Consider the following 101,027-nt stretch of genomic DNA (forward strand, 5'->3'; position numbering starts at 1 on the left):
CTGCCTGGCAGAGCGGGAACTATAAGTTTACAGAGCCGGTACCTTCCTTCAGTCCTTTCCCCCAGTCCTCCCCTCCCCCTCAGTATAGCGGGAGAGGGGGAAGAGCGCCAACCCTAGCCTACGCTTCTTAAGTCCTCGGGAGTTCAGAGGCAGGCCTTCACCCTTCTAGGATGTTTCCTCATCTATAAAACGGGCTCACAACTACCCGCCGCTGGACTGTTGCGTAACTCAAATGAATTTACAGAAAGCGCCTCGAAAAATGAAAAGGTGCATCTCGTGGCCATGAGGGCATAGAGTGACACGACCTGTGGAGGTCGAGGCCAGGTTTCCACCCTCCCTGGCCGGTACGGGCATTCTCGGCCAAGCTGCAGGGTGACGGACCCAAGGCGTGGGGCGCCCCGACCCGACCCCCCGGGAGGTAACCGAACGCATGACCGCTTAACGCGCCTCACAAGAAGGCGCCACCTAAGGAGAAGGGGAGGAGGTTGCAGCCGCGCCCCTCAGCGGCGGGGCGACTCGTCAGTCCCCAGGGCCGGGAAACCTGAATCCCGGAGCCGCAGAGCGCCGTGGACCCCACCAGCGCCAGGGTCCCCGGCCACCCCCTCCCAGCGTGTCTGAGAGGAGAAGAGGGTGGAGCGGCCTGACTCCCGCAGCCAATAAAAGCAGCAGGTTCCTGGTCCGATCCCCGGCGCGGCTCGCCATTGGTCACCACCCGGGTCTCGGCCCACCGAACCTTTGCGACCCGAGCCAATCGCGAGGCGGCGAGGTGTCCTGGGGCTCGCGGGGAGCGGGCCGCGGGCAGCAGCGAGCGCAGGCCGGCGAAGAGCGGGTGGCGGTGACCAGCGGCGCGAGCCGGCATCCCCTCCCCCGCGCGGTGAGCCGCCGGCTCCACCATGGAGCCCGCCGTGTCGCTGGCAGTGTGCGCTCTGCTCTTCCTGCTCTGGGTCCGCGTGAAGGGGCTGGAGTTCGTGCTCATCCACCAGCGCTGGGTGTTCGTGTGCCTCTTCCTCCTGCCGCTCTCGCTCATCTTCGACATCTACTACTATGTGCGCGCCTGGGTGGTGTTCAAGCTCAGCAGCGCGCCGCGGCTGCACGAGCAGCGCGTGCGGGACATCCAGAAGCAGGTGAGCGGAGCCGGGTGGGGCGGGAGCCAGGCGCGAAGTGGTGCGCGGCGCAGGGGAGCCAGGGCTTCACGGAGGAGGTGGCGTCTGAGCGGGATTTGAACTAAACAAAAATGTAACTGGGGGGAGGGGTGCTTCCGGAGAGGGAACGGAGTAAGCAAAAGAGTAGAACAGAGCATTGCTCCGACATTTATGGAGTGCCTACTATGTGCAGAGTACGTACGGGGATCTGCAGGGATGTAAAGAATCATAAGAGAGGGTAGGAGAGCCATGCTCAAGTAGCTCTCACCCGGCCCAATCGATTTCAGAGGAGAAGGGGGTCTTCAGGAAGGTTCACCTGGCGCTGGAGACTGGGAAGCAGGGGGAGTGATTGGGGGAAAGTGTGAGCATAGGAGAAGAGAGGCAGAAGGTTGGAAAGTCAGTTTGGAACTAGGTTGGGGAGGGCCCTTCAGTTTGGAGTTTACTCCTTAGCAAGAAGGAGCTTTCCGCCTTCTTGTAATAGAGGACTAAAGTGAGAAGGTAGCCCCACACCAGGGTGGGGAGCCTCACAGACCCTGCGCCAGGCGCTCACTCTTGACAAGGCAGTGCCCACCTCCCAGTAACTCTATACGTCCTCCCCTGTGTCAGCACCCACAGAACCCCTGCCCCTGCTGCCGCTCACAGCCGCGCCTCCTCCCTCATGGCCACAGCTGGCATGGGCATCAGGCCTGGGCATCAGGCCTGGGCAGTTTCTTGGCTCCCTCTGCCCCTCCTTATGTTCCTCTCTTACTGGCGTCAGGTTGCAAAGAGCTTCTGTTTCCTGCTGCCACCCTCGCCACAGGTGTAGCAGCCTCCATGTTCTGTTTGCTGCTGGCTGGGTTCTGCCTCCAACAGCATGAAGATGGATGCGGAGAGCCATCCCTGTGAGGGATAGACCTTGGGCCAGGTGGGAGCAGGCAACATCTGGAAGCGCTTTACTCAGGCTGCCATGGGTTGCGCTGGTCACAGTCACAGCTCCAGAGCCCAGCCTACCCTCTGTCCCAAATGCACCCTGTTGCCTAGTTCTTTCTATGTGTTCAGATTTTTGATTTACCTGCTTGTCTGCCCCATCAGAGTGTGAGCTCCTTGAAGGCAGAGACTGCTATCTGACTCCCCTCTATCCGATGGGCCCTGGCCCAAAGCAGCACAGTGAGTGCTTAGGAACCTAAGCTAAACCAAAGGGCTCACTAGGGACAGGAAGATGAGGGGCCTTGCCAGACTGGCCCGCTGCTGAGGACCTGCCCTGTGCCACACTCCATGCCATTGATGACCATTATTTCTCATCCTCACAGCAACACTTTTTTTTTTTTAACTTAGGTCTTTTTTTTTTTTTAACTTTTGTTTGCTTTTTTTTTTTTTTGCGGTACGCAGGCCTCTCACTGTTGTGGCCTCTCCCGTTGCGGAGCACAGGCTCCAGACGCGCAGGCTCAGCGGCCATGGCTCACGGGCCCAGTCACTCCGCGGCATGTGGGATCTTCCCGAATCGGGGCACGAACCCGCGTCCCCTGCATCGGCAGGCGGACTCTCAACCACTGCGCCACCAGGGAAGCCCTGCATTTTTTTGTGTGTGGCATTTATTCCCAAGCCATAAGTTTTTTTGTTGTTGTTTTGTTTTGTTTAATTAATTAATGAATTTTTGGCTGCATTGGGTCTCCGTTGCCGCACGCAGGCTTTTCTCTAGTTGCGGTGTGCGGGGGCTCTCATTGTGGTGGCTTCTCTTGTTGTGGAGCACGGGCTCTAGGTGCGCGGGCTTCAGTTGTTGTGGCACATGGGCTCAGTAGTTGTGGTGTGTGGGCTCAGTAGTTGTGGCTCATGGGCTCTAAAGCGCAGGCTCAGTAGTTGTGGTGCATGGGCTTAGTTGCTCCGCAGCATGTGGGATCTTCCCGGACCAGGGCTCGAACCCATGTATCCTGCATTGGCAGGTGGATTCTTAACCACTGTGCCACCAGGGAAGTTCCGTAGGCCATAAGTTTTTATTTCTTCAGTTTCTTCTGGAATATATTTTTCTTCCGTGCAACCTCCTCTTCTGGTTTAGTAACAATCTGCTCTTTTTCGGTAAAGATCATCTCAGTGTGGCAGGGAGAGCTCATGTATGGGTTGATCTGACCATGAGCTCTGTTAAGTCCTGTGCCGCATCTTGGGGGCTTTATTCACTTGGATGTGCTCAATGACCAGAGAATCTGCGTTTAAGCCCTTAAGTTCAGCATGACTGTCTGCATTTTTGAGCATGTGCTGTCAAAATTCAGCACTCCTTTTGGGCCACTGACCCCGCGTCCAGCCCCACTGTTCGGCCTGGGCACACCTACTAACTCCACCGTTGTAACAACGGAATGGCACACGTTGCTTCTGTAAAGTGGTATCCGTCAGATACTTGGTGGCTTTTCGGTTATGCATACCCTTAACGGCCTGGACAGTTTCACCAGTGTTCTTAAAGTGAACACGAAGATTCGAACCTCTTGATTTGCATGATTTTGTGGGGTTTTCTGGGTCAAGTGAATAAATACCAAATCATTTTTAGAGGTCACCTCAGGCAGCTTACCAGAAAACGACCACCCTGGTAGGTCTTGTACCTGTTCTACAGGTGGGAGATATTGAGGTTCAAACTGTCAGTCATGTTCCCAAGATGATATAGCTAGTAAATGGGTCTGGAACTCAGGTCAGCTTGATTTCAGAGCCTGAACTGTGACATTTCTTCTCTCCCAGCCCATTTCATTCCACCCTGGAGGTCTGGTTCCGTTGACTCACACCTGGAATGTGATAATAGCTACCTGACCAGTTGCCTGTTCCCTGGGCCCTCCCCACCTCTCCTTGGCCTGCCCTTAGTCATAAGGGCAACACTCCACAGGATTGCCTCCCTGCCCGAAATCTTGGTTGGCTCGGGTCAGGATCCAACCCAACCAATGTTTCAGGCTTGATGGTCTCCACATTCACTTCATGCCCCACTGCCCCCCTTCCCATTCCAGGCTGCATGCAGCTCTCCCAATCCATCCTCCACACCTCTGATCTTGTATTAAGTCCTGGGACTGCAGAGTCAGGCAGGGGCAAGGTCTGCCTGGTCATCCCTTTACCCCCTGCTCACAGGAATCCCTTCCTCAGTAACACCCCTCTGCGCGAACACCTCTGCTTCACGTGGCACCCTGGCCTCTCCAGTCACAGAACAGTTCTTCCCCACGTTGAACTGTTTGCCTGACCAGCTTCAATCCAGCTTCTTCCAAGGACTCTTGGTTGCAAGTGATAGAAAACTAACTCCAACTGCCTTGAGCAAAAAGGGACTTCGTTGACCCAGGTCTTGAAAAGTCCAGGAGTAAAAGTGGCTCAGACATCACCGGATCCAGGATTCCTCTCCAGCTGCCATCCCTTGTCTCTGCTTTCCTCTGAGTTGACTTTACTCTCAGGGAGGCCGTCTCCCTGCGGAGGCCCCCTCCCTGCAGAGGCCCCAGCAGTTTCTGGCTTACATCCAACCAGCCTAGCAAACCCAAGTGAAGTGAGAGGGCCTCTCCCAGCGTCGGTCTTAACTGGCTTCACTTGGATCACAGACCCATCCCTGAACCAGTCACTGTGGCCAGGGGGATAGAATCAGACCTCAGTCATGTGCCCACCTCCTGGGGCAGGAGGGGAATCAGCTTCACCTGGACCAAAGGAAGATGGGAGTGTTACAAGCAGATGAAGAGGACATGGGTGGTCGCAGGTCACAGCAACAGATATCCACCTCCCTGCCCTTGTCCATCAGCAGGAAGGGCATGCTTCCTCCCATGTTCCTGATGGGCTTGTCATTTCCTGGGCCATTTCTTCTCTGTACTTTGTGCTCTGGTCAGTTACAGAAGGGTTTTGCAAAAGTTCTTCCTTCCATTGGCTTGGTGGGCCTCCCCTGCCTGTCCTCTCCCCCTGCTAGTGATGCATGAGTTAACATGCGCAAATGCTTGGAACAGGGCTTGGCACCTAATAAGCCTCAGTAAATGTTAGCTGTTACTCTGTTGACTATTAATTTAAGCCCATTTATCCTTCCAGGCCTAACGTTAGTTAGTTCTGATGGTGAATCTGGGCTCTGCCCTTCAGTGGTTGTGTGACCTTGGACAAGTTATTTTGCCTCTCATTTTCTTCGTCTGCAAAAGGAGGCAGGTCATCCCAACCACCTGGGGTTGTTGTGAGAATTAAGTGAGACAAGATACAGCAGTGCTTGGTACAATGATGGCAGCTAGTAAATAGTTATCATTTGTGCGGTTGTTATTACTACCATTACGAAACCTGTCCTGAACTTTGCAGTGAGAATAAATGTTTTCAAAGTGCTCTGATCCTGTTCTCTTGCTCTTTTTTCATTCTGCTTTGTGATGTGGCAGCACTTTGGCTTTTCTGTCGGCCTCACTAGCCGGGGAGAGTCCAGAGGATAGGGCCAGTGGGTGTTTCATCATTCCGCTCCTCCTGGTACCTGGAAGGATTCAGGGCCTCGGTAAATTCCCAGCTCCCTCTCCTGAAAGCAAGGCTGTGAGCTGCCCAGGGGATCTCTGGCAGGCCCAGCTCAGCCTCTTCTCATGTCTGCAGGTGCGGGAATGGAAGGAGCAGGGCAGCAAGACCTTCATGTGTACAGGGCGCCCTGGCTGGCTCACCGTCTCACTGCGGGTTGGGAAGTACAAGAAGACACACAAAAACATCATGATCAACCTGATGGACATTCTGGAGGTGGACACCAAGAAACAGGTGAGAGTGGCATGGTTCCCTGGCTCTGGGAGTGGGTGGGGCACTGCCCCTGGTGCAGATGACTCACGGGGAGATGATTTTAGCCAAAGGCGTCTCAGAGTGGACGGGACCAAGGCCCTTGGTCATCACAGAAGGCTCTGGCCACCATTGCCATCCTCTAGAGCCTCACAGCTTTGGAAGAGAATGGTCATAGCCCCATCTCACAGGTGGGCAAAGTGAGAGCTCAGGGGGATTCTTTGATTATCTGCAGTTCTACAGGAAGACAGGGATGGGGAAATCATGGGCAAAAATGAGAGACAAAAATGAACCTATTTACCTCTTCCCAGTAAGGAAGCATGCTGGCAAAAATTGGGCTGTGGAGGTGGCTCAGAGGGTGGGCCTCATTCCAAGCTTTCTGGGGACCCACTTGTTAATAGCCTGAGATGTGTGCATACTCTTTGGCCTATCTCGTATTTCTACTTCTTGAAACCGGGCTCAAGGAAAAGGGAAATAAACTTAAATCAAAAACAACTCAGAGAGAGAGATTGTATCACGGCTTTGTTTTTAATCAAAGACAACACAATATCGAATAGTAGTGAGTTGTTAAATATGGTATATCCATGTCATGGCATTTTGTTGTGACACCTTGGCCAAGTTGCTTAATTTCCCTGTGCCTTTTTTCCCTTAACAGCTTTCTTGACATATACTTGACGTACAATAAACTGCACGTAAAATGTACAATTGGTAATAAATTTTGACATGTGTATGCACCTGTGAAACCATTACCACAATCAAGACAATGAACCATCACCCCAAAAGTTTCTTCATGCCACTTCGTAATCCCTCCCTCAGGCTCCTCCCTGCCTCTTTTCCCCACATCCCTAAGCAGATAATGACCTGCTTTTCATCACTATAGATGGGTTTGTATTTAGAGTTTTATATAAATAGAATCATGCATTATGTACTCTCTTTCATTTTGTCTGGCTTCTTTCACTCAGCGTAATTATTCTGAGATTCATCCATGTTGAAGCATGTATCAGAAGTACATTCTGTTTTTATATATATTATGTATATATATTATATATATCAATCACAGTTTGTTTATTCTTTCACTTATTGATGGATGTTTGGGTTGTTTCCAGTTTGGGGCTGTTACAAGTAAAGTGGCAAGGAGCATTTGTACATAGTCATTGGGTGGACATATGCTCTTGTTTCTTTTGGGTAAATGCTCAACGGTGGAATAGCTGGGTCATATGGTAGGTGTATGGTTAACTTTTTAAAAACTGCCAAAGTATTTTCCGAGTAGCATTTACATTCCCGCAGGTATTCCAGTTGTTCCACGTCATCGTAAACTTTGTATGGTTAGTCTTAATTTTAGCCATTCAGTTGGTGTATAGTAGGTATCTCAGTGTGGTTTTAACTTGCATTTTCCTAATGACTAATGAATGATATTGGGCATCTTTTCATGTGCGTATTTGCCCTTTGTATATCTTTGGTGAAGTGCTTGTTCCAGTCTTTTGCTAAAAGTTTTTAATTGGGTTGTTTGTTTTCTTACTAGAAACAAGACCTTCATCATATATACAATTTGTAAATATTTTCTCCCAGGCTTTGGCTTGTCTTTTGAAAACCAGAAAATTTTAATTTTGATGAAGTCGGATTTAATAATTTCTTTTATAGCTTGTGCTTTTGACATTTTATTTAAGAAATCTTGCCCTACTCCATGTCACAAAGGTTTTCTCTTCTGTTTTCTTCCAGCAGTATTATATTTTTCAGGGTTTACATTTAGAACTATGATCCATTTTGAGTTAATTTTTGCATATGATGTGAGATATGGGTCCCCCCAAATTTTTTTTCCACGTGGATTTCCAATTGTCCCAGCCTGTTTTGTTGAAAACACAATCCTTTCTCCACTGAATTGCCTTTGCACCTTTGTTGAAATCAGTTGTCCATATACACAGGTCTGTTTCTGGACTCTGCTGTTCTATTGATCTGTTCGCCCATCTGTATGCCAAGAACACACTGTCTTGATTACTGTAGCTTTATAATAATAAGTCCAAAAGAATGAGTTGGGAAGTATTCCTTCCTTTTCACTTTTCTGAAGGAGTTTGTATAGAATTTGTATTATTTCTGTAATAATTAGTGGAATTAACCAGTGAAGCCATCTGGGCCTGGAGTTCTGTTTGTGAGCAAGTTTTTAACTGCAAGTTAATTTTTTTTAATAGATACAGGGCTCCTCAATTTATTTGTTTCTCCTCAGTGAACTTTGGCAGTTTGTGTTTCTAAAGGTATTTGTCCATTTCACTAAGTTGTATAATTGATTGACATAAAGTTATTCATAATATTCCCTTACTGTCCTGTGAACATTTGTAGAATCTGTAGTGATGTCATATCTTTCATTCCTGATTCTGGTCATTTTGTGTCTGCTTTCTTTTCTTCCTGAGCAGTCTGGCTAGAGGTTAATCAGTTTTACTGATCTCAGAGAACTAGCTTTTGGTTTCATTGATTGTTCTCTCTTTTTGTTTGTTTGTTTTCTATTTCATTGACTTCTGTTTGATTTTTGTTAATTTCTTTCTTTTGCGGACTTTGGGTTTAATTTTACTCTTCTTTGTCTAGTTTTTTAAGGTGACAACAGAGGCCATTGACTTAGACCTTTCTTTTTTTTTTTAATATAGATGTTTAGTGCTATAAATTTCCACCTAAGCACGGTTTTAGAGCCATCCTCAAATCTGATATCTTACCTTTTCATTTTCATTCAGTTCAGACTACTTTCTGGTTTCCTTTTTGATACCTGCTTTGACCCAGAGGTCTTTTAGAAGTATGTTATTTAGTTTCCAAATATTTGGGATTTTCCAGAGATCTTTCTGTTACTGATTTCTAATTTAATTTAGTTGTTGTCAGAAAACATACTTTATATGATTAGAATGCTTTTCAACTTATTGAGACATACCTTATGGCCCAGAATATGGTCTACTTCGTAAGTGTTCCTTGTGCCTTTTTAAAAAAAAATGTGTATTCTGCTGTTTTGGGGTGATGTGTACTGTAAGTGTCAATTAGGTCAAATTGGTTGATAGTGTTGTTCAAGTCTTCTATATTCTTATGAATTTTCTCTTTACTTATTCCATCAATTCTTGAAAGGGGGATATTGAAATCTGCCTGTGATTGTAGATTTGTTTATATCTCTTGCACATCTTTCAGTTTTTGCTTCATGTAATTTGAAGCTCTGTTATTAGGTATATAAATGTTTGGGATTTTTATGTCCTGTTGATTAATTGATCTCTTTTTTTTAAAAATAAATTTATTTATTTTTGGCTGCATTGGGTCTTCATTGCTGCGCGTGGGTTTTCTCTAGTTGCGGTGAGCAGGGGCTACTCTGTTGCGGTGCGTGGGCTTCTCATTGTGGTGGCTTCTCTTGTTGCGGAGCACAGGCTCTAGGCTTGCGGGCTTCAGTAGTTGCGGCGTGCAAGCTCTAGAGCGCATGCTCAGTAGTTGTGGCACACAGGCTTAGTTGCTCCGCAGCATGTGGGATCTTCCTGGACCAGGGCTCGAACCCATGTCCCCTGCATTGGCAGGTGGATTCTTAACCACTGTGCCACCAGGGACGCCCAATTGATCTCTTTATCATTGTGAAATGACCTTTTTAAAAAATTTTTTTTATTGAAGTATAGTTGATTTACAATGTTGTGTTAATTTCTGCTGTACAGCAAAGTGATTCAGTTATACATATATATATTCTTTTTCATATTCTTTTCCATTATGGTTTATCACAGGATATTGACTATAGTTCCCTGTGCTATACAGTAGGACTTGTTGTTTATCCATCCTATGTATAATAGTTTGCATCTGCTAATCCCAAACTCCCAATCTTTCCCTCCCCCACCCCACCTCCCCCTTGGCAACCACAAGTCTGTTCTTTATGTTTGTGAATCTGTTTGTTTCGTAGACATGTTCATTTGTGTCGTAGTTTAGATTCCACATATAAGTGATATCATATGGTATTTGTCTTTCTCTCTCTGACTTACTTCACTTAGTATGATAATCTCTAGGTCCATCCATGTTGCTGCAAATGGCATTATTTCATTCTTTTTTATGGCTGAGTAATATTCCAATGTATATATATACCACATCTTCTTTATCCATTCATCGTCAGTGGACATTTAGGTTGTTTCTATGTCTTGACTATTGTAAATAGTGCTGCTATGAACATAGGGGTGCGTGTATCTGTGAAATGACCTTTTCTATTACTAGTTATATTCTTTGCCCAGAAATCTACTTTGTCTGATATTAATGAAGCCACTCCAGCATTTTTTGACTAAGTGGTGACATGGTGTATCTTTTTCCATCATTTTCCTTTTTTTTTGCGGTACGTGGGCCTCTCACTGTTGTGGCCTCTCCCGTTGCGGAGCACAGGCTCCGGACACGCAGGCTCAGAGGCCATGGCTCACGGGCCCAGCTGCTCCACGGCATGTGGGATCTTCCCGGACCGGGGCACAAACCCGTATCCCCTGCATTGGCAGGCAGACTCTCAACCACTGTGCCACCAGGGAAGCCCCATCATTTTCCTTTTAATCTATTTGTATCTTTATAGTTAAAGTGTTTCTTGTAGGCAGCATATAATTAGGTCTTGCTTTTTTATCCAATCTGACAATTTCTGCCTTTTAATTCAGATTTAAGACCGTTTACATTTAATGTTATTATTGACACGGTTTGGTTTAAATTTGTTGCCTTGCTCTTTGTTTTCTATTTGTCTCATTTGTTCTTTGTTCCTTTTTTCTTTTTTTCTGTCTGCTTTTGGATTACTGAATAATTTTTATGATTCTGTCTTAGCTCTTTTGTTGACTTACTAGCTATAAGCCTTTGTTTTGTTATTTTAGCAGTTGTTTTAGGATTTATGGTATACACTTTCCTTGTCACACTCTACCTTCAAGTGATGGTATCCCATTTCATGTACAGTATAAGAATCTTAGAATAATATGCTTCCATTTCTCTTCTTTCCACCTTTGTGCTGTTGCTATCCTCCTTTTACTTTTATATATGTTATAAACCCCACACTACTAGTTATCTTTTAAAGAAATTTAAATAATAAGAAAAATCTTATATACTTACCCATATAGTTACCATTTCTTCATTCCATTTTGTAAATTTGTATTTCCGTCTGTTTCATTTTCCTTCTACCTGAAGAACCTCCTTTGACATTTCTTATATGGTGATTTTGCTGGTGATGAATCTTTCAGCTGTTGTATGTCTGAAATAATTTATTTGTCTTCATTTCTTTTCCAACTTGTGTTGTGGTAAGATACACATAACAATTACCATCTTAACCACTTTTAAGTGTGCAGTTCAGTGGTATTAAATATATTCACCTTGTCATTCAGCCATCACCACCACCCATCCCCATGACTCTTTTCTTCTTGTAAAACTGAAACTCTATATCCATTAAACAATAACTCCCCATTCTCCCCTCCCCCCAGACCCTGGCAACCATATTCTACTATCTGTTTCTATGATGTTAACCACTCTAAGTAACTCATGTAAATGGAATCATACAGTATTTGTCTTTTTGTGACTGGCTTATTTGACTTAGCATAATGTCTTCAAGGTTCATCCATGTTGTAGCATATTGCAGAATTTTCTTCCTATTTAAGGCTGAATAAGATTCCATTGTATGTACATACCACATTTTGCTTATCCACTCATTCATCCATGGACACTTGGGCTGCTTCTATGTTTTAGCCATTGTGAATAATGCTGCTATGAACATGGGTGTACACATAGCATTTCAAGACGCTGCTTTCAATTATTTTGGGTATATACCCAGAAGTGGAATTGCTGGATCACATGGTAGTTTTAATTTTTTGAGGAACAGCCATACTGTTTTGCATAGTGGCTGCACCATTTTAACATCCCCACCAACAGTGCACAAGGGTTTTAATTTTTCCAAATCCTCACCAACACTTGTTATTTTCTGGTTTTGTTTTGTTTTTAATAATAGCCATCCTAATGGGTATGAGGTTGCCTTCATTTTTTTTTTTAATTTTTTGTATTTTAATCATATAGAGATTTTACAACATCTTTTATTCTTTTATTATTATTATAATTTTTTATTTATTATTATTTTCTTTTGCGGTCCACGGACCTCTCACTGTTGTGGCCTCTCCCGTTGCAGAGCACAGGCTCCGGACGTGCAGGCTCAGCGGCCATGGCTCACGGGCCCAGCCGCTCTGTGGCATGTGGGATCTTCCCGGACCGGGGCACGAACCCGTGTCCCCTGCATCGGCAGGCGGACTCTCAACCTCTGTGCCACCAGGGAAGCCCTGCCTTCATTTTTGAAAGATATTTTCAGTGGTCATGGAACTCCAGGTTGACAGTTTTTTTCCTTCAGTACTTTAAAGATGCTCCAGTGTCTTTTTTTTTTTTAATAAATTTATTTATTTATTTTATTTTTGGCTGTGTCGAGTCTTTGTTGCTGCGTGCGGGCTTTCTCTAGTTGCGAGCAGGGGCTACTCTTCGTTGCAGTACGAGGGCTTCTCATTGTGGTGGCTTCTCTTGTTGCGGAGCACGGGCTCTAGGTGCGTGGGCTTCAGTAGTTGTGGTACACAGGCTCAGTAGTTGTGGCTCCTGGGCTCTAGAGCGCAGGCTCAGTAGTTGTGGTGCACGGGCTTAGTTGCTCTGTGGCATGTGGGATCTTCCCGGACCAGGGCGTGAACCTGTGTCCCTTGTGTTGCCAGGCAGATTCTCAACCACTGCACCACCAGGGAAGCCCTCCAGTGTCTTCTTGCTTGCGTTATTTCTAACAAGAAATCTCTCATCCTTATCTTTATTCCTCTGTATGTAACTTATCTTTTTCCTCTGGCTGCTTTTAAGATTTTATCTTTATAACTAGTTTTGAGCAATTATTACAATGTTATGTGGTATAGTTTTCTTCATAATTCTTGTGCTCGGGAGTCATATAATTTTTCATCAGATTTGAAATTTTGGGGGTCATTATTTCTTCAAATATTTTTCTTTCCCTTCCTCTCTCTCCTTTGAGGACTGCTGTTACACATATGTTGGGCCACTTGAGGTAGTTCCACAGCTCAGCTCACTGATATGCTGTTCATTAAAGGTTTTTTCCTCTGTGTGTTTCATCTTGGATAGTTTCTATTGCTGTGTATTTAAATTCATCACTCTTCTTCTGCAGTGTCTAATTTGCTGTCGGTTCCAACCAGTGTATTTTTCATCTCTAACATTGTGGTTTTCATTTCTAGAAGTTTGCTTTGGATCCTTTTACTGCCTTTTAAATGTCTGTACTTAACGTTCTGAACATAGGGAATACAGTATCAATAATTATTTTAATATCCTTGTTTGCTGATTTTAATATCTGTGTCAATTCTGGGTCTGTTTTATCAAAACACATTGATTGATTATTCTCCTCATTATGGGTTGAATCTTCCCGCCTCTTTACATGCCTGGTGAACTTTGATTGGATCCCAGGCATCATGAAGTTTACCTTGTGTGGGGCGCTGGATATTTTTGTACCCCTGTAGACCTTAGTAGACCTGTAAGACTTTCGTTCTAAGATAGAGCCGAGTTAGTGAGAAACAGTTTGATCCTGTTTGGTGTTGATTTTTCAGGTGGGGCTGGAGCAGCATGTAATCTAGGGGCAATCATTCCCCGCTGCTCAGGCAAGAATATTCTGAGTACTCTACCCAGTGCCCTGGGAGTCATGAAGTTTTCCAGTCTGGCTTGTGGGAACAGATACTATTTCCTGCCCTGTGTGAGCCCCTGGCACTGTTACCTGCCAGGCTCTTCCCCTGGCGTCAGCCTCTGGTAATTTCGTCCTGTGTACGTACCAATCAGTCCTCAGTTGAATACTCAACGGGCACTCTTCGCAGTACTTCAGAGTTTTCTCTCTGCAGTTCTCTCCTCTCCAGTACTCTGTCCTGCAGACTCTGTTCACCTTGGTCTTCTAGGGCTCTCGACTCAGAGTGCACTGGGCTCTCCCTTCCTGCACCGCCTAACTCCAGGCAGTTAGCTGGGGCATTCATAGAGCTCACCCTGTTTGTTTCCTGTCAGCAATCATTAACTTCCCTGCCTGATGTTTACTGTGTTGAAAACTCCTGTTTCATATATTTTGTCCTTTTTTTCTCCAGGCAGCAGGTTAAACTGGTTCTTTTCGCTCCATCTTGACTGAAAGCAGAAGTCCTCCTGATGGCATATTCGTGTGTCCATTAAAAATCATGTTTTTTTTTTAAGCGCAAACGTTTTTTGTTTATTTTTTTATTATGTGTAACATAGGCAAAATTATTTAAGTCAATAAATTTTTAAGGATTTCCTTCTACTGCCGGTCACCTCAGTTCCTCCAATATTTGGGTCATAATCTTCAAGATAGCCCTTTCAAAAAGAATTTTTGCTCAATACACAGTTGTCTTGTCAGTCAGTCCGCAATTCTTTTAGTTGGGCTTCTTTGATCTACAGTGGAATATGGACACACTACAAAATTCCCCACCTGTAATCTTCGGGATCCAATTTCCCCAAGCAGTTTACTTTAGGACCGTGTTTAGGGTCAGAGGGGATGAATCTTCGTGGTTCTGGATTTTACACACCCTAGAAAAAGAGAAGCATTAGTTCCTGTTGAAGATTATGTCAAATTGAACAGTTTGAGAAACTATAGGAATACTGTATCGGTAGAAATACCAGGTCTAACATGCACAAAGCCAAGAAAACCAATGATGTCAGATACTGAATTAATATTGCCCTGTCCTTTGAACAAAAATCATGTTTTCCAGGAGCATTTAATGACAAGGGATCATGTCACAGTATAGCATTAAATTTTTTTTAAAAAGTCTGTGTTATGTGTGTTTGCATTGGTGTGTGTGTGTGTGTGTGTGTGTGTGTGTTGTATTAAAACATAAAAATAGTAATATAGATATGCATGGGAAAAGACAAAAAGGAGATATACTCCAGTATTAACATTGATAACTTCGAAGAACTAGGATTAATGATTTTTGTCTTCTTCGTATATGCTGTTTCTTCCAAATAAATGAGTATTTCTTCTTCTAGAAGAAAAATAAACTAAGTATTAAATATAAAGGTATTTGAAAGAACAAGATTAAACACTATCTAACCCAGCACCAGAAACCCCATTCACTGTAACTAAAGGTGGTGGAATGCTCTGGAAAGAGGCTCTAAAGCCCATATAGGAATCCCCATGTTGATTGTTTGGGAAGGTCTGGGATAACACCTTCTGCAGACAGAAGCCCCCATTAGGCCTGGCAGCCTCCTTGTGACCCAGGGTCTCTCTTCTGTGTCAGCAGATTGTCCGCGTGGAGCCCTTGGTGACCATGGGTCAGGTGACTGCCCTGCTGACCTCCATTGGCTGGACTCTGCCTGTGCTGCCCGAGTTGGATGACCTCACAGTGGGTGAGAACTCAGACAGTCCTAGCGTCAGAGCTGAGGAACCTCGGCCCACCTTCCATCAGGTCCAGGAGTCACCACTGTCCCATCTGTGACAGATGTCACCCTGTCTGCTCGTCCAGCACCAAAGACAGGGCACTCACTGCCTGTCAGTCCATGTCTGAACAGCTTATGTTATCAGAATGCACTTTTCAATCGCTGTTTGGAACCTGCTTCCCTGTGACTTGCATCCATTGCTCCCTTTCTGCCCCATGGAACACACAGAATAAGTCGTCTCTCCTTCTATAGGATTCAAGGTCCCAGAGCCTTTCTTCTCCAGGGGAAACGCCTTCAGGTCCTTTAACTGTTCCCAAGGGACACGGCTTCCCCCACCCAACCAACCCTCCTTTCATCAGTGTCCCTGTTGAAATGAATGCACAGGTTTCTAGGTTGTGTCTGGCCAGAGGTGATGGCGTGAGCGCCCTTGACGGGGTCTCCCACCCATCTTCCACCTCTAAGCAAGCCCTCATGCCCACATCTTAGGCCCTCCTTCTCTCTCCTGCCCTCTACATCCATAGAGATGGGAAATCTCCCCTAAGATCTGCCAGCCCTGTCATGCCTCCTTCATGCTCTGAGTTTCCCCAGCTCCAGCAAGGTGTCCTTTTCCCAGCTCTCCCCGACCCCCTTCCAGCTCTGCCTGGCTAATGCACATGTCTCTGCAGGGGGATTGATCATGGGCACAGGCATCGAGTCTTCATCCCACAAGTATGGCCTGTTCCAGCACATCTGCACTGCCTATGAGCTGGTCCTGGCCGATGGCAGCTTTGTGCGATGCACACCGGTGAGTTCAGAGGTAGGGGATGCCCCCACCAGCCTGCTCTGGGCATTAAGGACCCCTGGGAGGTGGCTCCCCTGGGGGTGCTTCGTTTCAAATACACCTGTCCAGTCTGGGTCTGTATCCATAATAATAACAGAGATTTATGTAGCCCCTGATATGTGTTCAGATACTGTTGTAAATGCCTCATGTATATTAAGGCATTTAATTGTTAAACAACTTTATGAGGTGGGTACTATTATTAGACACATTTTACAGATAGTAAACTAAAGCACAGAGAGGTGAATAAACTTGCCCAAGATCACACAGCTAGTAAATCCCACACGGCTGGGATTCAAACCCAGCTTATCAGGCTCCCAAGTCAATGCCCTTAGCAATTCATGTCACCATACTGTCTTGAAGTCAGGCCCAAGCATCAACATTCTATGCCAGTGGTGAGGTGTAACCAACAGTAATAAGAGGGGCTGTTTTGGAGAAATAAAAGGCAATTCCACGGCCCAAAGTAGGATGCAAACAGTTACGGAGCAGGACAGATTGAAACTTTAAATAAACTCGGATCTCACTGAGCATATCTAAGGAGCCCCTGGGAGGGGAGGAACAGAGTGATCCTTTAGAAGTGAATGTTTCTGAGAGCCACCAGAGTTGTTGGCCTCACAGAGTCCAGGGCAGGACTCCAGGCTTGAGAGCTCTGGTCTGGACGAGATAGACCTCTTTCAGGATTCACACCAGTTCAGCTCGTTTCCCGAAACGCTCGCTGGGCCCTGCCTTCTAACCTGTTTATTATGAGCAGAGAAAGGAGACAGGCATTCATGAATTACTTCCCTTCTCTGAGGTCCCGTTTCCTAATCTGGCAAATGCGTTGTCAGGAGGAGAACGTAGATGCCGTATGTTAAGCTCCTAGCACAGAGCCGGGTGTGCGGCAGACACCTGCTTATTACTGCTATGAGCTGACAGTGTGATCAGGCGGTGGCCCAGATGGGCATCGGGTGGCCCATGTCTGCTGTTGCAGAGACTTCTGCCAGCCTGCTGCAGAGCTCCCCTGCTCCAGCATGGCCCTCACCCCACCACCTCGCTGCACCCACCACACCAGCGCCAAGGGCGTTCAGCGTGAGCAGAGACCACACAGGACTGTCCTCTCCATAAAGCCTGGACAAGGCTAGACTTCTTCACAAGGAGCTTTATTAGAATCAAAGAAGCTGCCTTAGAACAGCCAGATGAAAAGTTGTTTGTCTCCAAGACAAATACCAAAACAAGAAAATCATGAGGTTAGAAGGAGGATCGCTGGATCAGGTGTCAGGCGGCCTTGCCTGAGCCCGACATTGCTGCACTGAATTGGGGGGAAGCCTTGGGTGAGCCATTGTCACCTCTTGGAGCCTCCCTCTCCTTACCCATTCAAGCAGGAACGTTAATGCTCTCCCTGGACTGTGGTTGGGGAGGGGCGGATTCACAGCTAATGGAATGGAAAAGGCTTTGTAAGTTTCAGTAATGGCCCATTTTAATGCCCCCTGGCTACCTTGACCCTCATTAAGGGTTCATCTCTCTCTAGCCTGGCCTGGGACCCCTGGCCCTTGGTCCCTCATTTTAGGACTCTGGGCAGAGCTGGTCCTGGCCTCTTCCTGGGTAGCCTGTGGTCCAGGGGCTGTGCCCAGGTGGACGAGAGAGGAGGCACTCTCCCTGAGCATCCCTGATACAGAGGACAGTGTAAGGTCAAATGTCATGCTGAAGCTGCAGGGGGAGGACTGAGGCCCAGAAAGTGCAGTTGCGAGGTCCTTGTTCAGGTTGACACAGATAGTGCCAGGACAGGGATTTAGCGCAGGCCCCGGGTCCTCTGCGCCCCGCTGATGACTCGCTGCAGCGCGGGGTTTGGGGGTCAAACATTCAGCATGTGTCCACTCCGCCTCACAGTCGGAAAACTCGGACCTGTTCTACGCTGTGCCCTGGTCCTGCGGGACCCTGGGCTTCCTGGTGGCCGCCGAAATCCGCATCATCCCCGCCAAGAAGTACGTCAAGCTGCGGTTTGAGCCGGTGTGCGGCCTGGAGGCCATCTGTGACAGGTTCACCCGTGAGTCCCAGCGGCAGGAGAACCACTTCGTGGAAGGGCTGCTCTACTCCCTGGAGGAAGCTGTAATCATGACGGGTGTCATGACGGATGAGGCCGAGCCTGGCAAGGTAGGCCCGGAGGAGGAGGGCCTGGATGGGCTGGGATAGAGCCTGATTCCCCACCCTAACCCTGGCAGCCACGCTCTTTGAGGCTGCGACCTGGGTCAGCCCACCTGGGCTGGATCTGTAGTCCGCCATCTTAGGCTGTGACCAAAGTATCCATTTACTCTGCCCCTACCATCTGCCAGGTAACGTGTGTGTCTCTTGATAGGCGTAATCTTTGATCCTCACAGTAACCCCATTTTATAGATGAAGAAACCAAGGCTCCAAGAGGCCATGTAAACTTCCACAAGACGACAAAGCCAAGATTTGAGTGATTGATTTGATGCCTCAGGTTCACACCCCTTCAGCGTACACTGTGTAATGTTTAATAGCCGTTCTTTCTCCATTGAGAAAGGATTTGTGCTTATTATGAGAGGCTGGGAAAGTGTACCAAAGTAAAAGGAAAGAAGAGACTCCACCTATAAATATGACCCAATCCGGCTCTTGCTAATGTGTTTGATAGATTTATTTCCTCTCCTTTCGATGCACAGATGTTTTTAAAGCTTTTACAAAAGTAGTACAACAATGTTGAAATATATAAAGAAAAAGTTAAAGTGCATCTCTTCACCCAAGCATGCTCCCAGGGTAACCACTTGTAACACTGCACTCTTCAAGGCCTGTGCGTGTGCATGCGCGTGTACGCGTGTGTACATGCCCGTGCCCTCGTTTTATCCCGTGCTTTCTGTTGTTGCCTGTAATTAGCCTAACTCATTGCTTCTCGATGAGCATTTATTTTGCTTAAAATGTTTTGCTCTTACAAATAATATTGCATTGAAGAGTCTCTCGCATCTATCCTTGGCCTCTTGTACATGCATTTCTGTAGGATTGAGTCCAAAAAAAGGAATGCCTGACCCAGGGGTTTGAATATATTAAATATTGATAGACATGACCAGTGACCCGCCAGAAATGTGTGCTTCTGTCCACTTCCAGCGACGCAGTGGTGTGTGAGAATACCTTTCCCCCACGTTCTTGCCAGTGCTGGATAGCATCACTCTTTCATTTTTGCCAATCTGATAGGGTTAAAAATAGTAGCTCGTCTTATTTTGCAGTTCTCAGGTACTTTCAAGGTTACCATCTCTTTGCACAGTGTTTCGGTTTGTTTGTCTTCAGCTGTGATCACCAGTTCAAATTTGTAGTTTCTGGTTTAGTGCGATAAGCATTTCTACATATCGTTACATTACCTTCATGTTTAATGACTGCAGAAACATTGCAGTGAGCAAATGCCCTATCCTCTACTAAACCACTGCCCCATAGTTGGAAATTAAAGTGGTACCCTGGTTTTCATTATTTTAATTAATGTAGCAGTGGACATCTTTTGTCTATAATTTGAATAATACCTTCAAGTAGAATTAGTACAACAAAGGATAGGCACTTTTAAGGCTCTTGATCTATCCCTATATACTTAAAGCATTTTAAAATCCAAAAGGACTCAAAAATCATCTGATACAATTCCCTCTCCAAATAAGGAACGGAGGCCCAGAAGGGGAAAGAGGCTCCTCTGAAGACCCACGGCAAGCATGGGGCAGATTGAAGTTCGGGTCTCTGACTCCTGGTTGGGTGTTTATTTCCCGCCATACCAGCTTCTAGAATTTGTCATCATCTGCAGACTTTGATCGAGCACCATTCTTTATGGGACACTAGTGAGCACTGGAGGATGGAGATCCTGGAGAAGGAGTGGGGCTTCAGACACTGAGCCCAAATGTTCTGGTGTCCCCGGGCCCTGGCTCTGCCTGAGCTCAGGTCGGGCCAAAGGCCAGGCAGTGTGTCACTCTGAACCTAGTCACCCGGCAAGGAGGCCTCGTCCAGAGGTTTTCCACCTCGTCTGAGATGTTCCTCTGGAGGCTGCCAGTGGTGATAAGCTAAGGGCCGGGACCAAGGGGTATCACCACCCGCTTTGTACTGAAAGTCATCTCTTTGATGTATTAGGTATCACCTAAGGTTGCAGTTGGGCAAAAGGGATTGTACAGCTTTTAAATCGTTTGAACACTCTGACCAGTTCCCTTATTTCCCAGGAAGACCAAGGTTTTCCCCAGAGGCTTGCCTGGTATCGGTGGCAGAGGGGCCGGGCCTCGGGCCATAGACTTTTGCAAAGTGTTCCCACGATGCCGGATGAGAACGGGGCCTGGGGCCGGGGGAGAGTGATGGGTGCCAGAGGCATGTGCGTGTTTCATCTGAAGAGCATTTCTCCCAAACATGCCTGTTCGGCAGGCTGCTCGGGCGTTTGTCCCTGCGTGCCCAGGCACTGTCCGCCCTGGGGGAAGGGAGCCACCCCCGTTTTACAGGGGAGCCCAGAGATAGGAAGTGGCTTGTTATCTAAGTGCCTGGGCTGGAACTGGAACTCCTGCCGCCTCTTGGCTGCCACGGCCGCCGTGTGCCCCAGGAGAGACGTACCATCCAGGTTCTTTATCATGTCCCGGGCTTCTCTGGCACAAAGAGTTACCGATGAGTCCATGAACACCAGGAGTGCAGGTACCCCCGAGTCTCGGGTTCATCACGCAGCTGGTGCCTCTGCCGGTGTGTGACCAGGTCCACCTGGGGTTAGATCAAGCTGCTCTGTTCCTGTTGGATCTGACTCCCCTTTGCATTCGCAGGTGGAGGCCAGCCTGTGGTGACTTCTGCCCTGCCCCGCACTTTCCACGCTCTAACTGACTTGGACAGGCAGGCTCTTTAGCCCGGTTCCTGGTACTTTGTGGCCTGGTTTCCCCACTGCAGAGTGGCCTAGCAGCAGAGTGGCCTGCACACAGCAGTGACCCCCCGATGGGCTGCAAGTGTTGGCTGCCAGAGGTGGAGGGCAGAGGTTGCCTGGCTCCAGGGTGGAGGGAGCTGCTGAGGGGCTGGGTGCAGTGAGAGGGCCGGGAACTGAATACTGTGCCCCTGCTGTGGGCAGGCCCTGTGCTCGGCTCTTCCTGCCTTATCTCTTGTAGTCTCTCTAACCATTTTGCCTGTACTGAAAATGAGGCTCAGAGAGGCTAAATAACCTGCCAGGGTCAGCCTAGTGCATTATAAGTGGAGACAGCAGATCAGTAAACAGTAGGCACACGGCAGTCCCATTTATATAAATCTGTGTGTGTGTGAAAATAAAACCTAATGAATACACATCGGTTTTTAGTAGTTCCCTCTGGAGGGTGAGGCTGCAGGGGCATCTCTCAGGTTACACATTACTGCAGTGTCTGAAGTTTTCACAAGGAGCGTACGTTGCTTTTAGAATCAGGAAAAAAATTAATAGTTTTTTTTTTTTTTTTTTTATAATGCCCACCATTCAAGGTTCTCTGCCGTCCGCCTTGGCCTTCTTTTGCAACATGGAATGTGCTTGAGTCCTTGCCCCTTGCCAGCCTTGTGACCTCGGGTAGTCCCTTCAACCTTGATGATTCTTTCTCCTGGTTAGTGAAGCAGGGACAGCCCTGCTGTGCAAGGTCGTGGAGGAGATAAAGAAGGAATGTATGCAAAGTCATGGAGGGGACAAAGAGTGGATACTCGGGTGCTGGTCCTGCCTCCCTGGAGTGTGGGCGCTTAGCCCGTGCTGCGATTATTCTCCAGCCACCCTGGGCTTGCTTACTTCTTGCCTCTGCTCCTGTCTTTCCCTCCCTGATGGTCCCCTGGCAACATTCTACCTCTCCTACGCGGCCTCCACTCTCTGCTTCCTCCTGTCCCTTTGCTGGGTGTGATCTCACCTGCCCCATAAAACTCGGGTGCCTCTCCCACCCTAAGAGAAGCTGGTATGACATGGGCCCGAGCGTCTGCAGTGTGTGTGTATGTAATTTCTAATAGTCACAGAGATCTCCCACAAAGTATTTATTTTTATTGCCATTTTACACATGAAGAAACGAGCTCAGAGTGTCCTGCGCCAGGTCACACAGCTAGTGGGTGACAGCCAGGGTCTGGCCTCAGCCGCCCAACCTGAAGCCCATGACCCTTCCGGGTTGCTGCCCTGCCTGTCTCAAAAGCATCGGCCCACAGTTCCTTTCATGGGTGAGGAAGCTGAGGCTCAGAGAAGCTAAGTCATCCCAGGGCACACAGTAGATAGAGTCCTGAACCATTTAGGGCTGAAGAAAACACCAGCTAAATATATGATTTAGGCTTGGAGACCACGGGGCCCAGTGCCAGGGAAGACGGTAGCTTTACTGTGAGCTTCCTCCGTTGATGGTGGCTGCGTGGGGGGGAGCGCTGTGGCCAGAGGATGTGGAGCTTGGTCCAGGGCAGCAGGGAGAGCAATGTGGTCAGTTAGTGCTGTCGGCTGTGGGACCCAGTGGGGAGGATGACCCACGCGCCGTGTTCGTGCCGACGCTGGCCTCGTGGGAGGGAGGTGGGGAGGAACACGCCTGTATGGAGCGCTGCACTGTGGCCGACGGCGAGAGACGTCGGCACTTCAGTTCTCTCACCGAGGAGGAGTAGCAGGCTGAGCTCTCGAGCCTGTCAGGAGTTCGCTGTTGGGCCCAGGGCTCACCACTTAACCTCTGTGAGCTTCTGCTCTCTCTGCTAGAGAATGCCGGCTCTGCTTAGTAACCTCGCCTGGCTTTCAAGAGCCTCCAAGGCAATACTAGACATGAAAGAGCTCTGGAGAGGCCAGGAGTGCTGAACAGAAGCCTGGTATCACTGTTACGCCCCGATGGCTTTGGGGCTTGCCTGTGGCCTGACACAGTGCCCTCTGTCATTGCAGCTGAATAGCATTGGCAACTACTACAAGCCCTGGTTCTTCAAGCACGTGGAGAACTACCTGAAGACAAAGCGCGAGGGCCTGGAGTACATCCCCTTGAGACACTACTACCACCGCCACACGCGCAGCATCTTCTGGGAGCTCCAGGTGAGGCTAGGATTTCCTGGTAGTCCTGGCTCCTGGCCAGGCTGGCAACCAGGATGGTTTCCCCTCCCTTGGGGGAAAAGAGTGGCTTTGTCCTAGGGACCAGAACAGCCTCTTACCCAGCAGCACAGTGCTTCCTTCTTCAGGAGCGGCCCCCTTGCCTTAAAGCAGCGGGCTCTCCCCACACACCTGCCTGTGCCAGAAGGTGGGGCGCGGGGCCCCGTGCTTTGGGGAGCACAGACCTGTTCTGTCCTTGAGGAGCTGTAGCCCAGCCGAGCAGACAGACTGCGGCCTGAGAAGAGGAAGTGGCTGGTCCTGCCCAGGGCTGGAGGTAGCTGTCAAGCGTGGCCTTGACGTGTGAGCAGGAATTTGCTGTTGTGTGATGAGCGATGGGGAACAGTGACATTTTAAATAAGTGGCCAGGGAAGGCCTCTCAGGAGATGCCTTGTGAGCGGGACCTGAACATAGGGAGGACACGCCAGGCAGAGGAGGAGCCAGAGCACAGGTCCTCAGATGGGCTGAGTGGGTAGCTTTTTATTTCTTTTTTTTAATTGAAGTGAAAACATAAAATCAAACATTTTAACGCGTACAGTTCAGTGGTATTTTGGTACATTCATGATGTTGTGTGTCCACTATATCTAGTTTCAAAATATTTTCATCGCCCTAAGAGGAAATCCTGCACCCGTTAAGCAGTTACTCCCCATTCCCTTTCCCCAGACTCTGGCAACCATCAGTCTTGCATTCTGTCTCTGTGGATTTACCTATTCTAGACATTTTATTTAAATGGAATCATACACCATGTGGCCTTTTGTGCCCGGCTTCTTTCACTAAGCCTGTTTTCAAGGTTCATCCACGCTGGAGCATGTATCAGCACATCATTCCTTTTCGTGGCTGAATAATTCTCCATCGTGTGGCTGGACCACAGTTTGTTTTTCCACTCACCTGCTGGTGGACGTTTGAGTTGTTTCCACCTGTCGGCATTGTGAACGGTGCTGCTGCAAACATTCACGTACAAGAATTTGTTTGGGTACTAGTTTTCAGTTTTGGAGGATACACGCCTAGGAGTGGAACTGCTGGGTCGTGTGATGATTCCGTGTGTAACCTATTGAGGAACCGCCAGACGTTTTCCATGGTGGCTGAGCCATTTTATATTCTCAACAGCAGCATGTGTAGGTTCCAGTTTCTCTACATTCTCGCCAGCACTTGTTGTTTTCTGGTTTTTTGCGATAGCTATCCTAGTGGGTAAGAAGTGGAATCGCACTGTGATTTTGATTTGCATTTTCCTAATGACTAGCGATGTTCAGTATCCTTCCATGTGCCTGTTGGCCATTTGGATAGTTCTTGGAGAAGTGTCTGTTCAGATCCTTTGCCCAATTTTAATTGAGTTATTGATCTTTGTTGTTGAGTTGTAAGAGTTCTATATATATTCTAGATATAGACCCTTATCAAATACATGATTTGCAAATATTTCCTCTCAATCTGTAGGTTGTCTTTCACTTCCTTGATAGTGTCTTTTTTTTTTTTTTAGATTTTTTTTGATGTGGACCATTCTTAAAGTCTTTATTGAATTTGTTACAGTATTGCTTCTGTTTCGGTTGTTTGGCCGTGAGGCATGTGGGATCTTACTCCCCGACCAGGGATGGAACCCGCACCCCCTGTATTGGAAGGCGAAGTCTTAACCATTGGACCGCCAGAGAGGTCCCGATAATGTCTTTTGATTCACAAAAGTTTTTGGTTTTGTTGAAGTCCAGCTGACCTATTTTTTCTTTAGTTACTCGTGCTTTTAGTGTCGTATCTAAGAATCCATTGCTAAATCCCAAAGTCACGAAGATTTCTTCCTGCCTTATCTTCTAAAAGCTTTATGGTTTTAGCTCTTATATGTAGGTTCTTGATCCATTAAAGTTAAGTTTTGTATATGGTGTGAGGTGGGGGTCCAGCTCCATTCTTTTGCATCACAGCAAGGTGCAGGTTGTCACAGCAAGGCTGCGTGTTTCTGAAGACAGCAAGAAGGCCCTTGAGCTAGACCTATGGTGGAGAATGCTGTCAGAGAGCAGCCATGGCCTAGATCATGTGGGTCCTTGTAGGTCGGGGAGGACTTTATGTTTTACCTTGTGTGGTAAGGAAGCCAGTGGAGGACTTGGTGCAGAAAAGTGACGTGACCTGATGTTTGTTTTAAAAGGATAATTTTGACAGCTAGGTGGAGAGTGGATGGGGTGGAGGTGGCAGGAGTGGGAGAGCGGAAGAAAGAAGATTGTGTCGTCCGGGGTGGTAGCGGTGGAGGAGGAAAGGGGTCTCAGATCTGGGAGGTGCTGTGAAGGTTGAACCAACCAACGGGATTTCCCACAGATTGCCCTTGGGTGTGATTCCAAGGTTAGGGACCCAAGCAACTGGGTGACCCCAGGTGCCATTGACTGCTATGGACAACATGGGGGAGGGGTCTGGGAAGGAAAATCAGAAGTTTGGCTTGGGACATGTCAGCGTGAGATGCTTTTCAGACATCCAGGTGGGACGTTGAGTGGGCAGCTGGCACATATGTCAGATCTTCAGGGCAGAGGTCGAAGAAATCCATATCACTGTGGGTATCATCAGCAGAGAAATGTTAATTAACACCGTGAGACTAGATGAGTGAGGGAGGTTAGAGAAGAGAAGTCCCAGAGCCAAGCCCTGCAAGTTGAGGGAGGAGGAAGCAGCCAGGAGAGGAGAAGACGCCGTCAGCCCGAGGGGAGGAGAAACCCAGGAGGACTGGCATCCCGGAAGCTACCTGAGGACAGCGTGTCAAGAAGGAAGATGAACAGCTGTGTCAAATGCCCCTGCGTGAGATGACGACAAAGCATCGACCCCTGGTCTTAGTCGTGAGAAGATCACTCATGACCTTGAGCCATGGGGCTGAAAGCCTGACGTGGGTTCGAGAGAAAACAGAGACAGGGAAGTGGAGACAGTGAAAATGGAAATCTGAGAAGGCTCAGTATAAGGGAAAGCAGCAAAGTAGGGTGGGAGCCAGAGGGGGATGCAGGATCGAGAGGAAATATTTTGTGTGACTGTTTTATTTTTGATTTTGATTTTTTTTTTTGGCTGCGCCGCACGGCACATGGGATCTTGGTTCCCCAACCAGGGATCAAACCCGTGCCCCCTGCAGTGGAAGTGCAGAGTGTTAACCACTGGACCGCCAGGGAAGTCCATGTGTGACTTTCAAGAAGGGAGAGGTTACTGCATGTTGACGTGCTGGCAGTGCAGGGGAGAGGGTGTGCTCACAGGGTGAACCTTGAGGATGGATGGATCCTGTGCTCAGGTGGAGAGGTTGCCTTTAGGTGAGAGCACGGAGATTCACCCACTGGACAGGAGGGAGGAAGTGTTAATGGAACAGTTGATACAAACAGGAGGACCATTTGGTGGTGGGAGGGTGTGGGAGTTCTTCTGTTTTCTCAGTGAGATAGGAAGCAAGGATTTTAGCTGAGATGAGGGGTGAGGGGTTGTTGAAGGACTGAGGAGAGAGGAGATGGGAAATTTGTCCCTTGGAGAGTGGGAATGAATTAACTGGGGAAATGTCATAGGATTGCTGGGCAGCACTGGGCCTGCCAAAGATTCATGACGAGTTTACAGTGAGACCAGCCCTGGTGGTTGTGGATTTTCACACGTTCAGCTCTGTGGACGGGGTACAGCATAGGGAGAAAGTTAGATTTAACCACGGTTGAGGTTTTGCAAATGAGTATGACAAGTGGGGCAGGGTTGGAAAAGCCAGGACATGATCGGGATGAAATCCGAGCCAGCTGAGGCAGGGCAGTGAGGATGTGCGGGGCTGAAGGGACTGATACGGTGGCCTGGGTGCCCCTTGGGGTGAAGAATTGACGTCAGAGCACTGGAGGGCATGGGCGGCAGGAAGGAGAGTTAGTGGTGGCCAGAGGGCGAACGCTTGGAGTTGAAACTATGGAGATGCCAAATGAAGAATGTTGCCTACCATCCAGTTCTGCAGGAATGAAGTCATTAGGCCTTGCCGCCAACACCCCCTGAAAGGAATTCAGGGCAAAGGTCAGTAATGAGGCACTCTGTGCTATGGGAAAACTGGCAGATAAAGACAGCCTTCAGATAGGTAGATATTTTGAGGAGAAAATTTTATGAACCCAAATTCTTGGATCTTCCCATACTTAGAAAAGTACCAAAACCATTAAGAAGACGGCTGTTCCTCATAACTAGCAACAACCTTCGACCGAGACCAGTGCCTGATTACATGTACGCTTCCCCCAAATCACATACATACTGCTCTGGCCTTTACCTCTTCGGAACGGTTTCTCAGAGCTGTTGGAGAGCGGGTCTCCCAGGCTATAGTCGGTGAGACACTGAATAAACTCAGCTCACAGCTCTGACGTGCTTTTTCTTTTTCCAAGTCAGCAGAGGCAATGAATATAGACAATAGGACAACATCGAGAGGTCAGCAAACTTTCTTAAAGGGCCAAACAGCAAAAGCTTTAGGTTCTGCGAGTCATACGTCCTGTCACAGCTGCTCAGCGCTGCCCTTGTAGCGCAGAAGCAGCCACAGGCAGTGCACAAACAAACGTGCATGGCTGTGCTCCAGTGATACTATGTATAAACACAGGCAGGGGCCAGATTTGGCCAGCAGGCTGGATCCGCTTGCAGACCGACTCCCACGGGCTGTAGTTCGTCATCCCCTGCTCTGGAGTGTGACATGAGAGTCAGGGCAGAGGCCAGGTGGAAGGTAAGATCGCTGGAGGACAGAGAGGAGGCTGGGGCGTGGGAAAGATCATAGAGGTGGATATTAAATCACATCAGTGATAAGATGAGTGTTGAAGAAGGTGGTAGTGATCTGGGAACGAGGGAGATGATGGGGGTGGAGATGATGGGCAGGTGGCTGCAAAGCTGCTGAGGGTTTTCAGGGAATGGGAGGGGCAGAGACCTAGAAGCAGTAATGAGGAGCCAACCTCCCCTCCGTCTACCCCAGATGGTCATGGAGAGAAAATGATACCGCCTCGGAGGGCTGCAGGGGCCAGCCAGGTTCCAGCTAAGAGCAAGGAGAGGACACGACACGGTCGAGAGAAGAGCTTGAGGATGGAGGGGAGTTGCTGCTGTTTAGACCATGAGAGAGCACAGGGGAGGGGTTTGGAAGATGGGGGGACAGCGGCCAGTAGGGTCAGGTTAAAAGACATTGCATCGCTGTAGCACATCAAGGGTGCTAGTGGGAGGCACCCAAAAGTCCACCGTGACTGAGATAAATAGGGATGTCAGACATGAAGGAATTACACCTGGTGGTCTCCTAGGAGGAGGTGTCAGGTCACTTCTAATCGTGGGCTAGGTCTCTCAGGCAGGATGTGACGGGGCAGTGGTAAGGGATGGAGGAGTGGGCAGCAGAGGCTTCATCAAGGCCTGGGGAGCCCTGGGCTTCCCCCATCCCTGTTAGTCCTCCTTTGAGCAGTGTCCAGGCCCAGAACGTTTGGTGGAAAGTTTTGCCAAAGGCAGAAGACCCCCGAGTCCCTCTTTATCCCTGCCAGGAGCAGTGTTAAGGATGTGGGAGGTGTGGTTTTGTCAAGAGCAGGGATATTTAAGACAGGAAAGGAAAGAGGAGCCAGCAATTAACATGAATCACTCCTTACATGTTAGTTCTTAGGCCAGACACTTTACATGCATTCTCTCCGTCTTCCTAACAGCCCTGTGAGGGTAGGTCCTAGTGCTGTTTCCACTTAACAGATGAAGAAACTGGTTTCGGTTATCCAGAGTAACACAACTCAGTAAGAGATAAGAGTGTATTGGTTATCTATTGCTGCATAATGAATTAACCCCAAATTGTGAGGATTAAAACAACTGCCCAGTTTCGAGGCTCAGGGATTGGAGAGCGACGATGTGGGTGTTTCTGGCTCAGGGCTGCAGTCAAGGTGTCGGCAGGGCTGGTGTGCTGGAGGCTCTAGTGGGGCTGGAGAATCTGCTTCCTGGAAGGGTCCCTCACGTGGCTGTTGACAAGAGGCCTCCGTTCCTTGCCACCTGGGCTGCTCAAGTGTCCTCACAGCAGGGCAGCTGGCTTCCCCCAGAGCAGGTGATCCAAGAGGGAGACCAAGGAGGGGTCCTCAGTGCTTTCCATGATGCAGTCTTGTCACCTCACCACTCCCACCATACTCTCTTATTAGAGCGAGTCACCAAGTCTGGCCCACACCCAAGGAGGGGGGAATTAAGCTCCACCTCTTGAAGAAAGGAGTAGCAGAGAACTCCTGGATGGGTTTTAAAACCACAGAGCTAGGTTTCAAAATGAGGTCTGTCTTCTATTTCTGTGCTGTTAAACTCTAGCCTGTACTGCCTGAAGTTAAAGGAAGAATCTGGAAGGATGGGTGTTTTACTACCAAGATGTGCGCACAGGAAGTTTGTTCAGGAGAACTCTGGCGATCCTCAACTGCGAGAGGAAAGGGAAGCAGGGCCGGGCAGAGGGAAAAGCGGAGGTGTCAGGCAGCCACAACAAAGACCTCAGCCAACCCACAGGGAGCTCTGGGGCTGGATGGCCCTCCAGGGCTGTCCCACCTTGAGGCCAGGGGGCTAGGACTTTGCAGCCCCACCCCGTGAAGGGTGACCTTGGAGATATTGCATGTTGGGTTCCAGACCACTGCAGTAAAGCAAATATCACAATAAAGTGAGTTACACGAATTTTTTGGTTTCCCAGTGCATATATATATATATATTTTTTTTAATTTAATATCTTTATTAGACTATAATTGCTTTACAGTGTTGTCCCACCGCATATAAATGTTATGTTTACACTATAGTGTGGTCTATTAAGTGGGTACTAGCATTATGTCTAAAAAAAAAAGGGCATACCTTAATTTAAAAATACTTTATTGCTAAAAAATGCTAACCATTATCTGAGCCGTCAGCAAGTCAGAGTAGTGACATCAAAGATCACTGATCACAGATCAGAAGTGCAATAAAACGAGGTCTGTCTGTACAGTGTCAGGCATCCAGGACAAAGAATGCAGTAGCGCTCTGTGTGCTGACACCCAGGATACAGTGATACGCAGGAGGCTAGTAGACGCTGCCATTTGCGACTTGTGTTTTTCTTAAGCCCACGGACTTGTCTGTGCATCGAATGTCTCTAGAAGGGTACACAAATAATTCCTAAGAATGGTTGCCTTTGTGGAGGGGAAAGAGATTGGGATGGAGGAGGAATGATGAGTGGTCAGGGCTGTGAGGGAAATGGGATCAGGGCTTAGCCTTTGAGGGGGGATTTCTGCTATGGGCCTGTGTGGCTTTTCCAAGGACAACCAAGGGAACAATAAAAGCCACGCTATTTCCTGAGCTCCTGTTGTGAGCCAGGAACTGGTGTAGGAGCCGGAATCTAACAGAGAAGAGAGCAGACAGGCCCCTCCCTCCCTCATGGGAGTGGGCTGGTGATCAGAGGAGATGATTCCAGGGGAGGGGAGGGGAGAGGAAGAGTCATGCAGCCTCTGAAGCTTAGCATGGGGGCTTCTTTGGGCAGCCCCCACTGACCCTAGTCTGACGTGGACCCTTTTATGAGCTGCCTCTGCATCTCTCTGTTGCAGCTCTTCACACCTGAGGTCAGGGACCACGTCTCAGTGATCTGGGTATCCCCAGCACCCAGCACAGAACCTGGCACCTGAGCACACAGGCACCTCGTCATTGTCTAACGAATGAAGGAATGTCCTTGGCTTCGAGGGCCCAGGAGCTATGAGGATGGGGTGTCAGGTGCACGCTGGCAGCCCTCGGGAAGACGGCAGACTGGGGGCAGGGAGGACGATCGTGAATGGGGGGCTCCTCCCTTGTGGAGGTTTGAGGAGTGGAAGAGTAAGGACAGCCCTGCTCAGGGGGGTTTCCCAAGAGGCCAGCTTGGGGGAGGCAGGCGGGGTCGCACTGTGCAGGGCCACAGGAACAAGAGAAAGTGGCTAGCTCTGCCTAGGATTGAAGGTAGCTTGGCCTTGACAGGTGAGCAAGAATTTGCTGTTTGTGTGTGTGGAGGGGTGGGAAGCAGTGACATTTTAATAGGGGCGTCAGAGAAGGCCTCTCAGGATATGCTGTAAAGCGAAGGGCTCATCGTTGAACCTGAGCGAGACCTTCCCCACCTCGGTGGGAGCCGTCTCTGGCGGTGTGACCTTAGGGAAATTGCTTAAGCTCTCTGAGTATCCATCCCTCTTGCCATTCAACGGCATTCTCAAACATTTATGGAGTGCCTGCACTGTGCCGGCCACACTGACCTCAGCAACTAGAACAGCAACGATAGCTTCGTTGTCATTTTGCTTCAGGCAATGGGCTGAGTGCCTTCCATTTGGTATCTTACCATTCATTCTCACAAGCCCCATTTTGCAGATCAGGAAACTGAGCTCAGGGAGGTTAAGTCCCCAGCCCAAGATCAACATCATAGCTGATAAATGCCGGAGCTGGGAATCAAACCCAGATCCGGCTGGGTACCACCACGCCCCCCCAGATAGGAGTGGACCCGTCACATTTCTGTCCAGTACCAGAGGAGGACCCAGCCCCTGGCACGTGGGGACACTGGGCCCTGCTGAGTTCCTTCTCTCCATCCCCAACCCTTGTCTTTTAGGACATCATCCCCTTTGGCAACAACCCCGTCTTCCGCTACCTCTTTGGTTGGATGGTGCCTCCCAAGATCTCCCTCCTGAAGCTGACCCAGGGCGAGACGCTGCGCAAGCTGTACGAGCAGCACCACGTGGTGCAGGACATGCTGGTGCCCATGAAATGCCTGCCGCAGGCCCTGCACACCTTCCACAGCGACATCCACGTGAGCCGGGCCGGGAGCTCAGCGGGGACGCGGGGTGAGGGTGGCGTGTGAGCAGCAGAGAGAGGGGAGTGCTGCAGAGCCTGCCTCCTGGGGGAGGAAAAGCACCAACACGCCCTCCCTGGCCCCCCAGGTCTACCCCATCTGGCTGTGCCCATTCATCCTGCCCAGCCAGCCGGGCCTGGTGCACCCCAAGGGAAACGAGGCCGAGCTCTACGTCGACATTGGTGCCTACGGGGAGCCGCGCGTGAAGCACTTTGAAGCCCGGTCCTGCATGAGGCAGTTGGAGAAGTTCGTCCGAAGTGTGCACGGGTGAGCGAGTGCCCAGAGTGTGGCCGTCAGCCACAGAGCACTGATGGGGGTGCTTTAGACGTGTCCAGGGGCTCCCACTCCAGGTTGGAGGCCAAAGCTGAGGAGCGGGGGGGACTCAGGACCACGAAAGCCACACAGAGGCCTGGACAGAGCATTGCTCAGAAACGTCCTGGAACAAACTGTGGACGTGCAAAATCCATGTGGACGAATCTCAAAATAATTATGCTGACGGAAAGAAGCCAGGAAAAAAGAGTACTGTATGATTCTATTTAGATATATATTTTTTATTTGTATAAAATTCTGGGAAATGCAGATGAACCCATGGTGACAGAAGGCAGTTCTGCCTGGCATTGTGGAGGGTGACGGACAGACAACACAGGGGAATTCGGGGCATGAAGAAAGTTTGGGGGTGATGGATATGGCCGTTACCTGGACTGAGGTGACAGTTTCAAGGTTACAGACAGACGTCAAACTTATCAAGCAGTACATTTCTTGTTTTTTAATTTATTAAAAAAATTTTTTTGCTTATTTTATTTATTTATGTTATTGAAGCATAGTTGCTATACAATATTATGTTACAGGTGTACAATTTAGTGATTCACAATTTTTAAAGGTCATACTCTATTTATAGTTATGATAAAATATTGGCTATATTCCCTGTGTTGTGCCATATATCCTTGTAGCTTCAAGTTGTACACTTTCCTTATGTGCAGTTTACTGACCGTCAAAAAAGAGAGAGAAAGCAGCCTGGTGAGCATATCGGGGAGACGGGCATGCAGTGCCCTGCATTCTTCTCCTGACTCTGCCTCCACTGCCACTTAAAGCCCTGAGCCCAGACTCCCCGTCTGTAAAATGGGGATAAGAATTCCTGCACCAGCCCCAACCACTAGCTCATTAGGGGGATTAAACAAGAGAAATCCTCCAAAAGCGCGTCCTGCCCTGCAGAGCAGGCGGTGCGTGAGGGGCGCATTAGGGATGGCTGGGGTTCTTTGCTCCCCTTTCCCCTCCCTACCCCTCTGACCCCCGTCCCCGAGTCCTCACCCTTGTGTCTGCGCTGCAGGTTCCAGATGCTGTATGCCGACTGCTACATGGACCGGGAGGAGTTCTGGGAGATGTTTGACGGCTCCCTGTACCATAGGCTGCGGAAACAGCTCGGCTGCCAGGACGCCTTCCCGGAGGTCTATGACAAGATCTGCAAGGCTGCCAGGCACTGAGCCGGAGCCCACCCGGAAGGAGGCGGACGCGAGGGCGGACCCTGTCCCCAGGGCCAGAAGGCATCTATCTTCCCTCCACTCAAGCTTGGCTGCTCTGCCAGATCCACACTTTCAGAAAGAAACCCCCCCAGAAACCCCACCCAGGCAGCCCCGACACTTGCTCCCAGCCTCCAGGGGCAGCCAAGCAGAGTGGCCAGGACGTGAGATTTGGAGTCAGACAGACCCGAGTCTAGTTCCCAGTTCTGCCACTCATGAGCTGTGTGACTCTGAGTGAGTCACTCAGCCACTCTGAGCCCTGTTCCTCACCTGTTGAAAGGGGGTAATGCCGTCTTCCTGCTACTGTCATCTAAGTCAAGCGCCTGTCGCAGCAGAGGTGCCGGAGAAGCGGCAGCTGCTGTTAGCACGGCTTCCCACTCAGCGTCACGTCGGACTAAGTGCTTTGGATTCAGTGGTTGAGTCCGGGAAGGCTCCATGTTAGGTCACCTGGGCTCGGGTTTGGCTGAAGGGGGTGCCCTCGAGTTGCGCTGCCATCACTTGTCAGCTGCAAGACCTCCTCGCGGAGGGAAGGAAGGAAGGTTCCTCTCCATCCCTGGGGTCTTGGGAGGGCAACAGATGGGGCGGGCGGGCCCAAGATGTGCTGTGCCAAAGCCAGGTCTGATTCCAAAGTTCTCCCTGCCGTGCTCGGTGGCGCCTTGCCCCTTCCTCCTTCACGCTCAGGCTTGCAGGCCCACTGCAGCCGTTGCCCAAGTCCACTCAGAGGGGACTGTGTCCTTGGAGAAGACACTTCAGGGTTGAATCCTGGCCAGGCCCAGGCCTGGGACACCTGCCCAGGCTGGGTGAGCGGTCTCTGCTCTGAATTGAATCCAGAGGACGTGGGCTCATTCTTGCCTGTCCACCCTCCATGGCTCTTGTTCCCAGAACCCGCTTTGCCATGGTGGGGCTGTGTCCTCTGCTCTGCAGTAGGGGTGGGAGTTGGGGGGGGGGTGGGACCGCGCCAAGCAGGAAAATGGAGCCCGCCGTCACTCGGCTTCGTGGGGTTCCTCACTGCGGGGCTGAAAGAAAACAGCATCAACTTGATTTCTCCAACCACTCATCTCCCCCTTTTTTTCTTTCTCCCCCGACCCCCAACTGTAGTTAATTTTAGTGCCTTACAAATCCTAAGCTCAGAGAAAAGTTAGCTCCATTTCCGTTCCAGAGGGAAGGAAACCTTCCCAGGTCCCTGCCCGCCTAGTAGAGCTTGGTTGTTTGTGCAGCTCTGTCTTAAGAACTGCCCAGCCTCCGCTGAAAACCCAGAATCTGAGAGGGAATTGTGTAAGGGAAGCTGGAATTAAGTGAACTGTGCCAGGCAGTGACATTTTGGGAGAGAGAGAGGGAGAGAGACCACTGCACCAGGAGCCAGGAGGCCTGGGTTTCATTCCTTGCTGTGTTCCTCACGAGCTCTGCACCTGTGGGCAAGTCATTTGTCCCTCTGAGCTGTAGTTTCCTCATCTGTCACATCAGCGCACACAAGACCACCTGAGGCCCTTCTGCTGTAGGAGCGCAGAGCTGTCTTAAACACCACGACTGCAGACCCCATGAAAAGCCTCTTGTGTGGATAGTCAGAGGAAAAACAAATGATCCAAGTGGACGCTTGGGGGTTGTCTCCCCTTTAAGGTCCTTTCTTCAGCCCAAGGCCCGCTCTCATCTTTTCAGAAAGGCGCAGCCATGGCCTGCACGGAAGTGTCAGTCTTGTCACCACAGGTTGCCAGGATCCTCCCAGAGCCGTGCTTTGGCTGCCGAGGCTCGCTCATCCTGCCTGGGCTTGGCACGCTGTAGCGTCTCGGCGCGGTCCTGGGAGTTCTGGGCGCGTTCAGGACACTCAGATGGCAGAGGAACCACTCTTCCCCATTTGGCCTCTGGAGGGGGCGTAAGAAAAAAATAAGAAACCTCATTTTCTCGCTTGTATGCAAAGCACGTGAATACTGGCATTAGCTCTCCTAGTGGGCCCGTGGGCTTCCCGCTCGGCGCTAAACTGATGATCCTACTTACTGTAGAGGAATGGCGAGCCCGAGCTAGGTTAGCCCCACAGATAAGGTCCCATCCTTTCACCAGTGGGGCCTCCGTCCCTGGGCCCCTGGGAGTGTGGCCAGAGATGCCAGCAGCTTCTGTTATCCTCAGTCCTACAAAGCAAAATCCTGCCCTTCGCAGACCTCACTCAGAACCTGGGGCTCAGAAGGGAGGGAGGGTCTGGGGATCACACCAGCCTCAGGTTAGTGTTTCGCTTCAGTGATATCTTGCCTAGAAAGGGGCAGTCTTCCAAGCATGTTGAGCTGAGTGACCAGCTCGCTCTTGTAGCCAGTCTCGTCACTACCCATCCAGATGGTGGTTTCAGGTGGAATTAAACTTGGCACGTGGCGGGAGTGGGGCAGCGTGTGTGGAAAGTATAAGAAGAGGCCTCTCCCTTCCGGAACGCTGAGTTTCTCTGCATGAAGGTTTTCTGTAAAATCCGGATTCTAGCCAGTTTCTTTGGCTGGAAGGATGCATAATCTAATTAGCTGTTACTGAGAGGGAAGGGGTGGGGATGGGGGTGGCAGTGAATGCTGTGTGATTTTTAGTTTTTTCCTTAATCGTGGGGACCACGGAAAAAGGCCTGGGTCCCCCCCACCCCCCAGCAGGCTCTGCAGCTGCAGGCGCTGTGCCTACTGTCTGAACACTTCATGTCCCTATGGCTGTGTGGCCCCCGCTTCTGTAAGAATAAAAGTGTGATCTGGAAAGTAGCCTTTGTCATTTCTTGCTCTGGGGACCCCGACGTAGAGGCACTCCTGGCTCAAGTGCAGGCTCCAATTTCCCTCTGAACCTGCGAGGGCTAGAAGATGGCGTGGGGGAAGGGACAGGTGTGTTAGGGCAGAGGGACCAGGGTGATTTTCTTAACTGTTTTTGAATTTCCGTCACCGTCACAATGATCTGGCGTAGATGTTGATAATATTCCCCTATCTGCAGGGTGGAGAACAGAGTACAAGGAGAAACTTGGAAGCTAGGAGACCAGTGAGCAGAGTTCAGGTGAGGTGGGGCTCGGATCGAGGTGGGGCTGTGCTTTTTAAGGCACCAGACATGACAGAAGCTCTGGGCCGCAGTCCTGGCTTTGTCACTTGGATGACCTAAGTTTGGCAAATCAATTAATCCTATTGAGACTCTTTCCTCATTTACACACTGGTAGAGACCACCAACTGTCCACTAAAACCCCTTCCTCCCTTTGAGCACACCACTGGACTACATTTCCCAGCCTCCCTCGCTCTCAGATGGGCGGGCCCTTGGGTTAGAGTCGCTCTAGGAGACTGTGAGCAGAAGTGGTAAAGCCCTGTGTGAGGTTCTCCTGGCTCTTCTGTTATTTGGACGCAGATGACAACCAGGCCATAGGTGGTAGCAGAGTCACAAGGGGAAGGAGCTAGGTGCCTGGATCACTGTATGGAGAACTGCCCACCAACCTGAACTTAGGCCTGGTCTGGGAACTGGAAATAAACTTTCACTGTAGTTGAGTCACTGCATATTCAGGACTAATTGTTAGAGCAATTTAGCTCACCCTAATTGTTACAGGTCGTCAGGCTTAAATGAACAGAGACACACGGGTTGAGTTTAGTGCAATAAAGTTTTATGCAAATGCATAGATATTCATGATGGACATTTTCCTAAAATATATGTGATGTCAGGGTCCCATCCTAAAGTTGTTTGAGAGGAACCCCTTAGGAAATTCTTTTTCCAATTGTTCAGTTTCACAAATCAGGATTTGTAAATTCTCCTTAAAGGAGGAGAAACCTTTAATGTCCTTAAAACAGATTTTGTAGTTGAAACCTGAAATATCACCTTACATTTGAATAGCATGCGACATACAATATCTTCTTTAATCCTCACAGTCCTGTAACAAAAGCAGGTCAGTTTTTATCCCCATTTTACAGATGAGGAAAGCGAAGCTCAGGAAAGGTCAAGTGATTTGCTTGGAGGCCACACTGAGGCCATTAACGAGTTAAACAAGGATGCAGACTCATTAGTCTTAAAACATCAAAATGCTTCAAGAGCCTCACCCCGAGCTAGTTAAGACCGTAGTTCCAGGTCTAGAAACAGTGAAATGAGACCCTTGGCTGAGCCCCACACATAGTGGGGAGTCAGGAATCTCTTCGTGAACTCAGCTCAGAAAGGAAGCCACTAGGGATCAGCAGAGGGTCCTGCTTTGACCCAAAGTAGTTCCTTCTGCAAGGGAACCGTCTTGCCCCACCAGACCCTGTGGGCACTGTGGGCAGTGTCCAGACACCAACATTCATGCCAGAGTTGCAACAGTTGGTTCTCCAAACTTGGCTTATATGAGAAAAATCACACACGCATGCACACACACACACGTACACACACTACACAAGTTAAATGTAGATGTGTTTCAAAAACATGTTTTCTAGCTATGTCCTGGTGTTAAGATGGCCTACAGGTTTCATCCTGTAGGACCGCTGCAGTCATTGCAGGTTGTGAAAGATGGGGAGGCTTTGTTGATTTCTAGGAGGTGGTATTTTGATGCTATGGACTGTTTGTGACCTGAAATTCATATGTTGACAGTGTTATGGAATTGGGAGGTGGGCCTTTTGGGAGGTAATTAGGCCATGAGGGTAATTACCCTCATGATAGGAGTGGTGTCCTAAGAAGAGAAATGAAACAGCTAGCCCTCTTTGTGAGGATACAAGATGCCCATCTGCAGACCAGGAAGAGGGCTCTCATCAGATCTTCCAGCACCTTGATCTTGGACTTCCCAGCCTCCAGAACCATGCAAAATAAATTGTTGTATAAGCCACGCAATCTGTGGTAATTTATTATAGCAGCCTGAACTGCTGATGACAGATGGTTTGAAGATAGTTGAGCCAAGGAACCCAGAAATAGCTGAATCCTGCTCTGCCCATCATACTCCTCCCCATGGGTTTCCCTAGGGGGCAGATCCAAGGGAATGATAAAGAAAAAAAAAAAATGGGGCACTGTAAGATAATATAAATAAATATAGATATAAATGTATATCTATCTATAGATAGAGATATAGATAGATGATAGATGATAGATAGATAGATAGCTGATAGACACTCCTGGTTCCTGACACTGAACTCCTAAATCTCTTGGAATTTCCTGGGTAATGGGGTGTCTTTTGTTCTAATGAGGTGACTCTGGGTGAGCACCTGGATTGCTCTTGTATGGGGGCTGGTCACCAGAAAGGCCAAGCCATGATTTCAGCCCCTGCCACCACAACCACCCACATCCTCCAGGGTGGGGAGAGGGGCTGGAAATGGAGTTAATAATTGATCATGTCTGATTAGGCATGTTCCTGATTTTGTAAGACCATTCATTCTTCTATATATGAAGGAACCATGAACAGAGCTCACAACCATCTCCTGCATATAATCTATAACAGAATTGCAGGGATTGGCAGTAAAAGCAAATAAAGTCAGCAATCTAGGGATCAATGACCACAGCCTGAATCAATCTTAGTTGACCAGTTAAACAACAGATAGTTGTGCATTCGTTGTAGGCTTGGCCCTGTGCTAGGCATCCCAGCATTGCAACAACAGGTAATCTCTGCCTGAAATTGCGAACTCTCTGTTTTGCCACCTTGACTCATATGAAGGACTTGAGGTATATCAAGCATATTTGCAGCTTAACTGATGAGTAAACAGAGCGGGTAATACCCCCAAATCCTTAAAATAAGAAGAATAAGCACCACTTTATAGGATTTGCTTATAGGGATCTGCTCCAACCTTCTGATGGATGCCTACAATTCCTCCATTAGAGTCCCATCTTGTTAATGTAAGGGTTAAAATGCAAATAATTTCAGAAAGGAAAACATTAAGTTGTTTTTCATCAATTATGCCTCCTTGTTAATAAAATACTTAGGAGTAAGTTTTTAGGAAGACAGGATGAGAGCAAGAAGGAGTGTAGGAAAGAGGCATTGGCAAGTGGGTAAAAGGTTGAACTGAATGTTGAGAAAATGAGTGATTCCACAGGACTGAGTCAAATAAGATGAATTATTGTTTTGGATGAGCAAAATCAAGGTAGATTGTTACATAAAAATAGAAAAATACTAAAATTTGGCTATTTCTAATAATTTTCAGAAATTTCTCTACTAAGATAAAAAGCAAATGTGTACGACAGTGAACAAATCAAAAGGTTATTGACAATAAAGCCACAATGTCAAGGGCCTGAACCAAGATGGTGGAGTAGCAGGACGAGCTCTCACTCCCTCTTGTGAAAACAACAGAATCACAACTAGCTGCTGGACAATCATCGACAGGAAGACACTGGAACTCACCAAAAAAGATACCCCACTTCCAAAGACAAACGAGAAGCCACAATGAGACGGTAGGAGGGGCACAATCACAGTAAAATCAAATCCCATAACTGCTGGGTGGGTGACTCATGGACTGGAAAACACTTATACCACAGAAGTCCACCCACTGGAGTGAAGGTTTTGAGCCCCACGTCAGGCCTCCGAATCTGGGGGTCCGGCAACGGTAAGAGGAATTCCTAGAGAATCAGACTTTGAAGGCTAGTGGGATTTGATTGCAGGACTTCGACAGGACTGGGGGAAACAGATACTCCACTCTTGGAGGGCACACACAAAGTAGTGTGCACATCAGGACCCAGGGGAAGGAGCAGTAACCTCAGGGGAGACTGAACCAGACCTACCTGCTAGTGTTGGAGGGTCTCCTGCAGAGGCGGGGGGTGGCTGTTGCTCACCGTGGGGACAAGGACACTGGCAGCAGAAGCTCTGGGAAGTACTCCTTGGTGTGAGCCCTCCCAGAGTCTGCCATTAGCCCCACCAAAGAGTCCAGGTAGGCTCCAGTGTTGGGTTGCCTCAGGCCAAACAACCAACAGGGAGGGAACCCAGCCCCACCCATCAACAGTCAAGAGGATTAAAGTTTTACTGAGCTCTGCCCACCAGAGCAACAGTCAGCTCTATCCACCACCAGTCCCTCCCATCAGGAAACTTGCACAAGCCTCTTAGATAGCCTCATCCACCAGAGGGCAGACAGCAGAAGCAAGAAGAACTACAATTCTGAAGCCTGTGGAACAGGAACCACATTCACAGAAAGATAGACAAGATGAAAAGGCAGAGGGCTATGTACCAGATGAAGGAACAAGATAAAACCCCAGAAAAACAACTAAATGAAGTGGAGATAGGCAACCTTCCAGAAAAAGAATTCAGAATAATGATAGTGAAGATGATCCAGGTCCTTGGAAAAAGAATGGAGGCAAAGATCGAGAAGATGCAAGAAATGTTTAACAAAGACCTAGAAGAATTAAAGAACAACCAAACAGAGATGAGCAATAAAATAACTGAAATGAAAACTACACTAGAAGAAATCAATAGCAGAATAACTGAGGCAGAAGAACGGATAAGTGACCTGGAAGACAGGATGGTGGAATTCACTACTGTGGAACAGAATAAAGAAAAAAGAATGAAAAGAAATGAAGACAGCCTAAGAGACCTCTGGGACAACATTAAACGCAACAACAGTCGCAATATAGGGGTCCCAGAAGAAGGAGAGAGAGAGAAAGGACCCGAGAAAATATTTGAAGAGATTATAGTTGAAAACTTCCCTAACATGGGAAAGGAAGTAGCCACCCAAGTCCAAGAAGTGCAGCAAGTCCCATACAGGATAAACCCAAGGAGAACACACCGAGACACATAGTAATCAAATTGGCAAAAAATTAAAGACAAAGAAAAATTATTGAAAGCAGCAAGGTAAAAACAACAAATAACATACAAGGGAACTCCCATAAGGTTAACAGCTGATTTCTCAGCAGAAACTCTACAAGACAGAAGGGAGTGGCATGATATACTTAAAGTGATGAAAGGGAAGAACCTACAACCAAGATGACTCTACCCAACAAGGATTTCATTCAGATTCGATGGAGAAATCAAAAGCTTTACAGACAAGCAAAAGCTAAGAGAATCCAGCACCACCAAACCAGCTCTATAACAAATGCTAAAGGAACTTCTCTAAGTGCGAAATACAAGAGAAGAAAAGAACCTACAAAAACAAACCCAAAACAATTAAGAAAATGGTCATAGGAACATACATATCGATAATTACCTTAAACGTGAATGGATGAAATGTTCCAACCAAAAGAGACAGGCTTGCTGAATGGATACAGAAACAAGACCCATATATATGCTGTCCACAAGAGACCCACTTCAGACCTAGGGACACATACAGACTGAAAGTGAGGGGATGGAAAAAGATATTCCATGCAAATGGAAATCAAAAGAAAGCTGGAGTAGCTATACTCATATCAGATAAAATAGACTTTAAAATAAAGAATGTTACAAGAGACAAGGAAGGACACTACATAATGATCAAGGGATCAATCCAAGAAGAAGATATAATAATTGTAAATATATATGCACCCAACATAGGATCACCTCAATACATAAGGCAACTGCTAACAGCTATAAAAGAGAAAATTGACAGTAAACAATAAGAGTGGGGGATTTTACCACCTCACTTACACCAAAGGACATATCATCCAAAATGAAAATAAATAAGGAAACAGAAGCTTTAAATGACGCAATAGACCCGATAGATTTAATTGATATTTATAGGGCATGCCATCCAAAAACAGCAGATTACACTTTCTTCTCAAGTGCGCACGGAACATTCTCCAGGATAGATCACATCTTGGGTCACAAATCAAGCCTCAGTAAATTTAAGAAAATTGAAATCATATCAAGCATCTTTTCTGACCACAATGCTATGACATTAGAAATGAATTACAGGGGGAAAAAACGTAAAAAACACAAACAGATGGAGGCTAAACAATACGTTACTAAATAACCAAGAGATCACTGAAGAAATCAAAGAGGAAATCAAAAAATACCTAGAGACAAATGACAATGAAAACACAATGACCCAAAACCTATGGGATGCAGCAAAAGCAGTTCTAAGAGGGAAGTTTATAGCTATACAAGCCTACCTCAAGAAACAAGAAATATCTCAAATAAACAATCTAACCTTACACCTCAAGGAACTAGAGAAAGAAGAACAAAGAAAACCCAAAGTTAGCAGAAGGAAAGAAATCATAAAGATCAGAGCAGAAATAAATGAAATAGAAACAAAGGAAACAATAGCAAAGATAAATAAAACTAAAAGCTGGTTCTTTGAAAAGATAAACAAAATTGATAAACCATTAGCCAGACTCATCAAGAAAAAGAGGGAGAGGACTCAAATCAATAAAATTAGAAATGAAAAAGGAGAAGTTACAACAGACAGTGCAGAAATACAAAGCATCCTAAGAGACTACTACAAGTGACTCTATGCCAATAAAATGGACAACCTGGAAGAAATGGACAAATTCTCAGAAAGGCATAACCTTCCAAGACTGAACCAGGAAGAAATAGAAAATATGAACAGACCAATCAAAGTAATGAAATTGAACCTGTGATTAAAAATCTTCCAACAGGGGCTTCCCTGATGGTGCAGTGGTTGAGAGTCCGCCTGCCGATACAGGGGACACGGGTTCATGCCCCGGTCCGGGAAGATCCCACATGCCGTGAAGTGGCTGGGCCCATGAGCCATGGCTGCTAAGCCTGCGTGTCCAGAGCCTGTGCTCCACAATGGGAGAGGCCACAACAGTGAGAGGCCCGCATACCGCAAAATAAATAAATAAATCTTCCAACAAACAAAAGTCCAGGACCAGATGGCTTCACAGGTGAATTCTATCAAACATTTAGAGAAGAGCTAACACCCATCCTTCTCAAACTCTTCCCAAAAATTGCAGAGGAAGGAACACTCCCAAACTCATTCTATGAGGCCACCATCACCCTGATACCAAAACCAGACAAAGATACTACAAAAAAAGAAAATTACAGACCAATATCACTGATGAATATAAATGCAAAAATCCTCAACAAAATACTAGCAAACAGAATCCAACAACACATTAAAAGGATCATACATCATAATCAAGGTGGATTTATCCCAGGGATGCAAGGATTCTTCAATATACACAAATCAATCAATGTGATACACCATATTAAAAACTTGAAGAATAAAAACCATATGATCATCTCAATACATGCAGAAAAAGCTTTTGACAAAATTCAACATACATTTATGATAAAAACTCTCCAGAAATTGGGCATAGAGGGAACCTACCTCAACATAATAAAGGCCATATACGACAAACCAACAGCAAACATCGTTCTCAATGGTGAAAAACTGAAAGCATTTCCTCTAAGATCAGGAACAAGACAAGGATGTCCACTCTCACCACTATTATTCAACATAGTCTTGGGAGTCCTAGCCACGACAATCAGAGAAGAAAAAGAAATAAAAGGAATACAAATTGGAAAAGAAGAAGTAAAACTGTCACTGTTTGCAGATGACATGATACTATACATAGAGAATCCTAAAAATGCCAGCAGAAAACTACTAGAGCTAATCAATGAGTTTGGTAAAGTTGCAGGATACAAAATTAATGCACAGAAATCTCTTGCATTCCTATACACTAATGATGAAAAATCTGAAAGAAAAATTAAGGAAACACTTCTATTTACCATTGCAAGGAAAAGAATAAAATACCTAGGAATAAACCTACCTAGGGAGACAAAGACCTGTATGCAGAAAACTATAAGACACTGATGAAAGAAATTAAAGATGATACAAACAGATGGAGGAGAGATAAACCATGTTCTTGGATTGGATGAATCAATATTGTGGAAATGACTATACTACCCAAAGCAATCTACAGATTCAATGCAATCCCTATTAAATTACCAATGGCATTTTTTATGGAACTAGAACAAAAAACCTTAAAATTTGTATGGAGACACAAAAGACCCCAAATAGCCAAAACAGTCTTAAGGGAAAAAAACGGAGCTGGAGGAATCAAACTCCCTGACTTCAGCCTATACTACAAAGCTATAGTAATCAAGACAATATGGTACTGGCACAAAAGCAGAAACATAGATCAATGGAACAAGATAGAAAGCCCAGAGATAAACCCATGCACTTATGGTCAACTAATCTATGACAAAGGAGGCAAAGATATACAGTGGAGAAGAGACAGTCCCTTAAATAAGTGGTGCTGGAAAAACTGGACAGGTACATGTAAAAGAATGAAATTAGAACACTCCCTAACACCATACACAAAAATAAACTCAAAATGGATTCAAGACCTAAATGTAAGACTGGACACTATAAAACTCTTAGATGAAAACATAGCAAAAACACTCTTTGACATAAATCACAGCAAGATTTTTTTTTTTTTTGCAAGATCTTTTTTGATCCACCTCCTAGAGTAATGGAAATAAAAACAAAAATAAACAAATGAGACCTAATGAAACTTAAACGCTTTTGCACAGCAAAGGAAACCATAAACAAGACAAAAAGACAACCCTCAGAATGGGAGAAAGTATCTGCAAACGAGTCAACGGACAAAGGATTAATCTCCAAAATATATAAACAGCTCATGCAGTTCAATATTAAAGAAACAAACAACCCAATCCAAAAATGGGCAGAAGACCTAAATAGACATTTCTCCAAAGGAGACATACAGATGGCCAAGAAGAACATGAAAAGCTGCTCAACATCACTATTTATTAGAGAAATGCAAATCAAAACTACAATGAGGTATCACCTCACATCACTTAGAATGGGCATCATCAGAAAATATACAAACAACAAATGCTGGAGAGGGTGTGGAGAAAAGGGAACCCTCCTGCTCTGTTGGTGGGAATGTAAACTGATACAGCCACTATGGAGAACAGTATGGAGCTTCTTTAAAAAACTAAAAATAGAATTACCATATGACACAGCAACCCCACTACTGGGCATATACCCAGAGAAAACCATAATTCAAAGAGACACATGCACCCCAATGTTCGTTGCAGCACTATTTACAATAACCAGGTCATGGAAGCAACCTAAATGCCCATCGACAGACAAATGGATAAGGAAGATGTGGTACATATATACAATGGAATATTACTCAGCCATAAAAAGGAACGAAATTGAGTCATTTGTTGAGACGTGGATGGATCTAGAGACTGTCTAGAGTGTCTAGAGTGAAGTCTAGAGTGGATCTAGAAGACTGTCTAGAGTGAAGTAAGTCAGAAAGAGAAAAACAAATATCATATATTAACGCACGTATGTGGAACCTAGAAAAATGGTACAGATGAACCAGTTTGCAGGGCAGAAGTTGAGACACAGATGTAGAGAACAAACGTATGGACACCAAAGGGGGATAACGCCAGGAGGGTGGGGATGGTGGTGTGCTGAATTGGGTGATTGGGATTGACATGTATACACTGATGGGTATAAAATTGATGACTAATAAGAACTTGCTGTATAAAAAAAGTAATAATAAAAAAAATTACTAGGATTTTGATTGGTATTGAATCTATAGATGAATTTGAGGGAATTGGCATCTTAACAACTTTGAGTCTTTTGATCCATGATTATGGTATATCTCTCCCTTTATTTAGGTCTTCTTTAATTTCTCTCAGCAGAGAGAAATTTTATAGTTTTCACTGTACAAGTCTTATACCTCTTTTGTCAAATTTATACCTAAGTATTTGATAGTTTTAATGCTATTATATATGACATTTTCAATTTTTGGTTGTTTATTGCTAGTGTATAGCAATAGTTGATTTGGGTATATTGATCTTATTTCCTGAAACGTTGCAGACTTATTAGACCTACTTGCACCTAGCTTGGCTTATCAACCTTTTTGAGGATTCAGTAGTATTTTTTTTTCGATAGACAACATGCCTGTGAATAAATTCAGTTTTACTTCTCCCAAAACAGTCATTTTGACATGAGTGATGAAGTAACTTCTGTAAGGCACTCATGCTCTTAAGATTGTTTGAAGTATTTTTGATCATTATGTGAGTTTTGTGGCTGAGGCTGTGAGTCTGTCTCCTCTTTTCTAAAGACAACACACTCCTGCCATCCCACCCAATCTCTCACTGTCCAAAAACAGTGAGGGCAGAAGCTCAGGACATTGTGACCAACCCGCACAGACCCACCTCTGGGCTAGACTGGCGTGCCCACGAGTTCTGACTTTGGGACTGGAACTGTTTGTTCCCAATGACTGCATGATTCCTGGAGGTCAGAAGCCTCCTCATGGCATTTGGCCCTGCTGAGCTTCCAAGAGCATCCTGGGATGGAGATGGAGTATTCCCAGAGAGGGCCTATGGCCACCTTAGGACATATGCTCCACTCTCCCAACTCTCTTTGGGTTTTACTGATCAGGGATCCAAGGACTTTGGCTTTAGAATAAAAGGGGTTCCAAGAGTGTCAACCACATTCCACCCCTTTAGTCCATCTGCTGTCTGGCTCCCATGTTCACGTCAGTAGCCAATTCTCAGGATAATTGATCTGTCATATCAAAAGATATCTGGCCCAGCAGACATCACGACCTCCCGGTAGACATCTCCAGCAAAAGTGATCCCACCACACCTCTCCCCTCTTCCAGACATTCCCATGTGTCCTTTCTCCAAGACCCCCCATTCCCACTCCTACCCTCCCATCCCCAGATCTGTCTTCAGGCCTTTGGGTCTTCCGGTCACTGCAGGCTGTCCTTCATGTGCGACTTTAAGGAATAGGATCTGAATTGTAATCCACAGTTGGAGAGCACTTCCCCCTAGTAAAAGGTGTGATTCTTTCCCTTTAAAAGACAGAGAAAGAGAAAATGGAACTGGTCCCTTGGAAGAGATTGAGCCCCCCATCCCTGGAGGGGCACCCACAGGGGATGAACAGGGTGCTTCCTAGGAGATCCTACATTAGTTGAGAGGCCAAAATTGATAACCTCTAGAGCTTTTCCAACAAAACAGCCTGGTTCTAAGGAGGAAATTCCTCTGCTATGCACCTACTTTGGCTCATCAGAGCCCCCAAACCGGTTTGTAAGAACTTCAAATACAAAATCCTAGCACCTAAAAGACCATCCCAATAGGGAGACTGAGGGTCACAAAAAGGAGGGAACTTGTCTGAGGTCACGCTGATGACCAGAATTCCAGCCCAGATCCCCTGACCACAGTCTAACATCCCTCCCATTGCTCGGATTCTTTCCTAAGGGTGGAACCATGAGGACTCTCTCTGGTTTCATCTCAGAAGCCATTTGGAAGGTGGCATTTTATAAGAACCCCTTGCTTTGTGTGTCCAACAGCATATACCAGCCATTATGGTGCACACATGTATGTGTTTGTTCGTTGTCTGTCTTTCCCACCAAGACGTAAACTTGATGAAGACAGGACTTTGATGTCTTTATTGATATTTCCCCTATGCCTAGACTGTTTCAGATGCTTGAAAGGTGGTGTCCACAAATATCTGTCAAAGGAAGGCAGGCAGGAGGGCGGGCTTACAGGGCCAAAGAGGCCTTTATGATGATCCGGTGGGTCTCCGTGCCTTCTGCTCTTCAGTCCTCCCCAGCCCACTGCCCCTGGCCTGGCTCAGAGCCTCAGCTCTCACCTGACACTAAGTCGGCCTCCTTGTCTCCATCCGGCCCCATCCCACTCCCCTACCCAACAATGCCACAGAGTACGTCTTTAAAACACAAGAGTTACTTCCCATTTAAACCCTTTTGAGGGTCCGGAAGAAAATATTTGCACAATACATGTCTGATAAAGGATGTATGCCTGGAATATATAAAGGACTCTCAACACTTAATAGAAGAAAACAAGTAACCGTTTTTTAAAATGTGTAAAAGAAGAGATATGGAGGAGGTACATGGAAAAATGCCCAACATCTTGTCGTTAGAGAAATGCAAATTCAAACCACAAGGAAATACCCCTATTAGGATGGCTAAATTTGGAAGGAAAAAAAGTCTTATAATACCAAATGTTGACAAGAATGTAAAGCAATTAGACCCACATACATTGTTAGTGGGAATACAATCTTTTCAGAAAATAGTTGGGCAGTTTCTTATAAAGTTATACATACATTTATCAAGTGACCTAGAAATCCTACTCTAGATATTTCCCAAAGAAGAACGAAAGCATATGTCTACATGAAGACCTATATGGGACTGCTTATAGCAGCTTTATTCAAAATTGCCCAGACTGGAAACAACCCAAATGGCCCTCTCCTTGAAAGTGGATAAACTGTGGTATATCCATTCAAGAGAACACAAGTCAACATTAAAAAGGAACAAACTGCTAATATAAGCAACAGTATGGATGAATCTCAAGAACGCCATGCAAAATGAAAGAAACAAGATTCTACATACAGCATGATTCCATTTATATGACATTCTGGAAAAGGCAAAACTATAGGGCTGGTAATCACATCAGTAGTTGCCAGGGGCTGGGGCCTACAAATGGCACGAGGAAACTTTTAGGGGTGATGGTAATATCCTTTATCTTGCTTGTTTGGGTGATTAATTACATGACTATATACATTTGTCAAAACTCACAGAACTGGAAAAAAGATCTCATAGAGCTATATACCTAAAAAGGGTGAATTTTACTGGCTGTAAGTTTTACTATTATAAATCTAACTTTTACAAAAATCCTTCTGTGGCTTCTCACAGGTCAGATAAAGTCTGAGCAGCTTAGCTTCACAATCAAGGCCTCTAAGGACTGACCTAACCAATCTCACCTGCCTTATTCTCTGCGATTCCCCTTTACACACTCCATACATCATCCGAATTGAACCATCTAGGGTTTTCCGGACAGGTCCTGAGCTTTTTGGCTTCCTTTCCTTTGTTCATGCTCTTTCCTTTGTCCTAATTTTTCTCCTCCCTGAAAGAAGTGAACACTTGTGGAAAGAACACAGCTTGGAACCCTGGGGAAGGGGGACTCTGTGCTGAATTTCCTAAGAGTCCCCCTTTCCTGTTCAAACTTCCAAATCTCCCACCAAAGCAGCATGCACAGAGGCCCAGGAGGTCCAAGGGGAGTGACCGGGTGTGAGCAGGTGGGGCGAGGACAGGAAGACTGGCCATGGTGAAGGCTATCTGTGCCTTAGCCTTCCTGGGTTCAAAGGGCCTTCTCTCCTGGTCTCACCCTCCAAAACGCTGTGGGTAAAAGAGTGGGGAGAGCATTCTGGACATAGAAAAGTCCCAGGCCCCTCCTGCCCTCATCCTTCTCACACTACCCTGTAACTGTAGAACGGGGGTTGAGTGCCTTCCCCAGAAATGTGGGAGCCACTCTGGGACAGAACTGCTGTCTGTCTGGTTCTCTTCTGCCATGTCCCAAGATGTGCCTGCCACATAGCAAGTTCTCAATTCATTTTTGAAGATTACATGCATGAATGCTGTTGCCTAGCAGCAGCTTTAGGAAATCCCTTTCTCTCCCCAAATTTCAGTTGTCTCAACTGAAAAACATTGAGAGTAATTCCTACCTTTTAAAGTTATCGTATACAGTAAATACATATAAAATCACTTTGAATATTATAAATATACTCTAGTGATATAAGAATTTATTATTATTATTGTTATAAAAATGGATACTTACGATTTCAATTTCAGATTTCTGGACAAGGAATGTGACTTTAGTTAAAAATACTAAAAAGTTAGTATGCCTACTGAAGTATTTAGGAGGAAGTATTGATGTCTGCCATTTACTTTGAAATTTATCAGATTGTAAGGTAATTAATAGATGGGTAGAAGGATGATCATAGATAGATGATTCATAGATTAACAGACAGGAAGCTATGTCATAAAACAAGAAGAATAAAACATTAATGGTAGAATCTAAGTGATGCATATACAAGGGTACACTGTAAAATCCTTTCTATTTTGGTGTACGTTTAAATTTTTCGTAAAAAAATGTCAAGTGAAAAAACTTAGGAGAAATAAGCTTCTGACAGATCGAACTGGAAGTTTCCTTTGCGTGGGGCACTGACTCATCCTTTAACAAATATGCACTGAGCTCCTTCTACACGTGCCAGCCAGACGCTGGAGTTTGAGAATAGAGAAGTTCTGTTTAGTAGGGACCACAGGCATGTGAATAAATAATTACAATATAAAGGGAAAGTGCTCCAAACTGGGAATGCACAAGAGGCTGAGAATAAAGAGGCATCGTCTGGAAAAATCAGGGAAGCCTTCATATTTAAGCAGAATTGTGGAGGATAAATAGGAATTTTCCAGACAGAAACTAGGAGAAGAGTGTTTCAAGAACAGATCGCAGTGTGGCCAAAGCGTGGCCTGGCTGGAGTGCAAAGCGAGCATGTCCACACGGCCAGAGGGTGGCCAGATGGAGTAAAGAGACCAGGCTGTAAGAGCCAGAAAGGTGACCAGGTGGAAAACTTGCTCCATGGGTCCATCAGCCACATTTATGAAGCACCTCCTATGTGTATAGCTCTAAATAATGGAAAGCAAAAGGCTGCCTTTCCACACGGGAGTCAAATCCCAGGCTGCCTCGCTGGAAGCCCAGAACCAGCGGTTTGGCAGGAAGAAGCAGGTGAGGCTTGGCAGTGACAGGTGAGAAAGATTAGCTGTCACTACACATTCCAGAAGGAGACTTTACAACTCTCCCACACACGCCCTCCCTCGCCTGGACTGAAGACAGCAAATTGTTCAAGGCCAAGTTGTGTTCCACACCCATGGCCTCTGCAAACCTGGCCAAGGAGGAGAGGCTGAAGTACAGGACCTGAGTCAGAGCCCTGGTCCCCGCCCTGCCTGCTTGGCTGCGGGCCTCTGAGCCATTTCCCCCACCTCTGCAGGCACTCACGTATAAGATGGGAAGACAGCCCTGACCATCGCTCTTTGCCTTTCTACAGCAGCCTCGCAGTCTGTGGACCCTACACTTTTCCATCCACACCCACACTGAGTCGTGGCCCGCATCCTACAGCCGAAGCAGGGATTGACAATAGCACATCAACATGGAGGAGTTGTGAGGCCCCAGTAAGAGCACCTCCATCCTTCCAGACTCGACTTGTTCTCATTAATTCTTTACTCCTGCCTTAGTTTTAAATTTATTTTGACGTTTTTAAACTTCTAGAGTAGAATGATTGCTTCTGTTGGTTTCAATCTTTCATATTTAATATTAAAAGCTATTAAAGCTATGAATTTTCCTCTAATGGGTGCTTTGACAATATTACATAGGTTTTTTTTTTTTTTGTGGTATGCGGGCCTCTCACTGTTGTGGCCTCTCCCGTCGCGGAGCACAGGCTCCGGACGCGCAGGCCCACCGGCCATGGCTCACGGGCCCAGCCGCTCCACGGCATGTGGGATCTTCCCAGACCGGGGCACGAACCCGTGTCCCCTGCATCGGCAGGTGGACTCCCAACCACTGCGCCACCAGGGAAGCCCCTTACATAGGTTTTGATACAGAGTTTTTATTGTAATTAATTTCTAAATGGACTGTAATTTCAAACTAGATTTTCTCTTAGACCCAAGAGCTTTTAAGAAGACTACTTACTAGTTTCCAAGTACTTGGTTTTGAGGGTTATCCTTTTATTGTTAATGTCTTGTTTTATTGTACTCTGTTTAGAAAAAGTAACCTAAAATTTTCTATGTAGGGTGTTTTTAATTTAGATATTTTAAATGAAATTTTCTTAGAAGATTAACTTTTATAAGTGTTCCATGAATATCTGAAAATGATGTGGAGTAAAACACACCTATTCAAATCCTCTAAATAATTATTTACATGTCCTTGTCTGTCAAATTCTCAGGTCTATTAAGAATTCCCGGGCTTCCCTGGTGGCGCAGTGGTTGAGAGTCCGCCTGCCGATGCAGGGGACACGGGTTCGTGCCCCGGTCCGGGAGGATCCTGCATGCCTCGGAGCGGCTGGGCCTGTGAGCCATGGCCGCTGAGCCTGCACGTCCGGAGCCTGTGTTCCGCAACGGGAGAGGCCACAACAGTGAGAGGTCCGTGTACCACAAAAAAAAAAAAAAAAAAAGGAATTCCCATTATGATTGTGGGAGTTTGTTGCTGTTATTTTGAGTGCGTGAAGGTTCACGGTTTTTATAACTTCTTCATGGATTTCATTGTTTACCATGATTAAATACTCATCTTTGTCCCATTTAATATTTTTGCCTTGAATTCTATTTTGCTTAGTATTTGTATTACCACTTTTTGCTGTTGTTCACATTTATCTGGTAAATCATAGCTAGATATATTCTTACATTTTATGTCTTCCCCTTTGTTGAGCTCCTATGCTAATTCATTTTTCACTTGCAGTATATCCCCCAGTAATATTTTCAGAAAAGATACATTTGGTATACATCCCAAATTCTTGTGCATCTCTATTTGCCCATGAATGATAGTTTGGCTACATAGAGAATTCTAGTCTCAAGTCTTTTTCTTGTGGTATAAACAGTGTTTTCTATCATTCATGTTTCAGAAGAGAGGCCCCAAACATGTCTGATTGTCTTTTATCTAGATCGTAGGTTATTTGTCTTCTTAGATCTGACATCTCCAAGATTTTTACTTTACTTTTGAAACTCAGAAATTTCACCACACTTTTAGTGGATTGACTGCGTATATTAACCTCCATCCCTCCTGAAATCTCACTAAAACAGGAGTAAAGGAATACAAATTTAAACTCATATACCCACAAGGACAAAAAGCATAGAAGCAGCAGCAGTAAGAGAGAATATTTAGGAAGTTGAAAAGCAGATGGAAGAATGGTAACTATGTTAGCATACCCAAGAAAGCTAAATCCTAAAATAGAAGAAGTTAAAGCTAAGAATTCCCTCACTCCAAAAGACCGAGGAATTGGCAGCACTAGGTACCCCTGGAATTGGGAGTGCACCAACACAAGGATATGGATTGAATGTCTGTGTAATATCAACCTCCCTCTCCACTCTCTGCAGCCAGATGAATACCCTTCATGAATGAAGATTGCAGAATTTATTCTCTGGAGACAGAGAGGTTCTCTGTACAGGATGATACCGGGAAGAGTTGATGTCACGAGTATCCTATTTAAAACAGGGAATCAAATGGGAGTTTGATCACTAAATATTGAGATCTCTAAGTTCTTCTCCCCCACATAACGTTCTGGCAGCCAGATTTACATCTCTCAGAAGAGCTTTCTCCAGCCAAGGCCAAGGGGAAAAGATCTAACAACACTGACACTGAAATTCCCCCAGTGAAAACACTCAGCTTGGTCATGCTATGGTGAACCAATGGTCAACAAGTGCCCCAGAGTCTCTAGTAGGATTTTCAATTAGACATGAGTGCACTGTCAAGGATCACCAGATATTTGAGAAAAATCTCTGATATGGAAGATTGAGGCCAAAACAAACACGTGAAAAAAAAAATTGAAACAGAAGGAGACTATGTCAGGCAAATTTGTCTTAATAATATCTTCAAAGGATAAGAAAGCATTGTATCCATGAAATATGAGCATGTTGTTACTAAAAGGAACATTCAGAAAACAAAAATAACTCTTAGAAATTAAAATATGAACTCAGAAATAAAAAACTCAGTGAATGAATGAGAGAACATTTCTCATCACCTGAAAACAGTCAGCAGCGCAGCAATACTCAGGGTAGAACCAAGCACAGAACAGGTCTTTCAAATGAATCAATCAATGAAAGAGCATATAAGGAAATCCTTCTTCCCAACTTATGACTTACCTTCTGTGCCTCGTGGCAAAGTCCTCCTGAGCCAAGAGTCCAATTGAGTTGGGGCTTCATGAACAATGAACCTGAGTCCCAGTGAGAATCATGCACTGGCCTGACCATCAGACACCCACAGGCACCTGATGGTTGGCTTCCATTCGGTAGCATTCATAAGCCTTAATTATGCCCAGCCATGTCCTCTAGGGTATAAAGTATTTCCCTTTTACAGATGGGAAAACTGAGGTCTGGAAGACAAAGGGTGACTCTTGGCTAGAGATGGGTCCACAAGAACCCATAATTGGTGTAGTCTGCCTCAAGAGTTCTTGTCCTTTTTTTATTTGTTTTTTTCTAATTATAAAAATAATATATGTTTACTTTGAAAACTTCAAACATTTCAGAAATAAAACAAGGTAGAATGCAAAAGACCCCCCAGGTGTAACCATGGTCAACAGTCTGGGGTCTAGTCCTCCATGGTGTGTTGTCAAATGCATGTGGCAATGCATTTGTTGGTGGGATTGTTAGTCTCCTATTTTTTAATATTCATATGTATTTACTCTTTCAGACAAAGCTTATAATAAATGTATTCAATTCCCCCTACCAACCCCCTTACAATTTGATTAAAAATTGCACTAAATGTGTACATCAATGGGGAGAATTACTATTTTTTCAATATTGAGCCTTTCCATCCATGAACCTGGTATTCGCTCCAGTTATTCAGGCCTTCTTTAACATCTTTTAGTAAAGGTTTATATTTTTCTCCATTTATGCCTTGAATATACTTGATTAACTTTATCCCAATGCATTGTATTGTGTAGCTCATAAGAATAGAATCTTTTTCTTTTTCTCAATTCAGTTTTCTATTTGTTGTGGCTGCAGTATCAAAGGAAACTATTTACAAACTTTATTGCACTTGCTTCCTTACTTTGCAGTTTTAAAATGAACTCTCGGGACTTCCCTGGTGGCGCAGTGGTAAAGAATCCGCCTGCCAATGGAGGGGACATGGGTTTGATCCCTGGTCTGGGAAGATCCCACATGCCGTAGAGCAACTAAGCCTGCGTGCCACAACTACTGAGCCCGTGTGCTACAACTACTGAAGCCTGCACGCCTAGAGCCTGTACTCCTCAGCAAGAGAAGCCACCGCAATGAGAAGCTCACGCACAGCGATGAAGAGTAGCCCCTGCTCGCCACAACTAGAGAAAGCCCGCATGTAACAATGAAGACCCCACGCAGCCAAAAATAATTTATTTTTTTAAAAAAAAGAGTGAATTTAAATAAATAAATAAAATGAACTCTCTTGGATTTCTTTAGGTAAACACACATACCATTATAAATTGTGATGATTTTGCTCTTCTTTACCAATATTTTTATTTTTTGTCTTACTACATTTGCTAGAACTTCCAGAACAATGTTGAATAATGCCACTGATATAGGCATCCCTGTTTCGTTCTTGACTTCATGAGAAACCTTTGGTATTTCACTGTCACATTTAATGTTTTTGGCCTCTACTTTCAAAGCTCCCACCCTCCCTCAGGGTGAAATGCCCTCCTGTTTCTCCCTGTCTCTATCAAATCTCCATCTTAGTAATCTTTTCCTTGGGTCTTTGACAACAAAGGGTGATTTAAGCCATTGTAGTTTCTTTTCCTGGGTGATGTGCATTTTCAGCCTCTGTAAAGAACTTACCCCTTGTCCCCAATGTTCACTGCAGCACTATTTACAATAGCCAGGTCATGGAAGCAACCTAAATGTCCATCGACAGATGAATGGATAAAGAAGATGTGGCACATATATGCAATGGAATATTACTCAGCCATAAAAAGGAATGAAATTGGGTCATTTGTTGAGACGTGGATGGATCTAGAGACTGTCATACAGAGTGAAGTAAGTCAGAAAGCCAAAAAAAAATATCGTATATTAACGCATATATGTGGAACCTAGAAAAATGGTACAGATGAACCGGTTTGCAGGGCAGAAATTGAGACACAGATGTAGAGAATAAATGCAGGGACACTAAGGGGGGAAAGCGGAGGGGGTGTGTGTGTGTGTGTGTGTGATGAATTGGGAGATTGGGATTGACATGTATACACTGATGTGTATAAAATGGATGACTAATAAAAACTGCTCTATAAAAAATTAATTAAATAAAATTCAAAAATTAAAAAAAAAAAAAAGAACTTACCCTTGTATTAACAAGACGGAATTCGGCCAAGGCCTAGCAGCAGCTAAGGGCCCGGGAAGCCAGCACTTACAACATACCTACAAAACATCATCCACGGGGCAGGGCACATCTACATGCATTATGGCCTTCAGTCCTTAAAGCAGACTCTACAAGGTGGTTATTTTGTTTACTCTCACTTTTCAGATATAAGTCTGTCTCCAAGTAACATGTAGGTCGCACAGCTGAGTAGTAGACACAGAATTCTAAGCCAGTTTACAAGGGAAATCCTGTAGCACTCACGCAACGGGAGAGGCCACGGCAGTGAGCCGTGGCAGTGAGTGGGCCACGGCCCACATACCGCAAAAAAAAAAAAAAAAAAAAAAGAAGACACAGGTCTACTTTGATAAAAATATTTAAAAGCTGGGGGTTTTTTTGTTGTTTTTTTTTAACCTCTCACTGTTGTGGCCTCTCCCGTTGCGGAGCACAGGCTCCGGACGCGCAGACTCAGCAGCCATGGCTCACGGCCCAGCCGCTCCGCGGCATGTGGGATCTTCCCGGACCGGGGCACGAACCCGTGTCGCCTGCATCGGCAGGCGGACTCTCAACCACTGCGCCACCAGGGAAGCCCTAAAAGCTGTTTTTAAATATTTAGATCTGGTCCCCCAGAATCTGGTCCTCATGCTCTCACCAGAATTTCCGATGACAGAATGACAGAATTTCCAATTCTAAAGTGCATGTTTATTCATATTTTAACATTTCTGAAGTTGAGATTATACGGCAATTGATGGTATCTTAGGTCAATAAGACACGGCGGCAGCTAACATTTGCAAGCTGTTTTACAGTTAGCCACAGTATTCCATGCGCTTTTTTCTTTAGGTTTCACAACAACTTCCTGAGGTGAGTTTTACCAGCCCCGTTTTCAACACCAAGAAGCAGATTCCATGTGGTGATGCCATGCAACGTAATCCTAGACCGTGTGGGTTGTGGGTGGAGGAGTTAGCCTCGATGGAGTTCCTTTTCTCCTTACCACCAACTTTAGACAGAATATTCCATTTGGGTCTCCACCGTCCCCTGCTCATTGACAGCTGAGGGAAGTGAGGCCCAGAGAGGTTAAGCGATGTGCCCCACCTCACATAGCCAGTAAGCATCAGAGCCAGGATCTGAACTCTTTCCACTGCCACAGCTGTTTGCCTGGCACTAGGGGCGGCAGCTGTGCTCCCATGGGAACCAAGCACAAGATGCTGGAGCCCCCAGCCCAGCCCAGAGTAAGCCCCTCTGTGCCCTTGCCCCTCTGCTGGAGCTCCAGTGGCACTCACTGCATGAGCCTGTCCCGGGCTGGGTCCGAGAGGTAGCGCTTGGATCCACCCATGAACAGGGACCGGTATCGCTGCTGATGGTCCTTTGTCTCCATCAGCTGGGTGTTGAGGTAGCGACCCACACCCACGGGGTTCTGCACCAGGGAGAAGAGGCAGGACATTAGCAAGCTGGATGCCTGGCTTGGAAACTTGATCTCAGGCCCCCTCCCCTCCCTCTAGGCTCCTCCTTACTCCATCTGTTACACAATGAATCGTGTTCCCCAAAGAGATGTGGAAGCCCTAATCCCCAGGACCTCAGAGTGTGAGCTTATTTGGAAATAGCTGCAGATGTAATCAATTAAGATGAGCTCATACCGGAGTAGGGTGGGTCCTTAATCCAATGTGACTAGTGTGCTCATAAGCAGAGACATACAGGGGGAAGATGGCCATACAACATGGAGGCAGAGGCTGGAGTGATGTATTTACAAGCCAAGGAGTTCCAAGGATCGCCAGCCACCACCAGCGGCTACAAAGAGGCCAGGAAGGATTCTCCCCTACAGGTTTCAGAGGAAATGCGGTTTTGTCGATACCTGGATTTCAGACTTCTGGCTCCCAGAACTGAGAGAGGATAAATTTCTGTTGTCTTAAGCCATCTAGTCTGTGATACTTTGTTATGGCAGCTTTAGGAAATGAATACACCATCCCACCCAGAAACCCGGGTTGTAGTACAAGAAGCGCCAGTGGAGAGGTTCAGAGAGGAGAGGCAGCCTGTCCAGAGTGACGAGTGAGGGCAGGAGAGTGGCAGGACAGGAATCTGCCACTTGTATAGAATCTGTCCCAAGGTCAGACTGGGTCCCCAAGCGAAGACTCTCTCCCCTTGGAGGAGGTGCAGGCTGGAGGTGAGAAAAGGAAGAATGTAGGGACCTGACCGTCTGGACCTCACAAGAACCGAGCAGGGCAGGGGGTATGGGCACACTGGGGGCCAAGGCATCGCTCGGGAGACAAGGAGGTGGAGTGGAAGAGGGAGAGCTGGGGTGTGGGCCTGCGGGATGGGGCAGGGGGAGCTTAGTAGGAAGGCAGGTTCCAAGCAAGATGTTCCCAGGGAAACCAGGAGAAAGCCACAGCTTAAAAATACACAGCTGTTCAGGAGGGCTGCGGCGGCAGCGGGTGGCAGGGCGGGGAGCGGGCAGCGCAGGCTGGCATGTCCAGCAGCAGCAGTGTCAGTGTTTGGGCAGCTGTTCAGGGCTGGAGGGGGTAAAGCCGGCAAGGGCGGCCCAACCCCCCCCCGGGAGGCCATCCAGAGGCTTTGGAACACAGAGGAGATGCTAAGTAAGAAGAAAGAATTCCTGGAGAAGAAGATAGAGCAGGAGCTGATGGCCGCCAAGAAGCACGACACCAAAATCAAGCGTGCTGCCCTCTAGGCACTGAAGCGCAAAAAGAGGTATGGAAAGCAGTTGGTACAGATCAACAGCACGCTGTCAACCATCGAGTTCCAGCGAGAGGCCCTGGAGAATGCCAACACCAACACCAAGGTGCTCAAGAATGTGGGCTATGCCACCAAGGCCGTGAAGGCTGCCCACGACAACACGGACGTCGATAAAGCTGACGAGTTAACGCAGGACATTGCTGACCAGCAGGAACCTGCAGAAGAAACTTCAACAGCTATTTCAAAATCTGTAGGGTTTGGAGAAGAGTTTGACGAGGAGGAGCTCGTGACAGAATTAGAAGAACTAGAACAGGAGGAACTAGACAAGAATATGCTGGAAATCAGTGGACCGGAAACAGTCCCTCTACCAAATGTTCCCTCTATATCCCTACCAACAAAACCCACCAAGAAGAAGGAAGAGGAAGACGATGACGTGAAGGAATTGGAGACCCGGGCTGGATCCACTTAACCGGTCCAGTGTGGGCTGGGCCCAGTCTGATGGCCTGCGCGGCGGGCAGGCACGTGCGTGTGCAGGGCAGGCAGGTTCCATCACTCTCGAGTCTTCCTCCAAAGCAGTAGGGCAGCATCACTGCTCACTCTGCATAGCATGGTCTGCACCCAGCGGGACAGGCAAGGGGCGGGGGAGGTGCCTGCTGTTTATAATGTTGAGTTTCTGTAAAATAAACTGTATTTGCAAATCCAACATTGAGCTTCTGGACTACACTGACTCCACTGCTGAACCTCAATGGATAGGGTCGACCGTTTGCAGTTGAAATGACCTGAAGATGTAGCCTCTGTCTTTTTAAGTCAGCTGACTTGTCACACATCTCTTCGTAAGACTTGTATGGTACTGGCAGGAGTTGTTTTGTATTTTTTAAATAAATTTATTTATTTTGTTTAATTATTTTTGGCTGTGTTGGGTCTTCATTGCTGCGCCCAGGCTTTCTCTAGTTGCAGCGAGCGGGGGCTACTCTTCGTTGCAGTGTGCGGGCTTCTCATTGCAGTGGTTTCTCTCGTTGTGGAGCATGGGCTCTAGGCACGCGGTCTTCAGTAGTTGTGGCACGCGGGCTCAGTAGTTGTGACACACGGGCTTAGTTGCTCCGCGGCATGTGGGATCTTTCCGGACCAGGAATCGAACCCGTGTCCCCTGCCTTGGCAGGCGGATTCTCAACCACTGCGCCACCAGGGAAGCCCAGGAGTTGTTTTTTAAAAGCCATAAGCTTTTCCTTGTCTTTAGCTGTAATAATGCATCTGATTTTGGTTTCCTTGAGAGCTGTATTTCTGTCCATCACCTGTGTACTGGCCCCTGTGTTTCCCACTCTGGCCCACTCCTCACTCCCACTCCCCTGGTCTTTTTGGAGTTTGTGACACTGATTTGAAATGGATGGTGTTCTCTTGAGAGCACGTGAGATTGTTAGAGTTAAGTCCCAGCTATACATTTTTCTAACGTAGCTCTAAGGTCCTTGTTGCTGTTTGTGATAACTGATAGATAACTCATACATTTATAATCAGATGAAACTATGGTTTGCACTGTGTATTAAATATCTCAATTAATTTAAAAAAAAAAACAGCTGTTCAAAACCAGGCAAAACTAACCTGCACTACTGGAAGCCAGGAGAGGAACCACCTGATGGGGAGGGAGGTTGGGGGGTGGCCCTGGGGTGCTGGAAACGTGCCCTTCAACCCTCTGGGGGGTGGTTACATGGTGAGTCCATTTTGTGACAATTCATGGAGCTCTTCGCTTAGGACTCATGCTCCCTTCTGTATGGTTATTAGACCCCAGTAAAAGGTGGGCTTAAAAAATGAAGGACAGGAAAAAAAAAAAAAAAAAATGAAGGACAGGAATGAGAAACGGAATGAGGCTGATGCCCAATGCCATCTGGTGCATGAAGAAGGCAGGCACACGAAGGCAAGAGCTTAGCTGTCTTACACGAACACCAACAAACCGAAGATTAGGTCATATATGGGGGATGGCTGCCTCTGGGGAGGGGGAGGAGAGGGGAGGGGAGGGGGAGGAGAGGGGAGGGGAGGAGAGGGGAGGGGGAGGAGAGGGGAGGGGAGGAGAGGGGAGGGGGAGGAGAGGGGAGGGGAGGAGAGGGGAGGGGAGGAGAGGGGAGGGGAGGAGAGGGGAGGGGAGGGGAGGAGAGGGGAGGGGGAGGGGACGGGAGGGGAGGGGGAGGAGAGGGGAGGAGAGGGGAGGGGGAGGAGAGGGGAGGGGGAGGAGAGGGGAGGAGAGGGGAGGGGGAGGAGAGGGGAGGGGGAGGAGAGGGGAGGAGAGGGGAGGGGGAGGAGAGGGGAGGAGAGGGTCCTTGCTCAACCAGAGATGAGAAATGGGCCAACTCCCTGAGCTGCCCCTGAGGCCTCAAGACAAATATGAAGAGAATGGAGGGAGCATTTCCCTACAAAATAAGAGAGTGGGATGGCTCTGGGTGATGTCCATTAGCACAGTGGTTCTCAAACTTGTCCCTGGAACACAGGATCAGCATCACCTGAGAACTCATTAGAAATGCAAGTTCCCAGGCTCCACCCCAGGCTTACTGAATCAGAAGGTCTGGCATGGGGCAAGCCCTCCAGGTGAGGCTGATGCCCGCTCAAGTTTGAAAAACCACTGCCTGAGAGAAATGAGACAGTGGGAGTGGGTGTTAGTCCCTGGTAGAAAAAAAAGAGGTGGGATGGGCTCCCTCAGAGCATCAGTTCCCAGGGGGAAGGAGAACTTGGGGCTGCCTGTAGAATTAGGAGAGTGTTCCCTGCTTCTCACTGTGTATCCCCTACCCAGACGCACTCACCCAGGTTCCCAGAATCATCGGGGAGGCCTTTATGCCTATCCGCTTGGGAGACAGCAGGAACGGTGGTTGGTTGATGTGTTTGCATTCCTTCTCTGGAGGAAGCCACATACCGGGACCAGACACGGCCTAGAGGTGAGGAACAAAGGCTGAAAGCTTGGCGAGGTCTGGCGGTGGTCAGCCTGGGGCCAGGCCTGATGAGGGCTCTGGGCAGCTGACCTCACCGCCCTGGCAGCCCTGAGACTTGAGCCAAGGATGGTAGGAGGTACCTGGCCACCTCCCAACTTACCAGGAGCCCATCCTCTGGGGGTGAAGGGGCCCTGCGGTACTCTCATGACCCCTGCCACCCACTCTATGCCCACCCATCAGCCTGAAACCTCTTTCCAGGTTCCCAAGGGCTCTCCCAGTCTGGCAGGGTCCAGAGAGGTGCTCCAGACCCCAGTCTGGGGAGCAGAAGCCACACGGACTTTGCAGCTAAATGAGTTGGGCTCCAATCTTGGCTCCTCCCCCTTGCTGGGAGCCTGGGCAAATCCCTTCCTATCTCTGGGCCTCAGTTTCCTTTCATGAAATGCAAAAGACAATCCCTCCCTCCAGGGGGCTGAAATGTGTCCTCCCCAGAGCAGGTGTTCAGGAAATGTTGGTACCCTTTTTCATTCCTCTGGACACGCCCACCTTCCCAAGCCCTTAGCAGTTCCCTCCCTGGGGGGGCAGAACCTGCTTGGGGGTCGACTAATGTCCAGAGCCTACTCAAATGACTGGCTGCCGAGCCCCCAGAAAGGAGCCCACCGCTCCCCTAAACAGAACCGGTGTGCGGCCTTCTGTCGGGCAGACCCCTTATTCACACTTGGTCCCGCTCCAGTTTTCCCCTCATCCTCTCTGCAGGGGAGGGAGGGGCAGAGATCAATGCCCACTGGGCACTTCCCGGGTGCCAGGCTCCATGCTATAGGCTCTAGTACTAACCTCAATGAATTCTCACAGCCACCTGGTCATGCTCACGGGACAAGCATGTAAACCAAGGCTCAGAGAGTGACAGACACTGATCCAATGTGACTAGTAAGTACAATACCAGGATTGGGAACCAGGTAAGTCTGGTACCCAAGGGTGAGCTTTCGGCTGAAATAGCCACTTCCACCCCACCCTGCCCCCGCAGGAAAGCCCCCTTCCAAGAGAAGAAGGAAGGAAGGCCATAGGGGCACAGTGACTAGTTTTGGGGGACACTGGCTAAGTGTGGCCCAATAAATTCTTTCTGGAGGGGCTTCCGGGTTGCGGGGAACTTTTGAAAAAACTCCACGCTTCTTATTGTGACATGACTTAAGTTCTTCCACGAAGCTCTTGAAATTCATCAGTTCCCTGGGCCGTTTTTTCTGAGAAACAGAGGAGGAAAAAGAATATGTTATGTCAGGAAAAGCAAGAGCTGCGATGCTGGACCCTTACCACAGTCAGAGACAAGCAGTGATCCAATGAGGCATCACTCTCCCCCATGCCTGCCACTGTCCCATGGCCAGGCCAGTCCACCCTGACCTGGGCGACAGAGACGAAGCCCCCCAGCCAGGGGTGGGGTCAGTCTGATGGGGTCTCTAACAGCCCCTCCTCCGTGCGGTGCCCTGCAGCCCAGCTTGCCTTCATCCATTTCTTCTTTCTTTCACTTGTTTCGTGGACATTTACTGAGTCAGGCACTGTTCTAAGCAGGAGCGATAGTCCAAATATTTAAAAACCAGTGTGACGGGGGAACACTCAGGATTCTTAGGGCAGCAAAGCTACTCTGTATGATACTATAATGGTGGATACATGTTATTATATATTTGTCCAAACCCATTGAATGTACAACACCGAGAGTGAGCCCTAATGTAAACCGTGGGCTTTCGGCGATAATAATGTGTCAGTGTCGATTCACTGATTGTAAGAAATGTTCCCCTCTGGTGCTGATTACTGATAGTGGGGGCCTGGGCATGTAGCGGGGACAGCGGGAACATGAGAACCCTGTACTTCCTGCTCAATTTTGCTGTGAACCTAAAACTGCTCTTTAAAATGTTTATTTTTTAGATAACACAAAATAATATCCTGTGGCCTGGGCATTGGCTCTAGGGCCTACGGAGCGTCTGAGGCCCCTGCTCTGCTGACAGGACACCTTCGTAGCTGGTCATGGGGAGGCCTGGGAAGCCCCAGGGAGGAGCCAGGTTGCAGGGCTCATTCAGTGGCTGTTTACCAGCTGGTCCCAAAGAATTTCAACATTTCACCACCGCCACTTCCTAGCACTCCTGATGCCTTTACCATAGCACCCACTCCCTGCTAACATTCTATATTGTTTTCACTTGCGATAGTGTTTCTTTTTGCACGAGAAAGTAAGCACTTACTAGAAAGTAAGCACCACTGGGGCAGGTTCCCCTGCACTTAGACGATTACCTGGCCCAAGACACACATGAGTGAAGGCACAGTAGAGACAAAATAAACAGTTAGACAAATACTTAAGTCCAATTACTATGAAAGCAAAGCCCACAGTGCTAGGGATCACACAACAGGAATTTGACTGGTGCAGGAAACGGGGGCATCAAGCTAAAATTCGACCTCAGCTTCCCCTCCCAGCCCTCCAGTTCTCTGCCACTAACCCACTCAGCTTAGCTGGGTCTGAGATGGCTGGGAAGTGTCTCCCAAACAGCAGGACACTCAGGCCTGCACCATCTAGGTCCCTGCAGGCCTGGCAGCCTGTCTCCCATCCAGGCCTGGTACTGGGGCCCCCTGCACCTCCCCTGCAATTCGTGCTGGTACAGAGGAGAGGGGACTGGAGGTGAAACCAGACAGATGCCGTGGGGTTCAATCCCGGCTCTGCCCCTACCAGCTGCGTGGCTAGCCTCAGTCTCCTCCTCTAACACAGGGCGCCTTACCCTGCCCTAGCTGGGAGGGGGGAGTGAGCAGGCTACGGGAAGAGTCCTGCGCAGAGCCTGGCACACAGGGTGCCGTGGATAGGTGAGGCCTGTTTTCCTGCCAGGGGAGGCATAGCCCGCCTGGGCACACACCCGCACAGAGTAATGTCCATAAGGCTGAAGCTTGCTTTGGTCACCCGAGAAAGTGTCATAGAGGCCGCGGGTGCCCATGGATCGTGCCAGGTACGCCTCGATGCCACTTTTGAAGGTGTAGGTGCCCAGTGCCAGACTGCTCCCCTGGAACAGAGCACAGAGGACAATCCCTGCTGGTCCATCACCCCTTGGGGCCTCAGTTTCCCCATCTGCCCTGGAGTCCCCCCTCCAGGTCTGCGCAGCGAGGTGGGTGAGGCCTGGCCAGAGTAGGGGGATACCTGATGAGCCAAGGGGGGCGGTTTGTTGGTCATCCTGCACATGAGGCCCTTGGAATGAGACCGGTTCCAGGCACTCTCCTCCAGCTTCGTGTACGGGTTGCCCTTCTCCCCATAATTTCCAGGGCCTGGATAGTAGTTCTGGGGGCGAGAGGGAGGGACATAAATGCTGTTAGTCCCACGCCTTGTGCTGCTGAGCGCATCTGAGGAAGAGATGCCCTCCAGAGGGTAACGGGATTTTCAGAGTCCCTGTGTGTTAACTGCCCCCCAAAACACACAGCACTGTGGGCCTGGGAGCCTCTGCCACTGCTCAGACCTTCAGTTCCCAGTTCAGACTTCACTGGGGCCCCACTGGTCTGTCCAGCTTATCCCTCACTGTTCCCTTCCTACATCTGACGCTTCAGCCAAAGTGAGGTCCTTGCTGGTCCCCAAACCTATGCCATTCTGGCAACCTCCTCGCCTTTGCTTGCTTGTGCCATTACTGCCACCCAAAATGCCCTTCCCGCCTTCTTGGCCTTGGAAAGTTCTTCTAATCCTGCAAAACCAGCTCGAATGTCATCTCTCCTGGGAATGAAGGCTTTCTTCCCTGATCACCCCAGACAGCTGCTTGCCTTGGTGGTCTCGGAAATCCCAACCACTACACCCCTGTGTTATAGCCCTACGTTTACATGAATGGGTTTCCCACTGTGCTGTGAACAGCGCTGCGACCTGGAGGGATCTGGAGTCCTGGGTTCGAATCCTGACTCCACTGCTTCCTAGCTGACTGACCTTGGGCATATGCCACTTACTCCTTCTTAGCCCCATGGCCCACGTTTCAAGCACAGGGTTAGTAGAACTTTCTTCCAAGGTAATGAGGATGATATGAAATAACGTCTATAAAGCCTCTTGCACATGTCCAGTCCATAGTGGATGCCAACACCTAATAAGTCAGGGTGGGGTGGCTGTCTTGGTGGGGCGGGGTAGGAGAGAAAGAGGTAGGAGAGGTTGAGAACTGTGGCTGGAATGAGGATCTGAAGCCTCGACTGCCAGGGTCGGAAATATGGCCTTTGTATGTGGAAAGAGAAGGGCCACCCTGCAGTACAGGTGGGTGAGTGGGTAGCCATCGTTGGGTCAAGACCCGGCAGGATGTTTTCTGCTGCTTTGCACCTTTTAGCCACACGGGATCGCTGCCACTCCACATATGGCTCAGCCCTGACTACCTCCAGTCCCTGGAACCTCCCAGGAAGCAGCCCAGAACCAGGCCTGGCAGAGAGGGTGGGTAGTCAGGCCGTGGCAGGCATCAGGTTCATTCACCCTCAGAGGAACCAGAATGCACATTGCCTCCTTCCAGGGCCCACGGTTTCCAGGTACGTTCAGGAGAAAAGCCCCAAAGGAGGAAGGTGGGTCTCAACATCATGTGCCGGCTGCTCTACTAGGCTTAATATCTTGGTCCTGGAGACATCCTGATGAGATCAGATCAGTGCCACTTGCAATCAATAGATGGGGAAACTGAGTCTCAGAGAGGCAAACCTTGTGTCCAAGGTCCCACCTCCAGAAAGGGGCAGCACAAGGGTTCTAACTTCAAAATCCATGCATGATCCTCTGAGCTTCTACTGTTTCCCAGGCACTGTGCAGGCACCAGAGGTGGGAGAGGAATAAGCACCACGGTGTCTAGGGAGACCTCAGAAGCGAGGGTTATAACAAAGGGGTGGAGCTGCTGATCCCGGAGCTCACAGACCAGGAGGAGCCCAGTGCCGGCACTCTGTCGGCAAAGCCTCATCTCTCCCTTCAAACCTTCAGGTTCAGAGGTGCAGCAGCACACCTGGGCTGATGTGAATACCCCTGACTTTAACCAGAATGTTACGTTTCAGGGCTTCTGGGACCGGGCAGGAGTGCTTAATTCTGGGGGAAGTGGGAATTGTCATTTACAAGATTTCCTTTTAGGTGGACCTTGAAGAAAGAGTCATCTTCCCAGAAGATGAAGGGGTGGGACAGGTGTCCCAGGTGGAGGGGGCCATAAGAGCACCTCTGAGGCAGTTGGGAGAGGTATACTGGGAAGAGAATGGGAAGGCCTTGAAGGCCAAGCGGGGCATCCAGACTTGATTCTGGGGCATGAGGACACTTAGGAAGGCAACTGGGGCAATAGTAGGTGACCAGGACATCAGTCCTGGGGGCGCCCCTGGGCAGGGGGAGTGTGGCTTGGGCTTGGGCAGAGGTCAAGGGGATGGAAGGAGGAGGATGGGAGACAGAAGCACAGACGCCCGTGACTACAGGAGAACAAGGTGCCCGTGGGCCTCCGGCTCTGGCCGCTGGGCGGTGCCATTGCCCAGGAAGAGCAGGCCTGTGGGAGATGCTGACATCGCAGGAGCAGGGCATGCAGAGTTTGAGGAGCCTGGAGGACCCCGGGGTGGGGATCTGAAGCCATGTGCATGGAGCCTGGCTGCGCAAGAGAGAACACCCCACAGAGGGTGGTGGGGAGGGCAGGGCCTGGGAAAGAGAAGCCATGGAGGGAGGCTGGCAGAGGAGCTCCAAGGACACAGAGCCCAGTGTCCCCACAGCCAAGGGAGGGCAGAGCGTACTAGGAGGAGGATGGAGGCAGAGCCCAGTGCCAGCACAGGAGGCGCTGGCTTTTCAGGGGTGTGCTTCAACAGCCCATCCGCTCTGGGGAAGGATTTACAGGACCCAAAGCAGGCACCCACAGCTTTGGCACTGGCGCTGCGGAGGCCCCCATGGAGAAGTCAGCACCCTGCACAGGTGGCATTTGTAGGCCTGTCCCACCCACACTGGGAGGACAACTGGAGGGACCAGAGGCCAGAGGAGGCCATCAGGTTCCCAGCCCAGAGCAAGATGGTAGCTGAGAAAGTCGGGCCTTGGATGTGAGCTCTTCCCGGGGCTGCCTTCTGCCCACTGGGGCAGTGCCACCTCCTTGAACTTTCTGTCCAGCCCTGAGCCCAGGAGAGTGGCTCGGGGAAATCCCGCAGGGCCCAGTGAGGTTACTGCAGGAGCAGATGTGGGGACCAGAGAGAAGAAGAGACAGCTGGAATGGAGGGACAGGCCGTGGGACCTTCACCCTTCTCAGCCAACCTCGCAGATGCTCCAGCGCTGGGGACCGGGCACAGGAGGAAACAGACAGCATCTGATTTGTTCCCCCAACTCCTCTGCCTTCAGTGGGGCTGGGCTCTGCCATTAGATCCTGTCCTCCACGGATGGTCAAGGAACAAACCAAGTGAGCCCAGCCTACGGGTCAAGTGCAGTTGTTACGTGTGGACACCTTGGACTCAATCCTGCCTCTGCCGCTTAATAGCTCTGTGACCTTGGGCAGTCACTTAACCTCTCTGTGCTCGTTTTCTGTCTGTAAGTGGCGATGACAGTGCCTGCTTCACAGGGCTGTGGTGAGGACTACATTCATTAGTACACTCACGTGCTTAGAACAGTGCCTGGCACACGGCAAGTGCTGCATTAAGTGTCGGCTATTATTACTTTAGACTTGAAGGAAATCATTCATTTTTCAGTGCCTCCAGGCAGCCCCTCTCCCCACAGTGCAGTTACAGCTTCTGCACCTGAGGATGCATGTGCACGTCCCCTGAACGTGGCAAGGAGTAATTCCCAGGCTCCACAGAAGGCTTCACAGTGGTGAGGTGTGGAGGTGAGGCCCTGGCTTGGGGTTTGCCCATTTGGCCCACTGGGGCAAGATGTTTATCCTCTCTGAGCCTCCAGGGCCTCGTCTGGAGTGGTTATAAAAAATTAGAGTGTTTTGGAGAACCAGTACTTAGTAGGCAGGCATGGGTTTAGTCCACAAAGACTTATCACGTGCCAGGCACTGCTAGGACCTGGGGATTCTGCAGCGAACCAACCGGGCAGATGTGGTCCACCCTCGGGGGCTGCTGTGCGCTGGGAGAGAGACACTGAACCCACAGCCACAATCGGGGCTCCTGGGAAAGGGAGATGGCCCCTCATGGGGTCAGGTCAGACCTCGGAGCTGAGAGCTGAGGGATGAGCAGGGGGTCCTTAGGTGAAGGGGCCGCTGGTGGCGGAATGGTACTTCTGGTAGAGGGGAGAGCAGGGGCAAAGCACAGGGCGAGTGCTTTGCCTCACTTTGAGGCGTGAGGAGGACAAGGGTGTCCAGCCCAGGGAGCGTGAGGGGCAGGGGAGGAGGGGTGGCACTGGCAGCGTGGGTGTGACTCCCGCCTTTGCCCGCATGACCCTATGGAGCCTGAACCCCACTCATCCCGACCCACACCGATGCCACGGCAGCCCTCCCGCCACCCCCACCTCTCACCACAGTCACCTCCCCTCTGGATGCCTCCGATCCCCTCCCCCACAAGCATGTCACTCAGTACCCCCCACACACACAGCAAAACCCTCCTCCGCTGTCCTCCCACAGCACCTGGAATCAAACCCGAGGCCCTCACCTTGCCAGAAGGGCCTCATGTCCTGGTCCTCACCCCTCTGCTCTTGCCTCCTCCCCCCTCACTCACAGATTCCGTGAGTCTCCATTGCTCACCTACCACAGGTTTTGCTCGAACACCACCTCCTCCCAGAAGTCTTCCCTGACTACCCTATAAATGGCACCTCATCGTTCACCATCTCTCCCTGTCTCATTTTTCCCCATGGCCCTCATTATATGTGATTTGCTTCTCTGTACCATTGTTTCTACCACTAGGACCACAGCTCCATGAGGGCAGGGTCCTTGTCTTCATCACTGCTGGATCATTACGTGGCACTAGAGGGCGCTCAACCATTATTTACTGGATGGCTGGATGGCTATAGATATGGAGGAGTTTGTTGAGCACCTAATGTATGCCTGGCTCTGTGCCAGGGACTCAAAGATGAACCAGACCCATCTCTGCCGGCAGGGAGCTCCTGATCTGGTGGGGGAGATGCAGAAACCTACGACAGCCAGTGGGCTGAAAGCTGTGGAACTGGAAAGCAGAGGGGCTGTGGGATCCCAGAGGGGAGCCTGGCCAAGTCTGGGAAGAAGAACGGTAGGAGAAAGGGCGCTTCCAGCCCCACCCAGGCTGCATGCTCTTCAGACAGAGCAGAGGGTAGGAGGGATCCCACTCCGTGTATGAGAACACCTACCCCAATGAGTCCTCGGAAGCGAATCTCCCCGGAGCTGAGCAGCCCCCGGGTGCTGCCCGGTTTCTCCTGCAACTCTTCTAAGAAGTCTTTGGAGTTGTAGGAGCCAGGCCCCAGCTCTTCCTTCTGCCCCAAGAGAAGAGAGCAGAGTTGAAAACTTTACACTTGGGAGTGTCCACACGGGCAGGAGTCCAGGCGAGGATGTGTTCCTTAAAGGATGAGGTCTACCTGGGCCTGGGAGGACACTGCAGGCCACCCTGGGGGCAGGCAGGACCGGGCAGGAGGACCTGGCACCAGCAGTAGGGCAGGGTGGGGCCCCAGGGGCCTCACCTGCTGCCGCTTCTCTTTGAGGATGGCCCGGTACTGGAAGTGGGGCAGCTGCGTCAGCCAGGTGGCTTCCTGGGCCTTGGCGCAGCCTGTGCCCACCTCCTTCTTCAACTTCTTGATGCTGAAGCAGGTCTCCTTGCAACCATAGGTCCCAGGTCCTATGTGGGACTGAGTCAGAGCACAGTCAGAGCGAGGCCAGCCACACCCACGAGTCCACCCACAGAGCAAGTCCTCTCTAAGCTGTCACCCTGACCTGGGAGTGGACAGGCAATACCCCTCTGGGGGCCCCTCCCCCAGCCCCGAGCCTGGCCCTCAAGGTGCAACCATGACATCCTCTGTCACTGGCCCCCTTACACTTCAGAGAGAGCCCGCAGCCAGTCTGTGCAAGAGCTGCAAGTGGAACCCAGGTCTCTGTGGATCCGACCCATGCTGTTTTCATTACAGTCCTGCGTTTATCAAACACATTGAGGCCCCAGCTCTGATTCAAGCTCTGAGCTGTGGGCTGAGGGCACGGAGGGGTGTGAGGCATGCCCCTTACACAAATCAGCTCATCTGTCACAGGGAGGGACTCAGAGGGGCAGTGGCCAGACCATGTGGGAGACTCGGGAAGCTATGCAAACTCACCACATCCACAGAGTAAACCCTGGAGTACGGGGCCTCCCTGAAGGCGCTGAACTTCTTCTGGTTGGGATAGACAGCGGAGACGTCAAACCTGGGAGGGACAGATGCCCAGTGAGAGGCACCCAGCCCTGATGAGGGCAGTTCTGGGTGGTGGGAGAGTTGGCATCCCACGGGAGGTGACTTTGGAGCTGGCCCATGAAGGATGAGCAGGGCTGCTGCCTCCTCAGGGTCTTCGTCCTTCCAGGTTCCCTCTCCCTAGATTCCACCCTTGTCTGGTCCCCTAACCCCCTGCTGGGAACCTTTACTCAAAATCACCTTCTCAGTGCAACCACCAGCCGCACCATCCCCTGCACTCGCAGGTTCCCCCTCCCCACTTCCTTTTTCTCCATAGCCCTTATCACTAGCCAACATTTTATATCTTTTTCTTTTTTTGTTTATTATCCACTCCCACCACCCCTCCCATATGAAGGCAAGCTCATGAGCAAGGGCTTTGCTGTTTTGTTCACTATTTTATCCCCAGATGCTAGAACTGTGCCTGGAACATAGTAGGTGATATATATATATATATATATATATCACCTATCACATATATATATGTGTGTGTGTGTATGTATATATATATATATATATATATATATATACCACCTATGATATGATACATATATCATAGGTGGTATATATATATATGATATACACACGATATATGTCATACGTATGAATGAAGAAAGACACCCGGGTTGAAATCCAACCCATGACTTTTGGGCTGAGTGACCTACTATGGGCCAGGCCACTTGGCCTCTCTGAGCAGCACATAGTAGGTGCTTCTGAAATGATTTTAAATAACTTAATAATGGTGGTAAAAGACTCTGGGCCGGGAAGTGCGGCAGGCAGGAGAGGTATAGAAAGTCCCGCCCCCACCCCTCACTGCCAGCCCTACGCCCCCCCCGCCCCCCCCGCCCCCCCACCTCAAGGGAGCCCGTGAACCAGTTGGTGGCCATGGCGCTGGCCCGCCCGCCGCGGCGAGTTCCGCGCGCTCGCGGAACTCGACTGTGGGAGTTTTCCGCGCCCGCCGGCAGGCCAGACCGGCTTCTGCCACCGCCGCCACCGCTGCCACGGCAACCCAGGCCTTGCGATTTGTGATCGCCACAGACCTGTGCGCTGCGTGTTTGCCCGCGCTGCGCCCCTGCAGGCGCGCCCGCAGGGTCCCCGACTTTTCCATTCGGCTATGCACATTTTCATTGCTGCCTTGCCAGACATCCTTCCCCGAGCCCGGCAGATTTAATGGCCCCTCGCGGTGGTTACTATGGATGCCATTTGGTCGGGTTTTAGAGTCATTAGTTGAGGAACCGTTTCCGATTTCTTGCTTTATGGCAGAGCCCCGCGCAGGGCCTGGTGGAGCGCAAAGGCCTCTTGATGTTCACCTTATGCTGGTGGGACCAGTGAGACACACAGAAACGGCTCGCTTAGGCAAAGGGCATTCCATTCCTTCTCCACTCTGGGGAGGGGAGGAGGAGAAAGAGGGAACGGGCAAGGGGGGCCAGAGCGTGGAGGGCAGGAATAAGGTGGTCAGGAGAGAGGTAGGGTTGCAGGGATGGTGTCAGGACTCATTCCTCCCCCAGTTACCTGGACATCCACTCTGGGCAGACACTGTGCAGGGTGCCTGGGACCCAGATATGGTCCCTTCCTGGAAAGTCTAGTGGGGGAAACAATGACTACACAGTGTGACCAGGTCAGTGTGATAGGGAGGCCTCTGACCCAGACTGTGGGTGTGTAAGTCAGGGAAGGCTTCCTGGAGGAGGAGAATTCCAAACTCAACATTGAAGAGTGTGTGTGGCTTGCTAGGTAAAGAAAGGGGTTGAGGGTATGTGCCCCCAACAGGGCATGGTCAGCTCTCTCCTCTCATCCTCCCTTATCTCCCACCAGTGCCCCACAGTCATGCTACAGACCATCTAATATCATCTCCCACGATTGTCTTTGATCCCTCCAAGAGTTTTAGGCTAAGGTAGGGCAAAGGGCCATACGCCATTTGACGATGACAAGACTGAAACCAGAGAGAAACAGGACCTTCCCAGGGGTCCTGCCTCCAGCCTGTGGTGGAAATGGATTACCAGGACAGTGGGTCTTCTTCCAGGCCCCACCCAATATCCTTTTGACATCCCAATATAGCATTTAAGCCATGAGCTGGGCTCACGGGCCCCAGGCTGGCAGGCACGTGGTCGCGGTTGACAGAGCCTCCACCCTGCACTGCTGAGCTGAAGGTGAGAGGCATCAGGCCTCGGGAACACACACAGAACAGTCACCCCAGGTCATCCAAGCACGGACTTTGCCCCTTCCCAACCAAGTGACCTTGGGCAAGTCACTTCCTTCTCCGATTCTCAACTTTCTTACCCATAAAATAAATCCCGTAATCTCTTTATCTCCAGACTGCTGTGGAGATTAAATGAGCTAATTTAGGTATGCTCCTGGAACATAGCAGAAGCACAACAAGAGGTCATTCCTAGCCCTTGGAAAGGGACCTTACAGAAGGTCCAGGGGCAGAGATTGTGTGTCATTCACTCCTGGTGCAGTATGTGGCACATAGTATATGCTCAGCAAATATTTGTTGAATGACAAGTGAATGAATAAATGAATCTAACCCAGCTTCCCAGTAATGCATAAATCTTCAAAGAGAATCATGCTCGAATCCTAGCCCTGCTGCTTCCTAGCTGGTGGGCTTGGGCAAGTTACCCTCGCTAAGCTTCAATTTCCTTGTCTGTGACACGTGACTGCAGTCTCCTGGTGGAGCTGTTTTGAGGAGTGAGTGACATGTGACTGTGTCCACTACCACATCCTATGTGCTGGGGAGGCCCTGCAACCAGCCCCAGGGCTGCTCAGGTGTTCTCAGGTTCTCGCAGCATGAGAGCCTTGGCTCTGGGACTTATGGAGGAATAACCACAGGATATAGGCCAGGGTTCACTGGGCTGGGAGTTCCGGCTGCCAGGCAGCTCAGAACAGGCCAGAGTGAGTCAGCTCTGCAGCAAGGCAGCCTGCTCTAATCAGCCCAAAGCCTTCCCATCACAGCAACTTACTGATCACAGCAATTAACTCTCTCTTGTAGGTATGATTGCAATCCTCTCCAACCCCTATTATACAGAAGAGGAAACTAAGGATCAGACAGGGAGAGCAACTTGCCCTGGTCACATCTAGTGAGCATCACACAGCAGATACAAAGCTCATAACTAAGTTTGCAAGAGTTTCTAACCCATTCTCTAGAGCCATCTATTATGTCAATAAAGTCAAATCAAGTTTCTTAGCCAGGATTCAGGCCTCTGTGATGGGGCTATGGCTGCTGCCTTATGTCCTCATCTGTGGTCATCTCTTCCGCATGCTCCGTAAGCTGCAGCCATATGGGGCTACTCTGTCCCTAGGCATACCCTGCCCTGGCAAAGATCTAGCCTTTTCATGTGCCTTTCCTGCTGCTGAAATGCACCAGCAACCTAACCTCCCCATCCAACTCCTACTAATCTTTTCAGAGTCAGATCAAAAGCCAAAGCCACCCATTAGGATGGCCATTATAAGAACAAACAAACAAACAAAAACAGAAACAAATTACAAGTGTTGGTAAGGATATAGAAAAATTGGAACACTTGTGTATCGTTGGTGGGAATATAAAATGGTGCAGCTCCTGTGGAAAAAAAAGTATAGCAGTTTTACAAAAAAATAAACATAGAATTACCATATGACCCAGCAATTCCACTTCTGGGCATACAGCTAAAAGAAGTGAAAGCAGGGACTCAAACAGATATTTGTACACCCATGTTCATAGCAGCATTGTTCCCAACAGCTAAAATGTGGAAACAACCCAAATGTCCACTGATGAATGAATGGATAAACAAAATGTGGTATATACATACAATGGAATATTATTTAACCTTAAAAAGGAAGGAAATTTTGACACAAGTTACTACATGGATGAACCTTGACATTATGCTAAGTGAAATAAGCCAGACACAAAAGAATAAGTATTGTATTATTATTCCACTCATATGAGATACATAAACTAGTCAAATTCACAGAGATGGTTGCCAGGGCTAGGGGAAGGAGGGCATGGAGAGTTGTTCAATGGGTACAAAGTTTCAGTTTGGGAAGATGAAAAAGTTCTGGTGATGGATGGCAGTGATGGCTGCACAATGTGAATATACTTAATGCTACTGAACTGTATAGTTAAAATGGTAAATTTTATGTAAAGTATATGTTATGACAATAAAAAGGGGGGGGGGAGCCGAACTCCCTGGAAATCTGTCTCTGATCCTCCCAAGCAGGTCAAGAGCCCAAGTTTCATCTCATAATCACCAGCAATTTATAGTAACAATTTTTAATTAAAAGTTATTAAATTTTACAATTAAAATTACAGGTGAGGGATTTCCCTGGCGGTGCAGTGGTTAAGAATCCGCCTGCCGATGCAGGGGACACGGGTTCGATCCCTGGTCCAGGAAGATCCCACATGCCGTGGAGCAACTAAGCCCGTGCACCACAACTACTGAGCCCACAAGCCACAACTACTGAAGCCCGCGCACCTAGAGCCTGTGCTCCACAACAAGAGAAGCCACTGCAATGAGCAGCCCGTGCACCGCAACGAAGAGTAGCCCCCGCTCCCCGCAACTAGAGAAAGCCCGCGCACAGCAAGGAAGACCCAATGCAGCCAAAAATTAATAAATAAATAGATAAATAAAATAAAATTACAAGTGAAAAATATCTCCAGAATGTTGTTTTAATTTACCTTTTTATTGCTCAAGTCAAATATTTTTTCCAAGTTTACAAACTGGCTCTATTTCCTCTTCTGAAAATGCTGGTGTGTTTTTCAAGAAGATAAAGCAACAGGGTCTCAGGAGCCCAGCCCCAGATGGAATGAGGTGTGGGAGGGACTTAGAAGTTCAGACCTGGGACTTCCTTGGTGGTCCAATGTGTAAGACTCTGTGCTCCCAATGCAGGGGGCCAAGGGTTCCATCGCTGGTGGGGGAACTAGATCCTGCATGCATGCTGCAACTAAGAAGTCCACATGCCGCAACTAAAAAAAAAAAAAAAAAAAATCCCACATGCTGCAACTAACACTGGCGCAGCCTAAATAAATAAATAAATATTTAAAAAAAGAAGCAGCTCAGACCTGCTACAAAATCCAAGTCCTGGAGGACTAGCAGCTTTGCGTCAGGGAGCACAGCCCAATCTTCTGGAGGATAGGGGACTGATGCCAGGCCTGGGGGAAGGCTGGCAAGAGCAAGACAATTGGGCCACAGGTGGAACGCAGACTGAGTGGGAGCTGCTAGTTACCCAGAGTGATTAGAACCAGCACCTGGAGCCCCGTCCTTCCACTGGGGCCGACTGCAGGGCAGAGAGGAGGCAGAGAAATCTCAAGCGGGGAAGCCTGCTAAATAATGACCAAAGGAAGAGCTGCAGGAGGGGGCAGGCTCCATTCAGAGGAAGCAGAACACTGAGGGACTGTGGCGGGGATGGGAGAGCAGCAGGACTGAGGTGGCTTGGGTGCTGCGTTGGAAGGGCCAGGCCTGACTCTCCTGTTCAGTGAGCTCGCACAGGGTGGAGCAGTGCTCAAGGAGGAAGGGCCTGGCTTTTTGGGGTTCAGCAAACTGGGTTCCCAGGCCTGCTCGGGCACACCCAGTTCTGTGACCTGGGCAAGTCCTTTTCCTCGTCTGAGCTTCAGTTTCCTCATCTCCTGAGCAGAGAGAGTAAAAGCATGCCTTTTGCCATGCACCGGGGGTTACACGCCCCGCGTTTGGCACTGCACCTAACAGGCACACCTGGTTGTGCAATGCGGGCGTCTAAAAGCCGTTGAGCTGCGAAAGCGTAAACACCTACAGGGCGCTCCCGAGCCGACGCTCTGACCCACCCACCGGCGGGCGGCGCTCCGGGATGGGAGGTGGCCGCGCCCCGGGCCTCTGCGCGCTGACCCTTGCCTCCCGCGCCGGGCTCGCTTGAGGGGCGCCCCCATCCACGGCGGCCTCCGGAGCAAGGCTCGGGGAGCCGCGGGGCAGCCATGGCGGAGCCCGAGGCCGCGACCGAGGAGGTGGACGCCCTCATCGACGACCTGGACTACCTCCCCGGCCACTTCCACCTGGAGATGCAGCTGAACTTCGAGCCGCGCTCGCCGGCCTCGCTCCACGCCCGGGACCTGAAGCTGCAGCGGGACGGCCTGCGGCAGGAGCTGGCGCTGACGGCTGCCACGCAGCGCCCCGCCGTGCGCCACCTCCTGGGCGCCTTCGCCTTCTACCTGGAGGAGCTGGATGAGGCCCGCGAGAGCTTCCTCGAGGTGGCCCGCGAGGACCCGGGCAACCTCAACGCCTGGGCCAATTTGGTGCACGTGTACGGGCGGCTGGGGCAGAAGGAAGAGGAGGAGGCGTGCGCCGAGCGGCTGGCCGGCCTCATGGGCCTGGCGGGGGACCGCGGGGCCACCGGGGACCCCCCGCTCCGCGCCGCGCGCTGCCTGGCCGAGCAGGGCTACGCGCACGGCTTCGACGTGGGCTGCGCCAGCCCAGAGGAGCGGGCGCGGGTGCTGGAGGCCGGCATCGAGCTCTATGACAAGGCGCTGGGCCACGCGCAGCAGGTGGGTGATCCCTCCCCAGGCTGGGAGGGCTGGGGTCGCGGCCCCTAAAGTCTGCAGGGATGCCCCCGGCCTCCAAATTCTCACCGAACCCTGGCCCTTTGGCTTCCAGAATACGGTTCCAGCGTGCCCCTCCCACCTTGGGTCCTAGACCAGGCTTGTAGCTTTTCTCTGTCGGACTAGGGCGTGGACCCACTTCCCAGCGGGTTAGCTTGCGTAAGTTTCTTTGCTGGCAGCACTGCAAACTCCACACACCAACTCATCCCTCTCACCTTGCTCTTCCCAGCAAGTACCTGTCCCTGCACCTGTCCACACCCACCTAAGTATAAGGCACAGCTCCACATCCCGCCAGAAACAGGCAGCATTCTTGCCTCCTCTCTCCCGCTCACGCACCATAGCCATCCACTCAGACCCCGGATCCTGTCCGCTCCGCCTCCTCATATCTCCAGGGTCTATCCACTCCTCTCCTGCCTCCCCTCGCCAGCCCAGCCTCCATCATTCCCTGCCTGGGTTCCTGCTCTCTGGCCTGACCCTTCGGCCTCCTCCTCCACCCTTGCTGCCAGTGTCATGTTGCTCAATCCTGCCGGCCATATCCGTCAGCTGCTTACAACCCCCAGTGACTCCCCACTGCCTGGCACGTAAGTCCCAGGCTCTCCGGTAGGCACTAGAGACCCTCCGTGACCTCGCTCTCTGCCTTCCCTCTGCCGTGTTCCCCCTTCCAACCAGGCTTTTGCCACCGTCTACATCCCCTTGTTCCCCGTGGGCCAGGTCTCCTTACAGCCCACCTTGCCACTCTTTCGGCCTCTTTCAGAGGTGCCCTTTGCTCTACCCTTGCTTGGAAGGTTGTCCTCTCTCTCAGGCATCCACTCCGCTGACTTTCCCAGGCTGGGTCAGGCATCTCCCCTGGGCTCCCACAGCACTGCTCACACTGTCCATGTACAAGTCTGTCTCCCCACCTCAATCTTGAGATCTTCAAGAGTGGGGACAACATCTGTCTGGTTTACCACTGTAAAGCCGACACCTGGCCAGTGGCTGGACACAGTGGCGCTCGGTAAATGCATCTTGAGTGAATGCATGTGTAGCACAGGGCCCGGAGCTACATAGACAAACGCTAGGCATATCAGTTACCCATTGTTGTATGACAAATAGCTCCTGAGACTTAGCAGCTTGAAACAATAAGCACCGATCGTCTCAGAGTTTGCGCTGAAGAACCCAGGCATGGTTTAGCTGGCTGCCTCTAGGCTGTGGTCTCATCTGAAGGCTTGCTCAGCTGGGGGCGGTGGGGTGGGGGTCTGCTTCCAAGCTCACACTCATGGCTACTGGGAGAATCAGTTCCTCACTTGCTGTTGGCCGGAGGCCTCCCTCAGGTCCTTGCCACGAGGACATCCCATCACTTTTGCTCTATTCTCTTCATTAGAAGCCAGTCACTAGGTCTAGCCTCCAGGCAGAGAGCGGGGGTTACACAAGAGCACAGATACCAGGCAGTGGGGATCACTGGGGGCCATCCCAAAGGCTGCCTGCATTGGATGACAGACAAGTGACGTAGAGGCATTGTCCTCTTGTTACAGAAGAGGAGATCACAGTTCAGAGAGGTACCCTGGCTTTTCCTTGAAGGCACTGCATAGGCAGTGTTGAGCTGATAATGATGACTGTTTGATAGTTAAACGACAACAAGCCTTCACACGTGGGTAGGATGGCTCCATTCACAAAGGCTCTGCACACCCCCTTGGAGGCTTTTCCACCAAAGCTTATGGCTCCCGCATATGAGGAAACGTGGAGTCAAGACCTCAGGGAGTGCTGGGTGAGAGGCACGGACTTGACTTAGGGGAGCAGGGCAGGTGGAGGTTAAGACGGTAGACTCTGGGTCACACAGTCCAGGTCCGAATCCCAGTTCCCCATGCTCTCACCTCCAACCGGTCCGTAGCATGACTGAGCTTCCCTTTCTATGAAATGGGGATAATAATAGTGCTTTTGTCCTAGGATTCCTCATCCGTAAAATGAGGAACAGAGCCTGCACAGAAACAGCAGGATCACAGACGACCTCTGCCTCTCCTGACCTGGGAGAGCCTCCTCCCCGCTAAACTGTGTGCAGCTGTGGCTGTCCCCTGGGGCCAAAAGGAACCCAGGTCTCCTGTTTTAGAGCCTGAGCACAAGGCCCTGAATGCCAGCCGCCCTCAGTGGAAGGCGTGGCCAGCTTGGTGTATGTTGAGTATGGTCACAGTCTCAGAGCAGGGCCTGAAAAGCCCTGGACTGGGAGCCAGGAGTCCTGGGTTCTCATCTCAGCTGCAACCACCCACGGTGGGGCCTTCTCCTGTCTGGGTGGTGGTTTCCCCATCTGTGAAAGTGAGGGAGGGGGGACTGGATGGTCTCTGAGGTCCCTTCCTGCTCTCAGGAGAAGGCTTCCTGGAGGAGGTGAGCAGGGAGGCAAAGTTTGGGGCATAGGGAAGGAATGGGGGCCGACTCCTCCCTCCCTGCTGCTGGTCTGCCCAGCCACAGTGGGGGCCGCACCGTCCCCTTCAGTGACCGCTCAGAGGAGAGAGTGTCAAGCAGGGCACTGCCCTGTGCTCTAGGGAGGGAGCTGACTGTCTCAGGTGGGAGGTGGCCTGTGCTGTGTCCTTGGGCCTGGCCCAGTGGCTGCTCCCCAGGTCTGCACAGAGTATCTGTGGTCAAAACCTCCCCCCAATCCCAGGAGAAAGTGGGTATTTGAACCCCCCCCTTTTCATCATCTGAGGATTAGGAGAGATCATGCTTATAAAGTACCTGGCACAGGGTAGATGCTCAAGAAATAGTCGCAATCAGGATGACAGTGATGATTTTGTATAGTAAGAGCAGGAGGCTGGGTTCAAGCACCCAGGTCGCTTATTATTCTGCTGTGTGACTTTGTACAAGTCACTTGTCATCTCTGGCCTCAGTGTCTGCTTTATAAACATTAAACAATAGTGATTTCTGCCTCAGTTTACTATGATTATCCAATCAAATCATGGGGTAAAAGTGCCCATAAACTGGTAAATTCTGGGCATGTCTGAGACACACATGCTCAGCATCTTAACGTTTATTGAGCACCTACTGTGTGCCAGGCCCTATCATTAAGAACTCCTGCCTTTTAGAAGCTCATGGACAAAGGGAAGAGCAAACATTAGTTCCTTCAGTAACCAGCCTTCCCTGAGCCCCATCTCTGGTAGTGGGGGCCAAAGGGACGTGTCAGAGGTGTGCCTATGACTGGCTGAGGTCACAGGCGTTCATTACATGGCCTGTGCCAGGTGACAATCATCTCTGAGTGCTGTACACCAGAGACCATAGTTTCTGAACCAAAAACAGGACCCCCCCAGAGGCTGACAAGGGAAGTGCACTTCGAGGACGTCAGGACCCGTGTTGGAGTCAGCAGGGACCTGGCAAGTCCAGGTCCTGGGGATAGAGTGACAGTAACTGAACTTCAGAGAGGACACACTTCCTTTCAGCACAAGTGACTGAGGGAGGCTTCTGGAAGAGGCAGTAGTGTACTGGCAGGAATGAGAGGAGGGCAATCCTGGCAGGGGCGTGGTGTGTGCAAAGGTCCTGCGGTGGGGGCTTTAGTGACAACTGAACTGGATGAGACCTGGAAAGAGGGCAGCCAGAAGCTTCATGGGGAAGAAGAGCACGTGGTGGCCCTGAGGAACTGCTGATGTGGTCTCTGAGGTCTGGTTCCTGCCCTCCTCTGAGCCGCATTTCCTCTTACTTCCCTTGAACCTTACTTCCCAGGGACTCTAAACTTCTCCTACTTCTCCAGACATGCTGTGCTGTTTCACAGCTGCCTGTGCAGGAACTTTTCCCTCTGCCTAGAAAGTAAACTACATCCATCAAAACCCAGCTCAAATGTCACCTCCCCCTTGAAAACCTTCCTTCACACAATGCCCACCTTCACACAGTAATATTCATGAACGCTCTTCTCCAGGTGCCTTGCGGACTTCATCTTAGTCCTCACAAGAACACCCTGATCCCATTTTATAGATGTGGGAACTGAGGCAGGCGAGGCTAAGTAACCTGCCCAAGACCACGGAGCTAGTAAGTGGCAGTTGAGTTTATGCCACTCTGACTCCAAAGCCTTTGCTCTTTCTGGAGAGGTGGGAGAATTGGGGTGCAATAAGTGTGAAGCAGATGGCCGGCAGGATGGACGGGGAGCCCCCCACACCGGCCACCTCCTGGAAATCTAGGGTGGAAGTGTGGAGAAGTAGAGAGAGGGTTGCCGTGTATAGGGAGTGGTGGGGGGATAGGAAGGACGAGGGCAGAGGCGAAGTCAGCATGGGGTCAGGGAAGGAGGAGTGGGGAGAGTGGAGCAGCCGCTGAGGGACCTCCAGTTGAGAGGGTCGCCACCCACAGGAGCGCAGCTGGGGGTGGGCGGCCAGGAGTCCGACCCTAGCCGGTGCTGCAGCTCCAGGAGATTTTCCATCCTGAGGGGGCTGGGACTGTCCCAGGCAAGGAGGAGCCCCCGGAGCTCAAAGAATAAAGAGCAACCAAAGAACCAATGACGGCTGCTCATCTGCTAACTAAAATTACAAGAGGAAACATTACAAAGGTTAGTAATTCAGCCCATAATCCAAAAATAAGCCGCATGTCTGTGTACGAGTGGACGAGTGTCTGTGCCTTCCCTCTCAGCCCTTAGTTCCCTCCCTTTCCTCGTCCTCAAGTTACAAAAATATGATGAGGCAGATTGCTTTATCCGTCATTCCTCCGCACCCCCGTCACGTCTCCACACACACTCACAGACGGATTCTTGTTGGAGTCTCCAGGCTGAGTGGGTATTAGGAGCAAACACTTTGCAGTTAGACACACTCGGTTAAAATTCTGCCTCCATCTCCAGGTGGCTACGGACAAGTCACTTCACATCTCTGAGCCTCAGTTTCCTCATCTGCAAGGTGGGATTCTAACATCACCTCACAGGGTTGCTGTGAGGATTAAGTGAGAGACCGTGAAGGGCTCCAGGCAGAGTGTAGATCATGTTGGCGCCCAGCCCCTCACCTTGCCCACCCTCTGGCCGCCACAGCCCTCAGCTTTGCTCTATAACAGTGGTTTCTGTCTTGCCCCCTAGAGGGTGAGCCCTCTGTCTTGGGCGACCCTCTATCTCTACCTACCACCCCGTGTCTGGAACGGGGTTGGACACCCAAGAGGGGTTTGTGACTGTTGCTAAATTTAATTTGTTTTTTTAGTCTTAAAATTCCCATTATTTTTCTAAAATAAAGTAACTCGAACTTATATTTCTCTAAAAAAGTAATATCTCTGTCCCAAGCTAACTCAATCATTTGAGTTTCTTCCCCTTTTCCTGGAATATTGTGTGGCTTCACACACACACACACATGTACCTGCACACACACGCACAGGTGCACACACATGCAGATCCTTCACCCCTGCTGCTGGCCCAGAGCAGGCTCAGGGTGGTAACAGGAAACACCACCACAGTGGGCGCCATTGATCCAGCCTGTACACCAGGCACAGAGCTCAGAATGTTACGTTCATTAGCATATCCGATTTTTATTCAAACCTCACAGACACACTGCCACTGGTATTGTGATTCCCTGGTGCACAGAGGACAGAACAGGCTCAGGGAGGGGACTCGCCCCAGGTGACCGGGTGCACACAGGCCATCCAGGTTTCACCGGGCCTGCTGGGGCGGGCGGGGATGGACCCAGTGCTGGTAGGCCCAGCAGCCGGCCTCACAAACAAACGAAGGTGCAGGCATCCACACAGTCGCCAGGCAGGAAGGACCGACAGACACACACAGCTGTGCCACCATTGGGGAGGCCAGCCCCAGGACCTGGGAATTCCTCAAGGAGCTGCCCTCCCAACAGCTCTCCACCTCCCACATGCCCCCCTCTCTCCCCCAGCCTCCCTTTCTCCCTCACCTCTTCGTCCCACAGCTCCAAACCCTGACAACTCGGGCGCACGGTGCAGGCAGATGCGCTGCTGGGACTGAGGTCAGAGTGTTGGTGTGGGAATCTGCAGGCTGCAGGGACGCCCTGGGTGACCTGGGCTGGCTGTGTAACCTCTCTGAGGGTCCATGTCTCCCTCTGTGAAATGCGGACAGTGGTACCAGCCTGGCAGGGGTGTGGGAGGAGGAACGGGTCACGGAGGGAAGGCCCAGCCCCAGCGAGCTTTGATGGACGCGTCCTTCTCATCCTCATCCCCTGATGGGGCTGCCAGGACTCCTTCTAAGTGAGCCCCCGCCCTCTTTCTGCTTCCTCCCACTTCCTCCTGCCCCTTCCTGAGCTCGCCCTCAGCCCAGCCCAGCCCAGAGCCAACTTTAGGAAAAGAACAATGACATCGGGGAAGACCCCACTCGGAGCCAGGGGTCAGGATTTGGGTTCCTGCCTCAGCCCTGCCCCGACTGGCTGTGGGATAGTGGGCAAGTCCTCTGTGGACGGTGGACATTTCCTCCTCTGTCACTGGACTAAGGTGGTGGCCAGGGTGATTTCAGGGACAGGAAGGACTTTGATAATAGAGAAGTGGGGGAAGGAATGAACCTCCTGGCAGAAGAAAACACATAAACACACAGAGGGAGGTAGGAAACCACAGCTTGGGGAATGTCAGGCACGGCGTTTTGAGGACTTTAGAGTTGATCTCCAACTTTTGAGATCATGGGCAGGGTTTCTCCTCCCATGGTGCTTGCAAACACACACACAGAGCTCCACAAATCTGAGTGGTTTGGTTTGGATGACGCTGGACGATGAGCTAGGGACTGCGCACTTGTGATTTTTTCACAGATTATCTCACTTGCTCCTAGAAATGCTGGGGAATCAGAACTATTATTAACCCCATTCTACAGATGAGCAAACTGAGGCTCAGAGAGCCGTAACAACTTGCTCAAGGGCACACAGCCATGAGTGGCTGGCTGGAACTGAACTCAGTTCTCTCCGACATAAAGCCCAGGCTGAGGGACAGCTTTCCTGACACTCTAGCCCCAGCCTTCTGATGGCCTCGGTGCTGCTCGCATTTGCATAACAGCACCTTCTGAATTTGCTGCTGGCTTCTTTCCCTCCACACCTGGCAATTTTGGGAACTGTCCTTATTGATACAGGACCCCAGAGCCAAAGTTGCCTGTAGCATCATCTGACCCAACTGCCTTCTTCACAGGAGGAAAGATAGAGTGTGTTAAGGGTGCACACAGCCCAGACCCATGGGAGGGGCTGAGAAAATGCAGGACTTCTTCAGACCTACCCGGTGCCAGAGCTGGATTTGTACCCAGGACTGGACAGGGTCCCTTTTCTCTAGGGACCATGGAATAGAGAAGTGACTCTACTCAGTCCTGCGAGTCTGTGGAACCAGTGCAAAGCAAAGCTGGCTCACAGAGTCTGCGTCTGCGTGACCGATCTAGGACCAGAAAGGGGGTGAAAATGGGGAGCTGCAGTCGATCTGCTCCACTCTTAAAATCCACAAAGACCATGCAGGGAACCCAGCGAGGGCTGAATAGGTGACTCACCTCCATGGCACAGCGCCCAGTCACACTGATCACTCCCACCCATGTGCCTGTGACACAGGCAAACCCAGTCGATCATCCCTGCTTATAGATGTGGAAACTGAGGCCCAGGCTGGGCCAGCGGACTTTCAAGGAACCCTGGGGGAGGTAGAGGCAGGGGTGGGACTCCAATCTCAACCCTCTGTTTACTCCCCGCCCCCACCGAGGCAGGAGCTGCATGAGGAGAAACCGCTGCCCAGCCTTTCTGGGGCAGACCCTCAGGGGTGCCAGGCCAGCCAGGTGGGCTGGGGCCGGAGCTCCGCGTGCAGAGCCCGAGGCTGCTCTGTCATCACAGAGGACATTCCAGTTGAGCAGGAAGAGCATGGTCCCGAGACCTGCCACCTGGTGACTTTTATTTCTGCAGCGTCAGCCTTCACAGACAGGGTCAGCCTGATGAGGTGGAAAGAACAGGGGCACTGGAGGGAGGCAGATCTGAACTTGAATCCTGGCACCTCCCCCTGGGCTGTGGGGCTGGCCGGGCGGCTTTTCTCTTAGCCTCTGTTTCCTCACCTGTAAAAGGAGGAGGCTGCATGACACCTTCTCGGGCTGCTGTGCGGGTGGATTCAGTGCCACGATGCACGAAAGTGCCCAGTGGACAGTTGATGGTTGAGAAACGTTCATTCTCTTTCCTCCTTCTCATCCCCCCTCCCCTGAAAGAGAATCAGTCAGCTCTCAGGAACTGACTCTGAAACACAGAATACAACGTCCACAGGGGCAGAGTTCAAACTGCAAGGCAAACATTTTCCTTAAGAACCAATAAGGTCTCTGCAGAGCCTACGCAGACACATATAGATTCATAAACCATTAGCACATTGAGATCTTCTATTGAAATCCTCTAAAATAGCTAAGCCCTGCAACATCTCCTTCTGTGGGGACCACCTTTTGAAGTAAATGGAGTAGCCAGCTGAGACCCATCCTTCTATCTGCCAAGTTAACACAAACCTGCTCTGTAACATCTAATCCTCATCCTGATATTCTCTGCAGGTACTGCCAGGTCACCCACCTTTGCCAGTTACCCACCCAGCTGTAGCAGCTTGGATCGTCAGGCTTCCAGAGGATCACAACTGCTGATCCTTTTGTTCATTTAAAAAGAGATGCACTGGTGCACTGGCCTGCCATTTGCACCTGGCTCTCTGCAGTGCTAGACTCTAGTGCAGTGGTTCTATCAGATTCCCAGGTGCTGCTGATGCTGCTGGGCGGGGGACCCCACTTCGAGGACCACTCGTCTGCTGCTGGGTTCCCAGCTCTGCTACCTTCTAGCTATGCCGCTCTGGGCCACAGGTGCCTCTTCTGTAAAACTGGGATAATCGTAGTCCCTACCTCCTAGGTAACCCCGGAGTTAACACATGTAAATTATGTGCCTGGTGCATAGTAAGTGCTCAATAAAAGGCACTATTATTAGTATAGCTAAAAAAGCAGCATTTCCAGGTTTCAGTCCAGGATTTCACACTGGCTTTGTGTCTGTGAGGATGTCTTCTCACCTCAGTGTTCCCATCTGTACTAGGGGGGTGATGCTAACCCACTCTACATTCCACAAAGGGCTTTCTGAGGGTCATGTGGCATCTATGTGAGTGCACTTTGTAAATGGTAAGCACTGTACAAACACTTGCAGCGAGGTGTTGTGGGAGTAAGGTGCATTTGAAGTCAGAGACCTGGCCTGAAATAGGTGAAGTAGGCACGTCTCTGCCTCTTTGAGCCTCGGTTTCCCCATCTCTATAATGAGGGAAATACCGGTGAGGGCCTCGGAGGAGCTGGGAGATGTCCTGAGAGCCCCTTGCCTGAAGTCGGTGCCTCACTCTCACCCTCACCTAGTACCAGAATCTAACCAGCTACTTAAGGGCAGTGCTGGTGCCTGGGCCTTGCCAGCTTGAAGCCTCAGCGGGCTCACGCTCTGGCCAGTGCCCCCTCATAGACCCCAGAACCCCCGGCTCACGGGGTCCTGATGAGGATGAACAAGAGAAAAGGTGGGGTGTCCTGCCAAAGCCCACACGGGGAGGCCCTCAGTCAATATTCCTCTCCTGGCAGAGGTGCTGTCAGCCCCTCCCAGGCTGCCTCCAAATATATTGCCTCTGGGAGCCATCAACTCTGGAAGTGAATTCCTTGCAGCCATAAGAGGTTTCACAGCAACTTCATTCTCCAGGAGAGAGGAGGGGAGGGGGCAGTCAGAGGCCTGTTTAATTTAATTTAGCATAGGTGGCTTGCCAGGTTGCCCCTGGTAACAGCTTCAGCTGCTGCTTCAGTTACAACTAGAAGGATTTTTAAAGAGACAGCCCATTTTAAGACCAGAATTGCACAGCAAAATGAATGGACTCTCTCTACTAGCTCCATCACAGGGATGGAGGATTGGAACCCAAGCACAGTGAGGCTTCAAACGAGGTCTGTTTATACCATTAACTCCATTCCTGATTCGCGACCCCATAAGCCCTCCTGCAAATGTTACTCTTTTTTTTTTTTTTTTTTTTTTTTTTTGCGGTACGTGGGCCTCTCACTGTCGTGGCCTCTCCCGCCACGGAGCACAGGCTCTGGACACGCAGGCTCAGCGGCCATGGCTCACGGGCCCAGCCGCTCCACGGTACGTGGGAGCCTCCCAGACTGGGGCATGAACCCGTGTTCCCTGCATCGGCAGGCGGACTCTCAACCACTGTGCCACCAGGGAAACTCTGCAAATGTTACTCTTAAGTGGGATCTGAGGAGGGGCTACATTTGGGATTTGTCATAGAGATGTCACTCAGCTAGCTACTTCTCTGAAAATCAGTTTTAGTCTTCAAGTAGAAGGGGAGTTAACCTTTAGGAGTTGCCCCTGCAATTCAGGCACTCTGCCACCAGGTGGTAGTATTGCTTACTTAGTGCAAACCATAACCAGGCTTGACTTACTCAAGACTATCACAATGGTGGTGAAACCACTGGGTTTTAAGTCCTGATACTAACCAGTGTGTGACCCTGAGCAAGCTGCTTCACCTCTGTGGTCTCACTGTTCTCAGAGACATAGTAAGGGGATTGATTGGATCAAGATAACTGAGTGCTGTGGACAGGCTTCGGGCTGGGACTAGGAAGGCATGAGTTTATGTCCCAACTCTGTCATGTACTAACTGTGTGATGTGGACACATAACTTAATTTCTTGCATCTTGAATACCAAACAAGAAAGTGGCTATGAACCAGGGAGAGCCCTGAGGACAACACACTGCTCTTCAACACTGGGGACCTGTGGACCCCACGGGGCATGTGAGGCCCTAGGAGCAGAGTGGTGGGGTAGAGAGGTGGAGAGTGGGGTGAGGCAGGCTAGCCGCGGACTCCAGAGCCTGAGACTTCGATGCCCCACCTAGAACTGAAATAAGGCAAAGCAGCCTCCTAGACACGCCTAGTTCTGCACGTTTCTAACCCAAACCAGGAGAAAGGGGACGAACGTTTATGGAGATTTATGGGCACGGTCCCCAGGCTGGTCACTGCCTCCCAATGCCCCTTTGCAGGTAAGGACACAGCCTCTGAGGGGTAACACATCCACCCAGGGTCACCCCCCTCTTGTGGCCAGACCTGTTGGCCACCCGAGCCTCTGCTCTCTGCACTGTAGCCCTCCCTTAGTCTAGGATACCTGCTGTCACTTGTGGTCACATCTCCTTGTCAGGAGCCTGAAAGGGGGAGCAAGTTCTGTGTCTCCCCACCATGACTCAGTCTGGCCAACCTCAAAGCAGGCATGGGGCCAGAGGTCACGAGATCACAGCCACAGGCAACCAGGGAGACTGAGGCACACGTGCCTTTGGTCCTTCACACAGACAGGTGCTGACATTATGTCAAGGTCCTTGGCCAGCTTGGCCCACAGTAGGTGCCCCATGAATCTGAGTCCCCTTCCCATGTCCCAGGTCCCGTGCAGGTGCAGCAGGTAAGGTCATCTGGCAGCCCCTCCAGCTTTTTGCTTTGGCCAGTGTTCTCCATTGCGCTCTCAAGGATGCCCTTTAATCCTTGGGTCCCGCCCCTCTCCCCTCCAGACAGCCCTGTTCCCAGCCGAGCCCGCATACACGTATTCCAACCTAAGTAACAGGATAACTCCCCACTTCTAACCCCTTCTATGCCTCCCCACTGCCTTGCAGATGACTTCCAGGTCCTGAGCCTGACACTCAGGGGACCCTCCTGATGTTCCCCTGCTGGCTCATCCCCTCCTTACAACTGGGGTTCTAGCCGCTCTGGGCTGCATGCAGCCCCCGACACACCTGCTCGCTCATCTCTGAGGTTTTGCACATGATGTGCCCTCCATCTGACGCCCTCTCTCACTGTATCCACCTGGTTGGTTCCTACTTGTCCCTGAGAACCCTGCTCCAGCACGTCCTCCTCTAGAAGTCTTGGGGGTACCCCTGGATCATGTAGGAAACCTCCTCCCATAGCCCCTGGTGTTCCTTCTGCTCTAATTTTGTCTTTGGTCTGGCTTTCCTGCCAGACCTGGCTTGGGTCAGCATTCAAGACACTCCCCTATGGGCAATCACACTGTTCACTGAGATCAACTCACAGGTCCCCCTTCCTCTCTTCCTCCGAACCATCCAAGACCACCTCAGAGCAGTCGCAGCCTAACTTGGCAACGTTAGCTCCCGCCACACCCCAGTCATACTCACCGTGCCCCATGCTCCCCAGCTGCCCACTCGTGTCCGTGCTGAACACCCCGTCTGGAATGCCCTTGTCCCCCACCTCACCCTCTCAAATACCACTGCTATTCAAGGCCCACCTTACAGCCCATCCTCTATGAGACCTTCTCAGAGTCTTCTGGCTGGAAGTGGCCTCTTCATCCTGCTGCATTTGTCTGCATCCCCCTCTCAGCCTTGACCAAACCCTGCTTCATATTATAGCTATTGGTAAGCCAGTGTAATGAGGGGAGCAAGGGCTTTGGAGACTAACAAATGGGGTTCAAATCCCAGCTCTGACACTTGCATGCTGTGTGACCTTGGGCAAGTCATTTTGCCTCTCTGAACTTCAGTATGTGCCTCTGTAAAATGGGATGACACCTACCTCATAGGTTGTTGTGAGATTGAGATGATGAGTGTCAGGATCCTGGCATGTGGCAGGCGCTCCTTCAAACCCCATTATTTATGGTCTCCCCAACCGAGTTGTGAGCCCATGTGGGCCAGGGTGCAGGTCCCATTCAGTGCCACAGCTCCACAGCACCCAACACATCATAGTTGGGCCTCACACCACAGATGCCTCACACCACAGAAATGCTGGCTGGACTTAATGCTTCATCCTAGCTGCTGAGGGTGGGGTGGAAGGATAACAGGGGCCCTGAGCTGAGAAAGCCTCTGCGGATGGCGGGTGGTGAGTGCAGAATGGAGCCTGGAGATCAACCACAGGAGATGAATGTGGAGGGAGGGGCTGGAGCCTGAGGCAGAGCTGCTGATATGCACTGGGGGTTTTATTGGTTTTCATTAAAATTCCTTCCCAAGGCAGGAGCAGCTACTCCCATAAATATTTTATCTGGTGCCCAAGTCAGTCTAAATGCACAGCAAAGTTGGCAAGAAAAACAGTTCAGGGTGGGGTCCTGGGCTTCAGCTGAACTCACTCGCATGCCCAAAGGGGCTTCCTCAGCAAGGTGGAAGCTGAGGGATGGCGCCAAAGGGGAGAAGCGGGGGGGGGGGGGTGGTGGGGGAAGGTGACTGGTGGAGTGTGGGCCCTGCGGTAGTGGGGAGGGAAGGAAATGGACGCCACGCCCGCTCTGTGATGGACACCTTGCTCGGGGCATTCACCCAGGTCATCTTGTCAAATCCTCTGTGGTCACAGAAGTGAAGTGACTCGCCCAAGGTCACCCAGCCAGCCAGTGGCAGAGCCAGCGCTATGACCAAGAGTGTACCTGCTGCTTCTCAGGGTTCAGGGAAAGCATGGGAGTCTATGAACAATGCCCCAAGTGCTTCAAGAGCAGCAGCACAAGCCATTCTCTGCTTCCCTAGATCCCGAACGAGGAAAAAAGGGGCTGGTACTTCACCATGGCGACGCTCTTCATCAGGTCAGGCTATGGGTTGAGGATGGGATGGTGGGGAGGGACGGGGAGTGGTGGGGCCTGGAAACCAGGGGAGAAATGGCTGAGCCCATCTGCGTGGCAAGGGCTCCCCGAGTTCCTCTCCCTGCCCACTGGCCTGGGGAGGACTCGCGGCACCCTGGGGACGGCTGGAAGGGTGCTGACCAGCCGCGTCCCCTTCTCTGCCACAGGTTAGATGGCATCTTCCTGGAGCTGGGCAGCGAGGAGCAGAAGAGGTTGCCGGCCTTCAACCGCACGCTGGCCCTGCTCCGGCAAGTCCTCAAGTCGTCGGAACCCCACCACCAAGGCAGGACCCGTGGGGACGGGTGGGAGAGGAGCCTCTGCCCCGTCCTCCCTGCACCCGCCACCAGCCCTGCCAGTCTTGTCACTGTCCCCACCTCTAGCACTGTTTCGCTGTCCCTCACCCTCTGTCTCATCCACTCCCTTGTTCACCTCAGGGAGCTCGCACACCTCGCACAGGTGAACGGGCGCCTGCAGATCACTCCAGGTGCACGTGTCCAGGCCTGTCTGTGACCGAAAGTGTAAGAGACAGAGTTCTCACCACTGCAGCCTCTTATCCCCATTTTGTGGTGGGAGGAGGGAAGGCTGTTCTGGAGGGGAGTCGAGTCATTTTTCCACAGGGACCAGAGCTCCAGAGCTGGGGAGAGCTGGAGTCAGAGAGCAGGGTGTCCCGCGTGACACAGTAAACACAACAAGCACTGAAACTGTTCATCCCTCCACTCACACGTCCCTCTCCCCACCCTTGTTTCTCTCGGTCCCTGGCTGGCCCACAGTGATTTCATGCCACTTCCCCTCCCTTTGTCTTCCTGGGGGCTGACGCCTGGGGTGGCACTGGCCCCCTGCCTCCTCGTGGCTCCCCTCCCTCTCTCCACCCCGCTGTTGCCTGAGACCCCTCTCCCGGCCTCACCCCCAGCTCTGGCCTGGTGCTACCTCGGGATGCTGCTGGAGAGGAAGGACACCTTCTCCATCACCCCCATGGGCATCCATGACTGCGGGTTTTCAGGGACCGACCCCCTAGACTGCTTTGGCAAGGTATGTGCCCCCGGCCACAGAAGCTCTCCGAACCCGGATTGAGACTGACACCTCAGCCTCCTCTCCTGGAACCCGCTGCTTCTCTGGGTGTCATCCCCACCTCCCTGCATTACTCAGGAAGTGCCCTTACTCCAGACCTTTCTCTCCATCCCAAACAAAGCCAAAGTGCTCCCTTGTCCTCTTGGCCTATGAGTCAGACCCTCTCCACTTCTCTAGGCCTGTCTTCTAAGCTAGTCACGATTTCCCAGATATACCCTCAGGGCTTTCCCCTTCACACCCCCGGGAGCAAAGTGGAAAGAAGACGAGGTTAGCTGGGGTCTGGATGCCAGCTCTGCCCATAGGCCCTGTGACCCTAAAACAAGTCACTTCCATCTCTGAACCTCCTTATCTGTTAATTATGTGATCCGTCCACCATCTAGGATATTGAGAGACTGAAAGGAGGTAGTGGATGAAACCGTTCACTGTAAACCGTAAAGTGCTGTTCAAGCCTTATTCTTGGCACCTCGTTTCTGTGGCAGTTTCCACACTTAGCTCAGTTTTTGAAGACCTTCCTGGAGGCCAGGGACCCTGTGATTTTCGTTCCCCTTGCAGTCAGCACGACGCTCTGGCCGGGGCACGTTCCTAGCATTTGCTGCTCAGTAATGAGCAATTTCTTGGTGAGAGATCTTAGTGAGAGCAGAGCATAAACACTGGTTCACGTGTGTTCCGAGAGTTGTGTCCAATTTAACGCACTGCCTTTGCCCCTCCTTGGGAACCTACTCTGTGCGGGGCACAGAGGTGGACAGATGGGGCCCCTGCCCTGCAGTTCACCATCTCAGGGGCAGCAACGAACACAAGGCAGGCAGCTGTCAGTAACAATATTGGGGTGGTGGCGGGGGCAGTGCTGTGCCCAGCCAGAAACACTGTGTGAGTCTGGGGGAGGTGGAGGCTGATTCTGGCCCCTCCCCCGACCTGCCCCAGGAAAATGGGGGAGCACACAGCGACGTGTCTGAGGAAGAGGGGTCTGCCTGGGGTCTGGAGGGATTCACTGGACGTGTCCCGTGAACATGGCAGAGAGCATGTCAGCGAGTCGGGCTCTCAGGAGTTGAGTGCCAGTGAGCTGTGCCCAAAGTGTTGGGTCCCATGATGTGGTGGATATGAAGAATAAGATCTTTGGGGTAATATGGCTCTACTGAGAGAAGGGGTTCCAGTTCTGGCAAACAGCCAGACAAATGGTTTGTTCTTACCTCCTCCCTTACCCAGGCCATTGAGATTGCCAAGGACCAACCCCCAATCCTGAATCACCTGGCCAAAATCTTCCACTTCCTCGGAAAGCAGGATATGGCCATGGGTACCTGCAACATGGCCCTGGACACCCTACGAGATCCGGAGCTCAACTGGCAGGCGTACTGCACAAGGGCCAAGGTGAGTCTGCCCGCAGCTCCACCCCATCCTGCCATCCAGAATCAGAGAACGACGGCCAAGACCCTGTGGCCAGAGCCCGGAGGTCAGGGAGCCTTCACGGTGGAAGGGAGCGTAGGTGTCATCAAGGCTCACAGTTTGTGTTCTCTAAGATTGTTGAGTGAGAGAATGAAGGAGCTTCCCACCCACTGCTCATCCCTTCTGTAATGACCTGGCCAACAACCTGCCAGCCTCCTCTTTGATTAGAACCTTCGGCAGTCATACTGACCTGGGTGGAATTCGGGCCTCCCCACTCATCACTGTGGGACTTGGGGCAAGCCACTTACCCCTCCAAACCTCCATTCCCCAATCTGGAAGATACGGACAATAACATCTATCTTAAAAGGTGGTCAGAAGACTAAGTGAAATAACATCTAAAGCAGGTGCCTGGAGCATGGGAGGTGCTTGGGAAAGGCAGAGGGTATATTGGAGGAGGTCTGATGTCGTAGATCAGAGCTCTGGCTCTCAACGCCGCTGGCCTCGGTTCAAATCCCACAGCACCGCTTACACGCTACGGGACTGTAGACAGAATACTCTTGCCCAAAGTCTGAGCCCCAGTTTCTTCTTCTATAGACTGGAGGTGATTGTACCTGCCTCATAGAGTTGTTATGAGAATTAAATTAGACTCTTGTGTAAAACTCAGTACTGACCACATAGTAAGAGTTCATAAGTGGTTGAACAGTATTATTAGGTATATATATATATATTTTAAATTTATTTAGGGCTGTGTTGGGTCTTCGTTTCTGTGCGAGGGCTTTCTCTAGTTGTGGCAAGTGGGGGCCACTCCTCATTGCGGTGCGTGGGCCTCTCACTATTGCGGCCTCTCTCGTTGCGCAGCACAGGCTCCAGACGCACAGGCTCAGCAGTTCTGGCTCACGGGCCTAGTTGCTCCGTGGCATGTGGGATCTTCCCGGATCAGGGCTCGAACCCGTGTCCCCTGCATTAACAGGCAGATTCTCAACCACTGCGCCACCAGGGAAGCCCCTATTAGGTATATTTTTAACTGGCTCACTGTTGCTTGGGGCAGTCCACTATGGTCACTGAGCTCAGCAGATTACTCATTTAACTGAGAGCTGCCTGCCTCTGGCTTCCCCCTACTGGTCCCAGATCTGCCCTCTGGAGCCCCTACAGAACCCATCTGCTTGTGGGCAAAGAGGTGGAGCTCTGAGTTCGCTTTGCTCCAGGCTGGACAGCCTCCTCCACTACCTTTCATGGGACATGATGGCGAATCTGCTCCCTTGGTCTTGGTCTGTATGACATAATCATTTTGCCAGCAGGTACTAGACAGTCAGTTCCTTCATGGCAGTTGATGTGGTCATTATCAATAGTAGTGATATTACTCATGATTGATAGTAAATAATAACACCTTTCTATAACACTCTGCATTTCACCCAGCACTTTCATATTCATGGCCTGATTGAATTCTCGCAAGATCCTGTGAGAGGCCAAACGTGTGTCATTTTACTAATGAGGCAACAGAGAGGCAGTGACCTTCAAGGGGTCCTGCATTCCGTTAGGGGGAATCCAAACCTCACTCTCCTCACGCCATCACAGGTTGGCCTGTAGCATATGCTCGCTGTCTCCCTGTAGCTCCAAAGATCACACTTACTACTCAGATGACCAGACTGGCACCAGGCTGGAGGCAGGGCATAGTGAGGAGGAAGGAACAGAAGGGAAGGGAACTCATCTGTGTAAAAGCCTCAGGCCCTGCTGTGAGCCTAAGGCCCTACCTGGCCCATGACCTTGACCCACCCCGGCTCAGCTCCCTCCCTCCCAGCCACACTGGGGTCCTTGCAGCTCCTGAGGCATGATCTTGCCTCAGGGCCTCTGCCTAGAATGCTCTTCTCCCAAATATCCAGTTGGCTTCCTCCCTCACTTCCCAGAGGGCTTGAAGAAAAGGCGGAGCTGCTAGCAGCCGTCTTCTTGAAAATGTCAGCTTCTCACCAACACTTTGTGTCCTCCTGTCTTTGTTTGTTTTTCCTTTTTAGCACTTATCACTCCCTAGCACACTATTTGCTGATTTATCATGTTTACTGTCTCTCCCCCCAGCTGTAATACACACTCCACTGAGGTCAGGGAATTTTGTCATTTTGCTCTCTACTATATATCCTCAGCTCCTGGAACGTAGCAGGCTCTTGATGAATATTTGTTGAAAGAATGAATGAATGAACTGAGCACCTACCATGTGCTAGGTCCTGGCTAGAACATATTCTCTCCATTGTCATGGTAACTCTCCAAGGAAGATCTTAGTGTACTGATTTTTCAGATGTGGAAAATGAGCCTCACAGAGGTCATGCTAATAAAGAGGGGGAGGGGCTGGAATTCAGCCAAGTTCAATTGGCTCCAAAGGCAGAGCTTCCCACCCCCACCTCATGAAGCTGTCTTAGAACCAGAGCCCACCAATGGCTATAAAGGATTAATACCTTCAACGACAATGACCCCCTTTTTCTTACTTCCTCCTTCTCCACCCCTTCCCTACCCCTCCTGAGCCTCTAGATTTTCTAAATGCTCCAGATAGATGTGGGGGAAAAGGGAGGAAGTGGTGATGAAGGCAAGGGTCTGGAATCATTTGTAATTTGATGCTTGTAAGCTGGGCCACCTGCCATTCTTCCCACACTACGTGCTTACACAGACTCTCACATCCCATCTCAAACAACCCCCTCCCCTAGTCACCTCTATCCCATCACCCTGTTTATTTTTTCATACCACTTGTCACCACTTGAAGTGGTACCATGTACTTTTTTACGATCATCTCCCCTACTAGAATGTTCTGCCAGGGCAGGGACCTCCTCTCTTATCAGCACTGTACCCCAGTACCTAGCACAGGGCCTGGCATATGGTGGGCACTCAATACATATTTGTTGAATGAATGAGTGAATGAATGAATGGCTCTTACTCCATCCAACGCCCTTCATTGTACAGAGAGGGGTCAGTGTAGTAAGGCCCAGAAAGTGGAGTGGCTAGCCCAAGCTGGCCCAGGAGTAGGACCTCGGACTCCCGAGTCCAGTCACAGGGGCTTTCCACGGCACCACAGGACCTCCCTGAGCTGCTGTTAAGAAAAAAACCTTTATTTAGGATAGAAAAGAGGGCAAGGGTCCTTGCTTGAGCATCTTCCCTGAGCTGACTCTCTGTGGGCAGATCCACGTCAGAGCCTACCTGCATGACCTGGAGCGAAGCAAGATGGGGCTCGGGGGCATGCCTGACAGGAACCACCTGGCCTGCGCCAAGGCCGACCTCGAGGAGGTGGTCAAGGTGTGCCCAGGCCTCAAGACCTACCTGAACATCGGCCAGGTAAGGTAGCCTCTTGGCTAGGGTAGCCAATAGCTGACTAAAAACCTATTAACTCTCTGCCAGGCCAGGCCTGGGCACTGAGGACACAGGGAGGAACGCGGGGCATCCCCAGGCCTGATAACAGTACCTGCCTCCTACTGCATTGGTGAGGATGATAGGAGATGATGCACCTACAGCGTTCAGAACAGGGCCCAGTGCTTTCTAAGCACTCAGAAAGTGTGGGCCATTATTCTGTATCCTTCTGTGCCTTCCGTGAGCACGGAATGACTACCAGAGGTTACAATATCTTATATATGAGAACACTGAGGCCCAGAGATTGCCCCGCTCAAGGTTATATGGCCGAGAGCGCTGGGGCTGGAACTGGAATCAGAGTACTGTCTCCTTTGCCAGGAGAGGGGCACCAAAATTTGCGATGAATAATTGTCGAGGGAGGGAGGGTGGGAATGAATGCGTGGAATTTTTAAAACAGCAAGTGTGGGAATGCAATGAACGGGCAGCAGCGACGGCAGGGGAGAAAGGCTCACCCCGAAGCCCCCACCCCAGGTCTACTACTACATGGGAGTGGACGCTGTGCAGGAGCAGCTGGCGGTGGACGAGGCGGCGCTGAACCAGGCGCTGGTCTTCCTGGCCAAGGCCGGCGAGTCGGAGCTGGGCGCCACGCTGCCTGAGCTGCAGCTGTTGCGCGGCAAGTGCTTGCGCATCAAAGGCGAGGAGGCCAACGCGGCGGCCTGCTTCAAGCGCGCCGTGGAGCTGGACGACGCGGGCTCCAGCCACACCGAGGGCTTCGGCTGCCTGCTCGAGGCGCTGCTGGCGCAGTGGAGCCAGGCGCAGCTCAGCGACGGCGAGCTGGGCAGCGAGGTGGACGCGTGGCTGCGCTGCGCCCAGGACAAGTACCCGGCGGCGCGCCTGCGCCAGGAGCTGCAGCGCGTGTGGCGCGGCCACACGGGCGAGGTGCTGGGGTTGGCCCGGGCCTTAGTGGCGCAGGGACGGCCGGCGCTGGTGCGGCTCCTCTTCGAGACCATGCAGCGCGAGGGCATGGGCTCACGGAGGGTCCGCCGCGCGTTCTCCTTCGAAGGTCCCTGAGGCCCCGCCCCGTTGAGGCCCCGCCCCGTTGAGGCCCCGCCTATAAGTGATTGGACCTGGTCGGGGAGCTGCACACCGGCTTTCACTGCCGTAAGCTGGCGGGTTCGGGGAGCCTGTCAGATTCTCTTTCGGGAATTGGAATGGAAACGTTAGGACCCTAGGACGGTTTGACGTGCCTACGGAGGCAAAAGGGCCTGATTCAGCTGGGGCAGACGCGAGGGGCCACTGGGAAACTGAATTGAAGGACCAAATTGTACAAATATGCAGAAAAAATAATATGGAGCCTCCCAAGAGATACAGAAGATAATTGCCTCCATTTTGGTGGCTTTCTAGTACCCAAGAGCCTGTCTTTGGATTCCGTGAGCCACGCTCTATCCTTATAATAAGGCCCCCTTTACTTAGGTTGACTGGAGTAGGTCTCAGGTCCTGCCTCCAGGGAAGCCGTGGCTAGAGAAGAGGGCACAGCTGCTAAGGAGCACGTAAGGGAAGGGCGGTAGTCTACACCTGGCTGCTCAGGGCTCTTTCCTGCCTCTCTAGCAGCCTTGCAGCAGGCCTCATCCTTGGCCAGCTTGGTCTGAAAGGCCCTCAAACTCCCTGAAATAAAGCCCATCAGTAGTACCTTTGCTTGGCTTCTCTGTTCTTGGGGGAAAGTAGGGGCACCACCCGAGGAAGTGCCAACTGCCCCCAATCTCAAACCTTCTACAAAAGAGTGAAGAAAATCTTGGAATTTTGGAATCATAGTCATAGACTCTTAGACGTGGAATTTTATTGTCAAAGTACTTAGGCTCTGATTGCCAGCAGAACGTCCAAGCTGGATTCTTGTGGTCCTACTTACTTACAAGAGCTAATTTAACCTAAAATTCCAAATCAAGTTCTTTCCAGACTGCAAGAATGCTGGTTGTACGTAAATGCAATGGCAAGACCCCCTTCATGGTTTGTGATTTATTTTGCACTTTTCCCCCTTTAAAAAAAAAAGTTATACTCACTGCTTTGTTCATTTTCCTGATGCTCAGACTGTACCCAGGATAGGCCAGCACCCCTGCATCGCTTCTCATGTCTCCAGTGACAGATGGAGAACAGACCGAAAAGTGCAATCCCTAGAGATCACGCGCCCGGATGTCTCACTGTGCACATGGGAAGACTGAGAGCCCTGGAAGGGAAGTAGCTTGCTCAGAGTCACACTTCCTAGCCTCCCCACCCCTGTCCCTCCAACTTACTCTCAGCATTTTTCAGGTTTGGAAAAATACTAATAAACTGGTAACACTAAAGCATTAAGTGTTTACGTGTTAAGGGTCTACGTGTCACCTGTCACCTGGGGCACTCTGATATCCATTGGGATAATGCTGTTGTTCCAGGCACCTGTGAAATCCAGACAGTGAGGCCACCCTAAGGCCCTTGAATCCCACCTCAGGGCTCATCATGGCTCACCACTTCAGGTGGTGACTTTCTTTCCCTCCTTCCTTCCTCTCATCTCCATTGCAGGAGAGTCCAGGAGGTGACTGGACAGCAGGCAGCATACACAGCCCTGTCCACTTCTCCCCCATCCCTTCTCCACCCATGGCTGTGACCTGTGACCTTCCCTATGACAGGAACCCATCTCTTTCTTCTCCTGCTTCCCCAGACAGACAAACTGAATTCAAGGTGGTTTACTGGCGAAGTTGGGAAGTTGGTGAGGTTTATCCCTTCCCCAGGCTTCCCAGTTTGTTTCCTTCCTCGCTTTTCCTGTCCTCAAGGTCATGCGTTTCTCCCTCCATTCCTGCCAGACCTTTTCAATAAGCTTCTTTCCGATAATCTCATTCACAGAATCATATAAATGACTAACAAACACCCACTAGGGCTTCTGTCAGGGGTACTGACAGAAGCCAACAAGAGAAAGGAAACCCCATTTCTGGGACTGCCTCTTGTGTGCGATACACTTCATACATGTAAACTCATGCAGTTTTCTCACCAGCCTTGAAGAGTAGGCATCATGATCCTGGTTACAGATGAGGACATTGAGACACTGAACAAGGTCACACATAAGCATGGGAAGAACCAGACCTGCCCCGTGTGTGCTGTCTCCTGGGACACAGCCCTTCCTGGGAGATGTGTCATGGGTAGTCTAGAGTTGGGCCTGTGATCCCCAACGCAACCTGTCACTACCCTGCTCCCTCCCCACAGTGTACTAGTCTCCCTGCTCGAAAACTGCCTTACCTCTGTGCCTTTGTACATCCCGTTCCTCCACTGGCTTTTTTCCTGTAATTTCTATCCCAAGTGCTAGGCTCAAAGGTGCCTCCTCCAGGAAGTCTTGCCAAATCCTCCAGATCTCATTAATCACTCCGTTTTGTGCACACTCTCAAGGTATTGTGTCCCTCTGCACTGCTTATATCCCCTTGTCCTTGCACCGTAATGATGTCACCATGTCTGTTGTCCCCATTCAACTCTGGCTCTTTACAGCAAGGACCACGTCTGATTCAGCCCCATGACCCAGCACTGAGCTTGGCACGTAAGACAGGCTCAGTTTTGGTTGTTGAACTGAGTAAACTCACAGTAGGGACGTGGCTACGTCAGTCCCAAACAGGCGACTCCATCACCAGGTCCACAAGGGCTGAGGTTGGGGCCAGGTCTGCCACCTAGGGAACTTTGCAGGCTAGAGCTCAACCGGAGAGTATGGGCTTTCTTTCCACCTCCTCTCCAGCTTTAGACCAAATCCCCAAATCTGCGGCTAGGAAACTGAGGCCCAGGTAGGGAAACTGAGGCAAGAGAGCAGGGACTTGCCCAAGGTCAAGCAATGAATCAGTGACAGATAGAAACTCGAACCCCACCTCCAGCCCCTTGGTCCAGTGTTCTCTGCCCTTGGGGCTGCCTCCTTTGCCAAGTTCACTTCTGTTAAGTCCAGGAAGACCACAGGCCTACCAGTCATTCACTCAGCATTTATCGAGCAACGGCGAAGTGCCAAGCATAATGCCAAGCTTTGGGGCTACTGTGCAGAACAGAATAGACCCTGCCTGGGCCTTCAGGGAGCTCACAGTCTGGAGCATGCAGAGCAGCTCATGCAGGACCTCGTGGGCCACAGTGGGGACTTTGGAAGACCAATGGGAAGCTCTCGGAGGTTTAAGGTGGCAGAGCTGGCTGCTCCGCCCTCCACGCTGTTCACACTCATTCTGTGTTAGCGGCCTTTCCCCAGCCCAGTGCGGAGGAGAGGATGGCTGTCCCTGGGGCTCAGGACGTGTCCTTGGCCACGCCTCTTCAGCAAGCCCCTGCTGAGGCCAGGCCTGGCAGTCCGCCAGGATCGTGGCTCTGGCTGGTTTGATCTTTATTCAATTACAGCTTTGAGTCCTGTGGAACACCCCTGC

At 49.9% G+C, this 101,027-nt stretch overlaps 3 protein-coding genes, 1 non-coding gene and 1 pseudogene across 9 annotated transcripts; 3 read left to right on the top strand and 2 right to left on the bottom strand.

Moving 5' to 3' along the window:
• The first annotated feature begins 754 nt into the window (after positions 1 to 754).
• Positions 755 to 36,036, top strand: DHCR24 (24-dehydrocholesterol reductase). 6 transcript variants are annotated; one of them, XM_060305100.1, is made up of 9 exons: positions 757 to 1,124; positions 5,679 to 5,834; positions 15,104 to 15,212; positions 15,908 to 16,038; positions 17,926 to 18,189; positions 22,880 to 23,023; positions 31,569 to 31,766; positions 31,897 to 32,075; positions 33,136 to 36,036. In XM_060305100.1, exons 1-9 carry the CDS (start codon positions 894 to 896, stop codon positions 33,287 to 33,289), a joined length of 1,566 nt encoding a protein of 521 aa, XP_060161083.1. In that variant the 5' UTR covers positions 757 to 893; the 3' UTR covers positions 33,290 to 36,036. The 6 variants fall into 6 exon arrangements, with proteins under 6 accessions (XP_060161101.1, XP_060161083.1, XP_060161108.1 ...); XM_060305109.1 differs by having other exon boundaries at positions 758 to 1,124; positions 15,908 to 16,026; XM_060305105.1 differs by having other exon boundaries at positions 758 to 1,124; positions 15,107 to 15,212.
• On the bottom strand, positions 14,467 to 14,593 carry LOC115860543 (small nucleolar RNA SNORA8). The gene has a single exon (XR_004042484.1). It is a non-coding gene; the product is annotated as a small nucleolar RNA SNORA8 (small nucleolar RNA).
• Positions 36,037 to 46,890: 10,854 nt separating the features above from the next.
• On the bottom strand, positions 46,891 to 71,973 carry CIMAP2 (ciliary microtubule associated protein 2). Its single transcript, XM_060294955.1, has 10 exons — positions 71,720 to 71,973; positions 70,758 to 70,845; positions 70,137 to 70,301; positions 69,810 to 69,932; positions 64,752 to 64,889; positions 64,474 to 64,617; positions 62,662 to 62,823; positions 61,463 to 61,588; positions 57,272 to 57,405; positions 46,891 to 46,963 (listed from the first exon to the last, which is right to left on the bottom strand). Exons 1-10 carry the CDS (start codon positions 71,971 to 71,973, stop codon positions 46,891 to 46,893), a joined length of 1,407 nt encoding a protein of 468 aa, XP_060150938.1.
• LOC132594044 (charged multivesicular body protein 4b pseudogene) lies at positions 58,558 to 59,145 on the top strand (annotated as a pseudogene).
• Positions 71,974 to 76,768: 4,795 nt separating the features above from the next.
• On the top strand, positions 76,769 to 98,194 carry TTC22 (tetratricopeptide repeat domain 22). Its single transcript, XM_030870258.3, has 7 exons — positions 76,769 to 77,349; positions 90,758 to 90,813; positions 91,017 to 91,132; positions 91,760 to 91,878; positions 93,121 to 93,282; positions 96,457 to 96,609; positions 97,153 to 98,194. The coding sequence occupies exons 1-7, from the start codon at positions 76,783 to 76,785 to the stop codon at positions 97,690 to 97,692; spliced, it is 1,713 nt and encodes a 570-aa protein (XP_030726118.2). The 5' UTR covers positions 76,769 to 76,782; the 3' UTR covers positions 97,693 to 98,194.
• Positions 98,195 to 101,027: the final 2,833 nt, after the last annotated feature.

The sequence above is a fragment of the Globicephala melas genome, chromosome 1 (genome assembly GCF_963455315.2).
Source record: "Globicephala melas chromosome 1, mGloMel1.2, whole genome shotgun sequence".
In the NCBI taxonomy this organism is placed as follows: Eukaryota; Metazoa; Chordata; class Mammalia; order Artiodactyla; family Delphinidae; genus Globicephala; species Globicephala melas.

Excerpts from the sequence above, each read along its gene's own strand:
- DHCR24 (XM_060305100.1), top strand. The coding sequence starts at position 894 with ATGGAGCCCGCCGTGTCGCTGGCAGTGTGCGCTCTGCTCTTCCTGCTC. Across the intron at positions 16,039-17,925 it reads GCACACCGGTGAGTTCAGAG|TCGGAAAACTCGGACCTGTT; the intron begins GTAGGGGATGCC and ends TCCGCCTCACAG. Across the intron at positions 32,076-33,135 it reads TTCGTCCGAAGTGTGCACGG|GTTCCAGATGCTGTATGCCG; the intron begins GTGAGCGAGTGC and ends TCTGCGCTGCAG.
- CIMAP2 (XM_060294955.1), bottom strand. The coding sequence starts at position 71,973 with ATGGAAAAGTCGGGGACCCTGCGGGCGCGCCTGCAGGGGCGCAGCGCG. Across the intron at positions 64,618-64,751 it reads CGCCCCCCTTGGCTCATCAG|GGGAGCAGTCTGGCACTGGG; the intron begins GTATCCCCCTAC and ends GCTCTGTTCCAG. Across the intron at positions 62,824-64,473 it reads ATGGACATTACTCTGTGCGG|AAAAAACGGCCCAGGGAACT; the intron begins GTGTGTGCCCAG and ends TCTGTTTCTCAG.
- TTC22 (XM_030870258.3), top strand. The coding sequence starts at position 76,783 with ATGGCGGAGCCCGAGGCCGCGACCGAGGAGGTGGACGCCCTCATCGAC. Across the intron at positions 90,814-91,016 it reads ATGGCGACGCTCTTCATCAG|GTTAGATGGCATCTTCCTGG; the intron begins GTCAGGCTATGG and ends TCTCTGCCACAG. Across the intron at positions 93,283-96,456 it reads CGTACTGCACAAGGGCCAAG|ATCCACGTCAGAGCCTACCT; the intron begins GTGAGTCTGCCC and ends CTCTGTGGGCAG.